The sequence below is a fragment of the Engystomops pustulosus genome, chromosome 1 (genome assembly GCF_040894005.1).
Source record: "Engystomops pustulosus chromosome 1, aEngPut4.maternal, whole genome shotgun sequence".
Taxonomy (NCBI): domain Eukaryota; kingdom Metazoa; phylum Chordata; class Amphibia; order Anura; family Leptodactylidae; genus Engystomops; species Engystomops pustulosus.
Window position 1 is genome coordinate 893,211 of NC_092411.1, and position 144,179 is coordinate 1,037,389.

At 47.5% G+C, this 144,179-nt stretch overlaps 2 protein-coding genes across 2 annotated transcripts; both read right to left on the reverse strand.

Moving 5' to 3' along the window:
• Positions 1-37,481: 37,481 nt before the first annotated feature.
• On the reverse strand, positions 37,482-87,402 carry RPP25L (ribonuclease P/MRP subunit p25 like). Its single transcript, XM_072154991.1, has 2 exons — positions 87,273-87,402; positions 37,482-38,196 (listed from the first exon to the last, which is right to left on the reverse strand). The coding sequence occupies exon 2, from the start codon at positions 38,186-38,188 to the stop codon at positions 37,643-37,645; it is 546 nt and encodes a 181-aa protein (XP_072011092.1). The 5' UTR covers positions 38,189-38,196; positions 87,273-87,402; the 3' UTR covers positions 37,482-37,642.
• Positions 87,403-89,102: 1,700 nt separating this feature from the next.
• On the reverse strand, positions 89,103-120,880 carry DCTN3 (dynactin subunit 3). The gene is made up of 7 exons (XM_072155104.1): positions 120,725-120,880; positions 114,680-114,764; positions 113,929-114,015; positions 113,760-113,843; positions 113,243-113,301; positions 110,667-110,726; positions 89,103-89,501 (listed from the first exon to the last, which is right to left on the reverse strand). The coding sequence occupies exons 1-7, from the start codon at positions 120,806-120,808 to the stop codon at positions 89,412-89,414; spliced, it is 549 nt and encodes a 182-aa protein (XP_072011205.1). The 5' UTR covers positions 120,809-120,880; the 3' UTR covers positions 89,103-89,411.
• Positions 120,881-144,179: the final 23,299 nt, after the last annotated feature.

The following is a 144,179-nucleotide window of genomic DNA, read 5'->3' on the forward strand; positions in this document are numbered from 1 at the left end:
TCTCCCCCTAGTGGTGGTGTATAATCTGTATGTAGTGATCTCCTCCTAGTGGTGGTGTATAATCTGTATGTAGTGATCTCCGTCTAGTGGTGGTGTATAATCTGTATGTAGTGATCTCCCCCTAGTGGTGGTGTATAATGTGTATGTAGTGATCTCCTCCTAGTGGTGGTGTATAATCTGTATGTAGTGATCTCCGTCTAGTGGTGGTGTATAATGTGTATGTAGTGATCTCCTCCTAGTGGTGGTGTATAATGTGTATGTAGTGATCTCCGTCTAGTGGTGGTGTATAATCTGTATGTAGTGATCTCCCCCTAGTGGTGGTGTATAATGTGTATGTAGTGATCTCCCCCTAGTGGTGGTGTATAATGTGTATGTAGTGATCTCCTCCTAGTGGTGGTGTATAATGTGTATGTAGTGATCTCCTCCTAGTGGTGGTGTATAATGTGTATGTAGTGATCTCCCCCTAGTGGTGATGTATAATGTGTATGTAGTGATCTCCCCCTAGTGGTGGTGTATAATGTGTATGTAGTGATCTCCCCCTAGTGGTGGTGTATAATGTGTATGTAGTGATCTCCCCCTAGTGGTGGTGTATAATGTGTATGTAGTGATCTCCTCCTAGTGGTGGTGTATAATCTGTATGTAGTGATCTCCTCCTAGTGGTGGTGTATAATGTGTATGTAGTGATCTCCCCCTAGCGGTGGTGTATAATCTGTTTGTAGTGATCTCCTCCTAGTGGTGGTGTATAATGTGTATGTAGTGAGCTCCCCCTAGTGGTGGTGTATAATCTGTATGTAGTGATCTCCCCCTAGTGGTGGTGTATAATGTGTATGTAGTGATCTCCCCCTAGTGGTGGTGTATAATGTGTATGTAGTGATCTCCTCCTAGTGGTGGTGTATAATATGTATGTAGTGATATCCCCCTAGTGGTGGTGTATAATGTGTATGTAGTGAGCTCCCCCTAGTGGTGGTGTATAATCTGTATGTAGTGATATCCCCCTAGTGGTGGTGTATAATGTGTATGTAGTGATCTCCCCCTAGTGGTGGTGTATAATGTGTATGTAGTGAGCTCCCCCTAGTGGTGGTGTATAATCTGTATGTAGTGATATCCCCCTAGTGGTGGTGTATAATGTGTATGTAGTGATCTCCCCCTAGTGGTGGTGTATAATGTGTATGTAGTGATCTCCTCCTAGTGGTGGTGTATAATGTGTATGTAGTGATATCCCCCTAGTGGTGGTGTATAATGTGTATGTAGTGATCTCCCCCTAGTGGTGGTGTATAATATGTATGTAGTGATATCCCCCTAGTGGTGGTGTATAATGTGTATGTAGTGATCTCATCCTAGTGGTGGTGTATAATGTGTATGTAGTGATCTCCCCCTAGTGGTGGTGTATAATGTGTATGTAGTGATATCCCCCTAGTGGTGGTGTATAATCTGTATGTAGTGATCTCCCCCTAGTGGTGGTGTATAATGTGTATGTAGTGATCTCCCCCAAGTGGTGGTGTATAATGTGTATGTAGTGATCTCCCCCTAGTGGTGGTGTATAATGTGTATGTAGTGATCTCCCCCAAGTGGTGGTGTATAATGTGTATGTAGTGATCTCCTCCTAGTGGTGGTGTATAATGTGTATGTAGTGATCTCCTCCTAGTGGTGGTGTATAATGTGTATCTAGTGATCTCCCCCTAGTGGTGGTGTATAATGTGTATGTAGTGATCTCCTCCTAGTGGTGGTGTATAATGTGTATGTAGTGATCTCCTCCTAGTGGTGGTGTATAATGTGTATGTAGTGATCTCCCCCTAGTGGTGGTGTATAATGTGTATGTAGTGATCTCCCCCTAGTGGTGGTGTATAATGTGTATGTAGTGATCTCCCCCTAGTGGTGGTGTATAATCTGTATGTAGTGATCTCCTCCTAGTGGTGGTGTATAATCTGTATGTAGTGAACTCCTCCTAGTGGTGGTGTATAATGTGTATGTAGTGATCTCCCACTAGTGGTGGTGTACAATCTGTATGTAGTGATCTCCTCCTAGTGGTGGTGTATACTGTGTATGTAGTGATCTCCTCCTAGTGGTGGTGTATAATGTGTATGTAGTGAACTCCTCCTAGTGGTGGTGTATAATGTGTATGTAGTGATCTCCTCCTAGTGGTGGTGTATAATCTGTATGTAGTGAACTCCTCCTAGTGGTGGTGTATAATGTGTATGTAGTGATCTCCCCCTAGTGGTGGTGTATAATGTGTATGTAGTGATCTCCTCCTAGTGGTGGTGTATAATGTGTATGTAGTGAGCTCCCCCTAGTGGTGGTGTATAATGTGTATGTAGTGATCTCCCCCTAGTGGTGGTGTATAATCTGTATGTAGTGATCTCCTCCTAGTGGTGGTGTATAATCTGTATGTAGTGATCTCCCCCTAGTGGTGGTGTATAATCTGTATGTAGTGATCTCCTCCTAGTGGTGGTGTATAATGTGTATGTAGTGATCTTCTCCTAGTGGTGGTGTATAATGTGTATGTAGTGATCTCCCCCTAGTGGTGGTGTATAATCTGTATGTAGTGATCTCCCCCTAGTGGTGGTGTATAATCTGTATGTAGTGATCTCCCCCTAGTGGTGGTGTATAATCTGTATGTAGTGATCTCCCCCTAGTGGTGGTGTATAATGTGTATGTAGTGAGCTCCCCCTAGTGGTGGTGTATAATCTGTATGTAGTGATCTCCTCCTAGTGGTGGTGTATAATCTGTATGTAGTGAGCTCCCCCTTGTGGTGCTGTATAATCTGTATGTAGTGAGCTCCCCCTAGTGGTGGTGTATAATCTGTATGTAGTGAACTCCTCCTAGTGGTGGTGTATAATATGTACAGTATGTAGTGATCTCTCCCTAGTGGTGGTGTATAATGTGTATGTAGTGATCTCCTCCTAGTGGTGGTGTATAATGTGTATGTAGTGATCTCCCCCAAGTGGTGGTGTATAATCTGAATGTAGTGATCTCCCCCTAGTGGTGGTGTATAATGTGTATGTAGTGATCTCCCCCTAGTGGTGGTGTATAATCTGTATGTAGTGATCTCCCCTAGTGGTGGTGTATAATGTGTATGTAGTGATCTCCCCCTAGTGGTGGTGTATAATCTGTATGTAGTGTTCTCCCCCTAGTGGTGGTGTATAATCTGTATGTAGTGATCTCCCCCTAGTGGTGGTGTATAATGTGTATGTAGTGAGCTCCCCCTAGTGGTGGTGTATAATGTGTATGTAGTGATCTCCTCCTAGTGGTGGTGTATAATGTGTATGTAGTGATCCCCCCCTAGTGGTGGTGAATAATCTGTATGTAGTGATCTCCTCCTAGTGGTGGTGTATAATGTGTATGTAGTGATCTCCCCCTAGTGGTGGTGTATAATGTGTATGTAGTGATCTCCTCCTAGTGGTGGTGTATAATCTGTATGTAGTGATCTCCCCCTAGTGGTGGTGTATAATGTGTATGTAGTGATCTCCTCCTAGTGGTGGTGTATAATGTGTATGTAGTGATCTCCTCCTAGTGGTGGTGTATAATGTGTATGTAGTGATCTCCCCCTAGTGGAGGTGTATAATGTGTATTTAGTGATCTCCCCCTAGTGGTGGTGTATAATGTGTATGTAGTGATCTCCCCCTAGTGGTGGTGTATAATGTGTATGTAGTGATCTCCCCCTAGTGGTGGTGTATAATGTGTATGTAGTGATCTCCCCCTAGTGGTGGTGTATAATGTGTATGTAGTGATCTCCCCCTAGTGGTGGTGTATAATGTGTATGTAGTGATCTCCCCCTAGTGGTGGTGTATAATGTGTATGTAGTGATCTCCCCCTAGTGGTGGTGTATAATCTGTATGTAGTGATCTCCCCCTAGTGGTGGTGTATAATGTGTATGTAGTGATCTCCCCCTAGTGGTGGTGTATAATGTGTATGTAGTGATCTCCCCCTAGTGGTGGTGTATAATGTGTATGTAGTGATCTCCCCCTAGTGGTGGTGTATAATCTGTATGTAGTGATCTCCCCCTAGTGGTGGTGTATAATGTGTATGTAGTGATCTCCCCCTAGTGGTGGTGTATAATGTGTATGTAGTGATCTCCCCCTAGTGGTGGTGTATAATCTGTATGTAGTGATCTCCCCCTAGTGGTGGTGTATAATATGTATGTAGTGATCTCCCCCTAGTGGTGGTGTATAATCTGTATGTAGTGATCTCCTCCTAGTGGTGGTGTATAATCTGTATGTAGTGATCTCCCCCTAGTGGTGGTGTATAATCTGTATGTAGTGATCTCCTCCTAGTGGTGGTGTATAATGTGTATGTAGTGATCTTCTCCTAGTGGTGGTGTATAATGTGTATGTAGTGATCTCCCCCTAGTGGTGGTGTATAATCTGTATGTAGTGATCTCCCCCTAGTGGTGGTGTATAATCTGTATGTAGTGATCTCCCCCTAGTGGTGGTGTATAATCTGTATGTAGTGATCTCCCCCTAGTGGTGGTGTATAATGTGTATGTAGTGAGCTCCCCCTAGTGGTGGTGTATAATCTGTATGTAGTGATCTCCTCCTAGTGGTGGTGTATAATCTGTATGTAGTGAGCTCCCCCTTGTGGTGGTGTATAATCTGTATGTAGTGATCTCCCCCTAGTGGTGGTGTATAATGTGTATGTAGTGAGCTCCCCCTAGTGGTGGTGTATAATGTGTATGTAGTGATCTCCCCCTAGTGGTGGTGTATAATGTGTATGTAGTGATCTCCCCCTAGTGGTGGTGTATAATGTGTATGTAGTGATCTCCCCCTAGTGGTGGTGTATAATCTGTATGTAGTTATCTCCTCCTAGTGGTGGTGTATAATGTGTATGTAGTGATCTCCCCCTAGTGGTGGTGTATAATGTGTATGTAGTGATCTCCCCCTAGTGGTGGTGTATAATCTGTATGTAGTTATCTCCTCCTAGTGGTGGTGTATAATGTGTATGTAGTTATCTCCTCCTAGTGGTGGTGTATAATGTGTATGTAGTGATCTCCCCCTAGTGGAGGTGTATAATGTGTATGTAGTGATCTCCTCCTAGTGGTGGTGTATAATATGTATGTAGTGATCTCCCCCTAGTGGTGGTGTATAATGTGTATGTAGTGTTCTCCCCCTAGTGGTGGTGTATAATCTGTATGTAGTGATCTCCCCCTAGTGGTGGTGTATAATGTGTATGTAGTGATCTCCTCCTAGTGGTGGTGTATAATGTGTATGTAGTGATCTCCCCCTAGTGGTGGTGTATAATCTGTATGTAGTGATCTCCTCCTAGTGGTGGTGTATAATGTGTATGTAGTGATCTCCTCCTAGTGGTGGTGTATAATCTGTATGTAGTGATCTCCTCCTAGTGGTGGTGTATAATCTGTATGTAGTGATCTCCTCCTAGTGGTGGTGTATAATATGTACAGTATGTAGTGATCTCCTCCTAGTGGTGGTGTATAATGTGTATGTAGTGATCTCCCCCTAGTGGTGGTGTATAATCTGTATGTAGTGATCTCCCCGTAGTGGTGGTGTATAATGTGTTTGTAGTGATCTCCCCCTAGTGGTGGTGTATAATCTGTATGTAGTGATCTCCTCCTAGTGGTGGTGTATAATGTGTTTGTAGTGATCTCCCCCTAGTGGTGGTGTATAATCTGTATGTAGTGATCTCCTCCTAGTGGTGGTGTATAATCTGTATGTAGTGATCTCCGTCTAGTGGTGGTGTATAATCTGTATGTAGTGATCTCCCCCTAGTGGTGGTGTATAATGTGTATGTAGTGATCTCCTCCTAGTGGTGGTGTATAATCTGTATGTAGTGATCTCCGTCTAGTGGTGGTGTATAATGTGTATGTAGTGATCTCCTCCTAGTGGTGGTGTATAATGTGTATGTAGTGATCTCCGTCTAGTGGTGGTGTATAATCTGTATGTAGTGATCTCCCCCTAGTGGTGGTGTATAATGTGTATGTAGTGATCTCCCCCTAGTGGTGGTGTATAATGTGTATGTAGTGATCTCCTCCTAGTGGTGGTGTATAATGTGTATGTAGTGATCTCCTCCTAGTGGTGGTGTATAATGTGTATGTAGTGATCTCCCCCTAGTGGTGGTGTATAATGTGTATGTAGTGATCTCCCCCTAGTGGTGATGTATAATGTGTATGTAGTGATCTCCCCCTAGTGGTGGTGTATAATGTGTATGTAGTGATCTCCCCCTAGTGGTGGTGTATAATGTGTATGTAGTGATCTCCCCCTAGTGGTGGTGTATAATGTGTATGTAGTGATCTCCTCCTAGTGGTGGTGTATAATCTGTATGTAGTGATCTCCTCCTAGTGGTGGTGTATAATGTGTATGTAGTGATCTCCCCCTAGCGGTGGTGTATAATCTGTTTGTAGTGATCTCCTCCTAGTGGTGGTGTATAATGTGTATGTAGTGAGCTCCCCCTAGTGGTGGTGTATAATCTGTATGTAGTGATCTCCCCCTAGTGGTGGTGTATAATGTGTATGTAGTGATCTCCCCCTAGTGGTGGTGTATAATGTGTATGTAGTGATCTCCTCCTAGTGGTGGTGTATAATATGTATGTAGTGATATCCCCCTAGTGGTGGTGTATAATGTGTATGTAGTGAGCTCCCCCTAGTGGTGGTGTATAATCTGTATGTAGTGATATCCCCCTAGTGGTGGTGTATAATGTGTATGTAGTGATCTCCCCCTAGTGGTGGTGTATAATGTGTATGTAGTGAGCTCCCCCTAGTGGTGGTGTATAATCTGTATGTAGTGATATCCCCCTAGTGGTGGTGTATAATGTGTATGTAGTGATCTCCCCCTAGTGGTGGTGTATAATGTGTATGTAGTGATCTCCTCCTAGTGGTGGTGTATAATATGTATGTAGTGATATCCCCCTAGTGGTGGTGTATAATGTGTATGTAGTGATCTCCCCCTAGTGGTGGTGTATAATATGTATGTAGTGATATCCCCCTAGTGGTGGTGTATAATGTGTATGTAGTGATCTCATCCTAGTGGTGGTGTATAATGTGTATGTAGTGATCTCCCCCTAGTGGTGGTGTATAATGTGTATGTAGTGATATCCCCCTAGTGGTGGTGTATAATCTGTATGTAGTGATCTCCCCCTAGTGGTGGTGTATAATGTGTATGTAGTGATCTCCCCCAAGTGGTGGTGTATAATGTGTATGTAGTGATCTCCCCCTAGTGGTGGTGTATAATGTGTATGTAGTGATCTCCCCCAAGTGGTGGTGTATAATGTGTATGTAGTGATCTCCTCCTAGTGGTGGTGTATAATGTGTATGTAGTGATCTCTTCCTAGTGGTGGTGTATAATGTGTATCTAGTGATCTCCCCCTAGTGGTGGTGTATAATGTGTATGTAGTGATCTCCTCCTAGTGGTGGTGTATAATGTGTATGTAGTGATCTCCTCCTAGTGGTGGTGTATAATGTGTATGTAGTGATCTCCCCCTAGTGGTGGTGTATAATCTGTATGTAGTGATCTCCTCCTAGTGGTGGTGTATAATGTGTATGTAGTTATCTCCTCCTAGTGGTGGTGTATAATGTGTATGTAGTTATCTCCTCCTAGTGGTGGTGTATAATGTGTATGTAGTGATCTCCCCCTAGTGGAGGTGTATAATGTGTATGTAGTGATCTCCTCCTAGTGGTGGTGTATAATATGTATGTAGTGATCTCCCCCTAGTGGTGGTGTATAATGTGTATGTAGTGTTCTCCCCCTAGTGGTGGTGTATAATCTGTATGTAGTGATCTCCCCCTAGTGGTGGTGTATAATGTGTATGTAGTGATCTCCTCCTAGTGGTGGTGTATAATGTGTATGTAGTGATCTCCCCCTAGTGGTGGTGTATAATCTGTATGTAGTGATCTCCTCCTAGTGGTGGTGTATAATGTGTATGTAGTGATCTCCTCCTAGTGGTGGTGTATAATCTGTATGTAGTGATCTCCTCCTAGTGGTGGTGTATAATCTGTATGTAGTGATCTCCTCCTAGTGGTGGTGTATAATATGTACAGTATGTAGTGATCTCCTCCTAGTGGTGGTGTATAATGTGTATGTAGTGATCTCCCCCTAGTGGTGGTGTATAATCTGTATGTAGTGATCTCCCCGTAGTGGTGGTGTATAATGTGTTTGTAGTGATCTCCCCCTAGTGGTGGTGTATAATCTGTATGTAGTGATCTCCTCCTAGTGGTGGTGTATAATGTGTTTGTAGTGATCTCCCCCTAGTGGTGGTGTATAATCTGTATGTAGTGATCTCCTCCTAGTGGTGGTGTATAATCTGTATGTAGTGATCTCCGTCTAGTGGTGGTGTATAATCTGTATGTAGTGATCTCCCCCTAGTGGTGGTGTATAATGTGTATGTAGTGATCTCCTCCTAGTGGTGGTGTATAATCTGTATGTAGTGATCTCCGTCTAGTGGTGGTGTATAATGTGTATGTAGTGATCTCCTCCTAGTGGTGGTGTATAATGTGTATGTAGTGATCTCCGTCTAGTGGTGGTGTATAATCTGTATGTAGTGATCTCCCCCTAGTGGTGGTGTATAATGTGTATGTAGTGATCTCCCCCTAGTGGTGGTGTATAATGTGTATGTAGTGATCTCCTCCTAGTGGTGGTGTATAATGTGTATGTAGTGATCTCCTCCTAGTGGTGGTGTATAATGTGTATGTAGTGATCTCCCCCTAGTGGTGGTGTATAATGTGTATGTAGTGATCTCCCCCTAGTGGTGATGTATAATGTGTATGTAGTGATCTCCCCCTAGTGGTGGTGTATAATGTGTATGTAGTGATCTCCCCCTAGTGGTGGTGTATAATGTGTATGTAGTGATCTCCCCCTAGTGGTGGTGTATAATGTGTATGTAGTGATCTCCTCCTAGTGGTGGTGTATAATCTGTATGTAGTGATCTCCTCCTAGTGGTGGTGTATAATGTGTATGTAGTGATCTCCCCCTAGCGGTGGTGTATAATCTGTTTGTAGTGATCTCCTCCTAGTGGTGGTGTATAATGTGTATGTAGTGAGCTCCCCCTAGTGGTGGTGTATAATCTGTATGTAGTGATCTCCCCCTAGTGGTGGTGTATAATGTGTATGTAGTGATCTCCCCCTAGTGGTGGTGTATAATGTGTATGTAGTGATCTCCTCCTAGTGGTGGTGTATAATATGTATGTAGTGATATCCCCCTAGTGGTGGTGTATAATGTGTATGTAGTGAGCTCCCCCTAGTGGTGGTGTATAATCTGTATGTAGTGATATCCCCCTAGTGGTGGTGTATAATGTGTATGTAGTGATCTCCCCCTAGTGGTGGTGTATAATGTGTATGTAGTGAGCTCCCCCTAGTGGTGGTGTATAATCTGTATGTAGTGATATCCCCCTAGTGGTGGTGTATAATGTGTATGTAGTGATCTCCCCCTAGTGGTGGTGTATAATGTGTATGTAGTGATCTCCTCCTAGTGGTGGTGTATAATATGTATGTAGTGATATCCCCCTAGTGGTGGTGTATAATGTGTATGTAGTGATCTCCCCCTAGTGGTGGTGTATAATATGTATGTAGTGATATCCCCCTAGTGGTGGTGTATAATGTGTATGTAGTGATCTCATCCTAGTGGTGGTGTATAATGTGTATGTAGTGATCTCCCCCTAGTGGTGGTGTATAATGTGTATGTAGTGATATCCCCCTAGTGGTGGTGTATAATCTGTATGTAGTGATCTCCCCCTAGTGGTGGTGTATAATGTGTATGTAGTGATCTCCCCCAAGTGGTGGTGTATAATGTGTATGTAGTGATCTCCCCCTAGTGGTGGTGTATAATGTGTATGTAGTGATCTCCCCCAAGTGGTGGTGTATAATGTGTATGTAGTGATCTCCTCCTAGTGGTGGTGTATAATGTGTATGTAGTGATCTCTTCCTAGTGGTGGTGTATAATGTGTATCTAGTGATCTCCCCCTAGTGGTGGTGTATAATGTGTATGTAGTGATCTCCTCCTAGTGGTGGTGTATAATGTGTATGTAGTGATCTCCTCCTAGTGGTGGTGTATAATGTGTATGTAGTGATCTCCCCCTAGTGGTGGTGTATAATGTGTATGTAGTGATCTCCCCCTAGTGGTGGTGTATAATGTGTATGTAGTGATCTCCCCCTAGTGGTGGTGTATAATCTGTATGTAGTGATCTCCTCCTAGTGGTGGTGTATAATCTGTATGTAGTGAACTCCTCCTAGTGGTGGTGTATAATGTGTATGTAGTGATCTCCCACTAGTGGTGGTGTACAATCTGTATGTAGTGATCTCCTCCTAGTGGTGGTGTATACTGTGTATGTAGTGATCTCCTCCTAGTGGTGGTGTATAATGTGTATGTAGTGAACTCCTCCTAGTGGTGGTGTATAATGTGTATGTAGTGATCTCCTCCTAGTGGTGGTGTATAATCTGTATGTAGTGAACTCCTCCTAGTGGTGGTGTATAATGTGTATGTAGTGATCTCCCCCTAGTGGTGGTGTATAATGTGTATGTAGTGATCTCCTCCTAGTGGTGGTGTATAATGTGTATGTAGTGAGCTCCCCCTAGTGGTGGTGTATAATGTGTATGTAGTGATCTCCCCCTAGTGGTGGTGTATAATCTGTATGTAGTGATCTCCTCCTAGTGGTGGTGTATAATCTGTATGTAGTGATCTCCCCCTAGTGGTGGTGTATAATCTGTATGTAGTGATCTCCTCCTAGTGGTGGTGTATAATGTGTATGTAGTGATCTTCTCCTAGTGGTGGTGTATAATGTGTATGTAGTGATCTCCCCCTAGTGGTGGTGTATAATCTGTATGTAGTGATCTCCCCCTAGTGGTGGTGTATAATCTGTATGTAGTGATCTCCCCCTAGTGGTGGTGTATAATCTGTATGTAGTGATCTCCCCCTAGTGGTGGTGTATAATGTGTATGTAGTGAGCTCCCCCTAGTGGTGGTGTATAATCTGTATGTAGTGATCTCCTCCTAGTGGTGGTGTATAATCTGTATGTAGTGAGCTCCCCCTTGTGGTGCTGTATAATCTGTATGTAGTGATCTCCCCCTAGTGGTGGTGTATAATGTGTATGTAGTGAGCTCCCCCTAGTGGTGGTGTATAATGTGTATGTAGTGATCTCCCCCTAGTGGTGGTGTATAATGTGTATGTAGTGATCTCCCCCTAGTGGTGGTGTATAATCTGTATGTAGTTATCTCCTCCTAGTGGTGGTGTATAATGTGTATGTAGTGATCTCCCCCTAGTGGTGGTGTATAATGTGTATGTAGTGATCTCCCCCTAGTGGTGGTGTATAATCTGTATGTAGTTATCTCCTCCTAGTGGTGGTGTATAATGTGTATGTAGTTATCTCCTCCTAGTGGTGGTGTATAATCTGTATGTAGTGTTCTCCTCCTAGTGGTGGTGTATAATGTGTATGTAGTGATCTCCCCCTAGTGGAGGTGTATAATGTGTATGTAGTGATCTCCTCCTAGTGGTGGTGTATAATATGTATGTAGTGATCTCCCCCTAGTGGTGGTGTATAATGTGTATGTAGTGTTCTCCCCCTAGTGGTGGTGTATAATCTGTATGTAGTGATCTCCCCCTAGTGGTGGTGTATAATGTGTATGTAGTGATCTCCTCCTAGTGGTGGTGTATAATGTGTATGTAGTGATCTCCCCCTAGTGGTGGTGTATAATCTGTATGTAGTGATCTCCTCCTAGTGGTGGTGTATAATGTGTATGTAGTGATCTCCTCCTAGTGGTGGTGTATAATCTGTATGTAGTGAGCTCCTCCTAGTGGTGGTGTATAATCTGTATGTAGTGATCTCCTCCTAGTGGTGGTGTATAATATGTACAGTATGTAGTGATCTCCTCCTAGTGGTGGTGTATAATGTGTATGTAGTGATCTCCCCCTAGTGGTGGTGTATAATCTGTATGTAGTGATCTCCCCGTAGTGGTGGTGTATAATGTGTTTGTAGTGATCTCCCCCTAGTGGTGGTGTATAATCTGTATGTAGTGATCTCCTCCTAGTGGTGGTGTATAATGTGTTTGTAGTGATCTCCCCCTAGTGGTGGTGTATAATCTGTATGTAGTGATCTCCTCCTAGTGGTGGTGTATAATCTGTATGTAGTGATCTCCGTCTAGTGGTGGTGTATAATCTGTATGTAGTGATCTCCCCCTAGTGGTGGTGTATAATGTGTATGTAGTGATCTCCTCCTAGTGGTGGTGTATAATGTGTATGTAGTGATCTCCCCCTAGTGGTGGTGTATAATGTGTATGTAGTGATCTCCTCCTAGTGGTGGTGTATAATCTGTATGTAGTGATCTCCTCCTAGTGGTGGTGTATAATGTGTATGTAGTGATCTCCCCCTAGTGGGGGTGTATAATGTGTATGTAGTGATCTCCGTCTAGTGGTGGTGTATAATGTGTATGTAGTGATCTCCTCCTAGTGGTGGTGTATAATGTGTATGTAGTGATCTCCTCCTAATGGTGGTGTATAATGTGTATGTAGCGATCTCCTCCTAGTGGTGGTGTATAATGTGTATGTAGCGATCTCCCCCTAGTGGTGGTGTATAATGTGTATGTAGTGATATCCCCCTAGTGGTGGTGTATAATGTGTATGTAGTGATCTCCTCCTAGTGGTGGTGTATAATGTGTATGTAGTGATCTCCTCCTAGTGGTGGTGTATAATCTGTATGTAGTGATCTCCTCCTAGTGGTGGTGTATAATGTGTATGTAGTGATCTCCTCCTAGTGGTGGTGTATAATGTGTATGTAGTGAGCTCCTCCTAGTGGTGGTGTATAATCTGTATCTAGTGATCTCCTCCTAGTGGTGGTGTATAATGTGTATGTAGTGAGCTCCTCCTAATGGTGGTGTATAATGTGTATGTAGTGATCTCCCCCTAGTGGTGGTGTATAATGTGTATGTAGTGATCTCCCCCTAGTGGTGGTGTATAATGTGTATGTAGTGATCTCCTCCTAGTGGTGGTGTATAATGTGTATGTAGTGATCTCCCCCTAGTGGTGGTGTATAATGTGTATGTAGTGATCTCCTCCTAGTGGTGGTGTATAATGTGTATGTAGTGATCTCCGTCTAGTGGTGGTGTATAATCTGTATGTAGTGATCTCCCCCTAGTGGTGGTGTATAATGTGTATGTAGTGATCTCCCCCTAGTGGTGGTGTATAATGTGTATGTAGTGATCTCCCCCTAGTGGTGGTGTATAATGTGTATGTAGTGATCTCCTCCTAGTGGTGGTGTATAATGTGTATGTAGTGATCTCCCCCTAGTGGTGGTGTATAATCTGTATGTAGTGATCTCCTCCTAGTGGTGCTGTATAATGTGTATGTAGTGATCTCCTCCTAGTGGTGGTGTATAATCTGTATGTAGTGATCTCCCCCTAGTGGTGGTGTATAATGTGTATGTAGTGATCTCCTCCTAGTGGTGGTGTATAATGTGTATGTAGTGATCTCCCCCTAGTGGTGGTGTATAATGTGTATGTAGTAATCTCCCCCTAGTGGTGGTGTATAATGTGTATGTAGTGATCTCCCCCTAGTGGTGGTGTATAGTGTGTATGTAGTGATCTCCCCCTAGCGGTGGTGTATAATCTGTTTGTAGTGATCTCCTCCTAGTGGTGGTGTATAATGTGTATGTAGTGAGCTCCCCCTAGTGGTGGTGTATAATCTGTATGTAGTGATCTCCCCCTAGTGGTGGTGTATAATGTGTATGTAGTGATCTCCCCCTAGTGGTGGTGTATAATGTGTATGTAGTGATCTCCTCCTAGTGGTGGTGTATAATATGTATGTAGTGATATCCCCCTAGTGGTGGTGTATAATGTGTATGTAGTGAGCTCCCCCTAGTGGTGGTGTATAATCTGTATGTAGTGATCTCCCCCTAGTGGTGGTGTATAATGTGTATGTAGTGATCTCCCCCTAGTGGAGGTGTATAATCTGTATGTAGTGATCTCCCCCTAGTGGTGGTGTATAATGTGTATGTAGTGAGCTCCCCCTAGTGGTGGTGTATAATCTGTATGTAGTGATCTCACCCTAGTGGTAGTGTATAATCTGTATGTAGTGAGCTCCTCCTAGTGGTGGTGTATAATCTGTATGTAGTGATCTCCCCCTAGTGGTGGTGTATAATCTGTATGTAGTGATCTCCCCCTAGTGGTGGTGTATAATCTGTATGTAGTGATCTCCTCCTAGTGGTAGTGTATAATCTGTATGTAGTGATCTCCCCCCTAGTGGTGGTGTATAATGTGTATGTAGTGAGCTCCTCCTAGTGGTGGTGTATAATCTGTATGTAGTGGGCTCCCCCTAGTGGTGGTGTATAATCTGTATGTAGTGATCTCCTCCTAGTGGTGGTGTATAATGTGTATGTAGTGAGCTCCTCCTAGTGGTGGTGTATAATGTGTATGTAGTGAGCTCCTCCTAGTGGTGGTGTATAATCTGTATGTAGTGATCTCCCCCTAGTGGTGGTGTATAATGTGTATGTAGTGATCTCCCCCTAGTGGTGGTGTATAATGTGTATGTAGTGATCTCCCCCAAGTGGTGGTGTATAATGTGTATGTAGTGATCTCCTCCTAGTGGTGGTGTATAATGTGTATGTAGTGATCTCCTCCTAGTGGTGGTGTATAATGTGTATGTAGTGATCTCCTCCTAGTGGTGGTGTATAATGTGTATGTAGTGATCTCCCCCTAGTGGTGGTGTATAATGTGTATGTAGTGATCTCCTCCTAGTGGTGGTGTATAATGTGTATGTAGTGATCTCCTCCTAGTGGTGGTGTATAATGTGTATGTAGTGATCTCCTCCTAGTGGTGGTGTATAATCTGTATGTAGTGATCTCCTCCTAGTGGTGGTGTATAATGTGTATGTAGTGATCTCCCCCTAGTGGTGGTGTATAATGTGTATGTAGTGATCTCCTCCTAGTGGTGGTGTATAATGTGTATGTAGTGATCTCCTCCTAGTGGTGGTGTATAATGTGTATGTAGTGATCTCCTCCTAGTGGTGGTGTATAATGTGTATGTAGTGATCTCCCCCTAGTGGTGGTGTATAATGTGTATGTAGTGATCTCCTCCTAGTGGTGGTGTATAATGTGTATGTAGTGATCTCCCCCTAGTGGTGGTGTATAATCTGTATGTAGTGAGCTCCCCCTAGTGGTGGTGTATAATCTGTATGTAGTGATCTCCTCCTAGTGGTGGTGTATAATCTGTATGTAGTGAGCTCCTCCTAGTGGTGGTGTATAATGTGTATGTAGTGATCTCCCCCTAGTGGTGGTGTATAATCTGTATGTAGTGAGCTCCCCCTAGTGGTGGTGTATAATCTGTATGTAGTGATCTCCTCCTAGTGGTGGTGTATAATCTGTATGTAGTGATCTCCTCCTAGTGGTGGTGTATAATGTGTATGTAGTGATCTCCTCCTAGTGGTGGTGTATAATCTGTATGTAGTGATCTCCCCCTAGTGGTGGTGTATAATCTGTATGTAGTGATCTCCTCCTAGTGGTGGTGTATAATCTGTATGTAGTGAGCTCCTCCTAGTGGTGGTGTATAATCTGTACATGAAATCATATGATCACATGTTGTAATTTCCTTGATGAAGATTATAAAGACTTTAGAAAAGATCAGCGAAGTTTAAAAATTAAAAAAAAATGTAAATGTTGATGAATCTGACGATTTTCCTTCCTGATTTGTGGAGCAGAATATTCATTAAAAATCATTTAAAAGGAAAATTGCTGATTATTCTTTAACCTTTCTGTAAAGAACTAAATACAAAAACTTAGAAATGTTTTATATAAAATTATTTTTCCTTTTGAAATGTGAAAATCTGAAATTATTTGTAATTTATCTTTTGGAAGTTGCAAAAGTCTTGAAAGAAGAAAATAAAAAAAAAAAATTGCCAAAAGTCTTTGGACATTTCGGCGCAATGTAGCCGGGTCACTGAGGGGTTAAAGAGCACCCGGGTCTCCTCTTGTGAGGGTGACAGGACGATGGGATCCCCCATGATCCTCCTCTGTGACCTAGATGTCCGGTGGCTGGAGGAGCGGGGGAGGGGACGCTCCCGGTGGCCTCGTCTCCAGCAGCCGGCAGTGATGTGACACGACGTCCTCTCCGGGTAAGAGCTTTCCCGTGTTGGATATATTTAGCCGGGGGCGGCAGATGGTCGGTCGGACCTCGCGGCTCAACTGTCAGCGCCTCTCACCGCGACTTGTCGCTGCTCTTCAGGATAAAGCGGAAGAAGTCGCCATCTGGGGCGGTAATTACCGATAATCGGCATCTGGACCTGGTGACGGATCAATCTGGGTACAACCAAAGATGACCATCGCCCTGGAACATAGGGCGGCCACGAGCAGAGACGTCACTGAGCTGCGCCATTGCGATGGAGTATATAAGTGCTGGAGCTGCGCTGCACAGCCTCAGACACGGTCAGCAGAGTCACCTCATCATTAGAGGATGTGGTCAGTCATCTCATTATCCATAGACGAGGGGTCGGCAGAGTCTCCTCAATGTTATCAGAATGTCCTGCAGATAAATCTTTCTAAGATGTCCTAGACTGTATCCCACCGCTGAGGTGTCCTAGACTGTATCCACCACTGAGGCGTCCTAGACTGTATCCACTGCTGAGGTGTCCTACACTGTATCCCATCGCTGAGGTGTCCTAGATTGTATCCCACCGCTGAGGTGTCCTAAACTGTATCCCACCGCTGAGGTGTCCTAAACTGTATCCCACCGCTGAGGTGTCCTAGACTGTATCCACCACTGAGGTGTCCTAGACTGTATCCCACCACTGAGGTGTCCTAGACTGTATCCCACCACTGAGGCGTCCTAGACTGTATCCACCACTGAGGCGTCCTAGACTGTATCCCACCACTGAGGTGTCCTAGACTGTATCCCACCACTGAGGTGTCCTAGACTGTATCCCACCGCTGAGGTGTCCTAGACTGTATCCCACCGCTGAGGTGTCCTAGACTGTATCCCACCACTGAGGTGTCCTAGACTGTATCCCACCGCTGAGGTGTCCTAGACTGTATCCCACCACTGAGGAGTCCTAGACTGTATCCACCACTGAGGAGTCCTAGACTGTATCCCACCACTGAGGAGTCCTAGACTGTATCCCCCCACTGAGGTGTCCTAGACTGTATCCCACCGCTGAGGCGTCCTAGACTGTATCCCACCGCTGAGGCGTCCTAGACTGTATCCCACCGCTGAGGCGTCCTAGACTGTATCCCATCGCTGAGTCGTCCTAGACTGTATCCACCACTGAGGTGTCCTAGACAGTATCCCACCACTGAGGTGTCCTAGACTGTATCCCACCACTGAGGAGTCCTAGACTGTATCCCACCACTGAGGAGTCCTAGACTGTATCCCACCACTGAGGAGTCCTAGACTGTATCCCACCACTGAGGAGTCCTAGACTGTATCCCACCACTGAGGCGTCCTAGACTGTATCCCACCACTGAGGCGTCCTAGACTGTATCCCACCACTGAGGCGTCCTAGACTGTATCCCACCACTGAGGTGTCCTAGACTGTATCCCACCACAGAGGTGTCCTAGACTGTATCCCACCACTGAGGAGTCCTAGACTGTATCCACCACTGAGGAGTCCTAGACTGTATCCCACCACTGAGGAGTCCTAGACTGTATCCCACCCCTGAGGTGTCCTAGACTGTATCCCACCACTGAGGTGTCCTAGACTGTATCCCACCACTGAGGTGCCCTAGACTGCATCCCACCACTGAGGAGTCCTAGACTGTATCCCACCCCTGAGGTGCCCTAGACTGTATCCCACCACTGAGGCGTCCTAGACTGTATCCCACCGCCGAGGCGTCCTAGACTGTATCCACCACTGAGGAGTCCTAGACTGTATCCCACCACTGAGGTGCCCTAGACTGTATCCACCACTGAGGTGTCCTAGACTGTATCCCACCACGGAGGTGTCCTAGACTGTATCCCACCACGGAGGTGTCCTAGACTGTATCCCACCACGGAGGTGCCCTAGACTGTATCCACCACTGAGGTGTCCTAGACTGTATCCCACCACGGAGGTGTCCTAGACTGTATCCCACCACTGAGGTGCCCTAGACTGTATCCACCACTGAGGAGTCCTAGACTGTATCCCACCACTGAGGTGCCCTAGACTGTATCCACCACTGAGGTGTCCTAGACTGTATCCCACCACGGAGGTGTCCTAGACTGTATCCACCACTGAGGTGTCCTAGACTGTATCCCACCACTGAGGTGTCCTAGACTGTATCCCACCACTGAGGTGTCCTAGACTGTATCCCACCACTGAGGTGTCCTAGACTGTATCCTTATATAATGGACCTTCAGCTTTCATTTCCCGGGATATAATTGGATGAAGGATTATGGAGTTTCAGTTCTAGTTTTTAGACCGGCCAAAAATAATTGTACAGTTGACTCTTGGGCGGCCAATTCCTTATGTCATTCAAGCTGATAGGAAGCCTAAAGAGGTGGCATGATGGCCGGGGCAGGTGCGGTGGAGGTGGGGTGAGGGCGGGGGCAAGCATAATGGTGGGCATGTCGGGGAGGCGAGTCATCTCATTATTATTAGAGCGCAGGGTCGACAGAGTCATCTAATTATTAGAGCGCAGGGTCAGCAGAGTCATCTAATTATTAGAGCGCAGGGTCGGCAGAGTCGTCTCATTATTATTACAGCACAGGGTCGGCAGAGTCGTCTCATTATTATTAGAGCACAGGGTCGGCAGAGTCGTCTCATTATTATTAGAGCACAGGGTCGGCAGAGTCATCTCATTATTATTACAGCACAGGGGCAGCAGAGTCATCTCATTATTATTAGAGCGCCGGGGCAGCAGAGTCATCTCATTATTATTAGAGCGCCGGGGCAGCAGAGTCATCTCATTATTATTAGAGCACAGGAGCAGCAGAGTCATCTCATTATTATTACAGCACAGGGGCAGCAGAGTCATCTCATTATTATTACAGCACAGGGGCAGCAGAGTCATCTCATTATTAGAGCACAGGGTCGGCAGAGTCGTCTCATTATTATTAGAGCACAGGGTTAGCAGAGTCATCTCATTATTAGAGCGCAGGGTCGGCAGAGTCATCTCATTATTAGAGCACAGGGTCGGCAGAGTCATCTCATTATTATTAGAGCACAGGGTCGGCAGAGTCATCTCATTATTATTACAGCACAGGGGCAGCAGAGTCATCTCATTATTAGAGCGCAGGATCGGCAGAGTCATCTCATTATTAGAGCACAGGGTCGGCAGAGTCATCTCATTATTATTAGAGCACAGGGTCGGCAGAGTCATCTCATTATTATTACAGCACAGGGGCAGCAGAGTCATCTCATTATTATTACAGCACAGGGGCAGCAGAGTCATCTCATTATTATTACAGCACAGGGTCAGCAGAGTCATCTCATTATTATTACAGCACAGGGTCAGCAGAGTCATCTCATTATTATTAGAGCACAGGGGCAGCAGAGTCATCTCATTATTATTACAGCACAGGGGCAGCAGAGTCATCTCATTATTAGAGCACAGGGTCAGCAGAGTCATCTCATCATTATTACAGCACAGGGGCAGCAGAGTCATCTCATTATTAGAGCTCAGGGTCGGCAGAGTCATCTCATTATTAGAGCACAGGGTCGGCAGAGTCATCTTATTATTAGAGCGCAGGGTCGGCAGAGTCATCTTATTATTAGAGCGCAGGGTCGACAGAGTCATCTTATTATTAGAGCACAGGGTCAGCAGAGTCATCTTATTATTACAGCACAGGGTCAGCAGAGTCATCTCATTATTATTAGAGCGCAGGGTCAGCAGAGTCATCTCATTATTATTAGAGCGCAGGGTCAGCAGAGTCATCTCATTATTATTAGAGCGCAGGGTCAGGCAGAGTCATCTCATTATTATTAGAGCGCAGGGTCAGCAGAGTCATCTCATTATTATTAGAGCGCAGGGTCGGCAGAGTCATCTTATTATTAGAGCGCAGGGTCAGCAGAGTCATCTCATTATTATTACAGCACAGGGGCAGCAGAGTCATCTCATTATTATTACAGCACAGGGGCAGCAGAGTCATCTCATTATTAGAGCACAGGGTCAGCAGAGTCATCTCATTATTAGAGCGCAGGGGCAGCAGAGTCATCTCATTATTATTACAGCACAGGGTCAGCAGAGTCATCTCATTATTATTAGAGCGCAGGGTCGGCAGAGTCATCTCATTATTAGAGCACAGGGTCAGCAGAGTCATCTCATCATTATTAGAGCACAGGGGCAGCAGAGTCATCTCATTATTATTACAGCACAGGGTCAGCAGAGTCATCTCATTATTATTAGAGCACAGGGGCAGCAGAGTCATCTCATTATTATTACAGCACAGGGTCAGCAGAGTCATCTCATTATTATTACAGCACAGGGTCAGCAGAGTCATCTCATTATTATTACAGCACAGGGTCAGCAGAGTCATCTCATTATTATTACAGCACAGGGTCAGCAGAGTCATCTCATTATTATTAGAGCACAGGGGCAGCAGTATTATCTATTGTACTTGTGGACGCCTGGATTCGGCTGCCCGGGAGTCCTTGCATCCTGCGCTGTGTCTCTCCTGTCGCACTTTCAAGGTCACAGTCTCAGATCTCGGACACGGAGGGAGCGGCCGCGTTACTCCTCGGTCCACTGACTTCCATCTGTTTTCCGCTATCCGGGGTCTCTGGGGGGCGCAGTGATGGGTTCTGTACATGTCTATTAGTTCCACATCCCCGGCATCGCATCCCCAATGTGTCAGAGCAGCAGAGGTTAACCCCTCCCTGCCCCCTCCTCTGTATATAAAGCTGGAAGATGCCGCCCTCCATATAGTGTCCTCAGTATATACCCCCTATATACAGCCACCCCTGGCCCCCCGGCCCTGCCCCCTCCTCTGTATATAAAGCTATATACAGCCACCCCCGGCCCCCCCTCCCTGTGACCATACAGCATCCCCCCCCCCAACCTGGAGCCCTGGTGCCCCCTCCATGTGACTATACAGCACCCTGGAGCCCTGGTGCCCCCTCTATGTGACCATACAGCACCCTGGAGCCCTGGTGCCCCCTTCCCTATGACTATGCAGCACCCTGGAGCCCTGGTACCCCATCCCTGTGACTATACAGCACCCTGGAGCCCTGGTGCCCCCTCCCTGTGACTATACAGCACCCTGGAGCCCTGGTGCCCCCTCCCTGTGACTATACAGCACCCTGGAGCCCTGGTGCCCCCTCCCTGTGACTATGCAGCACCCTGGAGCCCTGGTGCCCCCTCCCTGTGACTATGCAGCACCCTGGAGCCCTGGTGCCCCCTCCGTGTGACTATACAGCACCCTGGAGCCCTGGTGCCCCCTCCCTGTGACTATGCAGCACCCTGGAGCCCTGGTGCCCCCTCCGTGTGACTATACAGCACCCTGGAGCCCTGGTACCCCCTCCATGTGACTATGCAGCACCCTGGTGCCCCCTCTATGTGACTATGCAGCACCCTGGAGCCCTGGTGCCCCCTCCCTGTGACTATACAGCACCCTGGAGCCCTGGTGCCCCCTCCCTGTGACTATACAGCACCCTGGAGCCCTGGTGCCCCCTCTATGTGACCATACAGCACCCTGGAGCCCTGGTGCCCCCTCTATGTGACCATACAGCGCCCTGGTGCCCCCTCCATGTGACCATACAGCATCCTGGGGCCCTGGTGCCCCCTCCCTGTGACTATGCAGCACCCTGGAGCCCTGGTGCCCCCTCCGTGTGACTATGCAGCACCCTGGAGCCCGGGTGCCCCCTCCATGTGACCTTACAGGACCCTGGAGCCCTGGTGCCCCCTCTATGTGACCATACAGCACCCTGGAGCCCTGGTGCCCCCTCTATGTGACCATACAGCACCCTGGAGCCATGGTGCCCCCTCTATGTGACCATACAGCACCCTGGAGCCCTGGTGCCCCCTCCATGTGACTATGCAGCACCCTGGAGCCCTGGTGCCCCCTCCCTGTGACTATGCAGCACCCTGGAGCCCTGGTGCCCCCTCCCTGTGACTATGCAGCACCCGGGAGCCCCCTCCCTGTGACTATGCAGCACCCTGGAGCCCTGGTACCCCCTCCCTGTGACTATGCAGCACCCTGGAGCCCTGGTGCCCCCTCCATGTGACTATGCAGCACCCTGGAGCCCTGGTGCCCCCTCCCTGTGACTATGCAGCACCCTGATGCCCCCTCCCTGTGACTATGCAGCACCCTGGAGCCCTGGTACCCCCTCCCTGTGACTATGCAGCACCCTGGGGCCCTGGTACCCCCTCCCTGTGACTATGCAGCACCCTGGAGCCCTGGTACCCCCTCCCTGTGACTATGCAGCACCCTGGGGCCCTGGTACCCCCTCCCTGTGACTATGCAGCACCCTGGAGCCCTGGTGCCCCCTCCATGTGACTATACAGCACCCTGGAGCCCTTGTGCCCCCTCCCTGTGACTATGCAGCACCCTGGAGCTCTGGTGCCCCCTCCCTGTGACTATGCAGCACCCTGGAGCCCTGGTGCCCCCTCCCTGTGACTATGCAGCACCCTGGAGCCCTGGTGCCCCCTCCCTGTGACTATGCAGCACCCTGGAGCCCTGGTGCCCCCTCCCTGTGACTATGCAGCACCCTGGGGCCCTGGTACCCCCTCCCTGTGACTATGCAGCACCCTGGAGCCCTGGTACCCCCTCCATGTGACTATGCAGCACCCTGGAGCCCTGGTACCCCCTCCATGTGACTATGCAGCACCCTGGGACCCTGGTACCCCCTCCCTGTGACTATGCAGCACCCTGGAGCCCTGGTGCCCCCTCCATGTGACTATACAGCACCCTGGAGCCCTTGTGCCCCCTCCCTGTGACTATACAGCACCCTGGAGCCCTGGTGCCCCCTCCATGTGACTATGCAGCACCCTGGAGCCCTGGTGCCCCCTCCATGTGACCATACAGCACCCTGGAGCCCTGGTGCCCCCTCCCTGTGACTATACAGCACCCTGGAGACCTGGTACCCCCCCCCCCTGTGACTATGCAGCACCCTGGAGCACTGGTGCCCCCTCCCTGTGACTATGCAGCACCCTGGAGCCCTGGTGCCCCCTCCATGTGACTATGCAGCACCCTGGAGCCCTGGTGCCCCCTCCCTGTGACTATGCAGCACCCTGGAGCCCTGGTGCCCCCTCCCTGTGACCATACAGCACCCTGGAGCCCTGGTGCCCCCTCCCTGTGACTATACAGCACCCTGGAGACCTGGTACCCCCCCCCCCCCTGTGACTATGCAGCACCCCGGAGCCCTGGTGCCCCCTCCCTGTGACTATGCAGCACCCTGGAGCCCTGGTGCCCCCTCCCTGTGACTATGCAGCACCCTGGAGCCCTGGTGCCCCCTCCATGTGACTATGCAGCACCCCGGAGCCCTGGTGCCCCCTCTATGTGACCATACAGCACCCTGGAGACCTGGTACCCCCCCCCCCCCGTGACTATGCAGCACCCTGGAGCCCTGGTGCCCCCTCCCTGTGACCATACAGCACCCTGGAGCCCTGGTGCCCCCTCCCTGTGACTATACAGCACCCTGGAGACCTGGTACCCCCCCCCCCCCCCCCCTGTGACTATGCAGCACCCCGGAGCCCTGGTGCCCCCTCCCTGTGACTATGCAGCACCCTGGAGCCCTGGTGCCCCCTCCCTGTGACTATGCAGCACCCTGGAGCCCTGGTGCCCCCTCCCTGTGACTATGCAGCACCCTGGAGCCCTGGTGCCCCCTCCATGTGACTATGCAGCACCCCGGAGCCCTGGTGCCCCCTCTATGTGACCATACAGCACCCTGGAGCCCTGGTGCCCCCTCCATGTGACTATGTAGCACCCTGGGCCCCCCTCGGGCAGAGCACAGACATGAATACAGAGCGGGTCCTTTGTGATGGTAATGACTCCTCCCACTGTTCGGCGCCGCACACAATGGATCTTTGTGGAGCAGGAACATTGTGGACCGATGAATGGAGAGGCCCGGGGCCGGGGGGCTCAGGACCACCAGCTCCAGAACATCACAAAGAGAAAAACAGCACAACACCGGTGCCGCCCAATAAGAAACCGGGTCACTCCACAGGAAGACCCCCCCACCCCGGCACAACAAAAGATCAGAGGGGCAGTGACCTACAGGACCCCAGAACATGATCTGCCCCAAATACTACGGGGGAGGGGGAGAGGGGTGACCCACAGATCATATAACATCACAAGAGCCAGAACTGAGCCAAGAGCGACCCCTACTGACAGCAGCCAGGAACTGCAAGAACATGTCACCTGCAGTCCCATGTAACAGCACAGATAACACAGTGATATCTCTGAGTACAGATCATGTAGTAGATGTGTCCTGCAGTCCTATGTAACAGCACAGATAACACAGTGATATCTCTGAGTACAGATCATGTAGTAGGTGTATCCTGCAGTCCTATGTAACACCACAGATAACACAGTGATATCTCTGAGTACAGATCATGTAGTAGATGTGTCCTGCAGTCCCATGTAACACCACAGATAACACAGTGATATCTCTGAGTACAGATCATGTAGTAGATGTGTCCTGCAGTCCTATGTAACACCACAGATAACACAGTGATATCTCTGAGTACAGATCATGTAGTAGATGTGTCCTGCAGTCCCATGTAACACCACAGATAACACAGTGATATCTCTGAGTACAGATCATGTAGTAGATGTGTCCTGCAGTCCTATGTAACACCACAGATAACACAGTGATATCTCTGAGTACAGATCATGTAGTAGATGTGTCCTGCAGTCCCATGTAACACCACAGATAACACAGTGATATCTCTGAGTACAGATCATGTAGTAGATGTGTCCTGCAGTCCCATGTAACACCACAGATAACACAGTGATATCTCTGAGTACAGATCATGTAGTAGATGTGTCCTGCAGTCCCATGTAACAGCACAGATAACACAGTGATATCTCTGAGTACAGATCATGTAGTAGATGTGTCCTGCAGTCCTATGTAACAGCACAGATAACACAGTGATATCTCTGAGTACAGATCATGTAGTAGGTGTATCCTGCAGTCCTATGTAACACCACAGATAACACAGTGATATCTCTGAGTACAGATCATGTAGTAGATGTGTCCTGCAGTCCCATGTAACACCACAGATAACACAGTGATATCTCTGAGTACAGATCATGTAGTAGATGTGTCCTGCAGTCCTATGTAACACCACAGATAACACAGTGATATCTCTGAGTACAGATCATGTAGTAGATGTGTCCTGCAGTCCCATGTAACACCACAGATAACACAGTGATATCTCTGAGTACAGATCATGTAGTAGATGTGTCCTGCAGTCCTATGTAACACCACAGATAACACAGTGATATCTCTGAGTACAGATCATGTAGTAGATGTGTCCTGCAGTCCCATGTAACACCACAGATAACACAGTGATATCTCTGAGTACAGATCATGTAGTAGATGTGTCCTGCAGTCCCATGTAACACCACAGATAACACAGTGATATCTCTGAGTACAGATCATGTAGTAGATGTGTCCTGCAGTCCTATGTAACACCACAGATAACACAGTGATATCTCTGAGTACAGATCATGTAGTAGATGTGTCCTGCAGTCCCATGTAACACCACAGATAACACAGTGATATCTCTGAGTACAGATCATGTAGTAGATGTGTCCTGCAGTCCTATGTAACACCACAGATAACACAGTGATATCTCTGAGTACAGATCATGTAGTAGATGTGACCTGCAGTCCTATGTAACAGCACAGATAACACAGTGATATCTCTGAGTACAGATCATGTAGTAGATGTGTCCTGCAGTCCTATGTAACACCACAGATAACACAGTGATATCTCTGAGTACAGATCATGTAGTAGATGTGTCATGCAGTCCTATGTAACAGCACAGATAACACAGTGATATCTCTGAGTACAGATCATGTAGTAGATGTGACCTGCAGTCCTATGTAACACCACAGATAACACAGTGATATCTCTGAGTACAGATCATGTAGTAGATGTGACCTGCAGTCCTATGTAACACCACAGATAACACAGTGATATCTCTGAGTACAGATCATGTAGTAGATGTGTCCTGCAGTCCTATGTAACACCACAGATAACACAGTGATATCTCTCTGAGTACAGATCATGTAGTAGATGTGTCCTGCAGTCCCATGTAACACCACAGATAACACAGTGATATCTCTGAGTACAGATCATGTAGTAGATGTGCCCTGCAGTCCTATGTAACAGCACAGATAACACAGTGATATCTCTGAGTACAGATCATGTAGTAGATGTGCCCTGCAGTCCTATGTAACAGCACAGATAACACAGTGATATCTCTGAGTACAGATCATGTAGTAGATGTGTCCTGCAGTCCTATGTAACACCACAGATAACACAGTGATATCTCTGAGTACAGATCATGTAGTAGATGTGTCCTGCAGTCCTATGTAACAGCACAGATAACACAGTGATATCTCTGAGTACAGATCATGTAGTAGATGTGTCCTGCAGTCCTATGTAACACCACAGATAACACAGTGATATCTCTGAGTACAGATCATGTAGCAGATGTGTCCTGCAGTCCTATGTAACACCACAGATAACACAGTGATATCTCTGAGTACAGATCATGTAGTAGATGTGTCCTGCAGTCCTATGTAACACCACAGATAACACAGTGATATCTCTGAGTACAGATCATGTAGTAGATGTGTCCTGCAGTCCTATGTAACACCACAGATAACACAGTGATATCTCTGAGTACAGATCATGTAGTAGATGTGTCCTGCAGTCCTATGTAACACCACAGATAACACAGTGATATCTCTGAGTACAGATCGTGTAGTAGATGTGTCCTGCAGTCCTATGTAACACCACAGATAACACAGTGATATCTCTGAGTACAGATCATGTAGTAGATGTGTCCTGCAGTCCTATGTAACACCACAGATAACACAGTGATATCTCTGAGTACAGATCATGTAGTAGATGTGTCCTGCAGTCCTATGTAACACCACAGATAACACAGTGATATCTCTGAGTACAGATCATGTAGTAGATGTGTCCTGCAGTCCTATGTAACAGCACAGATAACACAGTGATATCTCTGAGTACAGATCATGTAGTAGATGTGACCTGCAGTCCTATGTAACACCACAGATAACACAGTGATATCTCTGAGTACAGATCATGTAGTAGATGTGTCCTGCAGTCCCATGTAACACCACAGATAACACAGTGATATCTCTGAGTACAGATCATGTAGTAGATGTGTCCTGCAGTCCTATGTAACACCACAGATAACACAGTGATATCTCTGAGTACAGATCGTGTAGTAGATGTGTCCTGCAGTCCTATGTAACACCACAGATAACACAGTGATATCTCTGAGTACAGATCATGTAGTAGATGTGTCCTGCAGTCCTATGTAACACCACAGATAACACAGTGATATCTCTGAGTACAGATCATGTAGTAGATGTGTCCTGCAGTCCTATGTAACACCACAGATAACACAGTGATATCTCTGAGTACAGATCATGTAGTAGATGTGTCCTGCAGTCCTATGTAACACCACAGATAACACAGTGATATCTCTGGGTACAGATCATGTAGTAGATGTGTCCTGCAGTCCCATGTAACACCACAGATAACACAGTGATATCTCTGAGTACAGGTCATGTAGTAGATGTGTCCTGCAGTCCTATGTAACAGCACAGATAACACAGTGATATCTCTGAGTACAGATCATGTAGTAGATGTGTCCTGCAGTCCTATGTAACACCACAGATAACACAGTGATATCTCTCTGAGCACAGATCATGTAGTAGATGTGTCCTGCAGTCCTATGTAACAGCACAGATAACACAGTGATATCTCTGAGTACAGATCATGTAGTAGATGTGTCCTGCAGTCCTATGTAACACCACAGATAACACAGTGATATCTCTGAGTACAGATCATGTAGTAGATGTGTCCTGCAGTCCTATGTAACACCACAGATAACACAGTGATATCTCTGAGTACAGATCATGTAGTAGATGTGACCTGCAGTCCTATGTAACACCACAGATAACACAGTGAAATCTCTGAGTACAGATCATGTAGTAGATGTGACCTGCAGTCCTATGTAACACCACAGATAACACAGTGATATCTCTGAGTACAGATCATGTAGTAGATGTGTCCTGCAGTCCTATGTAACACCACAGATAACACAGTGATATCTCTGAGTACAGATCATGTAGTAGATGTGACCTGCAGTCCTATGTAACACCACAGATAACACAGTGATATCTCTGAGTACAGATCATGTAGTAGATGTGTCCTGCAGTCCTATGTAACACCACAGATAACACAGTGATAACTGTGGATGTTCTTGGTACTGCGGCTCTATTACTGTACATGGGACTGCAATACCAAACACAACCTTTGACCAGTAGGGGCGCTGTATTTATCAGTTATGTTACCCCTATAAGGACAGGTTACCTTCCCAGTGCTACACTGTAACGAGGCTGCAGCAGTGAGGATGTTGGGTTCTCATGTGATGAGGAGGCGCTGGGTTTAATTGGTGCTCGGGATGAGACGGAGGGAACACAATTAATAGAAACCGTCTGGGACCTAAGTGACGACTAATAAGAGCGTTCAAAGAGAATGAGACATCAAAGTGGAAGAAGCACGAGACCCCCGCGTCTGCACCAAAAGGAGGGTCCCGGGGGCGACCTACATATAACACAGGAAAAGTGACAGCTCCACTCAGCTCTGCTACACCAGAGGTACTGCTATAATACTGCCCCCTATGTACAGGAATATAACTACTATAATACTGCCTCCTATGTACAGGAATATAACTACTATAATACTGCCCCCTATGTACAGGAATATAACTACTATAATCCTGCCCCTATGTACAGGAATATAACTACTATAATACTGCCCCCTATGTACAAGAATATAACTACTATAATACTGCCCCTATGTACAGGAATATAACTACTATAATACTGCCCCCTATGTACAGGAATATAACTACTATAATACTGCCCCCTATGTACAAGAATATAACTACTATAATACTGCCCCTATGTACAAGAATATAACTACTATAATACTGCCCCCTATGTACAGGAATATAACTACTATAATACTGCCCCCTATGTACAAGAATATAACTACTATAATACTGCCCTCTATGTACAGGAATATAACTACTATAATACTGCCCCCTATGTACAGGGATATAACTACTATAATACTGCTCCCTATGTACAGGAATATAACTACTATAATACTGCCCCTATGTACAGGAATATAACTACTATAATACTGCCCCCTATGTACAAGAATATAACTACTATAATACTGCCCCCTATGTACAGGAATATAACTACTATAATACTGCCCCCTATGTACAAGAATATAACTACTATAATACTGCCCCCTATGTACAAGAATATAACTACTATAATACTGCCCCCTATGTACAGGGATATAACTACTATAATACTGCCTCCTATGTACAGGAATATAACTACTATAATACTGCCCCCTATGTACAGGAATATAACTACTATAATACTGCCCCTATGTACAAGAATATAACTACTAAAATACTGCCCCCTATGTACAAGAATATAACTACTATAATACTGCTCCCTATGTACAGGAATATAACTACTATAATACTGCCCCCTATGTACAAGAATATAACTACTATAATACTGCCCCCTATGTACAGGGATATAACTACTATAATACTGCCTCCTATGTACAGGAATATAACTACTATAATACTGCCCCTTATGTACAGGAATATATATACTATAATACTGCCCCATATGTACAGGAATATAACTACTATAATACTGCCCCCTATGTACAGGAATATAACTACTATAATACTTCCCTTCTATGTACAGGAATATAACTACTATAATACTGCCCCCTATGTTCAAGAATATAACTACTATAATACTGCCCCCTATATACAGGAATATAACTACTATAATACTGCCCCCTATGTACAGGGATATAACTACTATAATACTGCCCCCTATGTACAGGAATATAACTACTATAATACTGCCCCCTATGTACAAGAATATAACTACTATAATACTGCCCCCTATATACAGGAATATAACTACTATAATACTGCCCCCTATGTACAGGAATATAACTACTATAATACTGCCCCCTATATACAGGAATATAACTACTATAATACTGCCCCCTATGTACAGGAATATAACTACTATAATACTGCCTCCTATGTACAGGAATATAACTACTATAATACTGCCTCCTATGTACAGGAATATAACTACTATAATACTGTCCCCTATATACAGGAATATAACTACTATAATCCTGCCCCCTATGTACAAGAATATAACTACTATAATACTGCCCCCTATATACAGGAATATAACTACTATAATACTGCCCCCTATGTACAGGAATATAACTACTATAATACTGCCCCCTATGTACAAGAATATAACTACTATAATACTGCCCCCTATATACAGGAATATAACTACTATAATACTGCCCCCTATGTACAGGAATATAACTACTATAATACTGCCCCCTATGTACAGGAATATAACTACTATAATACTGCCTCCTATGTACAGGAATATAACTACTATAATCCTGCCCCCTATGTACAAGAATATAACTACTATAATCCTGCCCCCTATGTACAAGAATATAACTACTATAATACTGCCCCCTATATACAGGAATATAACTACTATAATACTGCCCCCTATATACAGGAATATAACTACTATAATACTGCCCCCTATGTACAGGAATATAACTACTATAATACTGCCTCCTATGTACAGGAATATAACTACTATAATACTGCCTCCTATGTACAGGAATATAACTACTATAATACTGTCCCCTATATACAGGAATATAACTACTATAATACTGCCCCCTATGTACAGGAATATAACTACTATAATACTGCCCCCTATGTACAGGAATATAACTACTATAATACTGCCCCCTATGTACAAGAATATAACTACTATAATACTGCCCCCTATGTACAGGAATATAACTACTATAATACTGCCCCATATCTACAGGAATATACCTACTATAATACTGCCCCCTATGTGCAGGAATATACCTACTATAATACTGCCCCCTATGTACAAGTATATAACTACTTTAATACTGCCCCCTATGTACAAGTATATAACTACTATAATACTGCCCCCTATGTACAAGTATATAACTACTATAATACTGCCCCCTATGTACAAGTATATAACTACTATAATACTGCCCCCTATGTACAAGAATATAACTACTATAATACTGCCCCCTATGTACAAGAATATAACTACTATAATACTGCCCCCTATGTACAAGAATATAACTACTATAATACTGCCCCCTATGTACAAGAATATAACTACTATAATACTGCCCCCTATGTACAAGAATATAACTACTATAATACTGCTCCCTATGTACAGGAATATAACTACTATAATACTGCCCCCTATGTACAGGAATATAACTACTATAATACTGCCCCCTATGTACAAGAATATAACTACTATAATACTGCTCCCTATGTACAGGAATATAACTACTATAATACTGCCCCCTATGTACAGGAATATAACTACTATAATACTGCCCCCTATGTACAGGAATATAACTACTATAATACTGCCCCCTATGTACAGGAATATAACTACTATAATACTGCCCCCTATGTACAGGAATATAACTACTATAATACTGCCCCTATGTACAGGGATATAACTACTATAATACTGCCCCCTATGTACAGGAATATAACTACTATAATACTGCCCCCTATGTACAAGAATATAACTACTATAATACTGCCCCCTATGTACAAGAATATAACTACTATAATACTGCCCCCTATGTACAGGGATATAACTACTATAATACTGCCCCCTATGTACAGGAATATAACTACTATAATACTGCCTCCTATGTACAAGAATATAACTACTATAATACTGCCCCCTATGTACAGGAATATAACTACTATAATACTGCCCCCTATGTACAAGAATATAACTACTATAATACTGCCCCCTATGTACAGGAATATAACTACTATAATACTGCCCCCTATGTACAGGGATATAACTACTATAATACTGCCCCCTATGTACAGGAATATAACTACTATAATACTGCACCCTATGTACAAGAATATAACTACTATAATACTGCCCCCTATGTACAGGAATATAACTACTATAATACTGCCTCCTATGTACAAGAATATAACTACTATAATACTGCCCCCTATGTACAGGAATATAACTACTATAATACTGCCCCCTATGTACAGGAATATAACTACTATAATACTGCCCCCTATGTACAAGAATATAACTACTATAATACTGCCCCCTATGTACAGGAATATAACTACTATAATACTGCCCCCTATGTACAGGAATATAACTACTATAATACTGTCCTCTATGTACAGGAATATAACTACTATAATACTGCCCCCTATGTACAAGAATATAACTACTATAATACTGCCCCCTATGTACAAGAATATAACTACTATAATACTGTCTCCTATGTACAAGAATATAACTACTATAATACTGCCCCCTATGTACAAGAATATAACTACTATAATACTGCCCCCTATGTACAAGAATATAACTACTATAATACTGTCCTCTATGTACAGGAATATAACTACTATAATACTGCCCCCTATGTACAGGAATATAACTACTATAATACTGCCCTCTATGTACAAGAATATAACTACTATAATACTGCCCCCTATGTACAGGAATATAACTACTATAATACAGCCCCCTATGTACAGGAATATAACTACTATAATACTGCTCCCTATGTACAAGAATATAATTACTATAATACTGCCCCCTATGTACAAGAATATAACTACTATAATACTGCCCCCTATGTACAAGAATATAATTACTATAATACTGCCCCCTATGTACAAGAATATAACTACTATAATACTGCCCCCTATGTACAGGAATATAACTACTATAATACTGCCCCCTATGTACAGGAATATAACTACTATAATACTGCCCCCTATGTACAAGAATATAACTACTATAATACTGCCCCCTATGTACAGGAATATAACTACTATAATACTGCCCCCTATGTACAGGAATATAACTACTATAATACTGTCCTCTATGTACAGGAATATAACTACTATAATACTGCCCCCTATGTACAAGAATATAACTACTATAATACTGCCCCCTATGTACAAGAATATAACTACTATAATACTGTCTCCTATGTACAAGAATATAACTACTATAATACTGCCCCCTATGTACAAGAATATAACTACTATAATACTGCCCCCTATGTACAAGAATATAACTACTATAATACTGTCCTCTATGTACAGGAATATAACTACTATAATACTGCCCCCTATGTACAGGAATATAACTACTATAATACTGCCCTCTATGTACAAGAATATAACTACTATAATACTGCCCCCTATGTACAGGAATATAACTACTATAATACAGCCCCCTATGTACAGGAATATAACTACTATAATACTGCTCCCTATGTACAAGAATATAATTACTATAATACTGCCCCCTATGTACAAGAATATAACTACTATAATACTGCCCCCTATGTACAGGAATATAACTACTATAATACAGCCCCCTATGTACAGGAATATAACTACTATAATACTGCTCCCTATGTACAAGAATATAATTACTATAATACTGCCCCCTATGTACAAGAATATAACTACTATAATACTGCCCCCTATGTACAGGAATATAACTACTATAATACTGCCCCCTATGTTCAAGAATATAACTACTATAATACTGCCCCCTATATACAGGAATATAACTACTATAATACTGCCCCCTATGTACAGGGATATAACTACTATAATACTGCCCCCTATGTACAGGAATATAACTACTATAATACTGCCCCCTATGTACAGGAATATAACTACTATAATACTGCCCCCTATGTACAGGAATATAACTACTATAATACTGCCCCCTATGTACAGGAATATAACTACTATAATACTGCCCCCTATATACAGGAATATAACTACTATAATACTGCCCCCTATGTACAGGAATATAACTACTATAATACTGCCCCCTATGTACAGGAATATAACTACTATAATACTGCCTCCTATGTACAAGAATATAACTACTATAATACTGCCCCCTATGTACAAGAATATAACTACTATAATACTGCCCCCTATGTACAGGAATATAACTACTATAATACTGCCCCCTATGTACAGGAATATAACTACTATAATACTGCCCCCTATGTACAAGAATATAACTACTATAATACTGCCCCCTATGTACAGGAATATAACTACTATAATACTGCCCCCTATGTACAGGAATATAACTACTATAATACTGCCCCCTATGTACAGGAATATAACTACTATAATACTGCCCCCTATGTACAAGAATATAACTACTATAATACTGCCCCCTATGTACAGGGATATAACTACTATAATACTGCTCCCTATGTACAAGAATATAACTACTATAATACTGCCCCCTATGTACAGGAATATAACTACTATAATACTGCCCCCTATGTACAAGAATATAACTACTATAATACTGCCCCCTATGTACAGGAATATAACTACTATAATACTGCCCCCTATGTACAAGAATATAACTACTATAATACTGCCCCCTATGTACAAGAATATAACTACTATAATACTGTCCTCTATGTACAGGAATATAACTACTATAATACTGCCCCCTATGTACAGGAATATAACTACTATAATACTGCCCCCTATGTACAAGAATATAACTACTATAATACTGCCCCCTATGTACAGGAATATAACTACTATAATACTGCCCCCTATGTACAAGAATATAACTACTATAATACTGCCCCCTATGTACAGGAATATAACTACTATAATACTGCCCCCTATGTACAGGAATATAACTACTATAATACTGCCCCCTATGTACAAGAATATAACTACTATAATACTGCCCCCTATGTACAGGAATATAACTACTATAATACTGCCCCCTATGTTCAAGAATATAACTACTATAATACTGCCCCCTATGTACAGGAATATAACTACTATAATACTGCCCCCTATGTACAGGAATATAGCTACTATAATACTGCCCCTATGTACAAGAATATAACTACTATAATACTGCCCCTATGTACAGGGATATAACTACTATAATACTGCCCCCTATGTACAAGAATATAACTACTATAATACTGCCCCCTATGTACAGGAATATAACTACTATAATACTGCCCCCTATGTACAGGAATATAACTACTATAATACTGTCCCTATGTACAGGAATATAACTCCTATAATACTGCCCCCTATGTACAGGAATATAACTACTATAATACTGCCCCCTATGTACAGGAATATAACTACTATAATACTGCCCCTATGTACAAGAATATAACTACTATAATACTGCCCCCTATGTACAAGAATCTAACTACTATAATACTGCCCCCTATGTACAAGAATCTAACTACTATAATACTGCCCCCTATGTACAGGAATATAACTACTATACTACTGCCCCCTATGTACAGGAATATAACTACTATAATACTGCCCCCTATGTACAAGAATATAACTACTATAATACTGTCCCTATGTACAGGAATATAACTCCTATAATACTGCCCCTATGTACAGGAATATAACTACTATAATACTGCCCCCTATGTACAAGAATATAACTACTATAATACCGCCCCCTATGTACAGGGATATAACTACTATAATACTGCCCCCTATGTACAGGAATATAACTACTATAATACTGCCCCCTATGTACAAGAATATAACTAATATAATACTGCCCCCTATGTACAAGAATATAACTACTATAATACCGCCCCCTATGTACAGGAATATAACTACTATAATACCGCCCCCTATGTACAGGAATATAACTACTATAATACTGCCCCCTATGTACAAGAATATAACTACTATAATACTGCCCCCTATGTACAAGAATATAACTACTATAATACTGCCCCCTATGTACAAGAATATAACTACTATAATACTGCCCCCTATGTACAAGAATATAACTACTATAATACTGCCCCCTATGTACAAGAATCTAACTACTATAATACTGCCCCCTATGTACAAGAATCTAACTACTATAATACTGCCCCCTATGTACAGGAATATAACTACTATACTACTGCCCCCTATGTACAGGAATATAACTACTATAATACTGCCCCCTATGTACAAGAATATAACTACTATAATACTGTCCCTATGTACAGGAATATAACTCCTATAATACTGCCCCTATGTACAGGAATATAACTACTATAATACTGCCCCCTATGTACAAGAATATAACTACTATAATACCGCCCCCTATGTACAGGGATATAACTACTATAATACTGCCCCCTATGTACAGGAATATAACTACTATAATACTGCCCCCTATGTACAAGAATATAACTACTATAATACTGCCCCCTATGTACAAGAATATAACTACTATAATACCGCCCCCTATGTACAGGAATATAACTACTATAATACCGCCCCCTATGTACAGGAATATAACTACTATAATACTGCCCCCTATGTACAAGAATATAACTACTATAATACTGCCCCCTATGTACAAGAATATAACTACTATAATACTGCCCCCTATGTACAAGAATATAACTACTATAATACTGCCCCCTATGTACAAGAATATAACTACTATAATACTGCCCCCTATGTACAAGAATATAACTACTATAATACTGCCCCCTATGTACAAGAATATAACTACTATAATACTGCCCCCTATGTACAGGAATATAACTACTATAATACTGCCCCTATGTACTGGAATGTAACTACTATAATACTGCCCCCTATGTACAGGAATATAACTACTATAATACTGCCCCCTATGTACAGGAATATAACTACTATAATACTGCCCCCTATGTACAGGAATATAACTACTATAATACTGCCCCCTATGTACAAGAATATAACTACTATAATACTGCCCCCTATGTACAAGAATATAACTACTATAATACTGCCCCCTATGTACAAGAATATAACTACTATAATACTGCCCCCTATGTACAGGAATATAACTACTATAATACTGCCCCCTATGTACAGGAATATAACTACTATAATACTGCTCACACTATATAACACACAGGTAGGGGATTAGACTGTGCAGCGCTGTATAAATAAAGGAATTATTATTATTAGGAACAGAAAACAATGGGGACCACCCGAATTTTCCAGGACCCTTTGAATAACACAGGAGGCGGAGCCTATTAGGAAACAAGCAGCACGAGAAGTAGATGAGGCCTCGCTGCTCTCTGGTGGCCGGGTGTATGTGCAGCCACTACTGCCTGTCCTGGGGGTGGGTTATGACATCACTGGTGACATCACTATAGAGGAGGAGCACGACCATGTAATAAAATAGACATTTATTGTGGGAGGAGCCTCAGATCACATGATTTCGCGTCTTATCCCAAAACACAAAGAAGAAATGAGCCGTGCAGCCTCCGCGACTGTGTCACCCTTCACCTTCCTGGGGCCCCCCCCCTACACCTTCCTGGGGCCCCCCCCCCCTACACCTTCCTGGGGGCCCCCCTGCGTCCTGTGGAGCCGCGCAGCTGCTTCCCCCCCCTGCCCGGCGCCGGTTTCCTCCTCTTTGGACCTTTAGATTCTGTTTTCAGTTCTTGGATCCACATGGACTCGTAGTCCCCCGGGGCCTGGTATCCGGCCTGGGTGGCATCTAGGGGGTCCTTGCTGAGCAGGACACAGATGGAGGGGCAGTTCCTCTTCACGGTGAGGGGGTCCAGCCCCACCTCGGGCACGATGGGCTCCCAGATCTCCTCGGTGGGGGTGTAGAAGATCCGGGTGATCTGGTGGAGATCCTTCACCCTCCTCTTCATGATCTCCACGCAGGTGATGGTCTTACCGAGGGCCCGGCCGCTGCCGCTGAACACCATCTGCCGCACCTCCGCCACCTCCATCCTCCCAATAGCGAAGCCCATCAGGTTCCGGATCTTACTGCCGTCCTTCACCTTCATCTCAATAACATCCGGGGGAAGGGCAGGGAAGGCCGGAGCCAGCGCCTTCTCCTCCACCCGAACCTTCTGGTAGTTCTCCATCTCCTGCTCTAGTAAGAGGAAGACATCACAGAGTCAGAGGGAGGAGTCACCAGCATCCATCATCATCATCATCATCCCTGCACCCAGTGCCCACCATCATCATCATCATCATCCCTGCACCCAGCGCCCATCATCATCATCATCATCATCATCATCCCTGCACCCAGTGCCCATCATCATCATCATCATCATCATCCCAGCACCCATCATCATCATGACCGCACCCAGTGCCCACCATCATCATCATCATCATCCCTGCACCCAGTGCCCACCATCATCATCATCATCATGACCGCACCCAGTGCCCATCATCATCATGACCGCACCCAGTGCCCATCATCATCATGACCGCACCCAGTGCCCATCATCATCATCCCAGCACCCAGTGCCCATCATCATCATCCCAGCACCCAGTGCCCATCATCATCATCATCATCATCATCATCCCTGCACCCAGTGCCCATCATCATCATCATCATCCCTGCACCCAGTGCCCATCATCATCATCATGACCGCACCCAGTGCCCATCATCATCATCATCATCATCATCATCATCCCTGCACCCAGTGCCCATCATCATCATCATCATCATCATCATCCCTGCACCCAGTGCCCACCATCATCATCATCATCCCTGCACCCAGTGCCCATCATCATCATCATCATCATCATCCCTGCACCCAGTGCCCATCATCATCATCATCATCATCATCATCCCTGCACCCAGTGCCCATCATCATCATCATCATCATCCCTGCACCCAGTGCCCATCATCATCATCATCATCATCCCTGCACCCAGTGCCCATCATGATCATCATCATCACTGCACCCAGTGCCCACCATCATCATCATCATCATCCCTGCACCCAGTGCCCATCATCATCATCATCATCCCTGCACCCAGTGCCCATCATCATCATCATCATCATCATGACCGCACCCAGTGCCCATCATCATCATCATCATCATCATCCCTGCACCCAGTGCCCATCATCATCATCATCATCATCCCTGCACCCAGTGCCCATCATCATCATCATCATCATCCCTGCACCCAGTGCCCACCATCATCATCATCATCATCCCTGCACCCAGTGCCCATCATCATCATCATCATCATCCCTGCACCCAGTGCCCATCATCATCATCATCATCCCTGCACCCAGTGCCCATCATCATCATCATCATCATCCCTGCACCCAGTGCCCATCATCATCATCATCATCATCATCATCCCTGCACCCAGTGCCCATCATCATCATCCCTGCACCCAGTGCCCACCATCATCATCATCATCATCCCTGCACCCAGTGCCCATCATCATCATCATCATCATCATCCCTGCACCCAGTGCCCATCATCATCATCATCATCATCATCCCTGCACCCAGTGCCCATCATCATCATCATCATCCCTGCACCCAGTGCCCATCATCATCATCATCATCATCCCTGCACCCAGTGCCCATCATCATCATCATCATCATCCCTGCACCCAGTGCCCATCATCATCATCATCATCATCCCTGCACCCAGTGCCCATCATCATCATCATCCCTGCACCCAGTGCCCATCATCATCATCCCTGCACCCAGTGCCCATCATCATCATCATCATCCCTGCACCCAGTGCCCATCATCATCATCATCATCCCTGCACCCAGTGCCCATCATCATCATCATCATCATCATCATCATCCCTGCACCCAGTGCCCATCATCATCATCATCATCATCCCTGCACCCAGTGCCCATCATCATCATCATCCCTGCACCCAGTGCCCATCATCATCATCATCATCATCATCCCTGCACCCAGTGCCCATCATCATCATCATCATCCCTGCACCCAGTGCCCATCATCATCATCATCATCATCCCTGCACCCAGTGCCCATCATCATCATCATCATCCCTGCACCCAGTGCCCATCATCATCATCATCATCATCATCCCTGCACCCAGTGCCCATCATCATCATCATCATCATCCCTGCACCCAGTGCCCATCATCATCATCATCATCATCCCTGCACCCAGTGCCCATCATCATCATCATCATCCCTGCACCCAGTGCCCATCATCATCATCATCATCCCTGCACCCAGTGCCCATCATCATCGTCATCCCTGCACCCAGTGCCCATCATCATCATCATCATCATCCCTGCACCCAGTGCCCATCATCATCATCATCATCATCCCTGCACCCAGTGCCCATCATCATCATCATCATCATCCCTGCACCCAGTGCCCATCATCATCATCATCCCTGCACCCAGTGCCCATCATCATCATCATCCCTGCACCCAGTGCCCATCATCCCTGCACCCAGTGCCCATCATCCCTGCACCCAGTGCCCATCATCATCATCATCATGACCGCACCCAGTGCCCATCATCATCATCATCATCCCTGCACCCAGTGCCCATCATCATCATGATCCCTGCACCCAGTGCCCATCATCATCATCATCATCCCTGCACCCAGTGCCCATCATCATCATCATGACCGCACCCAGTGCCCATCATCATCATCATGACCGCACCCAGAGCCCATCATCATCATCATCATCATCATGACCGCACCCAGAGCCCATCATCATCATCATCCCCGCACCCAGTGCCCATCATCATCATCATCATGACCGCACCCAGTGCCCATCATCATCATCATCATCATCATCATGACCGCACCCAGTGCCCATCATCATCATCATCATCATGACCGCACCCAGTGCCCATCATCATCATCATCATCATGACCGCACCCAGTGCCCATCATCATCATCATGACCGCACCCAGTGCCCATCATCATCATCATCATCATCATCATCATGACCGCACCCAGTGCCCATCATCATCATCATCATCATGACCGCACCCAGTGCCCATCATCATCATCATCATCATGACCGCACCCAGTGCCCATCATCATCATCATCATCATCATGACCACACCCAGTGCCCATCATCATCATCATGACCGCACCCAGTGCCCATCATCATCATCATCATCATGACCGCACCCAGTGCCCATCATCATCATCATGACCACACCCAGTGCCCATCATCATCATCATGACCGCACCCAGTGCCCATCATCATCATCATCATCCCCGCACCCAGTGCCCATCATCATCATCATCATCATGACCGCACCCAGAGCCCATCATCATCATCATGACCGCACCCAGAGCCCATCATCATCATCATGACCGCACCCAGAGCCCATCATCATCATCATGACCGCACCCAGAGCCCATCATCATCATCATCCCCGCACCCAGTGCCCATCATCATCATCATCATGACCGCACCCAGTGCCCATCATCATCATCATCATCATGACCGCACCCAGTGCCCATCATCATCATCATCATCATGACCGCACCCAGTGCCCATCATCATCATCATCATCATGACCGCACCCAGTGCCCATCATCATCATCATCATCATGACCACACCCAGTGCCCATCATCATCATCATCATCATGACCGCACCCAGTGCCCATCATCATCATCATCATCATCATCACCGCACCCAGTGCCCATCATCATCATCATCATCATGACCGCACCCAGTGCCCATCATCATCATCGTCATGACCGCACCCAGTGCCCATCATCATCATCATCATCATCATGACCGCACCCAGTGCCCATCATCATCATCATCATGACCGCACCCAGTGCCCATCATCATCATGACCGCACCCAGTGCCCATCATCATCATCATGACCGCACCCAGTGCCCATCATCATCATCATCATCATGACCGCACCCAGTGCCCATCATCATCATCATCATCATCACCGCACCCAGTGCCCATCATCATCATCATCATCATGACCGCACCCAGTGCCCATCATCATCATCATCATCATGACCGCACCCAGTGCCCATCATCATCATCATCATCATGACCGCACCCAGTGCCCATCATCATCATCATCATCATGACCGCACCCAGTGCCCATCATCATCATCATCATCATGACCGCACCCAGTGCCCATCATCATCATCATCATCATGACCGCACCCAGTGCCCATCATCATCATCATCATCATGACCGCAACCAGTGCCCATCATCATCATCATGACCACACCCAGTGCCCATCATCATCATCATGACCGCACCCAGTGCCCATCATCATCATCATGACCGCACCCAGTGCCCATCATCATCATCATCATCATGACCGCACCCAGTGCCCATCATCATCATCATCATGACCGCACCCAGTGCCCATCATCATCATCATCATCATGACCGCACCCAGTGCCCATCATCATCATCATCATCATGACCGCGCCCAGTGCCCATCATCATCATCATCATGACCGCGCCCAGTGCCCATCATCATCATCATCATCATCATGACCGCACCCAGTGCCCATCATCATCATCATCATCATCATCATGACCGCACCCAGTGCCCATCATCATCATCATGACCGCACCCAGTGCCCATCATCATCATCATCATCATCATGACCGCACCCAGTGCCCATCATCATCATCATCATCATCATGACCGCACCCAGTGCCCATCATCATCATCATGACCGCACCCAGTGCCCATCATCATCATCATGACCGCACCCAGTGCCCATCATCATCATCATCATCATCATCATGACCGCACCCAGTGCCCATCATCATCATCATCATGACCGCACCCAGTGCCCATCATCATCATCATCATCATGACCGCACCCAGTGCCCATCATCATCATCATCATCATGACCGCACCCAGTGCCCATCATCATCATCATCATCATCATGACCGCACCCAGTGCCCATCATCATCATCATCATGACCGCACCCAGTGCCCATCATCATCATCATCATGACCGCACCCAGTGCCCATCATCATCATCATCATCATCATCATGACCGCACCCAGTGCCCATCATCATCATCATCATCATGACCGCACCCAGTGCCCATCATCATCATCATCATCATGACCGCACCCAGTGCCCATCATCATCATCATCATCATGACCGCACCCAGTGCCCATCATCATCATCATCATGACCGCACCCAGTGCCCATCATCATCATCATCATCATCATGACCGCACCCAGTGCCCATCATCATCATCATCATCATGACCGCACCCAGTGCCCATCATCATCATCATCATCATCACCGCACCCAGTGCCCATCATCATCATCATCATCATGACCGCACCCAGTGCCCATCATCATCATCATCATCATGACCGCACCCAGTGCCCATCATCATCATCATCATCATCATCACCGCACCCAGTGCCCATCATCATCATCATCATCATGACCGCACCCAGTGCCCATCATCATCATCATCATCATGACCGCACCCAGTGCCCATCATCATCATCATCATCATCATGACCGCACCCAGTGCCCATCATCATCATCATGACCACACCCAGTGCCCATCATCATCATCATGACCGCACCCAGTGCCCATCATCATCATCATGACCACACCCAGTGCCCATCATCATCATCATGACCGCACCCAGTGCCCATCATCATCATCATCATCATCACCGCACCCAGTGCCCATCATCATCATCATCATGACCGCACCCAGTGCCCATCATCATCATCATCATCATGACCGCACCCAGTGCCCATCATCATCATCATGACCGCGCCCAGTGCCCATCATCATCATCATCATCATCATGACCGCACCCAGTGCCCATCATCATCATCATCATCATCATGACCGCACCCAGTGCCCATCATCATCATCATCATGACCGCGCCCAGTGCCCATCATCATCATCATCATCATCATGACCGCACCCAGTGCCCATCATCATCATCATCATCATGACCGCACCCAGTGCCCATCATCATCATCATGACCGCACCCAGTGCCCATCATCATCATCATGACCGCACCCAGTGCCCATCATCATCATCATCATCATGACCGCACCCAGTGCCCATCATCATCATCATGACCGCACCCAGTGCCCATCATCATCATCATGACCGCACCCAGTGCCCATCATCATCATCATGACCGCACCCAGTGCCCATCATCATCATCATCATCATGACCGCACCCAGTGCCCATCATCATCATCATCATCATGACCGCACCCAGTGCCCATCATCATCATCATCATCATGACCGCACCCAGTGCCCATCATCATCATCATCATCATCATGACCGCACCCAGTGCCCATCATCATCATCATCATGACCGCACCCAGTGCCCATCATCATCATCATCATCATCATGACCGCACCCAGTGCCCATCATCATCATCATCATCATGACCGCACCCAGTGCCCATCATCATCATCATGACCGCACCCAGTGCCCATCATCATCATCATCATCATCATCATGACCGCACCCAGTGCCCATCATCATCATCATCATCATCATGACCGCACCCAGTGCCCATCATCATCATCATCATCATGACCGCACCCAGTGCCCATCATCATCATCATCATCATCACCGCACCCAGTGCCCATCATCATCATCATCATCATGACCGCACCCAGTGCCCATCATCATCATCATCATCATGACCGCACCCAGTGCCCATCATCATCATCATCATCATCATCACCGCACCCAGTGCCCATCATCATCATCATCATCATGACCGCACCCAGTGCCCATCATCATCATCATCATCATGACCGCACCCAGTGCCCATCATCATCATCATCATCATCATGACCGCACCCAGTGCCCATCATCATCATCATGACCACACCCAGTGCCCATCATCATCATCATGACCGCACCCAGTGCCCATCATCATCCTCATGACCACACCCAGTGCCCATCATCATCATCATGACCGCACCCAGTGCCCATCATCATCATCATCATCATCATCATGACCGCACCCAGTGCCCATCATCATCATCATCATGACCGCACCCAGTGCCCATCATCATCATCATCATCATGACCGCACCCAGTGCCCATCATCATCATCATCATCATGACCGCGCCCAGTGCCCATCATCATCATCATCATCATCATGACCGCACCCAGTGCCCATCATCATCATCATCATGACCGCACCCAGTGCCCATCATCATCATCATCATGACCGCGCCCAGTGCCCATCATCATCATCATCATCATCATGACCGCACCCAGTGCCCATCATCATCATCATCATCATCATGACCGCACCCAGTGCCCATCATCATCATCATGACCGCACCCAGTGCCCATCATCATCATCATGACCGCACCCAGTGCCCATCATCATCATCATCATCATCATCATGACCGCACCCAGTGCCCATCATCATCATCATGACCGCACCCAGTGCCCATCATCATCATCATGACCGCACCCAGTGCCCATCATCATCATCATGACCGCACCCAGTGCCCATCATCATCATCATCATCATCATGACCGCACCCAGTGCCCATCATCATCATCATCATCATGACCGCACCCAGTGCCCATCATCATCATCATCATCATGACCGCACCCAGTGCCCATCATCATCATCATCATGACCGCGCCCAGTGCCCATCATCATCATCATCATGACCGCGCCCAGTGCCCATCATCATCATCATCATCATCATGACCGCACCCAGTGCCCATCATCATCATCATCATCATCATGACCGCACCCAGTGCCCATCATCATCATCATGACCGCACCCAGTGCCCATCATCATCATCATGACCGCACCCAGTGCCCATCATCATCATCATGACCGCACCCAGTGCCCATCATCATCATCATGACCGCACCCAGTGCCCATCATCATCATCATGACCGCACCCAGTGCCCATCATCATCATCATCATCATCATGACCGCACCCAGTGCCCATCATCATCATCATCATGACCGCGCCCAGTGCCCATCATCATCATCATCATGACCGCGCCCAGTGCCCATCATCATCATCATCATCATCATGACCGTGCCCAGTGCCCATCATCATCATCATCATCATCATGACCGCACCCAGTGCCCATCATCATCATCATGACCGCACCCAGTGCCCATCATCATCATCATCATCATGACCGCACCCAGTGCCCATCATCATCATCATCATGACCGCGCCCAGTGCCCATCATCATCATCATCATGACCGCGCCCAGTGCCCATCATCATCATCATCATCATGACCGCACCCAGTGCCCATCATCATCATCATCATCATGACCGCACCCAGTGCCCATCATCATCATCATCATCATGACCGCACCCAGTGCCCATCATCATCATCATGACCGCACCCAGTGCCCATCATCATCATCGTCATCATCATGACCGCACCCAGTGCCCATCATCATCATCATCATCATCATGACCGCACCCAGTGCCCATCATCATCATCATCATCACCGCACCCAGTGCCCATCATCATCATCATCATCATCATGACCGCACCCAGTGCCCATCATCATCATCATCATCATCATGACCGCACCCAGTGCCCATCATCATCATCATCATCATCATCATGACCGCACCCAGTGCCCATCATCATCATCATCATCATGACCGCACCCAGTGCCCATCATCATCATCATCATCATCATGACCGCACCCAGTGCCCATCATCATCATCATCATCATCATGACCGCACCCAGTGCCCATCATCATCATCATCATGACCGCGCCCAGTGCCCATCATCATCATCATCATGACCGCACCCAGTGCCCATCATCATCATCATGACCGCACCCAGTGCCCATCATCATCATCATCATCATGACCGCACCCAGTGCCCATCATCATCATCATGACCGCACCCAGTGCCCATCATCATCATCATGACCGCACCCAGTGCCCATCATCATCATCATGACCGCACCCAGTGCCCATCATCATCATCATGACCGCACCCAGTGCCCATCATCATCATCATCATCATGACCGCACCCAGTGCCCATCATCATCATCATCATCATGACCGCACCCAGTGCCCATCATCATCATCATCATGACCGCACCCAGTGCCCATCATCATCATCATGACCGCACCCAGTGCCCATCATCATCATCGTCATCATCATGACCGCACCCAGTGCCCATCATCATCATCATCATCATGACCGCACCCAGTGCCCATCATCATCATCATCATCATCATCACCGCACCCAGTGCCCATCATCATCATCATCATCATCATGACCGCACCCAGTGCCCATCATCATCATCATCATCATCATGACCGCACCCAGTGCCCATCATCATCATCATCATCATCATGACCGCACCCAGTGCCCATCATCATCATCATCATCATCATGACCGCACCCAGTGCCCATCATCATCATCATCATCATCATGACCGCACCCAGTGCCCATCATCATCATCATCATCATCATCATGACCGCACCCAGTGCCCATCATCATCATCATCATCATCATGACCGCACCCAGTGCCCATCATCATCATCATCATCATCATCATCATGACCACACCCAGTGCCCATCATCATCATCATCATCATCATGACCGCACCCAGTGCCCATCATCATCATCATCATCATCATGACCGCACCCAGTGCCCATCATCATCATCATCATCATGACCGCACCCAGTGCCCATCATCATCATCATCATCATCATCATGACCGCACCCAGTGCCCATCATCATCATCATCATCATCATGACCGCACCCAGTGCCCATCATCATCATCATCATCATCATGACCGCACCCAGTGCCCATCATCATCATCATCATCATGACCGCACCCAGTGCCCATCATCATCATCATCATGACCGCACCCAGTGCCCATCATCATCATCATCCCTGCACCCAGTGGCCATCATCCCTGCACCCAGTGGCCATCATCCCTGCACCCAGTGGCCATCATCCCTGCACCCAGTGGCCATCATCCCTGCACCCAGTGGCCATCATCCCTGCACCCAGTGGCCATCATCATCATCATCCCTGCACCCAGTGGCCATCATCATCATCATCCCTGCACCCAGTGGCCATCATCCCTGCACCCAGTGGCCATCATCCCTGCACCCAGTGGCCATCATCATCATCATCCCTGCACCCAGTGGCCATCATCCCTGCACCCAGTGGCCATCATCCCTGCACCCAGTGGCCATCATCCCTGCACCCAGTGGCCATCATCCCTGCACCCAGTGGCCATCATCCCTGCACCCAGTGGCCATCATCCCTGCACCCAGTGCCCATCATCCCTGCACCCAGTGCCCATCATCCCTGCACCCAGTGCCCATCATCATCATCATCATGACCGCACCCAGTGCCCATCATCATCATCATCATGACCGCACCCAGTGCCCATCATCATCATCATCATCATGACCGCACCCAGTGCCCATCATCATCATCATCATCATGACCGCACCCAGTGCCCATCATCATCATGACCGCACCCAGTGCCCATCATCATCATGACCGCACCCAGTGCCCATCATCATCATCATCATCATGACCGCACCCAATGCCCATCATCATCATCATCCCCGCACCCAGTGCCCATCATCATCATCATCCCCGCACCCAGTGCACATCATCATCATCCCCGCACCCAGTGCCCATCATCATCATCCCCGCACCCAGTGCCCATCATCATCATCATCATCCCTGCACCCAGTGCCCATCATCATCATCATCATCCCCGCACCCAGTGCACATCATCATCATCCCCGCACCCAGTGCCCATCATCATCATCCCCGCACCCAGTGCCCATCATCATCATCATCATCCCTGCACCCAGTGCCCATCATCATCATCATCATCCCCGCACCCAGTGCCCATCATCATCATCATCATGACCGCACCCAGTGCCCATCATCATCATCATCATCACCGCACCCAGCGCCCATCATCATCATCATCATCCCTGCAACCAGTGCCCATCATCATCATCCCTGCGACCAGTGCCCATCATCATCATCATCATCCCTGCAACCAGTGCCCATCATCATCATCCCTGCGACCAGTGCCCATCATCATCATCCCTGCGACCAGTGCCCATCATCATCATCATCCCCGCACCCAGTGCCCATCATCATCATCATCATCATCATCATCCCTGCAACCAGTGCCCATCATCATCATCCCTGCAACCAGTGCCCATCATCATCATCCCTGCAACCAGTGCCCATCATCATCATCCCTGCAACCAGTGCCCATCATCATCATCCCTGCAACCAGTGCCCATCATCATCATCCCTGCAACCAGTGCCCATCATCATCATCATCATCATCCCCGCACCCAGTGCCCATCATCATCATCATCATCATGACCGCACCCAGTGCCCATCATCATCATGACCGCACCCAGTGCCCATCATCATCATCATGACCGCACCCAGTGCCCATCATCATCATCATCATGACCGCACCCAGTGCCCATCATCATCACCGCACCCAGCGCCCATCATCATCATGACCGCACCCAGTGCCCATCATCATCATGACCGCACCCAGTGCCCATCATCATCATCATGACCGCACCCAGTGCCCATCATCATCATCATCCCTGCACCCAGTGCCCATCATCCCTGCACCCAGTGCCCATCATCCCTGCACCCAGTGCCCATCATCATCATGACCGCACCCAGTGCCCATCATCATCATCATCATCATGACCGCACCCAGTGCCCATCATCATCATCATCATCATGACCGCACCCAGTGCCCATCATCATCATCATCATCATCATGACCGCACCCAGTGCCCATCATCATCATCATGACCGCACCCAGTGCCCATCATCATCATCATCCCTGCACCCAGTGCCCATCATCCCTGCACCCAGTGCCCATCATCCCTGCACCCAGTGCCCATCATCATCATGACCGCACCCAGTGCCCATCATCATCATCATCATCATGACCGCACCCAGTGCCCATCATCATCATCATCATCATGACCGCACCCAGTGCCCATCATCATCATCATCATCATCATGACCGCACCCAGTGCCCATCATCATCATCATCATCATCATGACCGCACCCAGTGCCCATCATCATCATCATGACCGCACCCAGTGCCCATCATCATCATCATCCCTGCACCCAGTGCCCATCATCCCTGCACCCAGTGCCCATCATCCCTGCACCCAGTGCCCATCATCCCTGCACCCAGTGCCCATCATCCCTGCACCCAGTGCCCATCATCATCATCATGACCGCACCCAGTGCCCATCATCATCATCATCATCATGACCGCACCCAGTGCCCATCATCATCATCATCATCACCGCACCCAGTGCCCATCATCATCATCATCATCATGACCGCACCCAGTGCCCATCATCATCATCATCATCATGACCGCACCCAGTGCCCATCATCATCATCATCCCTGCACCCAGTGCCCATCATCATCACCATGACCGCACCCAGTGCCCATCATCATCATCATGACCGCACCCAGTGCCCATCATCATCATCATCATCATGACCGCACCCAGTGCCCATCATCATCATGACCGCACCCAGTGCCCATCATCATCATCATCATCATGACCGCACCCAGTGCCCATCATCATCATCATCATCATGACCGCACCCAGTGCCCATCATCATCATGACCGCACCCAGTGCCCATCATCATCATCATCATCATCATGACCGCACCCAGTGCCCATCATCATCATCATCATGACCGCACCCAGTGCCCATCATCATCATCATCATGACCGCACCCAGTGCCCATCATCATCATCATCATGACCGCACCCAGCGCCCATCATCATCACCGCACCCAGCGCCCATCATCATCATCATCATCCCTGCACCCAGTGCCCATCATCATCATCATCCCTGCACCCAGTGCCCATCATCATCATCATCCCTGCACCCAGTGCCCATCATCATCATCATGACCGCACCCAGTGCCCATCATCATCATCATCATCCCTGCACCCAGTGCCCATCATCATCATCCCTGCACCCAGTGCCCATCATCATCATGACCGCACCCAGTGCCCATCATCATCATCATCATCATGACCGCACCCAGTGCCCATCATCATCATCATCATCATGACCGCACCCAGTGCCCATCATCATCATCATCATCATGACCGCACCCAGTGCCCATCATCATCATCCCTGCACCCAGTGCCCATCATCATCATCCCTGCACCCAGTGCCCATCATCATCATCATCATCCCTGCACCCAGTGCCCATCATCATCATCATCCCTGCACCCAGTGCCCATCATCATCATCATCATCCCTGCACCCAGTGCCCATCATCACCATCATCATCCCTGCACCCAGTGCCCATCATCACCATCATCCCTGCACCCAGTGCCCATCATCATCATCATCATCCCTGCACCCAGTGCCCATCATCATCATCATCATGACCGCGCCCAGTGCCCATCATCATCATCATAACACCTAGAGACAAACATCCTGCACCCCATGCTTATTATCACCCCCTCCTCACTGTGACCGGTGCGATTCACATACAGCGAAAAAATTCTCCAATTGGGGCACGAGATCTACCGGCCAGCGACGCCTGACACTACCGGCCAGCGACGCCTGACACTACCGGCCAGCGACGCCTGACACTACCGGCCAGCGACGCCTGACACTACCGGCCAGCGACGCCTGACACTACCGGCCAGCGACGCCTGACACTACCGGCCAGCGACGCCTGACACTACCGGCCAGCGACGCCTGACACTACCGGCCAGCGACGCCTGACACTACCGGCCAGCGACGCCTGACACTACCGGCCAGCGACGCCTGACACTACCGGCCAGCGACGCCTGACACTACCGGCCAGCGACGCCTGACACTACCGGCCAGCGACGCCTGACACTACCGGCCAGCGACGCCTGACACTACCGGCCAGCGACGCCTGACACTACCGGCCAGCGACGCCTGACACTACCGGCCAGCGACGCCTGACACTACCGGCCAGCGACGCCTGACACTACCGGCCAGCGACGCCTGACACTACCGGCCAGCGACGCCTGACACTACCGGCCAGCGACGCCTGACACTACCGGCCAGCGACGCCTGACACTACCGGCCAGCGACGCCTGACACTACCGGCCAGCGACGCCTGACACTACCGGCCAGCGACGCCTGACACTACCGGCCAGCGACGCCTGACACTACCGGCCAGTGACGCCTGACATTCTGTAACAGAGGGAAATCTCCTCGTCCAATGTTAGATAAGTCTCCGGACGGTTTTCCCATAACAGGGGTCACCCAGAGATCCGGCACCAGGAGAAGTTACTAGAGTGTGCAGCTCCCCCAACTAAACCAAACGCCGCAGTGATACACTGATAGCGCCATCTAACACCGCGGCGCAGTACAATGTAATCATCGGACCAAACGCAAAGCATCCGGCGTATTCATGAGGGGGGGTCCGAGCCGCTGCCAGTAATGTACTCTACGCCCGGCTGTACAGAGTATAACACAGCGGGCAGTATACAGGGGGCCAGTAATGTACTCTACGCCCGGCTGTACAGAGTATAACACAGCGGGCAGTATACAGGAGGCCGGTAATGTACTCTACGCCCGGCTGTACAGAGTATAACACAGCGGGCAGTATACAGGACGCCGGTAATGTACTCTACGCCCGGCTGTACAGAGTATAACACAGCGGGCAGTATACAGGACGCCGGTAATGTACTCTACGCCCGGCTGTACAGAGTATAACACAGCGGGCAGTATACAGGGGGCCGGTAATGTACTCTACGCCCGGCTGTACAGAGTATAACACAGCGGGCAGTATACAGGACACCAGTAATGTACTCTACGCCCGGCTGTACAGAGTATAACACAGCGGGCAGTATACAGGACGCCGGTAATGTACTCTACGCCCGGCTGTACAGAGTATAACACAGCGGGCAGTATACAGGACGCCGGTAATGTACTCTACGCCCGGCTGTACACAGTATAACACAGCGGGCAGTATACAGGAGGCCAGTAATGTACTCTACGCCCGGCTGTACAGAGTATAACACAGCGGGCAGTATACAGGGGGCCAGTAATGTACTCTACGCCCGGCTGTACACAGTATAACACAGCGGGCAGTATACAGGAGGCCGGTAATGTACTCTACGCCCGGCTGTACAGAGTATAACACAGCGGGCAGTATACAGGACGCCGGTAATGTACTCACGCCCGGCTGTACAGAGTATAACATAGCGGGCAGTATACAGGGGGCCGGTAATGTACTCTACGCCCGGCTGTACAGAGTATAACATAGCGGGCAGTATACAGGACGCCAGTAATGTACTCTACGCCCGGCTGTACAGAGTATAACACAGCGGGCAGTATACAGGAGGCCGGTAATGTACTCTACGCCCGGCTGTACACAGTATAACACAGCGGGCAGTATACAGGACGCCGGTAATGTACTCTACGCCCGGCTGTACAGAGTATAACACAGCGGGCAGTATACAGGGCGCCAGTAATGTACTCTACGCCCGGCTGTACACAGTATAACACAGCGGGCAGTATACAGGACGCCGGTAATGTACTCTACGCCCGGCTGTACACAGTATAACACAGCGGGCAGTATACAGGGGGCCAGTAATGTACTCTACGCCCGGCTGTACAGAGTATAACACAGCGGGCAGTATACAGGGGGCCGGTAATGTACTCTACGCCCGGCTGTACAGAGTATAACACAGCGGGCAGTATACAGGACGCCGGTAATGTACTCTACGCCCGGCTGTACACAGTATAACACAGCGGGCAGTATACAGGACGCCGGTAATGTACTCTACGCCCGGCTGTACAGAGTATAACACAGCGGGCAGTATACAGGGGGCCGGTAATGTACTCTACGCCCGGCTGTACAGAGTATAACACAGCGGGCAGTATACAGGGGGCCAGTAATGTACTCTACGCCCGGCTGTACAGAGTATAACACAGCGGGCAGTATACAGGAGGCCGGTAATGTACTCTACGCCCGGCTGTACACAGTATAACACAGCGGGCAGTATACAGGGGGCCGGTAATGTACTCTACGCCCGGCTGTACAGAGTATAACACAGCGGGCAGTATACAGGACGCCGGTAATGTACTCTACGCCCGGCTGTACAGAGTATAACACAGCGGGCAGTATACAGGACGCCGGTAATGTACTCTACGCCCGGCTGTACACAGTATAACACAGCGGGCAGTATACAGGGGGCCGGTAATGTACTCTACGCCCGGCTGTACACAGTATAACACAGCGGGCAGTATACAGGACGCCGGTAATGTACTCTACGCCCGGCTGTACAGAGTATAACACAGCGGGCAGTATACAGGGGGCCGGTAATGTACTCTACGCCCGGCTGTACAGAGTATAACACAGCGGGCAGTATACAGGGGGCCGGTAATGTACTCTACGCCCGGCTGTACACAGTATAACACAGCGGGCAGTATACAGGACGCCGGTAATGTACTCTACGCCCGGCTGTACAGAGTATAACACAGCGGGCAGTATACAGGACGCCGGTAATGTACTCTACGCCCGGCTGTACAGAGTATAACACAGCGGGCAGTATACAGGACGCCGGTAATGTACTCTACGCCCGGCTGTACAGAGTATAACACAGCGGGCAGTATACAGGACGCCAGTAATGTACTCTACGCCCGGCTGTACACAGTATAACACAGCGTGCAGTATACAGGAGGCCGGTAATGTACTCTACGCCCGGCTGTACAGAGTATAACACAGCGGGCAGTATACAGGACGCCGGTAATGTACTCTACGCCCGGCTGTACAGAGTATAACACAGCGGGCAGTATACAGGACGCCGGGTAATGTACTCTACGCCCGGCTGTACAGAGTATAACACAGCGGGCAGTATACAGGACGCCGGTAATGTACTCTACGCCCGGCTGTACACAGTATAACACAGCGGGCAGTATACAGGACGCCGGTAATGTACTCTACGCCCGGCTGTACAGAGTATAACACAGCGGGCAGTATACAGGAGGCCAGTAATGTACTCTACGCCCGGCTGTACAGAGTATAACACAGCGGGCAGTATACAGGACGCCGGTAATGTACTCTACGCCCGGCTGTACACAGTATAACACAGCGGGCAGTATACAGGACGCCGGTAATGTGCTCTACGCCCGGCTGTACACAGTATAACACAGCGGGCAGTATACAGGACGCCGGTAATGTACTCTACGCCCGGCTGTACAGAGTATAACACAGCGGGCAGTATACAGGACGCCGGTAATGTACTCTACGCCCGGCTGTACAGAGTATAACACAGCGGGCAGTATACAGGGGGCCGGTAATGTACTCTACGCCCGGCTGTACAGAGTATAACACAGCGGGCAGTATACAGGGGGCCGGTAATGTACTCTACGCCCGGCTGTACACAGTATAACACAGCGGGCAGTATACAGGGGGCCGGTAATGTACTCTACGCCCGGCTGTACACAGTATAACACAGCGGGCAGTATACAGGACACCGGTAATGTGCTCTACGCCCGGCTGTACAGAGTATAACACAGCGGGCAGTATACAGGGGGCCAGTAATGTACTCTACGCCCGGCTGTACACAGTATAACACAGCGGGCAGTATACAGGACGCCGGTAATGTACTCTACGCCCGGCTGTACAGAGTATAACACAGCGGGCAGTATACAGGGGGCCGGTAATGTACTCTACGCCCGGCTGTACACAGTATAACACAGCGGGCAGTATACAGGACACCGGTAATGTACTCTACGCCCGGCTGTACAGAGTATAACACAGCGGGCAGTATACAGGGGGCCAGTAATGTACTCTACGCCCGGCTGTACACAGTATAACACAGCGGGCAGTATACAGGACACCGGTAATGTACTCTACGCCCGGCTGTACAGAGTATAACACAGCGAGCAGTATACAGGGGGCCGGTAATGTACTCTACGCCCGGCTGTACAGAGTATAACACAGCGGGCAGTATACAGGGGGCCGGTAATGTACTCTACGCCCGGCTGTACACAGTATAACACAGCGGGCAGGATACAGGGGGCCGGTAATGTACTCTACGCCCGGCTGTACACAGTATAACACAGCGGGCAGTATACAGGGGGCCGGTAATGTACTCTACGCCCGGCTGTACAGAGTATAACACAGCGGGCAGTATACAGGGGGCCGGTAATGTACTCTACGCCCGGCTGTACACAGTATAACACAGCGGGCAGTATACAGGACGCCGGTAATGTACTCTACGCCCGGCTGTACAGAGTATAACACAGCGGGCAGTATACAGGAGGCCAGTAATGTACTCTACGCCCGGCTGTACACAGTATAACACAGCGGGCAGTATACAGGACGCCGGTAATGTACTCTACGCCCGGCTGTACAGAGTATAACACAGCGGGCAGTATACAGGGGGCCGGTAATGTACTCTACGCCCGGCTGTACAGAGTATAACACAGCGGGCAGTATACAGGACGCCGGTAATGTACTCTACGCCCGGCTGTACAGAGTATAACACAGCGGGCAGTATACAGGACGCCGGTAATGTACTCTACGCCCGGCTGTACACAGTATAACACAGCGGGCAGTATACAGGACACCGGTAATGTACTCTACGCCCGGCTGTACAGAGTATAACACAGCGGGCAGTATACAGGGGGCCGGTAATGTACTCTACGCCCGGCTGTACAGAGTATAACACAGCGGGCAGTATACAGGGGGCCGGTAATGTACTCTACGCCCGGCTGTACAGAGTATAACACAGCGGGCAGTATACAGGGGGCCGGTAATGTACTCTACGCCCGGCTGTACACAGTATAACACAGCGGGCAGTATACAGGACGCCGGTAATGTACTCTACGCCCGGCTGTACACAGTATAACACAGCGGGCAGTATACAGGGGGCCGGTAATGTACTCTACGCCCGGCTGTACACAGTATAACACAGCGGGCAGTATACAGGGGGCCGGTAATGTACTCTACGCCCGGCTGTACAGAGTATAACACAGCGGGCAGTATACAGGACGCCAGTAATGTACTCTACGCCCGGCTGTACACAGTATAACACAGCGGGCAGTATACAGGACGCCGGTAATGTACTCTACGCCCGGCTGTACAGAGTATAACACAGCGGGCAGTATACAGGGGGCCGGTAATGTACTCTACGCCCGGCTGTACAGAGTATAACACAGCGGGCAGTATACAGGACGCCGGTAATGTACTCTACGCCCGGCTGTACAGAGTATAACACAGCGGGCAGTATACAGGAGGCCGGTAATGTACTCTACGCCCGGCTGTACAGAATATAACACAGCGGGCAGTATACAGGACACCGGTAATGTACTCTACGCCCGGCTGTACAGAGTATAACACAGCGGGCAGTATACAGGGGGCCGGTAATGTACTCTACGCCCGGCTGTACAGAGTATAACACAGCGGGCAGTATACAGGGGGCCGGTAATGTACTCTACGCCCGGCTGTACACAGTATAACACAGCGGGCAGTATACAGGGGGCCGGTAATGTACTCTACGCCCGGCTGTACAGAGTATAACACAGCGGGCAGTATACAGGAGGCCGGTAATGTACTCTACGCCCGGCTGTACAGAGTATAACACAGCGGGCAGTATACAAGGGGCCGGTAATGTACTCTACGCCCGGCTGTACAGAGTATAACACAGCGGGCAGTATACAGGACGCCGGTAATGTACTCTACGCCCGGCTGTACACAGTATAACACAGAGGGCAGTATACAGGACACCGGTAATGTACTCTACGCCCGGCTGTACAGAGTATAACACAGAGGGCAGTATACAGGGGGCCGGTAATGTACTCTACGCCCGGCTGTACAGAGTATAACACAGCGGGCAGTATACAGGGGGCCGGTAATGTACTCTACGCCCGGCTGTACACAGTATAACACAGCGGGCAGTATACAGGGGGCCGGTAATGTACTCTACGCCCGGCTGTACAGAGTATAACACAGCGGGCAGTATACAGGACGCCGGTAATGTACTCTACGCCCGGCTGTACAGAGTATAACACAGCGGGCAGTATACAGGACGCCGGTAATGTACTCTACGCCCGGCTGTACAGAGTATAACACAGCGGGCAGTATACAGGAGGCCGGTAATGTACTCTACGCCCGGCTGTACAGAGTATAACACAGCGGGCAGTATACAGAGGGCCGGTAATGTACTCTACGCCCGGCTGTACACAGTATAACACAGCGGGCAGTATACAGGGGGCCGGTAATGTGCTCTACGCCCGGCTGTACAGAGTATAACACAGCGGGCAGTATACAGGACGCCGGTAATGTACTCTACGCCCGGCTGTACAGAGTATAACACAGCGGGCAGTATACAGGAGGCCAGTAATGTACTCTACGCCCGGCTGTACAGAGTATAACACAGCGGGCAGTATACAGGACGCCAGTAATGTACTCTACGCCCGGCTGTACAGAGTATAACACAGCGGGCAGTATACAGGGGGCCAGTAATGTACTCTACGCCCGGCTGTACAGAGTATAACACAGCGGGCAGTATACAGGACGCCGGTAATGTACTCTACGCCCGGCTGTACACAGTATAACACAGCGGGCAGTATACAGGACACCAGTAATGTACTCTACGCCCGGCTGTACAGAGTATAACACAGCGGGCAGTATACAGGGGGCCGGTAATGTACTCTACGCCCGGCTGTACAGAGTATAACACAGCGGGCAGTATACAGGACGCCGGTAATGTACTCTACGCCCGGCTGTACACAGTATAACACAGCGGGCAGTATACAGGACGCCGGTAATGTACTCTACGCCCGGCTGTACACAGTATAACACAGCGGGCAGTATACAGGACGCCGGTAATGTACTCTACGCCCGGCTGTACACAGTATAACACAGCGGGCAGTATACAGGACGCCGGTAATGTACTCTACGCCCGGCTGTACACAGTATAACACAGCGGGCAGTATACAGGGGGCCGGTAATGTACTCTACGCCCGGCTGTACAGAGTATAACACAGCGGGCAGTATACAGGACGCCGGTAATGTACTCTACGCCCGGCTGTACACAGTATAACACAGCGGGCAGTATACAGGGGGCCGGTAATGTACTCTACGCCCGGCTGTACACAGTATAACACAGCGGGCAGTATACAGGGGGCCGGTAATGTACTCTACGCCCGGCTGTACACAGTATAACACAGCGGGCAGTATACAGGACGCCAGTAATGTACTCTACGCCCGGCTGTACAGAGTATAACACAGCGGGCAGTATACAGGAGGCCGGTAATGTACTCTACGCCCGGCTGTACAGAGTATAACACAGCGGGCAGTATACAGGACGCCGGTAATGTACTCTACGCCCGGCTGTACACAGTATAACACAGCGGGCAGTATACAGGACGCCGGTAATGTACTCTACGCCCGGCTGTACACAGTATAACACAGCGGGCAGTATACAGGACGCCTGTAATGTACTCTACGCCCGGCTGTACACAGTATAACACAGCGGGCAGTATACAGGACGCCTGTAATGTACTCTACGCCCGGCTGTACACAGTATAACACAGCGGGCAGTATACAGGGGGCCGGTAATGTACTCTACGCCCGGCTGTACACAGTATAACACAGCGGGCAGTATACAGGGGGCCGGTAATGTACTCTACGCCCGGCTGTACAGAGTATAACACAGCGGGCAGTATACAAGGGGCCGGTAATGTACTCTACGCCCGGCTGTACAGAGTATAACACAGCGGGCAGTATACAGGGGGCCAGTAATGTACTCTACGCCCGGCTGTACAGAGTATAACACAGCGGGCAGTATACAGGACACCGGTAATGTACTCTACGCCCGGCTGTACAGAGTATAACACAGCGGGCAGTATACAGGACGCCGGTAATGTACTCTACGCCCGGCTGTACAGAGTATAACACAGCGGGCAGTATACAGGGGGCCGGTAATGTACTCTACGCCCGGCTGTACAGAGTATAACACAGCGGGCAGTATACAGGGGGCCAGTAATGTACTCTACGCCCGGCTGTACAGAGTATAACACAGCGGGCAGTATACAGGGGGCCGGTAATGTACTCTACGCCCGGCTGTACACAGTATAACACAGCGTGCAGTATACAGGGGGCCGGTAATGTACTCTACGCCCGGCTGTACAGAGTATAACACAGCGGGCAGTATACAGGACGCCGGTAATGTACTCTACGCCCGGCTGTACAGAGTATAACACAGCGGGCAGTATACAGGGGGCCGGTAATGTACTCTACGCCCGGCTGTACACAGTATAACACAGCGGGCAGTATACAGGGGGCCGGTAATGTACTCTACGCCCGGCTGTACACAGTATAACACAGCGGGCAGTATACAGGACGCCAGTAATGTACTCTACGCCCGGCTGTACAGAGTATAACACAGCGGGCAGTATACAGGACGCCGGTAATGTACTCTACGCCCGGCTGTACACAGTATAACACAGCGGGCAGTATACAGGACACCGGTAATGTACTCTACGCCCGGCTGTACAGAGTATAACACAGCGGGCAGTATACAGGGGGCCGGTAATGTACTCTACGCCCGGCTGTACAGAGTATAACACAGCGGGCAGTATACAGGACGCCGGTAATGTACTCTACGCCCGGCTGTACAGAGTATAACACAGCGGGCAGTATACAGGACGCCGGTAATGTACTCTACGCCCGGCTGTACACAGTATAACACAGCGGGCAGTATACAGGACGCCAGTAATGTACTCTACGCCCGGCTGTACACAGTATAACACAGCGGGCAGTATACAGGGGGCCGGTAATGTACTCTACGCCCGGCTGTACAGAGTATAACACAGCGGGCAGTATACAGGACGCCGGTAATGTACTCTACGCCCGGCTGTACAGAGTATAACACAGCGGGCAGTATACAGGGGGCCGGTAATGTACTCTACGCCCGGCTGTACACAGTATAACACAGCGGGCAGTATACAGGAGGCCGGTAATGTACTCTACGCCCGGCTGTACAGAGTATAACACAGCGGACAGTATACAGGACGCCGGTAATGTACTCTACGCCCGGCTGTACAGAGTATAACACAGCGGGCAGTATACAGGACGCCGGTAATGTACTCTACGCCCGGCTGTACAGAGTATAACACAGCGGGCAGTATACAGGGGGCCGGTAATGTACTCTACGCCCGGCTGTACAGAGTATAACACAGCGGGCAGTATACAGGGGGCCGGTAATGTACTCTACGCCCGGCTGTACACAGTATAACACAGCGGGCAGTATACAGGGGGCCGGTAATGTACTCTACGCCCGGCTGTACAGAGTATAACACAGCGGGCAGTATACAGGACGCCGGTAATGTACTCTACGCCCGGCTGTACAGAGTATAACACAGCGGGCAGTATACAGGACGCCGGTAATGTACTCTACGCCCGGCTGTACAGAGTATAACACAGCGGGCAGTATACAGGACGCCGGTAATGTACTCTACGCCCGGCTGTACAGAGTATAACACAGCGGGCAGTATACAGGACACCGGTAATGTACTCTACGCCCGGCTGTACAGAGTATAACACAGCGGGCAGTATACAGGACACCGGTAATGTACTCTACGCCCGGCTGTACAGAGTATAACACAGCGGGCAGTATACAGGACGCCGGTAATGTACTCTACGCCCGGCTGTACACAGTATAACACAGCGGGCAGTATACAGGACGCCGGTAATGTACTCTACGCCCGGCTGTACAGAGTATAACACAGCGGGCAGTATACAGGGGGCCGGTAATGTACTCTACGCCCGGCTGTACAGAGTATAACACAGCGGGCAGTATACAGGAGGCCGGTAATGTACTCTACGCCCGGCTGTACAGAGTATAACACAGCGGGCAGTATACAGGGGGCCGGTAATGTGCTCTACGCCCGGCTGTACAGAGTATAACACAGCGGGCAGTATACAGGACGCCAGTAATGTACTCTACGCCCGGCTGTACACAGTATAACACAGCGGGCAGTATACAGGGGGCCGGTAATGTACTCTACGCCCGGCTGTACACAGTATAACACAGCGGGCAGTATACAGGACGCCAGTAATGTGCTCTACGCCCGGCTGTACAGAGTATAACACAGCGGGCAGTATACAGGACGCCGGTAATGTACTCTACGCCCGGCTGTACACAGTATAACACAGAGGGCAGTATACAGGACGCCAGTAATGTACTCTACGCCCGGCTGTACAGAGTATAACACAGCGGGCAGTATACAGGACGCCGGTAATGTACTCTACGCCCGGCTGTACAGAGTATAACACAGCGGGCAGTATACAGGAGGCCGGTAATGTACTCTACGCCCGGCTGTACAGAGTATAACACAGCGGGCAGTATACAGGAGGCCGGTAATGTACTCTACGCCCGGCTGTACACAGTATAACACAGCGGGCAGTATACAGGACGCCGGTAATGTACTCTACGCCCGGCTGTACACAGTATAACACAGCGGGCAGTATACAGGACGCCGGTAATGTACTCTACGCCCGGCTGTTCAGAGTATAACACAGCGGGCAGTATACAGGGGGCCGGTAATGTACTCTACGCCCGGCTGTACACAGTATAACACAGCGGGCAGTATACAGGACGCCAGTAATGTACTCTACGCCCGGCTGTACACAGTATAACACAGCGGGCAGTATACAGGGGGCCGGTAATGTACTCTACGCCCGGCTGTACAGAGTATAACACAGCGGGCAGTATACAGGGGGCCGGTAATGTACTCTACGCCCGGCTGTACAGAGTATAACACAGCGGGCAGTATACAGGGGGCCGGTAATGTACTCTACGCCCGGCTGTACAGAGTATAACACAGCGGGCAGTATACAGGACGCCGGTAATGTACTCTACGCCCGGCTGTACACAGTATAACACAGCGGGCAGTATACAGGACGCCAGTAATGTGCTCTACGCCCGGCTGTACAGAGTATAACACAGCGGGCAGTATACAGGACGCCGGTAATGTGCTCTACGCCCGGCTGTACACAGTATAACACAGCGGGCAGTATACAGGACGCCGGTAATGTACTCTACGCCCGGCTGTACAGAGTATAACACAGCGGGCAGTATACAGGGGGCCGGTAATGTACTCTACGCCCGGCTGTACAGAGTATAACACAGCGGGCAGTATACAGGGGGCCGGTAATGTACTCTACGCCCGGCTGTACAGAGTATAACACAGCGGGCAGTATACAGGACGCCGGTAATGTACTCTACGCCCGGCTGTACAGAGTATAACACAGCGGGCAGTATACAGGAGGCCGGTAATGTACTCTACGCCCGGCTGTACAGAGTATAACACAGCGGGCAGTATACAGGGGGCCGGTAATGTACTCTACGCCCGGCTGTACACAGTATAACACAGCGGGCAGTATACAGGGGGCCGGTAATGTACTCTACGCCCGGCTGTACAGAGTATAACACAGCGGGCAGTATACAGGACGCCGGTAATGTACTCTACGCCCGGCTGTACAGAGTATAACACAGCGGGCAGTATACAGGACGCCGGTAATGTACTCTACGCCCGGCTGTACAGAGTATAACACAGCGGGCAGTATACAGGGGGCCGGTAATGTACTCTACGCCCGGCTGTACAGAGTATAACACAGCGGGCAGTATACAGGAGGCCAGTAATGTACTCTACGCCCGGCTGTACAGAGTATAACACAGCGGGCAGTATACAGGACGCCGGTAATGTACTCTACGCCCGGCTGTACAGAGTATAACACAGCGGGCAGTATACAGGGGGCCGGTAATGTACTCTACGCCCGGCTGTACACAGTATAACACAGCGGGCAGTATACAGGACGCCGGTAATGTACTCTACGCCCGGCTGTACACAGTATAACACAGCGGGCAGTATACAGGGGGCCGGTAATGTACTCTACGCCCGGCTGTACACAGTATAACACAGCGGGCAGTATACAGGGGGCCGGTAATGTACTCTACGCCCGGCTGTACAGAGTATAACACAGCGGGCAGTATACAGGACGCCGGTAATGTACTCTACGCCCGGCTGTACACAGTATAACACAGCGGGCAGTATACAGGGGGCCGGTAATGTACTCTACGCCCGGCTGTACACAGTATAACACAGCGGGCAGTATACAGGGGGCCGGTAATGTACTCTACGCCCGGCTGTACAGAGTATAACACAGCGGGCAGTATACAGGGGGCCGGTAATGTACTCTACGCCCGGCTGTACAGAGTATAACACAGCGGGCAGTATACAGGACGCCAGTAATGTACTCTACGCCCGGCTGTACAGAGTATAACACAGCGGGCAGTATACAGGACGCCAGTAATGTACTCTACGCCCGGCTGTACAGAGTATAACACAGCGGGCAGTATACAGGACGCCGGTAATGTACTCTACGCCCGGCTGTACAGAGTATAACACAGCGGGCAGTATACAGGACGCCGGTAATGTACTCTACGCCCGGCTGTACAGAGTATAACACAGCGGGCAGTATACAGGGGGCCGGTAATGTACTCTACGCCCGGCTGTACAGAGTATAACACAGCGGGCAGTATACAGGAGGCCAGTAATGTACTCTACGCCCGGCTGTACAGAGTATAACACAGCGGGCAGTATACAGGACGCCGGTAATGTACTCTACGCCCGGCTGTACAGAGTATAACACAGCGGGCAGTATACAGGGGGCCGGTAATGTACTCTACGCCCGGCTGTACACAGTATAACACAGCGGGCAGTATACAGGACGCCGGTAATGTACTCTACGCCCGGCTGTACACAGTATAACACAGCGGGCAGTATACAGGGGGCCGGTAATGTACTCTACGCCCGGCTGTACACAGTATAACACAGCGGGCAGTATACAGGGGGCCGGTAATGTACTCTACGCCCGGCTGTACAGAGTATAACACAGCGGGCAGTATACAGGACGCCGGTAATGTACTCTACGCCCGGCTGTACACAGTATAACACAGCGGGCAGTATACAGGGGGCCGGTAATGTACTCTACGCCCGGCTGTACACAGTATAACACAGCGGGCAGTATACAGGGGGCCGGTAATGTACTCTACGCCCGGCTGTACAGAGTATAACACAGCGGGCAGTATACAGGGGGCCGGTAATGTACTCTACGCCCGGCTGTACAGAGTATAACACAGCGGGCAGTATACAGGACGCCAGTAATGTACTCTACGCCCGGCTGTACAGAGTATAACACAGCGGGCAGTATACAGGACGCCAGTAATGTACTCTACGCCCGGCTGTACAGAGTATAACACAGCGGGCAGTATACAGGACGCCGGTAATGTACTCTACGCCCGGCTGTACAGAGTATAACACAGCGGGCAGTATACAGGACGCCGGTAATGTACTCTACGCCCGGCTGTACAGAGTATAACACAGCGGGCAGTATACAGGGGGCCGGTAATGTACTCTACGCCCGGCTGTACACAGTATAACACAGCGGGCAGTATACAGGGGGCCAGTAATGTACTCTACGCCCGGCTGTACACAGTATAACACAGCGGGCAGTATACAGGACGCCTGTAATGTACTCTACGCCCGGCTGTACACAGTATAACACAGCGGGCAGTATACAGGACACCGGTAATGTACTCTACGCCCGGCTGTACAGAGTATAACACAGCGGGCAGTATACAGGGGGCCGGTAATGTACTCTACGCCCGGCTGTACACAGTATAACACAGCGGGCAGTATACAGGACGCCTGTAATGTACTCTACGCCCGGCTGTACACAGTATAACACAGCGGGCAGTATACAGGGGGCCGGTAATGTACTCTACGCCCGGCTGTACACAGTATAACACAGCGGGCAGTATACAGGACGCCAGTAATGTACTCTACGCCCGGCTGTACAGAGTATAACACAGCGGGCAGTATACAGGACGCCAGTAATGTACTCTACGCCCGGCTGTACAGAGTATAACACAGCGGGCAGTATACAGGACGCCGGTAATGTACTCTACCCCCGGCTGTACAGAGTATAACACAGCGGGCAGTATACAGGGGGCCGGTAATGTACTCTACGCCCGGCTGTACAGAGTATAACACAGCGGGCAGTATACAGGGGGCCGGTAATGTACTCTACGCCCGGCTGTACACAGTATAACACAGCGGGCAGTATACAGGGGGCCGGTAATGTACTCTACGCCCGGCTGTACAGAGTATAACACAGCGGGCAGTATACAGGGGGCCGGTAATGTACTCTACGCCCGGCTGTACAGAGTATAACACAGCGGGCAGTATACAGGGGGCCGGTAATGTACTCTACGCCCGGCTGTACAGAGTATAACACAGCGGGCAGTATACAGGACGCCGGTAATGTACTCTACGCCCGGCTGTACAGAGTATAACACAGCGGGCAGTATACAGGGGGCCGGTAATGTACTCTACGCCCGGCTGTACAGAGTATAACACAGCGGGCAGTATACAGGACGCCAGTAATGTGCTCTACGCCCGGCTGTACACAGTATAACACAGCGGGCAGTATACAGGGGGCCGGTAATGTACTCTACGCCCGGCTGTACACAGTATAACACAGCGGGCAGTATACAGGACACCGGTAATGTACTCTACGCCCGGCTGTACACAGTATAACACAGCGGGCAGTATACAGGGGGCCGGTAATGTACTCTACGCCCGGCTGTACAGAGTATAACACAGCGGGCAGTATACAGGGGGCCGGTAATGTACTCTACGCCCGGCTGTACACAGTATAACACAGCGGGCAGTATACAGGAGGCCGGTAATGTACTCTACGCCCGGCTGTACAGAGTATAACACAGCGGGCAGTATACAGGGGGCCGGTAATGTACTCTACGCCCGGCTGTACACAGTATAACACAGCGGGCAGTATACAGGACGCCGGTAATGTACTCTACGCCCGGCTGTACACAGTATAACACAGCGGGCAGTATACAGGGGGCCGGTAATGTACTCTACGCCCGGCTGTACAGAGTATAACACAGCGGGCAGTATACAGGGGGCCGGTAATGTACTCTACGCCCGGCTGTACACAGTATAACACAGCGGGCAGTATACAGGACACCGGTAATGTACTCTACGCCCGGCTGTACAGAGTATAACACAGCGGGCAGTATACAGGACGCCGGTAATGTACTCTACGCCCGGCTGTACACAGTATAACACAGCGGGCAGTATACAGGGGGCCGGTAATGTACTCTACGCCCGGCTGTACACAGTATAACACAGCGGGCAGTATACAGGGGGCCGGTAATGTACTCTACGCCCGGCTGTACAGAGTATAACACAGCGGGCAGTATACAGGGGGCCGGTAATGTACTCTACGCCCGGCTGTACACAGTATAACACAGCGGGCAGTATACAGGACGCCAGTAATGTACTCTACGCCCGGCTGTACAGAGTATAACACAGCGGGCAGTATACAGGAGGCCGGTAATGTACTCTACGCCCGGCTGTACAGAGTATAACACAGCGGGCAGTATACAGGGGGCCGGTAATGTACTCTACGCCCGGCTGTACACAGTATAACACAGCGGGCAGTATACAGGACGCCGGTAATGTACTCTACGCCCGGCTGTACACAGTATAACACAGCGGGCAGTATACAGGGGGCCGGTAATGTACTCTACGCCCGGCTGTACAGAGTATAACACAGCGGGCAGTATACAGGACGCCGGTAATGTACTCTACGCCCGGCTGTACAGAGTATAACACAGCGGGCAGTATACAGGGGGCCGGTAATGTACTCTACGCCCGGCTGTACAGAGTATAACACAGCGGGCAGTATACAGGGGGCCGGTAATGTACTCTACGCCCGGCTGTACACAGTATAACACAGCGGGCAGTATACAGGACGCCAGTAATGTACTCTACGCCCGGCTGTACAGAGTATAACACAGCGGGCAGTATACAGGGGGCCGGTAATGTACTCTACGCCCGGCTGTACAGAGTATAACACAGCGGGCAGTATACAGGACGCCGGTAATGTACTCTACGCCCGGCTGTACAGAGTATAACACAGCGGGCAGTATACAGGGGGCCGGTAATGTACTCTACGCCCGGCTGTACACAGTATAACACAGCGGGCAGTATACAGGACGCCGGTAATGTACTCTACGCCCGGCTGTACACAGTATAACACAGCGGGCAGTATACAGGGGGCCGGTAATGTACTCTACGCCCGGCTGTACAGAGTATAACACAGCGGGCAGTATACAGGACGCCGGTAATGTACTCTACGCCCGGCTGTACAGAGTATAACACAGCGGGCAGTATACAGGACGCCGGTAATGTACTCTACGCCCGGCTGTACAGAGTATAACACAGCGGGCAGTATACAGGACGCCAGTAATGTACTCTACGCCCGGCTGTACACAGTATAACACAGCGGGCAGTATACAGGACGCCGGTAATGTACTCTACGCCCGGCTGTACAGAGTATAACACAGCGGGCAGTATACAGGGGGCCGGTAATGTACTCTACGCCCGGCTGTACAGAGTATAACACAGCGGGCAGTATACAGGACGCCGGTAATGTACTCTACGCCCGGCTGTACAGAGTATAACACAGCGGGCAGTATACAGGGGGCCGGTAATGTACTCTACGCCCGGCTGTACAGAGTATAACACAGCGGGCAGTATACAGGGGGCCGGTAATGTACTCTACGCCCGGCTGTACAGAGTATAACACAGCGGGCAGTATACAGGACGCCGGTAATGTACTCTACGCCCGGCTGTACAGAGTATAACACAGCGGGCAGTATACAGGGGGCCGGTAATGTACTCTACGCCCGGCTGTACAGAGTATAACACAGCGGGCAGTATACAGGACGCCGGTAATGTACTCTACGCCCGGCTGTACAGAGTATAACACAGCGGGCAGTATACAGGGGGCCGGTAATGTACTCTACGCCCGGCTGTACAGAGTATAACACAGCGGGCAGTATACAGGGGGCCGGTAATGTACTCTACGCCCGGCTGTACAGAGTATAACACAGCGGGCAGTATACAGGACACCGGTAATGTACTCTACGCCCGGCTGTACAGAGTATAACACAGCGGGCAGTATACAGGGGGCCGGTAATGTACTCTACGCCCGGCTGTACAGAGTATAACACAGCGGGCAGTATACAGGACGCCGGTAATGTACTCTACGCCCGGCTGTACAGAGTATAACACAGCGGGCAGTATACAGGGGGCCGGTAATGTACTCTACGCCCGGCTGTACAGAGTATAACACAGCGGGCAGTATACAGGACGCCGGTAATGTACTCTACGCCCGGCTGTACAGAGTATAACACAGCGGGCAGTATACAGGGGGCCGGTAATGTACTCTACGCCCGGCTGTACACAGTATAACACAGCGGGCAGTATACAGGACGCCGGTAATGTACTCTACGCCCGGCTGTACAGAGTATAACACAGCGGGCAGTATACAGGGGGCCGGTAATGTACTCTACGCCCGGCTGTACACAGTATAACACAGCGGGCAGTATACAGGACGCCGGTAATGCACTCTACGCCCGGCTGTACACAGTATAACACAGCGGGCAGTATACAGGACGCCGGTAATGTACTCTACGCCCGGCTGTACAGAGTATAACACAGCGGGCAGTATACAGGAGGCCGGTAATGTACTCTACGCCCGGCTGTACACAGTATAACACAGCGGGCAGTATACAGGACGCCGGTAATGTACTCTACGCCCGGCTGTACACAGTATAACACAGCGGGCAGTATACAGGGGGCCGGTAATGTACTCTACGCCCGGCTGTACAGAGTATAACACAGCGGGCAGTATACAGGAGGCCAGTAATGTACTCTACGCCCGGCTGTACAGAGTATAACACAGCGGGCAGTATACAGGACGCCGGTAATGTACTCTACGCCCGGCTGTACAGAGTATAACACAGCGGGCAGTATACAGGGGGCCGGTAATGTACTCTACGCCCGGCTGTACACAGTATAACACAGCGGGCAGTATACAGGGGGCCGGTAATGTACTCTACGCCCGGCTGTACAGAGTATAACACAGCGGGCAGTATACAGGAGGCCGGTAATGTACTCTACGCCCGGCTGTACAGAGTATAACACAGCGGGCAGTATACAGGACGCCGGTAATGTACTCTACGCCCGGCTGTACACAGTATAACACAGCGGGCAGTATACAGGGGGCCGGTAATGTACTCTACGCCCGGCTGTACACAGTATAACACAGCGGGCAGTATACAGGACGCCAGTAATGTACTCTACGCCCGGCTGTACAGAGTATAACACAGCGGGCAGTATACAGGACGCCGGTAATGTACTCTACGCCCGGCTGTACACAGTATAACACAGCGGGCAGTATACAGGACGCCAGTAATGTGCTCTACGCCCGGCTGTACAGAGTATAACACAGCGGGCAGTATACAGGACGCCGGTAATGTACTCTACCCCCGGCTGTACAGAGTATAACACAGCGGGCAGTATACAGGACGCCGGTAATGTACTCTACGCCCGGCTGTACAGAGTATAACACAGCGGGCAGTATACAGGACGCCGGTAATGTACTCTACGCCCGGCTGTACACAGTATAACACAGCGGGCAGTATACAGGACACCGGTAATGTACTCTACGCCCGGCTGTACAGAGTATAACACAGCGGGCAGTATACAGGACGCCGGTAATGTACTCTACGCCCGGCTGTACACAGTATAACACAGCGGGCAGTATACAGGACGCCGGTAATGTACTCTACGCCCGGCTGTACAGAGTATAACACAGCGGGCAGTATACAGGGGGCCGGTAATGTACTCTACGCCCGGCTGTACAGAGTATAACACAGCGGGCAGTATACAGGACGCCGGTAATGTACTCTACGCCCGGCTGTACAGAGTATAACACAGCGGGCAGTATACAGGACGCCGGTAATGTACTCTACGCCCGGCTGTACAGAGTATAACACAGCGGGCAGTATACAGGAGGCCGGTAATGTACTCTACGCCCGGCTGTACAGAGTATAACACAGCGGGCAGTATACAGGGGGCCGGTAATGTACTCTACGCCCGGCTGTACAGAGTATAACACAGCGGGCAGTATACAGGACGCCGGTAATGTACTCTACGCCCGGCTGTACAGAGTATAACACAGCGGGCAGTATACAGGACGCCGGTAATGTACTCTACGCCCGGCTGTACACAGTATAACACAGCGGGCAGTATACAGGGGGCCGGTAATGTACTCTACGCCCGGCTGTACACAGTATAACACAGCGGGCAGTATACAGGACGCCGGTAATGTACTCTACGCCCGGCTGTACAGAGTATAACACAGCGGGCAGTATACAGGAGGCCAGTAATGTACTCTACGCCCGGCTGTACAGAGTATAACACAGCGGGCAGTATACAGGACGCCGGTAATGTACTCTACGCCCGGCTGTACAGAGTATAACACAGCGGGCAGTATACAGGACGCCGGTAATGTACTCTACGCCCGGCTGTACAGAGTATAACACAGCGGGCAGTATACAGGACGCCGGTAATGTACTCTACGCCCGGCTGTACAGAGTATAACACAGCGGGCAGTATACAGGACACCGGTAATGTACTCTACGCCCGGCTGTACAGAGTATAACACAGCGGGCAGTATACAGGGGGCCGGTAATGTACTCTACGCCCGGCTGTACACAGTATAACACAGCGGGCAGTATACAGGACGCCGGTAATGTACTCTACGCCCGGCTGTACAGAGTATAACACAGCGGGCAGTATACAGGACGCCGGTAATGTACTCTACGCCCGGCTGTACACAGTATAACACAGCGGGCAGTATACAGGACGCCGGTAATGTACTCTACGCCCGGCTGTACAGAGTATAACACAGCGGGCAGTATACAGGACGCCGGTAATGTACTCTACGCCCGGCTGTACACAGTATAACACAGCGGGCAGTATACAGGACGCCAGTAATGTACTCTACGCCCGGCTGTACAGAGTATAACACAGCGGGCAGTATACAGGGGGCCGGTAATGTACTCTACGCCCGGCTGTACAGAGTATAACACAGCGGGCAGTATACAGGGGGCCGGTAATGTACTCTACGCCCGGCTGTACAGAGTATAACACAGCGGGCAGTATACAGGACGCCGGTAATGTACTCTACGCCCGGCTGTACAGAGTATAACACAGCGGGCAGTATACAGGACGCCGGTAATGTACTCTACGCCCGGCTGTACAGAGTATAACACAGCGGGCAGTATACAGGACGCCGGTAATGTACTCTACGCCCGGCTGTACAGAGTATAACACAGCGGGCAGTATACAGGGGGCCGGTAATGTACTCTACGCCCGGCTGTACAGAGTATAACACAGCGGGCAGTATACAGGACGCCGGTAATGTACTCTATGCCCGGCTGTACAGAGTATAACACAGCGGGCAGTATACAGGAGGCCGGTAATGTACTCTACGCCCGGCTGTACAGAGTATAACACAGCGGGCAGTATACAGGGGGCCGGTAATGTACTCTACGCCCGGCTGTACAGAGTATAACACAGCGGGCAGTATACAGGAGGCCGGTAATGTACTCTACGCCCGGCTGTACAGAGTATAACACAGCGGCAGTATACAGGAGGCCGGTAATGTACTCTACGCCCGGCTGTACAGAGTATAACACAGCGGGCAGTATACAGGACGCCGGTAATGTACTCTACGCCCGGCTGTACACAGTATAACACAGAGGGCAGTATACAGGGGGCCGGTAATGTACTCTACGCCCGGCTGTACAGAGTATAACACAGCGGGCAGTATACAGGGGGCCGGTAATGTACTCTACGCCCGGCTGTACAGAGTATAACATAGCGGGCAGTATACAGGACGCCAGTAATGTACTCTACGCCCGGCTGTACACAGTATAACACAGCGGGCAGTATACAGGGGGCCGGTAATGTACTCTACGCCCGGCTGTACAGAGTATAACACAGCGGGCAGTATACAGGACGCCAGTAATGTACTCTACGCCCGGCTGTACAGAGTATAACACAGCGGGCAGTATACAGGGGGCCGGTAATGTACTCTACGCCCGGCTGTACAGAGTATAACACAGCGGGCAGTATACAGGACGCCGGTAATGTACTCTACGCCCGGCTGTACAGAGTATAACACAGCGGGCAGTATACAGGACGCCGGTAATGTACTCTACGCCCGGCTGTACAGAGTATAACACAGCGGGCAGTATACAGGACGCCGGTAATGTACTCTACGCCCGGCTGTACAGAGTATAACACAGCGGGCAGTATACAGGACGCCGGTAATGTACTCTACGCCCGGCTGTACAGAGTATAACACAGCGGGCAGTATACAGGAGGCCGGTAATGTACTCTACGCCCGGCTGTACAGAGTATAACACAGCGGGCAGTATACAGGACGCCGGTAATGTACTCTACGCCCGGCTGTACACAGTATAACACAGCGGGCAGTATACAGGACGCCGGTAATGTACTCTACGCCCGGCTGTACACAGTATAACACAGCGGGCAGTATACAGGACGCCTGTAATGTACTCTACGCCCGGCTGTACAGAATATAACACAGCGGGCAGTATACAGGGGGCCAGTAATGTACTCTACGCCCGGCTGTACACAGTATAACACAGAGGGCAGTATACAAGGGGCCGGTAATGTACTCTACGCCCGGCTGTACAGAGTATAACACAGCGGGCAGTATACAGGGGGCCAGTAATGTACTCTACGCCCGGCTGTACAGAGTATAACACAGCGGGCAGTATACAGGAGGCCGGTAATGTACTCTACGCCCGGCTGTACAGAGTATAACACAGCGGGCAGTATACAGGACGCCGGTAATGTACTCTACGCCCGGCTGTACAGAGTATAACACAGCGGGCAGTATACAGGACGCCGGTAATGTGCTCTACGCCCGGCTGTACACAGTATAACACAGCGGGCAGTATACAGGACGCCGGTAATGTACTCTACGCCCGGCTGTACAGAGTATAACACAGCGGGCAGTATACAGGACGCCGGTAATGTACTCTACGCCCGGCTGTACAGAGTATAACACAGCGGGCAGTATACAGGGGGCCGGTAATGTACTCTACGCCCGGCTGTACAGAGTATAACACAGCGGGCAGTATACAGGGGGCCGGTAATGTACTCTACGCCCGGCTGTACAGAGTATAACACAGCGGGCAGTATACAGGACGCCTGTAATGTACTCTACGCCCGGCTGTACAGAGTATAACACAGCGGGCAGTATACAGGGGGCCGGTAATGTACTCTACGCCCGGCTGTACAGAGTATAACACAGCGGGCAGTATACAGGACGCCGGTAATGTACTCTACGCCCGGCTGTACAGAGTATAACACAGCGGGCAGTATACAGGACGCCAGTAATGTACTCTACGCCCGGCTGTACAGAGTATAACACAGCGGGCAGTATACAGGGCGCCAGTAATGTACTCTACGCCCGGCTGTACAGAGTATAACACAGCGGGCAGTATACAGGACGCCGGTAATGTACTCTACGCCCGGCTGTACACAGTATAACACAGCGGGCAGTATACAGGGGGCCGGTAATGTACTCTACGCCCGGCTGTACACAGTATAACACAGCGGGCAGTATACAGGGGGCCGGTAATGTACTCTACGCCCGGCTGTACACAGTATAACACAGCGGGCAGTATACAGGACGCCGGTAATGTACTCTACGCCCGGCTGTACACAGTATAACACAGCGGGCAGTATACAGGGGGCCGGTAATGTACTCTACGCCCGGCTGTACAGAGTATAACACAGCGGGCAGTATACAGGGGGCCGGTAATGTACTCTACGCCCGGCTGTACACAGTATAACACAGCGGGCAGTATACAGGACACCGGTAATGTACTCTACGCCCGGCTGTACACAGTATAACACAGCGGGCAGTATACAGGAGGCCGGTAATGTACTCTACGCCCGGCTGTACACAGTATAACACAGCGGGCAGTATACAGGAGGCCGGTAATGTACTCTACGCCCGGCTGTACAGAGTATAACACAGCGGGCAGTATACAGGGGGCCGGTAATGTACTCTACGCCCGGCTGTACAGAGTATAACACAGCGGGCAGTATACAGGACGCCAGTAATGTACTCTACGCCCGGCTGTACACAGTATAACACAGCGGGCAGTATACAGGAGGCCAGTAATGTACTCTACGCCCGGCTGTACAGAGTATAACACAGCGGGCAGTATACAGGAGGCCGGTAATGTACTCTACGCCCGGCTGTACACAGTATAACACAGCGGGCAGTGTACAGGAGGCCGGTAATGTACTCTACGCCCGGCTGTACAGAGTATAACACAGCGGGCAGTATACAGGAGGCCGGTAATGTACTCTACGCCCGGCTGTACAGAGTATAACACAGCGGGCAGTATACAGGACGCCGGTAATGTACTCTACGCCCGGCTGTACACAGTATAACACAGCGGGCAGTATACAGGACACCGGTAATGTACTCTACGCCCGGCTGTACAGAGTATAACACAGCGGGCAGTATACAGGGGGCCGGTAATGTACTCTACGCCCGGCTGTACAGAGTATAACACAGCGGGCAGTATACAGGGGGCCGGTAATGTACTCTACGCCCGGCTGTACACAGTATAACACAGCGGGCAGTATACAGGAGGCCAGTAATGTACTCTACGCCCGGCTGTACAGAGTATAACACAGCGGGCAGTATACAGGAGGCCAGTAATGTACTCTACGCCCGGCTGTACAGAGTATAACACAGCGGGCAGTATACAGGAGGCCAGTAATGTACTCTACGCCCGGCTGTACACAGTATAACACAGCGGGCAGTATACAGGAGGCCGGTAATGTACTCTACGCCCGGCTGTACACAGTATAACACAGCGGGCAGTATACAGGGGGCCGGTAATGTACTCTACGCCCGGCTGTACAGAGTATAACACAGCGGGCAGTATACAGGACGCCGGTAATGTACTCTACGCCCGGCTGTACAGAGTATAACACAGCGGGCAGTATACAGGACGCCGGTAATGTACTCTACGCCCGGCTGTACAGAGTATAACACAGCGGGCAGTATACAGGACGCCGGTAATGTACTCTACGCCCGGCTGTACACAGTATAACACAGCGGGCAGTATACAGGACGCCGGTAATGTACTCTACGCCCGGCTGTACAGAGTATAACACAGCGGGCAGTATACAGGACGCCGGTAATGTACTCTACGCCCGGCTGTACAGAGTATAACACAGCGGGCAGTATACAGGACGCCGGTAATGTACTCTACGCCCGGCTGTACAGAGTATAACACAGCGGGCAGTATACAGGACGCCAGTAATGTACTCTACGCCCGGCTGTACAGAGTATAACACAGCGGGCAGTATACAGGAGGCCGGTAATGTACTCTACGCCCGGCTGTACAGAGTATAACACAGCGGGCAGTATACAGGACGCCGGTAATGTACTCTACGCCCGGCTGTACAGAGTATAACACAGCGGGCAGTATACAGGACGCCGGTAATGTACTCTACGCCCGGCTGTACAGAGTATAACACAGCGGGCAGTATACAGGACGCCAGTAATGTACTCTACGCCCGGCTGTACAGAGTATAACACAGCGGGCAGTATACAGGGGGCCGGTAATGTACTCTACGCCCGGCTGTACAGAGTATAACACAGCGGGCAGTATACAGGAGGCCGGTAATGTACTCTACGCCCGGCTGTACAGAGTATAACACAGCGGGCAGTATACAGGAGGCCGGTAATGTACTCTACGCCCGGCTGTACAGAGTATAACACAGCGGGCAGTATACAGGACGCCGGTAATGTACTCTACGCCCGGCTGTACACAGTATAACACAGCGTGCAGTATACAGGGGGCCAGTAATGTACTCTACGCCCGGCTGTACAGAGTATAACACAGCGGGCAGTATACAGGACACCGGTAATGTACTCTACGCCCGGCTGTACAGAGTATAACACAGCGGGCAGTATACAGGGGGCCAGTAATGTACTCTACGCCCGGCTGTACACAGTATAACACAGCGGGCAGTATACAGGACGCCAGTAATGTACTCTACGCCCGGCTGTACACAGTATAACACAGCGGGCAGTATACAGGGGGCCGGTAATGTACTCTACGCCCGGCTGTACAGAGTATAACACAGCGGGCAGTATACAGGGGGCCGGTAATGTACTCTACGCCCGGCTGTACACAGTATAACACAGCGGGCAGTATACAGGGGGCCGGTAATGTACTCTACGCCCGGCTGTACAGAGTATAACACAGCGGGCAGTATACAGGACGCCGGTAATGTACTCTACGCCCGGCTGTACAGAGTATAACACAGCGGGCAGTGTAAAGGACGCCGGTAATGTACTCTACGCCCGGCTGTACAGAGTATAACACAGCGGGCAGTATACAGGAGGCCGGTAATGTACTCTACGCCCGGCTGTACAGAGTATAACACAGCGGGCAGTATACAGGACACCGGTAATGTGCTCTACGCCCGGCTGTACAGAGTATAACACAGCGGGCAGTATACAGGACACCGGTAATGTGCTCTACGCCCGGCTGTACAGAGTATAACACAGCGGGCAGTATACAGGGGGCCGGTAATGTACTCTACGCCCGGCTGTACACAGTATAACACAGCGTGCAGTATACAGGGGGCCGGTAATGTACTCTACGCCCGGCTGTACAGAGTATAACACAGCGGGCAGTATACAGGGGGCCGGTAATGTACTCTACGCCCGGCTGTACAGAGTATAACACAGCGGGCAGTATACAGGGGGCCGGTAATGTACTCTACGCCCGGCTGTACAGAGTATAACACAGCGTGCAGTATACAGGACGCCGGTAATGTACTCTACGCCCGGCTGTACACAGTATAACACAGCGGGCAGTATACAGGGGGCCGGTAATGTACTCTACGCCCGGCTGTACACAGTATAACACAGCGTGCAGTATACAGGGGGCCGGTAATGTACTCTACGCCCGGCTGTACAGAGTATAACACAGCGGGCAGTATACAGGACGCCGGTAATGTACTCTACGCCCGGCTGTACACAGTATAACACAGCGGGCAGTATACAGGGGGCCAGTAATGTACTCTACGCCCGGCTGTACAGAGTATAACACAGCGGGCAGTATACAGGAGGCCGGTAATGTACTCTACGCCCGGCTGTACAGAGTATAACACAGCGGGCAGTATACAGGACGCCGGTAATGTACTCTACGCCCGGCTGTACAGAGTATAACACAGCGGGCAGTATACAGGGGGCCGGTAATGTACTCTACGCCCGGCTGTACACAGTATAACACAGCGGGCAGTATACAGGACGCCAGTAATGTACTCTACGCCCGGCTGTACAGAGTATAACACAGCGGGCAGTATACAGGAGGCCAGTAATGTACTCTACGCCCGGCTGTACAGAGTATAACACAGCGGGCAGTATACAGGACGCCGGTAATGTGCTCTACGCCCGGCTGTACAGAGTATAACACAGCGGGCAGTATACAGGACGCCGGTAATGTACTCTACGCCCGGCTGTACAGAGTATAACACAGCGGGCAGTATACAGGGGGCCGGTAATGTACTCTACGCCCGGCTGTACAGAGTATAACACAGCGGGCAGTATACAAGGGGCCGGTAATGTACTCTACGCCCGGCTGTACACAGTATAACACAGCGGGCAGTATACAGGAGGCCGGTAATGTACTCTACGCCCGGCTGTACACAGTATAACACAGCGGGCAGTATACAGGGGGCCGGTAATGTACTCTACGCCCGGCTGTACACAGTATAACACAGCGGGCAGTATACAGGACGCCGGTAATGTACTCTACGCCCGGCTGTACACAGTATAACACAGAGGGCAGTATACAGGAGGCCGGTAATGTACTCTACGCCCGGCTGTACAGAGTATAACACAGCGGGCAGTATACAGGGGGCCGGTAATGTACTCTACGCCCGGCTGTACAGAGTATAACACAGCGGGCAGTATACAGGGGGCCGGTAATGTACTCTACGCCCGGCTGTACACAGTATAACACAGCGGGCAGTATACAGGGGGCCGGTAATGTACTCTACGCCCGGCTGTACAGAGTATAACACAGCGGGCAGTATACAGGGGGCCGGTAATGTACTCTACGCCCGGCTGTACACAGTATAACACAGCGGGCAGTATACAGGACGCCGGTAATGTACTCTACGCCCGGCTGTACACAGTATAACACAGCGGGCAGTATACAGGAGGCCGGTAATGTGCTCTACGCCCGGCTGTACAGAGTATAACACAGCGGGCAGTATACAGGACGCCGGTAATGTGCTCTACGCCCGGCTGTACAGAGTATAACACAGCGGGCAGTATACAGGACGCCGGTAATGTGCTCTACGCCCGGCTGTACAGAGTATAACACAGCGGGCAGTATACAGGGGGCCGGTAATGTACTCTACGCCCGGCTGTACACAGTATAACACAGCGGGCAGTATACAGGGGGCCGGTAATGTACTCTACGCCCGGCTGTACAGAGTATAACATAGCGGGCAGTATACAGGGGGCCGGTAATGTGCTCTACGCCCGTCTGTACAGAGTATAACACAGCGGGCAGTATACAGGGGGCCGGTAATGTACTCTACGCCCGGCTGTACACAGTATAACACAGCGGGCAGTATACAGGGGGCCAGTAATGTACTCTACGCCCGGCTGTACAGAGTATAACACAGCGGGCAGTATACAGGGGGCCGGTAATGTACTCTACGCCCGGCTGTACACAGTATAACACAGCGGGCAGTATACAGGGGGCCGGTAATGTACTCTACGCCCGGCTGTACAGAGTATAACACAGCGGGCAGTATACAGGGGGCCGGTAATGTACTCTACGCCCGGCTGTACACAGTATAACACAGCGGGCAGTATACAGGACGCTGGTAATGTACTCTACGCCCGGCTGTACAGAGTATAACACAGCGGGCAGTATACAGGGGGCCGGTAATGTACTCTACGCCCGGCTGTACAGAGTATAACACAGCGGGCAGTATACAGGGGGCCGGTAATGTACTCTACACCCGGCTGTACACAGTATAACACAGCGGGCAGTATACAGGGGGCCGGTAATGTACTCTACGCCCGGCTGTACAGAGTATAACACAGCGGGCAGTATACAGGACGCCGGTAATGTACTCTACGCCCGGCTGTACAGAGTATAACACAGCGGGCAGTATACAGGGGGCCGGTAATGTACTCTACGCCCGGCTGTACACAGTATAACACAGCGGGCAGTATACAGGACGCCGGTAATGCACTCTACGCCCGGCTGTACAGAGTATAACACAGCGGGCAGTATACAGGACGCCGGTAATGTACTCTACGCCCGGCTGTACACAGTATAACACAGCGGGCAGTATACAGGACGCCAGTAATGTACTCTACGCCCGGCTGTACAGAGTATAACACAGCGGGCAGTATACAGGACGCCGGTAATGTACTCTACGCCCGGCTGTACAGAGTATAACACAGCGGGCAGTATACAGGACGCCGGTAATGTACTCTACGCCCGGCTGTACAGAGTATAACACAGCGGGCAGTATACAGGGGGCCGGTAATGTACTCTACGCCCGGCTGTACACAGTATAACACAGCGGGCAGTATACAGGACGCCGGTAATGCACTCTACGCCCGGCTGTACAGAGTATAACACAGCGGGCAGTATACAGGACGCCGGTAATGTACTCTACGCCCGGCTGTACACAGTATAACACAGCGGGCAGTATACAGGACGCCAGTAATGTACTCTACGCCCGGCTGTACAGAGTATAACACAGCGGGCAGTATACAGGGGGCCGGTAATGTACTCTACGCCCGGCTGTACACAGTATAACACAGCGGGCAGTATACAGGACGCCGGTAATGCACTCTACGCCCGGCTGTACACAGTATAACACAGCGGGCAGTATACAGGGGGCCGGTAATGTACTCTACGCCCGGCTGTACACAGTATAACACAGCGGGCAGTATACAGGGGGCCGGTAATGTACTCTACGCCCGGCTGTACACAGTATAACACAGCGGGCAGTATACAGGGGGCCGGTAATGTACTCTACGCCCGGCTGTACAGAGTATAACACAGCGGGCAGTATACAGGGGGCCGGTAATGTACTCTACGCCCGGCTGTACACAGTATAACACAGCGGGCAGTATACAGGACGCCGGTAATGCACTCTACGCCCGGCTGTACACAGTATAACACAGCGGGCAGTATACAGGGGGCCGGTAATGTACTCTACGCCCGGCTGTACAGAGTATAACACAGCGGGCAGTATACAGGACGCCAGTAATGTACTCTACGCCCGGCTGTACAGAGTATAACACAGCGGGCAGTATACAGGGGGCCGGTAATGTACTCTACGCCCGGCTGTACAGAGTATAACACAGCGGGCAGTATACAGGGGGCCGGTAATGTACTCTACGCCCGGCTGTACAGAGTATAACACAGCGGGCAGTATACAGGGGGCCAGTAATGTACTCTACGCCCGGCTGTACAGAGTATAACACAGCGGGCAGTATACAGGAGGCCAGTAATGTACTCTACGCCCGGCTGTACAGAGTATAACACAGCGGGCAGTATACAGGACGCCGGTAATGTACTCTACGCCCGGCTGTACAGAGTATAACACAGCGGGCAGTATACAGGACGCCGGTAATGTACTCTACGCCCGGCTGTACAGAGTATAACACAGCGGGCAGTATACAGGGGGCCGGTAATGTACTCTACGCCCGGCTGTACAGAGTATAACACAGCGGGCAGTATACAGGAGGCCGGTAATGTACTCTACCCCCGGCTGTACACAGTATAACACAGCGGGCAGTATACAGGGGGCCGGTAATGTACTCTACGCCCGGCTGTACAGAGTATAACACAGCGGGCAGTATACAGGACACCGGTAATGTACTCTACGCCCGGCTGTACAGAGTATAACACAGCGGGCAGTATACAGGACGCCGGTAATGTACTCTACGCCCGGCTGTACAGAGTATAACACAGCGGGCAGTATACAGGGGGCCGGTAATGTACTCTACGCCCGGCTGTACAGAGTATAACACAGCGGGCAGTATACAGGGGGCCGGTAATGTACTCTACGCCCGGCTGTACACAGTATAACACAGCGGGCAGTATACAGGACGCCGGTAATGTACTCTACGCCCGGCTGTACAGAGTATAACACAGCGGGCAGTATACAGGACACCGGTAATGTACTCTACGCCCGGCTGTACAGAGTATAACACAGCGGGCAGTATACAGGACGCCGGTAATGTACTCTACGCCCGGCTGTACAGAGTATAACACAGCGGGCAGTATACAGGACGCCGGTAATGTACTCTACGCCCGGCTGTACAGAGTATAACACAGCGGGCAGTATACAGGACGCCGGTAATGTACTCTACGCCCGGCTGTACAGAGTATAACACAGCGGGCAGTATACAGGACGCCGGTAATGTACTCTACGCCCGGCTGTACAGAGTATAACACAGCGGGCAGTATACAGGACGCCGGTAATGTACTCTACGCCCGGCTGTACAGAGTATAACACAGCGGGCAGTATACAGGGGGCCGGTAATGTACTCTACGCCCGGCTGTACAGAGTATAACACAGCGGGCAGTATACAGGGGGCCGGTAATGTACTCTACGCCCGGCTGTACAGAGTATAACACAGCGGGCAGTATACAGGGGGCCGGTAATGTACTCTACGCCCGGCTGTACACAGTATAACACAGCGGGCAGTATACAGGGGGCCGGTAATGTACTCTACGCCCGGCTGTACAGAGTATAACACAGCGGGCAGTATACAGGGGGCCGGTAATGTACTCTACGCCCGGCTGTACAGAGTATAACACAGCGGGCAGTATACAGGACGCCAGTAATGTGCTCTACGCCCGGCTGTACACAGTATAACACAGCGGGCAGTATACAGGGGGCCGGTAATGTACTCTACGCCCGGCTGTACACAGTATAACACAGCGGGCAGTATACAGGACGCCGGTAATGCACTCTACGCCCGGCTGTACAGAGTATAACACAGCGGGCAGTATACAGGAGGCCAGTAATGTACTCTACGCCCGGCTGTACAGAGTATAACACAGCGGGCAGTATACAGGAGGCCGGTAATGTACTCTACGCCCGGCTGTACAGAATATAACACAGCGGGCAGTATACAGGACACCGGTAATGTACTCTACGCCCGGCTGTACAGAGTATAACACAGCGGGCAGTATACAGGACGCCAGTAATGTACTCTACGCCCGGCTGTACAGAGTATAACACAGCGGGCAGTATACAGGACGCCGGTAATGTACTCTACGCCCGGCTGTACACAGTATAACACAGCGTGCAGTATACAGGACGCCGGTAATGTACTCTACGCCCGGCTGTACAGAGTATAACACAGCGGGCAGTATACAGGGGGCCGGTAATGTACTCTACGCCCGGCTGTACACAGTATAACACAGCGGGCAGTATACAGGGGGCCAGTAATGTACTCTACGCCCGGCTGTACAGAGTATAACACAGCGGGCAGTATACAGGGGGCCAGTAATGTACTCTACGCCCGGCTGTACAGAGTATAACACAGCGGGCAGTATACAGGGGGCCGGTAATGTACTCTACGCCCGGCTGTACACAGTATAACACAGCGGGCAGTATACAGGGGGCCGGTAATGTACTCTACGCCCGGCTGTACAGAGTATAACACAGCGGGCAGTATACAGGACGCCGGTAATGTACTCTACGCCCGGCTGTACACAGTATAACACAGCGGGCAGTATACAGGGGGCCGGTAATGTACTCTACGCCCGGCTGTACAGAGTATAACACAGCGGGCAGTATACAGGACGCCGGTAATGTACTCTACGCCCGGCTGTACACAGTATAACACAGCGGGCAGTATACAGGGGGCCGGTAATGTACTCTACGCCCGGCTGTACACAGTATAACACAACGGGCAGTATACAGGACGCCGGTAATGCACTCTACGCCCGGCTGTACAGAGTATAACACAGCGGGCAGTATACAGGAGGCCAGTAATGTACTCTACGCCCGGCTGTACAGAGTATAACACAGCGGGCAGTATACAGGAGGCCGGTAATGTACTCTACGCCCGGCTGTACAGAGTATAACACAGCGGGCAGTATACAGGGGGCCGGTAATGTACTCTACGCCCGGCTGTACAGAGTATAACACAGCGGGCAGTATACAGGGGGCCGGTAATGTACTCTACGCCCGGCTGTACAGAGTATAACACAGCGGGCAGTATACAGGGGGCCGGTAATGTACTCTACGCCCGGCTGTACACAGTATAACACAGCGGGCAGTATACAGGGGGCCGGTAATGTACTCTACGCCCGGCTGTACAGAGTATAACACAGCGGGCAGTATACAGGACGCCGGTAATGTACTCTACGCCCGGCTGTACAGAGTATAACACAGCGGGCAGTATACAGGGGGCCGGTAATGTACTCTACGCCCGGCTGTACACAGTATAACACAGCGGGCAGTATACAGGGGGCCGGTAATGTACTCTACGCCCGGCTGTACAGAGTATAACACAGCGGGCAGTATACAGGACGCCGGTAATGTACTCTACGCCCGGCTGTACAGAGTATAACACAGCGGGCAGTATACAGGACACCGGTAATGTACTCTACGCCCGGCTGTACAGAGTATAACACAGCGGGCAGTATACAGGGGGCCGGTAATGTACTCTACGCCCGGCTGTACACAGTATAACACAGCGGGCAGTATACAGGACGCCGGTAATGTACTCTACGCCCGGCTGTACACAGTATAACACAGCGGGCAGTATACAGGGGGCCGGTAATGTACTCTACGCCCGGCTGTACAGAGTATAACACAGCGGGCAGTATACAGGGGGCCGGTAATGTACTCTACGCCCGGCTGTACAGAGTATAACACAGCGGGCAGTATACAGGACGCCGGTAATGTACTCTACGCCCGGCTGTACACAGTATAACACAGCGTGCAGTATACAGGGGGCCGGTAATGTACTCTACGCCCGGCTGTACACAGTATAACACAGCGGGCAGTATACAGGGGGCCGGTAATGTACTCTACGCCCGGCTGTACAGAGTATAACACAGCGGGCAGTATACAGGACGCCGGTAATGTACTCTACGCCCGGCTGTACAGAGTATAACACAGCGGGCAGTATACAGGGGGCCGGTAATGTACTCTACGCCCGGCTGTACAGAGTATAACATAGCGGGCAGTATACAGGACGCCAGTAATGTACTCTACGCCCGGCTGTACACAGTATAACACAGCGGGCAGTATACAGGGGGCCGGTAATGTACTCTACGCCCGGCTGTACACAGTATAACACAGCGTGCAGTATACAGGGGGCCGGTAATGTACTCTACGCCCGGCTGTACACAGTATAACACAGCGGGCAGTATACAGGGGGCCGGTAATGTACTCTACGCCCGGCTGTACAGAGTATAACACAGCGGGCAGTATACAGGACGCCGGTAATGTACTCTACGCCCGGCTGTACAGAGTATAACACAGCGGGCAGTATACAGGGGGCCGGTAATGTACTCTACGCCCGGCTGTACAGAGTATAACATAGCGGGCAGTATACAGGACGCCAGTAATGTACTCTACGCCCGGCTGTACACAGTATAACACAGCGGGCAGTATACAGGGGGCCGGTAATGTACTCTACGCCCGGCTGTACAGAGTATAACACAGCGGGCAGTATACAGGGGGCCAGTAATGTACTCTACGCCCGGCTGTACACAGTATAACACAGCGGGCAGTATACAGGGGGCCAGTAATGTACTCTACGCCCGGCTGTACAGAGTATAACACAGCGGGCAGTATACAGGGGGCCGGTAATGTACTCTACGCCCGGCTGTACAGAGTATAACACAGCGGGCAGTATACAGGGGGCCGGTAATGTACTCTACGCCCGGCTGTACAGAGTATAACACAGCGGGCAGTATACAGGACGCCGGTAATGTACTCTACGCCCGGCTGTACACAGTATAACACAGCGGGCAGTATACAGGAGGCCGGTAATGTACTCTACGCCCGGCTGTACACAGTATAACACAGCGGGCAGTATACAGGAGGCCGGTAATGTACTCTACGCCCGGCTGTACAGAGTATAACACAGCGGGCAGTATACAGGGGGCCGGTAATGTACTCTACGCCCGGCTGTACAGAGTATAACACAGCGGGCAGTATACAGGGGGCCGGTAATGTACTCTACGCCCGGCTGTACAGAGTATAACACAGCGGGCAGTATACAGGACGCCAGTAATGTGCTCTACGCCCGGCTGTACAGAGTATAACACAGCGGGCAGTATACAGGACGCCGGTAATGTACTCTACGCCCGGCTGTACAGAGTATAACACAGCGGGCAGTACACAGGACGCCGGTAATGTACTCTACGCCCGGCTGTACAGAGTATAACACAGCGGGCAGTATACAGGAGGCCGGTAATGTACTCTACGCCCGGCTGTACAGAGTATAACACAGCGGGCAGTATACAGGGGGCCGGTAATGTACTCTACGCCCGGCTGTACAGAGTATAACACAGCGGGCAGTATACAGGGGGCCGGTAATGTACTCTACGCCCGGCTGTACTGCTCCAGCGTCTCCTGTTATGGGAAAACCATCTGGAGACTTTTATAACATTGGACGAGGAGATTTCCCTCTGTTATAGAATGTTAAGAAAAGTTACATCTTACTGACCGATGGTATCATGTGTCCCAAGTCATCAGATTGTAAACAAACCACCCCCCGGGGACCCCCCTCCCTCATACCCCCTCCCCCGGGGACCCCCCTCCCTCCCCCGGGGACCCCCCTCCCTCATACCCCCTCTCCCTCCCTCATACCCCCTCTCCCTCTCCCGGGGACCCCCCTCCCTCATGCCCCCCACAGGGGCGCAGCCTCTCGCTCTCCTCAGCCCCCCCTGTCACCCTGGAGATGCCCCTCCCTCTATGTCCCCCTACTACAGCCAGGGACACCCGGAGCCGCTCTGCCCGATCCCCGGTGTGACAGCGCCTCCTCCTGGGTGTCCGGTGTCCCCTCACTTACCTCAGATGCTCCGCTCTGTGCGCACGCCTACACCTCACTGCGCCGCCATGTTACTGTGACGTCATCAGTAGCGCCGGTTATACGGGCTCATGCGTTCCACCGTGACACGCACTGGATAATAACAGCAGCCGCTGCCGCCATCTGCCGGTCACTAAGAGAATTACACCCAGGACCGGCGCCTAATATTCACCCAATCATTACCGAGCAACAGGAAGCCCTCTGATTAACCCCTTCCCTGCTGTAGATTACACACAGTCGGCGGACGGTCTCGTCTCCTTGCAGACAGTCAGCGGACGGTCTCGTCTCCTTGCAGACAGTCAGCGGACGGTCTCGTCTCCTTACAGACAGTCGGCGGACAGTCTCGTCTCCTTACAGACAGCCGGCGGACGGTCTCGTCTCCTTACAGACAGTCAGCGGACAGTCTCGTCCCCTTACAGACATCACACCGGAGGCTGCACTCGTCCCCTTACAGACATCACACCGGAGGCTGCACTCGTCTCCTTACAGACATCACACCGGAGGCTGCACTCGTCCCCTTACAGACATCACACCGGAGGCTGCACACGTCCCCTTACAGACATCACACCGGAGGCTGCACTCGTCCCCTTACAGACATCACACCGGAGGCTGCACACGTCCCCTTACAGACATCACACCGGAGGCTGCACTCGTCCCCTTACAGACATCACACCGGAGGCTGCACACGTCCCCTTACAGACATCACACCGGAGGCTGCACTCGTCCCCTTACAGACATCACACCGGAGGCTGCACAAGTCTCCTCACAGACATCACACCGGAGGCTGCACTCGTCCCCTTACAGACATCACACCGGAGGCTGCACAAGTCTCCTCACAGACATCACACCGGAGGCTGCACACGTCCCCTTACAGACATCACACCGGAGGCTGCACACGTCCCCTTACAGACATCACACCGGAGGCTGCACACGTCCCCTTACAGACATCACACCGGAGGCTGCACACGTCCCCTTACAGACATCACACCGGAGGCTGCACTCGTCCCCTTACAGACATCACACCGGAGGCTGCACTCGTCTCCTTACAGACATCACACCGGAGGCTGCACTCGTCTCCTTACAGACATCACACCGGAGGCTGCACTCGTCTCCTTACAGACATCACACCGGAGGCTGCACACGTCCCCTTACAGACATCACACCGGAGGCTGCACTCGTCTCCTTACAGACATCACACCGGAGGCTGCACTCGTCTCCTTACAGACATCACACCGGAGGCTGCACTCGTCCCCTTACAGACATCACACCGGAGGCTGCACTCGTCTCCTTACAGACATCACACCGGAGGCTGCACTCGTCTCCTTACAGACATCACACCGGAGGCTGCACTCTTCTGGTTCTAGGCTTTTTATTGGAATATTGAAGTAAACAGTAGAAATGTGAGAATGAGATAAATAATAGAATGGAGTCTCCGGTGCAGGGAACAGCGCCACCGCAGGACGAGTGGTGGAAGAGCAGGGGGCGGGGATCAGACAGACGCACTCCCACAGGTCGGGGTGTAGTAACACTTACTGTACATTGCAGATCACTCCAAAGCTTTATTAGTAAAGACAGAGCAATAATCACATCCAAAGCTGCAGCGAGGCAGCGGAGCGGTCCTAGCACTTTATCTGCAGAAACTGTGAAATCACTTACATAACCCTCGGCTTTTCTTACCCTTTACTGACCCTGAGCAAAATGAAGTGCCCGACTCCAGTCACATCCAGAGCTGCACACACAGACCTCCCGCTTGTTATCTGAGGACACAGCTCTGCCTCTGCTGTAGTGATAATAACCTCCCCTCCATCTGCTGGCAGCCGACGAGTGCAGCTCTGGATGTGACTGGAGAATTACACATCACTCAGGATCAGTCTAGATGAAGTAAAACTGAGGATTTACCGAGGGCTCTGCTATAGTCACGACACCTCAGCTCCGGAGCAGCGGAAGGGCAAATAACATAACAGTAGAATAGACAGGAGCGTATAACACTACATGCCCGGCCCTGCAGGTGACATGGCGGCTGTAATCCAGAGTCCTAGGGGAGGCAAGCGGCGCCCCCCAATGGTGGAGCAGAATAATGACAAGTAACAGGAAATCAGCTCCATACAAGGGTCAGCGGGGTCACTCCGAGCGCAGCTTCACCTGTACAGCGGCCTCCAGCCGAGAGAGAACCTCGTCCCACATCACAAACTGCTTAGACAGAAGGAGGGTCTGACACAAAGGGTTAAGACGGCAAACACGTGAGGTGTTACATAGGACTGCAGGTCACATCTACTACATGATCTGTACTCAGAGATATCACTGTGTTATCTGTGGTGTTACATAGGACTGCAGGACACTACTACATGATCTGTACTCAGAGATATCACTGTGTTATCTGTGGTGTTACATAGGACTGCAGGACACATCTACTACATGATCTGTACTCAGAGATATCACTGTGTTATCTGTGCTGTTACATAGGACTGCAGGACACATCTACTACATGATCTGTACTCAGAGATAGCACTGTGTTATCTGTGGTGTTACATAGGACTGCAGGACACATCTACTACATGATCTGTACTCAGAGATATCACTGTGTTATCTGTGCTGTTACATAGGACTGCAGGACACATCTACTACATGATCTGTACTCAGAGATATCACTGTGTTATCTGTGGTGTTACATAGGACTGCAGGTCACATCTACTACATGATCTGTACTCAGAGATATCACTGTGTTATCTGTGGTGTTACATAGGACTGCAGGATACATCTACTACATGATCTGTACTCAGAGATATCACTGTGTTATCTGTGGTGTTACATAGGACTGCAGGACACATCTACTACATGATCTGTACTCAGAGATATCACTGTGTTATCTGTGGTGTTACATAGGACTGCAGGACACATCTACTACATGATCTGTACTCAGAGATATCACTGTGTTATCTGTGGTGTTACATAGGACTGCAGGATACATCTACTACATGATCTGTACTCAGAGATATCACTGTGTTATCTGTGGTGTTACATAGGACTGCAGGACACATCTACTACATGATCTGTGCTCAGAGATATCACTGTGTTATCTGTGGTGTTACATAGGACTGCAGGACACATCTACTACATGATCTGTACTCAGAGATATCACTGTGTTATCTGTGGTGTTACATAGGACTGCAGGTCACATCTACTACATGATCTGTACTCAGAGATATCACTGTGTTATCTGTGCTGTTACATAGGACTGCAGGACACATCTACTACATGATCTGTACTCAGAGATATCACTGTGTTATCTGTGGTGTTACATAGGACTGCAGGACACATCTACTACATGATCTGTACTCAGAGATATCACTGTGTTATCTGTGGTGTTACATGGGACTGCAGGACACATCTACTACATGATCTGTACTCAGAGATATCACTGTGTTATCTGTGGTGTTACATAGGACTGCAGGACACATCTACTACATGATCTGTACTCAGAGATATCACTGTGTTATCTGTGGTGTTACATAGGACTGCAGGACACATCTACTACATGATCTGTACTCAGAGATATCACTGTGTTATCTGTGGTGTTACATAGGACTGCAGGGCACATCTACTACATGATCTGTACTCAGAGGTATCACTGTGTTATCTGTGCTGTTACATAGGACTGCAGGACACATCTACTACATGATCTGTACTCAGAGATATCACTGTGTTATCTGTGGTGTTACATAGGACTGCAGGACACATCTACTACATGATCTGTACTCAGAGATATCACTGTGTTATCTGTGCTGTTACATAGGACTGCAGGGCACATCTACTACATGATCTGTACTCAGAGATATCACTGTGTTATCTGTGGTGTTACATGGGACTGCAGGACACATCTACTACATGATCTGTACTCAGAGGTATCACTGTGTTATCTGTGCTGTTACATAGGACTGCAGGACACATCTACTACATGATCTGTACTCAGATATCACTGTGTTATCTGTGGTGTTACATAGGACTGCAGGTCACATCTACTACATGATCTGTACTCAGAGGTATCACTGTGTTATCTGTGGTGTTACATAGGACTGCAGGACACATCTACTACATGATCTGTACTCAGATATCACTGTGTTATCTGTGGTGTTACATAGGACTGCAGGTCACATCTACTACATGATCTGTACTCAGAGATATCACTGTGTTATCTGTGGTGTTACATAGGACTGCAGGACACATCTACTACATGATCTGTACTCAGAGATATCACTGTGTTATCTGTGGTGTTACATAGGACTGCAGGACACATCTACTACATGATCTGTACTCAGAGATATCACTGTGTTATCTGTGGTGTTACATAGGACTGCAGGACACATCTACTACATGATCTGTACTCAGAGATATCACTGTGTTATCTGTGCTGTTACATAGGACTGCAGGACACATCTACTACATGATCTGTACTCAGAGATATCACTGTGCTATCTGTGGTGTTACATAGGACTGCAGGACACATCTACTACATGATCTGTACTCAGAGATATCACTGTGTTATCTGTACTGTTACATGGGACTGCAGGACACATCTACTACATGATCTGTACTCAGAGATATCACTGTGTTATCTGTGGTGTTACATAGGACTGCAGGACACATCTACTACATGATCTGTACTCAGAGATATCACTGTGTTATCTGTGGTGTTACATAGGACTGCAGGACACATCGACTACATGATCTGTACTCAGAGATATCACTGTGTTATCTGTGGTGTTACATGGGACTGCAGGACACATCTACTACATGATCTGTACTCAGAGATATCACTGTGTTATCTGTGGTGTTACATAGGACTGCAGGTCACATCTACTACATGATCTGTACTCAGAGATATCACTGTGTTATCTGTGGTGTTACATAGGACTGCAGGACACATCGACTACATGATCTGTACTCAGAGATATCACTGTGTTATCTGTGGTGTTACATAGGACTGCAGGTCACATCTACTACATGATCTGTACTCAGATATATCACTGTGTTATCTGTGGTGTTACATAGGACTGCAGGACACATCTACTACATGATCTGTACTCAGAGATATCACTGTGTTATCTGTGGTGTTACATAGGACTGCAGGACACATCTACTACATGATCTGTACTCAGAGATATCACTGTGTTATCTGTGGTGTTACATAGGACTGCAGGACACATCTACTACATGATCTGTACTCAGAGATATCACTGTGTTATCTGTGGTGTTACATAGGACTGCAGGACACATCTACTACATGACCTGTACTCAGAGATATCACTGTGTTATCTGTGGTGTTACATAGGACTGCAGGTCACATCTACTACATGATCTGTACTCAGAGATATCACTGTGTTATCTGTGGTGTTACATAGGACTGCAGGACACATCTACTACATGATCTGTACTCAGAGATATCACTGTGTTATCTGTGGTGTTACATAGGACTGCAGGGCACATCTACTACATGATCTGTACTCAGAGATATCACTGTGTTATCTGTGGTGTTACATAGGACTGCAGGACACATCTACTACATGACCTGTACTCAGAGATATCACTGTGTTATCTGTGGTGTTACATAGGACTGCAGGACACATCTACTACATGACCTGTACTCAGAGATATCACTGTGTTATCTGTGGTGTTACATAGGACTGCAGGTCACATCTACTACATGATCTGTACTCAGAGATATCACTGTGTTATCTGTGGTGTTACATAGGACTGCAGGACACATCTACTACATGATCTGTACTCAGAGATATCACTGTGTTATCTGTGGTGTTACATAGGACTGCAGGGCACATCTACTACATGATCTGTACTCAGAGATATCACTGTGTTATCTGTGGTGTTACATAGGACTGCAGGACACATCTACTACATGATCTGTACTCAGAGATATCACTGTGTTATCTGTGGTGTTACATAGGACTGCAGGTCACATCTACTACATGATCTGTACTCAGAGATATCACTGTGTTATCTGTGGTGTTACATAGGACTGCAGGACACATCTACTACATGATCTGTACTCAGAGATATCACTGTGTTATCTGTGGTGTTACATAGGACTGCAGGGCACATCTACTACATGATCTGTACTCAGAGGTATCACTGTGTTATCTGTGCTGTTACATAGGACTGCAGGACACATCTACTACATGATCTGTACTCAGAGATATCACTGTGTTATCTGTGGTGTTACATAGGACTGCAGGAGACATCTACTACATGATCTGTACTCAGAGATATCACTGTGTTATCTGTGGTGTTACATAGGACTGCAGGGCACATCTACTACATGATCTGTACTCAGAGATATCACTGTGTTATCTGTGGTGTTACATGGGACTGCAGGACACATCTACTACATGATCTGTACTCAGAGGTATCACTGTGTTATCTGTGCTGTTACATAGGACTGCAGGACACATCTACTACATGATCTGTACTCAGATATCACTGTGTTATCTGTGGTGTTACATAGGACTGCAGGTCACATCTACTACATGATCTGTACTCAGAGATATCACTGTGTTATCTGTGCTGTTACATAGGACTGCAGGACACATCTACTACATGATCTGTACTCAGAGATATCACTGTGTTATCTGTGGTGTTACATAGGACTGCAGGACACATCTACTACATGATCTGTACTCAGAGATATCACTGTGCTATCTGTGGTGTTACATAGGACTGCAGGACACATCTACTACATGATCTGTACTCAGAGATATCACTGTGTTATCTGTACTGTTACATGGGACTGCAGGACACATCTACTACATGATCTGTACTCAGAGATATCACTGTGTTATCTGTGGTGTTACATAGGACTGCAGGACACATCTACTACATGATCTGTACTCAGAGATATCACTGTGTTATCTGTGGTGTTACATGGGACTGCAGGTCACATCTACTACATGATCTGTACTCAGAGATATCACTGTGTTATCTCTGGTGTTACATAGGACTGCAGGACACATCTACTACATGATCTGTACTCAGAGATATCACTGTGTTATCTGTGCTGTTACATAGGACTGCAGGACACATCTACTACATGATCTGTACTCAGAGATATCACTGTGTTATCTGTGGTGTTACATGGGACTGCAGGACACATCTACTACATGATCTGTACTCAGAGATATCACTGTGTTATCTGTGCTGTTACATGGGACTGCAGGACACATCTACTACATGATCTGTACTCAGAGATATCACTGTGTTATCTGTGGTGTTACATAGGACTGCAGGACACATCTACTACATGATCTGTACTCAGAGATATCACTGTGTTATCTGTGGTGTTACATGGGACTGCAGGACACATCTACTACATGATCTGTACTCAGAGATATCACTGTGTTATCTGTGGTGTTACATAGGACTGCAGGACACATCTACTACATGATCTGTACTCAGAGATATCACTGTGTTATCTGTGGTGTTACATAGGACTGCAGGACACTACTACATGATCTGTACTCAGAGATATCACTGTGTTATCTGTGGTGTTACATAGGACTGCAGGTCACATCTACTACATGATCTGTACTCAGAGATATCACTGTGTTATCTGTGGTGTTACATAGGACTGCAGGTCACATCTACTACATGATCTGTACTCAGAGATATCACTGTGTTATCTGTGGTGTTACATAGGACTGCAGGACACATCTACTACATGATCTGTACTCAGAGATATCACTGTGTTATCTGTGCTGTTACATAGGACTGCAGGACACATCTACTACATGATCTGTACTCAGAGATATCACTGTGTTATCTGTGGTGTTACATAGGACTGCAGGACACATCTACTACATGATCTGTACTCAGAGAGATATCACTGTGTTATCTGTGGTGTTACATGGGACTGCAGGACACATCTACTACATGATCTGTACTCAGAGATATCACTGTGTTATCTGTAGTGTTACATAGGACTGCAGGACACATCTACTACATGATCTGTACTCAGAGCTATCACTGTGTTATCTGTGCTGTTACATAGGACTGCAGGACACATCTACTACATGATCTGTACTCAGAGCTATCACTGTGTTATCTGTGCTGTTACATAGGACTGCAGGACACATCTACTACATGATCTGTACTCAGAGATATCACTGTGTTATCTGTGCTGTTACATAGGACTGCAGGACACATCTACTACATGATCTGTACTCAGAGATATCACTGTGTTATCTGTGCTGTTACATAGGACTGCAGGACACATCTACTACATGATCTGTACTCAGAGATATCACTGTGTTATCTGTAGTGTTACATAGGACTGCAGGACACATCTACTACATGATCTGTACTCAGAGATATCACTGTGTTATGTGTGGTGTTACATAGGACTGCAGGACACATCTACTACATGATCTGTACTCAGAGATATCACTGTGTTATCTGTGGTGTTACATAGGACTGCAGGACACATCTACTACATGATCTGTACTCAGAGATATCACTGTGTTATCTGTGCTGTTACATAGGACTGCAGGACACATCTACTACATGATCTGTACTCAGAGATATCACTGTGTTATCTGCGGTGTTACATAGGACTGCAGGACACATCTACTACATGATCTGTACTCAGAGATATCACTGTGCTATCTGTGGTGTTACATAGGACTGCAGGACACATCTACTACATGATCTGTACTCAGAGATATCACTGTGTTATCTGTGGTGTTACATAGGACTGCAGGACACATCTACTACATGATCTGTACTCAGAGATATCACTGTGTTATCTGTGGTGTTACATAGGACTGCAGGACACATCTACTACATGATCTGTACTCAGATATATCACTGTGTTATCTGTGCTGTTACATAGGACTGCAGGACACATCTACTACATGATCTGTACTCAGAGATATCACTGTGTTATCTGTGGTGTTACATAGGACTGCAGGACACATCTACTACATGATCTGTACTCAGAGATATCACTGTGTTATCTGTGGTGTTACATAGGACTGCAGGACACATCTACTACATGATCTGTACTCAGAGATATCACTGTGTTATCTGTGCTGTTACATAGGACTGCAGGACACATCTACTACATGATCTGTACTCAGAGATATCACTGTGTTATCTGTGGTGTTACATAGGACTGCAGGACACATCTACTACATGATCTGTACTCAGAGATATCACTGTGTTATCTGTGGTGTTACATAGGACTGCAGGACACATCTACTACATGATCTGTACTCAGAGATATCACTGTGTTATCTGTGCTGTTACATGGGACTGCAGGACACATCTACTACATGATCTGTACTCAGAGATATCACTGTGTTATCTGTGGTGTTACATAGGACTGCAGGACACATCTACTACATGATCTGTACTCAGAGATATCACTGTGTTATCTGTGGTGTTACATAGGACTGCAGGACACATCTACTACATGGTCTGTACTCAGAGATATCACTGTGTTATCTGTGCTGTTACATAGGACTGCAGGTCACATCTACTACATGATCTGTACTCAGAGATATCACTGTGTTATCTGTGGTGTTACATGGGACTGCAGGACACATCTACTACATGATCTGTACTCAGAGATATCACTGTGTTATCTGTGGTGTTACATGGGACTGCAGGACACATCTACTACATGATCTGTACTCAGAGAGATATCACTGTGTTATCTGTGGTGTTACATGGGACTGCAGGACACACCTACTACATGATCTGTACTCAGAGATATCACTGTGTTATCTGTGGTGTTACATGGGACTGCAGGACACATCTACTACATGATCTGTACTCAGAGATATCACTGTGTTATCTGTGCTGTTACATGGGACTGCAGGACACATCTACTACATGATCTGTACTCAGAGATATCACTGTGTTATCTGTGGTGTTACATAGGACTGCAGGATACATCTACTACATGATCTGTACTCAGAGATATCACTGTGTTATCTGTGCTGTTACATAGGACTGCAGGACACTACTACTACATGATCTGTACTCAGATATCACTGTGTTATCTGTGGTGTTACATAGGACTGCAGGACACATCTACTACATGATCTGTACTCAGAGATATCACTGTGTTATCTGTGGTGTTACATAGGACTGCAGGTCACATCTACTACATGATCTGTACTCAGAGATGTCACTGTGTTATCTGTGGTGTTACATAGGACTGCAGGTCACATCTACTACATGATCTGTACTCAGAGATATCACTGTGTTATCTGTGGTGTTACATAGGACTGCAGGACACATCTACTACATGATCTGTACTCAGAGATATCACTGTGTTATCTGTGGTGTTACATGGGACTGCAGGACACATCTACTACATGATCTGTACTCAGAGATATCACTGTGTTATCTGTGGTGTTACATAGGACTGCAGGACACATCCACTACATGATCTGTACTCAGAGATATCACTGTGTTATCTGTGGTGTTACATAGGACTGCAGGACACATCTACTACATGATCTGTACTCAGAGATATCACTGTGTTATCTGTGGTGTTACATAGGACTGCAGGACACATCTACTACATGATCTGTACTCAGAGATATCACTGTGTTATCTGTGGTGTTACATAGGACTGCAGGACACATCTACTACATGATCTGTACTCAGAGATATCACTGTGTTATCTGTGGTGTTACATAGGACTGCAGGACACATCTACTACATGATCTGTACTCAGAGATATCACTGTGTTATCTGTGGTGTTACATAGGACTGCAGGACACATCTACTACATGATCTGTACTCAGAGATATCACTGTGTTATCTGTGGTGTTACTTAGGACTGCAGGACACATCTACTACATGATCTGTACTCAGAGATATCACTGTGTTATCTGTGGTGTTACATAGGACTGCAGGACACATCTACTACATGATCTGTACTCAGAGATATCACTGTGTTATCTGTGCTGTTACATAGGACTGCAGGAGACATCTACTACATGATCTGTACTCAGAGATATCACTGTGTTATCTGTGGTGTTACATGGGACTGCAGGACACATATACTACATGATCTGTACTCAGAGATATCACTGTGTTATCTGTGGTGTTACATGGGACTGCAGGACACATCTACTACATGATCTGTACTCAGAGATATCACTGTGTTATCTGTGGTGTTACATGGGACTGCAGGACACATCTACTACATGATCTGTACTCAGAGATATCACTGTGTTATCTGTGGTGTTACATAGGACTGCAGGACACATCTACTACATGATCTGTACTCAGAGATATCACTGTGTTATCTGTGGTGTTACATGGGACTGCAGGTCACATCTACTACATGATCTGTACTCAGAGATATCACTGTGTTATCTGTGGTGTTACATAGGACTGCAGGACACATCTACTACATGATCTGTACTCAGAGATATCACTGTGTTATCTGTGGTGTTACATAGGACTGCAGGACACATCTACTACATGATCTGTACTCAGAGAGATATCACTGTGTTATCTGTGGTGTTACATGGGACTGCAGGTCACATCTACTACATGATCTGTACTCAGAGATATCACTGTGTTATCTGTGGTGTTACATAGGACTGCAGGTCACATCTACTACATGATCTGTACTCAGAGATATCACTGTGTTATCTGTGATGTTACATAGGACTGCAGGACACATCTACTACATGATCTGTACTCAGAGATATCACTGTGTTATCTGTGGTGTTACATAGGACTGCAGGTCACATCTACTACATGATCTGTACTCAGAGATATCACTGTGTTATCTGTGGTGTTACATAGGACTGCAGGACACATCTACTACATGATCTGTACTCAGAGATATCACTGTGTTATCTGTGGTGTTACATGGGACTGCAGGTCACATCTACTACATGATCTGTACTCAGAGATATCACTGTGTTATCTGTGGTGTTACATGGGACTGCAGGACACATCTACTACATGATCTGTACTCAGAGATATCACTGTGTTATCTGTGGTGTTACATGGGACTGCAGGACACATCTACTACATGATCTGTACTCAGAGAGATATCACTGTGTTATCTGTGGTGTTACATGGGACTGCAGGACACACCTACTACATGATCTGTACTCAGAGATATCACTGTGTTATCTGTGGTGTTACATGGGACTGCAGGACACATCTACTACATGATCTGTACTCAGAGATATCACTGTGTTATCTGTGCTGTTACATGGGACTGCAGGACACATCTACTACATGATCTGTACTCAGAGATATCACTGTGTTATCTGTGGTGTTACATAGGACTGCAGGATACATCTACTACATGATCTGTACTCAGAGATATCACTGTGTTATCTGTGCTGTTACATAGGACTGCAGGACACTACTACTACATGATCTGTACTCAGATATCACTGTGTTATCTGTGGTGTTACATAGGACTGCAGGACACATCTACTACATGATCTGTACTCAGAGATATCACTGTGTTATCTGTGGTGTTACATAGGACTGCAGGTCACATCTACTACATGATCTGTACTCAGAGATGTCACTGTGTTATCTGTGGTGTTACATAGGACTGCAGGTCACATCTACTACATGATCTGTACTCAGAGATATCACTGTGTTATCTGTGCTGTTACATAGGACTGCAGGACACATCTACTACATGATCTGTACTCAGAGATATCACTGTGTTATCTGTGGTGTTACATAGGACTGCAGGACACATCTACTACATGATCTGTACTCAGAGATATCACTGTGTTATCTGTGGTGTTACATAGGACTGCAGGACACATCTACTACATGATCTGTACTCAGAGATATCACTGTGTTATCTGTGGTGTTACATAGGACTGCAGGACACATCTACTACATGATCTGTACTCAGAGATATCACTGTGTTATCTGTGGTGTTACATAGGACTGCAGGACACATCTACTACATGATCTGTACTCAGAGATATCACTGTGTTATCTGTGGTGTTACATAGGACTGCAGGACACATCTACTACATGATCTGTACTCAGAGATATCACTGTGTTATCTGTGCTGTTACATAGGACTGCAGGAGACATCTACTACATGATCTGTACTCAGAGATATCATTGTGTTATCTGTGGTGTTACATGGGACTGCAGGACACATATACTACATGATCTGTACTCAGAGATATCACTGTGTTATCTGTGGTGTTACATGGGACTGCAGGACACATCTACTACATGATCTGTACTCAGAGATATCACTGTGTTATCTGTGGTGTTACATGGGACTGCAGGACACATCTACTACATGATCTGTACTCAGAGATATCACTGTGTTATCTGTGGTGTTACATAGGACTGCAGGACACATCTACTACATGATCTGTACTCAGAGATATCACTGTGTTATCTGTGGTGTTACATGGGACTGCAGGTCACATCTACTACATGATCTGTACTCAGAGATATCACTGTGTTATCTGTGGTGTTACATAGGACTGCAGGACACATCTACTACATGGTCTGTACTCAGAGATATCACTGTGTTATCTGTGGTGTTACATGGGACTGCAGGTCACATCTACTACATGATCTGTACTCAGAGATATCACTGTGTTATCTGTGGTGTTACATAGGACTGCAGGACACATCTACTACATGATCTGTACTCAGAGATATCGCTGTGTTATCTGTGGTGTTACATAGGACTGCAGGACACATCTACTACATGATCTGTACTCAGAGATATCACTGTGTTATCTGTGGTGTTACATGGGACTGCAGGACACATATACTACATGATCTGTACTCAGAGATATCACTGTGTTATCTGTGGTGTTACATGGGACTGCAGGACACATCTACTACATGATCTGTACTCAGAGATATCACTGTGTTATCTGTGGTGTTACATGGGACTGCAGGACACATCTACTACATGATCTGTACTCAGAGATATCACTGTGTTATCTGTGGTGTTACATAGGACTGCAGGACACATCTACTACATGATCTGTACTCAGAGATATCACTGTGTTATCTGTGGTGTTACATAGGACTGCAGGACACATCTACTACATGGTCTGTACTCAGAGATATCACTGTGTTATCTGTGGTGTTACATGGGACTGCAGGTCACATCTACTACATGATCTGTACTCAGAGATATCACTGTGTTATCTGTGGTGTTACATAGGACTGCAGGACACATCTACTACATGATCTGTACTCAGAGATATCGCTGTGTTATCTGTGGTGTTACATAGGACTGCAGGACACATCTACTACATGATCTGTACTCATAGATATCACTGTGTTATCTGTGGTGTTACATGGGACTGCAGGACACATCTACTACATGATCTGTACTCAGAGATATCACTGTGTTATCTGTGGTGTTACATAGGACTGCAGGACACATCTACTACATGATCTGTACTCAGAGATATCACTGTGTTATCTGTGGTGTTACATAGGACTGCAGGTCACATCTACTACATGATCTGTACTCAGAGATATCACTGTGTTATCTGTGGTGTTACATAGGACTGCAGGTCACATCTACTACATGATCTGTACTCAGAGATATCACTGTGTTATCTGTGGTGTTACATAGGACTGCAGGACACATCTACTACATGATCTGTACTCAGAGATATCACTGTGTTATCTGTGGTGTTACATGGGACTGCAGGACACATCTACTACATGATCTGTACTCAGAGATATCACTGTGTTATCTGTGCTGTTACATAGGACTGCAGGACACATCTACTACATGATCTGTACTCAGAGATATCACTGTGTTATCTGTGGTGTTACATAGGACTGCCGGACACATCTACTACATGATCTGTACTCAGAGATATCACTGTGTTATCTGTGGTGTTACATAGGACTGCAGGGCACATCTACTACATGATCTGTACTCAGAGATATCACTGTGTTATCTGTGGTGTTACATAGGACTGCAGGACACATCTACTACATGATATGTACTCAGAGATATCACTGTGTTATCTGTGCTGTTACATAGGACTGCAGGACACATCTACTACATGATCTGTACTCAGAGATATCACTGTGTTATCTGTGGTGTTACATAGGACTGCAGGACACATCTACTACATGATCTGTACTCAGATATCACTGTGTTATCTGTGGTGTTACATAGGACTGCAGGACACATCTACTACATGATCTGTACTCAGAGATATCACTGTGTTATCTGTGGTGTTACATAGGACTGCAGGACACATCTACTACATGATCTGTACTCAGAGATATCACTGTGTTATCTGTGGTGTTACATAGGACTGCAGGACACATCTACTACATGATCTGTACTCAGAGATATCACTGTGTTATCTGTGCTGTTACATAGGACTGCAGGTCACATCTACTACATGATCTGTACTCAGAGATATCACTGTGTTATCTGTGGTGTTACATGGGACTGCAGGACACATCTACTACATGATCTGTACTCAGAGATATCACTGTGTTATCTGTGGTGTTACATAGGACTGCAGGACACATCTACTACATGATCTGTACTCAGAGATATCACTGTGTTATCTGTGGTGTTACATAGGACTGCAGGGCACATCTACTACATGATCTGTACTCAGATATCACTGTGTTATCTGTGGTGTTACATGGGACTGCAGGTCACATCTACTACATGATCTGTACTCAGAGATATCACTGTGTTATCTGTGGTGTTACATAGGACTGCAGGACACATCTACTACATGATCTGTACTCAGAGATATCACTGTGTTATCTGTGGTGTTACATAGGACTGCAGGACACATCTACTACATGATCTGTACTCAGAGATATCACTGTGTTATCTGTGGTGTTACATGGGACTGCAGGTCACATCTACTACATGATCTGTACTCAGAGATATCACTGTGTTATCTGTGCTGTTACATAGGACTGCAGGACACATCTACTACATGATCTGTACTCAGAGATATCACTGTGTTATCTGTACTGTTACATAGGACTGCAGGACACTACTACATGATCTGTACTCAGAGATATCACTGTGTTATCTGTGGTGTTACATAGGACTGCAGGACACATCTACTACATGATCTGTACTCAGAGATATCACTGTGTTATCTGTGGTGTTACATAGGACTGCAGGACACATCTACTACATGATCTGTACTCAGAGATATCACTGTGTTATCTGTGGTGTTACATAGGACTGCAGGACACTACTACATGATCTGTACTCAGAGATATCACTGTGTTATCTGTGGTGTTACATAGGACTGCAGGACACATCTACTACATGATCTGTACTCAGAGATATCACTGTGTTATCTGTGGTGTTACATAGGACTGCAGGACACATCTACTACATGATCTGTGCTCAGAGATATCACTGTGTTATCTGTGCTGTTACATAGGACTGCAGGACACATCTACTACATGATCTGTACTCAGAGATATCACTGTGTTATCTGTGGTGTTACATAGGACTGCAGGACACATCTACTACATGATCTGTACTCAGAGAGATATCACTGTGTTATCTGTGGTGTTACATGGGACTGCAGGACACATCTACTACATGATCTGTACTCAGAGATATCACTGTGTTATCTGTGGTGTTACATAGGACTGCAGGACACATCTACTACATGATCTGTACTCAGAGATATCACTGTGTTATCTGTGGTGTTACATAGGACTGCAGGACACTACTACATGATCTGTACTCAGAGATATCACTGTGTTATCTGTGGTGTTACATAGGACTGCAGGACACATCTACTACATGATCTGTACTCAGAGATATCACTGTGTTATCTGTGGTGTTACATAGGACTGCAGGACACATCTACTACATGATCTGTACTCAGAGATATCACTGTGTTATCTGTGCTGTTACATAGGACTGCAGGACACATCTACTACATGATCTGTACTCAGAGATATCACTGTGTTATCTGTGGTGTTACATAGGACTGCAGGACACATCTACTACATGATCTGTACTCAGAGATATCACTGTGTTATCTGTGCTGTTACATAGGACTGCAGGACACATCTGCTACATGATCTGTACTCAGAGATATCACTGTGTTATCTGTGGTGTTACATAGGACTGCAGGACACATCTACTACATGATCTGTACTCAGAGATATCACTGTGTTATCTGTGCTCTTACATGGGACTGCAGGACACATCTACTACATGATCTGTACTCAGAGATATCACTGTGTTATCTGTGCTGTTACATAGGACTGCAGGACACATCTACTACATGATCTGTACTCAGAGATATCACTGTGTTATCTGTGGTGTTACATAGGACTGCAGGGCACATCTACTACATGATCTGTACTCAGAGATATCACTGTGTTATCTGTGGTGTTACATAGGACTGCAGGACACATCTACTACATGATCTGTACTCAGAGAGATATCACTGTGTTATCTGTAGTGTTACATAGGACTGCAGGACACATCTACTACATGATCTGTACTCAGAGATATCACTGTGTTATCTGTGGTGTTACATAGGACTGCAGGACACATCTACTACATGATCTGTACTCAGAGATATCACTGTGTTATCTGTGGTGTTACATAGGACTGCAGGACACTACTACATGATCTGTACTCAGAGATATCACTGTGTTATCTGTGGTGTTACATAGGACTGCAGGGCACATCTACTACATGATCTGTACTCAGAGATATCACTGTGTTATCTGTGCTGTTACATAGGACTGCAGGACACATCTACTACATGATCTGTACTCAGAGATATCACTGTGTTATCTGTGGTGTTACATAGGACTGCAGGACACTACTACATGATCTGTACTCAGAGATATCACTGTGTTATCTGTGCTGTTACATAGGACTGCAGGGCACATCTACTACATGATCTGTACTCAGAGATATCACTGTGTTATCTGTGGTGTTACATAGGACTGCAGGACACATCTACTACATGATCTGTACTCAGAGATATCACTGTGTTATCTGTGGTGTTACATAGGACTGCAGGACACATCTACTACATGATCTGTACTCAGAGATATCACTGTGTTATCTGTGGTGTTACATAGGACTGCAGGACACATCTACTACATGATCTGTATTTAGAGATATCACTGTGTTATCTGTGGTGTTACATAGGACTGCAGGACACATCTACTACATGATCTGTACTCAGAGATATCACTGTGTTATCTGTAGTGTTACATAGGACTGCAGGACACATCTACTACATGATCTGTACTCAGAGATATCACTGTGTTATCTGTGGTGTTACATAGGACTGCAGGACACATCTACTACATGATCTGTACTCAGAGATATCACTGTGTTATCTGTGGTGTTACATAGGACTGCAGGACACATCTACTACATGATCTGTACTCAGAGATATCACTGTGTTATCTGTGGTGTTACATAGGACTGCAGGACACATCTACTACATGATGTGTACTCAGAGATATCACTGTGTTATCTGTGGTGTTACATAGGACTGCAGGACACATCTACTACATGATCTGTACTCAGAGATATCACTGTGTTATCTGTGGTGTTACATAGGACTGCAGGACACTACTACATGATCTGTACTCAGAGATATCACTGTGTTATCTGTGGTGTTACATAGGACTGCAGGACACATCTACTACATGATCTGTACTCAGAGATATCACTGTGTTATCTGTGGTGTTACATAGGACTGCAGGACACATCTACTACATGATCTGTACTCAGAGATATCACTGTGTTATCTGTGCTGTTACATAGGACTGCAGGACACATCTACTACATGATCTGTACTCAGAGATATCACTGTGTTATCTGTGGTGTTACATAGGACTGCAGGACACATCTACTACATGATCTGTACTCAGAGATATCACTGTGTTATCTGTGGTGTTACATAGGACTGCAGGACACATCTACTACATGATCTGTACTCAGAGATATCACTGTGTTATCTGTAGTGTTACATAGGACTGCAGGACACATCTACTACATGATCTGTACTCAGAGATATCACTGTGTTATCTGTGGTGTTACATAGGACTGCAGGTCACATCTACTACATGATCTGTACTCAGAGATATCACTGTGTTATCTGTGGTGTTACATAGGACTGCAGGTCACATCTACTACATGATCTGTACTCAGAGATATCACTGTGTTATCTGTGCTGTTACATAGGACTGCAGGACACATCTACTACATGATCTGTACTCAGAGATATCACTGTGTTATCTGTGGTGTTACATGGGACTGCAGGACACATCTACTACATGATCTGTACTCAGAGATATCACTGTGTTATCTGTGGTGTTACATAGGACTGCAGGACACATCTACTACATGATCTGTACTCAGAGATATCACTGTGTGATCTGTGGTGTTACATAGGACTGCAGGACACATCTACTACATGATCTGTACTCAGAGATATCACTGTGTTATCTGTGGTGTTACATAGGACTGCAGGACACATCTACTACATGATCTGTACTCAGAGATATCACTGTGTTATCTGTGCTGTTACATAGGACTGCAGGACACATCTACTACATGATCTGTACTCAGAGAGATATCACTGTGTTATCTGTGGTGTTACATAGGACTGCAGGACACATCTACTACATGATCTGTACTCAGAGATATCACTGTGTTATCTGTGGTGTTACATAGGACTGCAGGACACATCTACTACATGATCTGTACTCAGAGATATCACTGTGTTATCTGTGGTGTTACATGGGACTGCACTGTGGTATCTGCTGTGTTACATGGGACTGCACTGTGTTATCTGTGGTGTTACATAGGACTGCACTGTGTTATCTGTGGTATTACATGGGACTGCACTGTGGTATCTGCTGTGTTACATGGGACTGCACTGTGGTATCTGTGGTGTTACATGGGACTGCACTGTGGTATCTGCTGTGTTACATGGGACTGCACTGTGGTATCTGTGGTGTTACATGGGACTGCACTGTGTTATCTGTGGTGTTACATGGGACTGCACTGTGGTATCTGTGGTGTTACATAGGACTGCACTGTGGTATCTGTGGTGTTACATAGGACTGCACTGTGTTATCTGTGGTGTTACATAGGACTGCACTGTGGTATCTGTGGTGTTACATGGGACTGCACTGTGGTATCTGTGGTGTTACATAGGACTGCACTGTGGTATCTGTGGTGTTACATAGGACTGCACTGTGTTATCTGTGGTGTTACATAGGACTGCACTGTGGTATCTGTGGTGTTACATAGGACTGCACTGTTTTATCTGCTGTGTTACATAGGACTGCACTGTGGTATCTGTGGTGTTACATGGGACTGCACTGTGTTATCTGTGGTATTACATGGGACTGCACTGTGGTATCTGTGGTGTTACATAGGACTGCACTGTTTTATCTGCTGTGTTACATAGGACTGCACTGTGGTATCTGTGGTGTTACATGGGACTGCACTGTGTTATCTGTGGTATTACATGGGACTGCACTGTGGTATCTGCTGTGTTACATGGGACTGCACTGTGGTATCTGTGCTGTTACATGGGACTGCACTGTGGTATCTGTGGTGTTACATGGGACTGCACTGTGTTATCTGTGGTATTACATGGGACTGCACTGTGGTATCTGCGGTGTTACATGGGACTGCACTGTGGTATCTGCGGTGTTACATGGGACTGCACTGTGGTATCTGCGGTGTTACATGGGACTGCACTGTGGTATCTGCGGTGTTACATGGGACTGCACTGTGGTATCTGCGGTGTTACATGGGACTGCACTGTGGTATCTGCGGTGTTACATGGGACTGCACTGTGGTATCTGCGGTGTTACATGGGACTGCACTGTGGTATCTGTGGTGTTACATAGGACTGCACTGTGTTATCTGTGGTGTTACATAGGACTGCACTGTGGTATCTGTGGTGTTACATAGGACTGCACTGTGGTATCTGTGGTGTTACATAGGACTGCACTGTTTTATCTGCTGTGTTACATAGGACTGCACTGTGGTATCTGTGCTGTTACATGGGACTGCACTGTGGTATCTGCGGTGTTACATGGGACTGCACTGTGGTATCTGTGCTGTTACATGGGACTGCACTGTGGTATCTGCGCTGTTACATGGGACTGCACTGTGGTATCTGCGGTGTTACATGGGACTGCACTGTGGTATCTGCGGTGTTACATGGGACTGCACTGTGGTATCTGCGGTGTTACATGGGACTGCACTGTGGTATCTGCGGTGTTACATGGGACTGCACTGTGGTATCTGCGGTGTTACATGGGACTGCACTGTGGTATCTGCGGTGTTACATGGGACTGCACTGTGGTATCTGTGGTGTTACATAGGACTGCACTGTGATATCTGTGGTGTTACATAGGACTGCACTGTGGTATCTGTGGTGTTACATAGGACTGCACTGTGGTATCTGTGGTGTTACATAGGACTGCACTGTTTTATCTGCTGTGTTACATAGGACTGCACTGTGGTATCTGTGGTGTTACATGGGACTGCACTGTGTTATCTGTGGTATTACATGGGACTGCACTGTGTTATCTGTGGTATTACATGGGACTGCACTGTGTTATCTGTGGTGTTACATGGGACTGCACTGTGGTATCTGTGGTGTTACATAGGACTGCACTGTGTTATCTGTGGTGTTACATAGGACTGCACTGTGGTATCTGTGGTGTTACATGGGACTGCACTGTGGTATCTGTGGTGTTACATAGGACTGCACTGTGGTATCTGTGGTGTTACATAGGACTGCACTGTGTTATCTGTGGTGTTACATAGGACTGCACTGTGGTATCTGTGGTGTTACATAGGACTGCACTGTTTTATCTGCTGTGTTACATAGGACTGCACTGTGGTATCTGTGGTGTTACATGGGACTGCACTGTGTTATCTGTGGTATTACATGGGACTGCACTGTGGTATCTGTGGTGTTACATAGGACTGCACTGTTTTATCTGCTGTGTTACATAGGACTGCACTGTGGTATCTGTGGTGTTACATGGGACTGCACTGTGTTATCTGTGGTATTACATGGGACTGCACTGTGGTATCTGCTGTGTTACATGGGACTGCACTGTTTTATCTGTGCTGTTACATGGGACTGCACTGTGGTATCTGCGGTGTTACATGGGACTGCACTGTGGTATCTGCGGTGTTACATGGGACTGCACTGTGGTATCTGCGGTGTTACATGGGACTGCACTGTGGTATCTGCGGTGTTACATGGGACTGCACTGTGGTATCTGCGGTGTTACATGGGACTGCACTGTGGTATCTGCGGTGTTACATGGGACTGCACTGTGGTATCTGCGGTGTTACATGGGACTGCACTGTGGTATCTGCAGTGTTACATGGGACTGCACTGTGGTATCTGCGGTGTTACATGGGACTGCACTGTGGTATCTGCGGTGTTACATGGGACTGCACTGTGGTATCTGTGGTGTTACATGGGACTGCACTGTGGTATCTGTGGTGTTACATAGGACTGCACTGTGTTATCTGTGGTGTTACATAGGACTGCACTGTGGTATCTGTGGTGTTACATAGGACTGCACTGTTTTATCTGCTGTGTTACATAGGACTGCACTGTGGTATCTGTGGTGTTACATGGGACTGCACTGTGTTATCTGTGGTATTACATGGGACTGCACTGTGGTATCTGTGGTGTTACATAGGACTGCACTGTTTTATCTGCTGTGTTACATAGGACTGCACTGTGGTATCTGTGGTGTTACATGGGACTGCACTGTGTTATCTGTGGTATTACATGGGACTGCACTGTGGTATCTGCTGTGTTACATGGGACTGCACTGTGGTATCTGTGCTGTTACATGGGACTGCACTGTGGTATCTGCGGTGTTACATGGGACTGCACTGTGGTATCTGCGGTGTTACATAGGACTGCACTGTGGTATCTGCGGTGTTACATGGGACTGCACTGTGGTATCTGCGCTGTTACATGGGACTGCACTGTGGTATCTGCGGTGTTACATGGGACTGCACTGTGGTATCTGTGGTATTACATGGGACTGCACTGTGGTATCTGCGGTGTTACATGGGACTGCACTGTGGTATCTGCGGTGTTACATGGGACTGCACTGTGGTATCTGCGGTGTTACATGGGACTGCACTGTGGTATCTGCGGTGTTACATGGGACTGCACTGTGGTATCTGCGGTGTTACATGGGACTGCACTGTGGTATCTGCGGTGTTACATGGGACTGCACTGTGGTATCTGCGGTGTTACATAGGACTGCACTGTGTTATCTGCGGTGTTACATGGGACTGCAGGAGGTGAAGGATACCATGTTGTTGTAGTCCTCTAGGAGCTTCTTGGTCTCGGCTGTTATCTCCTCTCCCTGATCCTGTGGAGAAGCAGCAGATGGTGAGGACATCCCTTTGTATTACACACGTTCTCTGCACACTACACAAGCTGCATGGGAGTGATACATTGGGGCAGATTTATCAAGTGTCTGAAAGTCAGAATTTTTCTAGTTGCCTATGGCAACCAATCACAGCTCCCCTTTAAAATATTCATGAGCACTGGTAAAATGAAAGCTGAGCTGTGATTGGTTGGGCAACTAGAAATATTCTGACTTTAAGACAGCTTGATAAATCTGCCCATTGTGTGTGTGACGGGGAGATTAGAGTGTGAGCTCCTGGGTTCAGGGATGATGGGAGCGATTACCCTGGCGGCAGACGTTATGTCATTAGTGATCCCTCCCTCCTCGGATGATACATTACAAACCACAGACGGGAGAGGTTCCCTACTAATCGCACAGCCCTCCTCCTCCTCCTCCTCCATTCCTCCTCCTCCTCCTCCATTCCTCCTCCTCCTCCTCCATTCCTCCTCCATTCCTCCTCCTCCTCCATTCCTCCTCCTCCTCCATTCCTCCTCCTCCTCCTTCCTCCTCCTCCTCCTCCATTCCTCCTCTCCTCCTCCATTCCTCCTCCTCCCTTCCTCCTCCTCCATTCCTCCTCCTCCTCCATTCCTCCTCCATTCCTCCTCCTGCTCCTCCTCCATTCCTCCTCCTCCATTCCTCCTCCATTCCTCCTCCTCCATTCCTCCTCCTCCATTCCTCCTCCTCCATCTCCTCCTCCATCTCCTCCTCCTCCTCCTCCTCCTCCTCCATCTCCTCCTCCTCCTCCATTCCTCCTCCTCCATTCCTCCTCCATTCCTCCTCCTCCTCCATTCCTCCCTCCTCCTCCTCCTCCTCCTCCTCCTCTCCATTCCCTCCTCCCATTCCTCCTCCTCCTCCATTCCTCCTCCTCCTCCATTCCTCCTCCTCCTCCTCCATTCCCCTCCTCCTCCTCCATTCCTCCTCCTCCATTCCTCCTCCATTCCTCCCTCCTCCTCCTTCCTCTCCTCCTCCTCCTCCATTCCTCCTCCTCCTCCATTCCTCCTCCTCCTCCATTCCTCCTCCTCCTCCTCCATTCCTCCTCCTCCTCCTCCATTCCTCCTCCTCCATTCCTCCTCCTCCATTCCTCCTCCTCCTCCATTCCTCCTCCATTCCTCCTCCTCCTCCATTCCTCCTCCTCCTCCATTCCTTCTCCTCCTCCATCCTTCTCCTCCTTTCCTCCTCCTGCTCCTCCTCCATTCCTCCTCCTCCATCCTCCTCCATTCCTCCTCCTCCATTCCTCCTCCTCCATTCCTCCTCCATTCCTCCTCCTCCATTCCTCCTCCTCATTCCTCCTCCTCCTCCATTCCTCCTCCTCCATTCCTCCTCCTCCATTCCTCCATTCCTCCTCCTCCTCCTCCATCTCCTCCTCCATCCTCCTCCTCCTCCTCCATTCCTCCTCCTCCATTCCTCCTCCATTCCTCCTCCTCCTTCCATTCCTCCTCCTCCTCCTCCATTCCCTCCTCCTCCTCCATTCCTCCTCCTCCATTCCTCTCCCTCCTCCATTCCTCCTCTCCTCCATCCTCCTCCTCCTCCATTCCTCTCCTCCTCCATTCCTCCTCCATTCCTCCTCCATTCCTCCTCCATTCCTCCTCCATTCCTCCTCCATTCCTCCTCCATTCCTCCCCATTCCTCCTCCATTTCCTCCTCCATTCCTCCTCCATTCCTCCCTCATTCCTCCTCCATTCCTCCTCCATTCCTCCTCCATTCCTCCATTCCTCTCCTCCTCCATTCCTCCTCCTCCTCCATTCCTCCTCCTCCTCCATTCCTCCTCCTCCTCCATTCCTCCTCCTCCTCCATTCCTCCTCCTCCTCCATTCCTCCTCCTCCTCCATTCCTCCTCCTCCTCCATCTCCTCCACCTCCTCCATCTCCTCCACCTCCTCCACCTCCTCCATCTCTCCACCTCCTCCATCTCCTCCACCTCCTCCATCTCCTCCACCTCCTCCATCTCCTCCACCTCCTCCACCTCCTCCACCTCCTCCACCTCCTCCATCTCCTCCACCTCCTCCACCTCCTCCACCTCCTCCATCCTCCTCCATCTCCTCCACCTCCTCCATCTCCTCCACCTCCTCCATCTCCTCCACCTCCTCCATCTCCTCCATCTCCTCCACCTCCTCCATCTCCTCCACCTCCTCTCCCCTCCTCCACACCCCATCTCCTCCACCTCCTCCATCTCCTCCACCTCCTCCATCTCCTCCACCTCCTCCATCTCCTCCACCTCCTCCATCTCCTCCATCTCCTCCATCTCCTCCACTTCTTAAGACAAATTTTAAGTCAGCGGAAAAAGAAGCCATAAAATTTCCCCATAAACCGGATTATCTCCGAGCGGCTGCAGTCAGCAGCGCACAATACAGATCAATGCTAAAGTGCAGCCTCAGAGCGCGGAGGGGCCGGGGACTACACAGGCGTTGTAGATGCAGCTTTGGATGTGACTGGAGTACAAGACCGATATTAGATTATACCCAGATTGAGCGGCACCGACCTGCTGTTTGATGTGGACCTGGGCCAGAGCCTGGAGCTTGGCAGCCTGCGCCGGCACCGCTGTGAACACATACACAAGGGTTAAAAAGATCCACAACTACGGATCTAATGTGAGAGATGAAGATCTGCTGCAGTGCAAACAATTCACAGCTATAACACATCTCTGCCTCCTGTCAGTGAATAGCGTTCTCCAATCCTCTGTGAGCAGAGAAATTCTCCCAGCACCGATACATTGTAACGCACAGTCTGTGCTGCTGCTGTGCTCAGCCCACAGAGTATTGTAACAATTCTTCACTTGTGAAAAGTAACAACTGTGTATCCATTCACTGACAGCAAGCAGAGGTCTATAAATGATTTACAAGCGCGTGGGAATGGGGGTCGCATCCTGCCGCTCCGTCCATTCTCCCGGGTCCAGCAGAGTTCTGTATGGAGCAGCAGGCTGAACCTGGTAGCAATGTCCCATGTGAACAGCGACCTAGTGAGGGGCCTGTTGTGTGTCGGGGGCCGCGGACCCTCACCTTTGATGTGCTCGCTGTCCAGGAGGGGCTGCAGGGAGTGAAGCTGCTCCAGTAGTGCGGCCTGGGAGAGGATGTACTGCTCCTCTGCAGGAGAGAGAGAGGGGATCATTAACATCACAGAGGAGCCCTTCCCCCCACCCCCCAGAAGACAAGAGACAGAACCAATCACCTGCCAAGATGAACTCCAGCTTCATGGCGTCCGGGACGGCGATCCGGTCAATGTACTGAGGGTCCAGGTACTTCATCAGGTCATCAACTGGAAGACAACATGGCATCAAAAATATGATGACCCCCCCCCACAACCTCAAGACCTTCCCTTTCCAGAAGTACATGCACCCTCTGCACCCGGGAAGGGCTGGTGGAGTAACGCTGCACAGATTTATAACATATTCGGGCGCATTACAAAAACTTCTTATTTTCTCACATTTGTAGCCAATTATTGGCAAATTTAATAAAGAAAAAATCCGTAATGAATAAAACTCTCTGATCCCGGTAAAGTCTGACACGTCACGAGGAAAAAACCAAGATCGTCAGATATGTGAGGATCTTCCAGAGATATCGACATTTAAAGAAGCGGAAAGCAGGACGGCAAAAACTGCCCTGGACGTTCAGGCGCCAATGACCATCAGTCACGAAGGGGTTAATCACCATGAAATAAAGGTTATACCAAGATCAGCACCTCTGCTTGCTGTCAGGGAATCTAGGCACTCATCCCGTCCTGCTCACACAGTTGATGGCACATCCTGTGATGATAGTTTGTTACAATGTGTCAGTGCAGGCAGGAGTCTGGGATTTTCATCTTTTGGACATGCACAGTAATGTCTCCATTCACTGACACAAGCAGAGGTGCTGACAGTGCAGTCTAGATATATAAGAACACTGCGGGGCTGTGCGGGGGTCTCCTCACACAGGGCACTTACTCTTCTTGTACAGGGTCTTCACCCGCTCCCTCTTACTTGCGATGTTCCCCAGGGAGACCTGCACCTTTATTAACCCATCAGTGACCTGTAACATAAATGCAGCAATGAGGGGGAGGGGCCAGAGAAAGAGGAGGAGGATACAGAGAGACAGAGGAGAAAACCTGGGAGAGAGAACTGCAGGCGATGAGGTCACGCAGCGCCCCCCCCCCCCCCCCCGCCAGAGACTGCAGGCGATGAGGTCACACAGCGACTCCCCCCCCCCCCCCCGCCAGAGACTGCAGGCGATGAGGTCACGCAGCACAAACCCGCCCCCCCCCCCCCCCGCCAGGACTGCAGGCGATGAGGTCACGCAGCGACCCCCCCCGCCAGGGACTGCAGGCAATGAGGTCACGCAGCGACCCCCGCCAGGGACTGCAGGCAATGAGGTCACACAGCGACCCCCCCCCCCCCCCCCCCGCCAGGGACTGCAGGCGATGAGGTCAAGCAGCGACCCCCCCCCCCCCGCCAGGGACTGCAGGCGATGAGGTCACGCGGCGACACCCCCCCCCCCGCCAGGGACTGCAGGCGATGAGGTCACGCAGCGACCCCCCCGCCAGGGACTGCAGGCGATGAGGTCACGCAGCGACCCCCCGCCAGGGACTGCAGGCGATGAGGTCACGCAGCACAAACCCGCCCCCCCCCCGCCAGGGACTGCAGGCGATGAGGTCACGCAGCACAAACCCGCCCCCCCCCCCCCCCGCCAGGGACTGCAGGCGATGAGGTCACGCAGCACCCCCCCGCCAGGGACTGCAGGAGATGAGATTACGCAGCGCCCCCGCCCCCTCCCCCCCGCCAGGGACTGCAGGAGATGAGGTAACGCAGCGCCCCCGCCCCCCCCCCCCCCCGCCAGGGACTGCAGGCGATGAGGTCAAGCAGCGACCCCCCCCCCCCCGCCAGGGACTGCAGGCGATGAGGTCACGTGGCGACCCCCCCCGCCAGGGACTGCAGGCGATGAGGTCACGCGGCGACCCCCCCCGCCAGGGACTGCAGGCGATGAGGTCACGTGGCGACCCCCCCGCCAGGGACTGCAGGCGATGAGGTCATACAGCGACCCCCCCCCCCGCCAGGACTGCAGGCGATGAGGTCATACAGCGACCCCCCCCCCCCCCGCCAGGGACTGCAGGCGATGAGGTCACGCGGCGACCCCCGCCGCCAGGGACTGCAGGCGATGAGGTCACGCGGCGACCCCCCGCCAGGGACTGCAGGTGATGAGGTCACGCAGCGACCCCCCGCCAGGGACTGCAGGTGATGAGGTCACGCAGCGACCCCCCCCGCCAGGGACTGCAGGCGATGAGGTCATACAGCGACCCCCCCCCCCCGCCAGGGACTGCAGGCGATGAGGTCACGCGGCGACCCCCGCCGCCAGGGACTGCAGGCGATGAGGTCACGCGGCGACCCCCCGCCAGGGACTGCAGGCGATGAGGTCACGCAGCGACCCCCCGCCAGGGACTGCAGGTGATGAGGTCACGCAGCGACCCCCCCCCGCCAGGGACTGCAGACGATGAGGTCACGCAGCGACCCCCCCCCCCCCCGCCAGGGACTGCAGGCGATGAGGTCACGCAGCGACCCCCCCGCCAGGGACTGCAGGCGATGAGGTCACGCAGCGCCCCCCCCCCCCCCCGCCAGGGACTGCAGGAGATGAGATTACGCAGCGCCCCCGCCCCCTCCCCCCCGCCAGGGACTGCAGGAGATGAGGTAACGCAGCGCCCCGCCCGCCCCCCCCCCCCCGCCAGGGACTGCAGGCGATGAGGTCAAGCAGCGACCCCCCCCCCCCGCCAGGGACTGCAGGCGATGAGGTCACGCGGCGACCCCCCCCCCCCGCCAGGGACTGCAGGCGATGAGGTCACGCGGCGACCCCCCCCGCCAGGGACTGCAGGCGATGAGGTCACGCGGCGACCCCCCCCGCCAGGGACTGCAGGCGATGAGGTCACGCGGCGACCCCCGCCAGGGACTGCAGGCGATGAGGTCACGCGGCGACCCCCGCCAGGGACTGCAGGCGATGAGGTCACGCGGCGACCCCCCGCCAGGGACTGCAGGCGATGAGGTCACGCGGCGACCCCCCGCCAGGGACTGCAGGCGATGAGGTCACGCGGCGACCCCCCGCCAGGGACTGCAGGCGATGAGGTCACGCGGCGACCCCCCGCCAGGGACTGCAGGCGATGAGGTCACGCGGCGACCCCCCGCCAGGGACTGCAGGCGATGAGGTCACGCGGCGACCCCCGCCAGGGACTGCAGGCGATGAGGTCACGCGGCGACCCCCGCCAGGGACTGCAGGCGATGAGGTCACGCGGCGACCCCGCCAGGGACTGCAGGCGATGAGGTCACGCAGCGACCCCCGCCAGGGAATGCAGGCGATGAGGTCACGCAGCGACCCCCCCCCCCCCCGCCAGAGACTGCAGGCGATGAGGTCACGCAGCGACCCCCCGCCAGGGACTGCAGGCTATGAGGTCACGCAGCGACCCCCCCCCCCCCCCGCCAGAGACTGCAGGCGATGAGGTCACGCAGCGACCCCCCGCCAGGGACTGCAGGCTATGAGGTCACGCGGCGACCCCCCCCCCCCCCCGCCAGAGACTGCAGGTGATGAGGTCACGCGGCGACCCCCCGCCAGGGACTGCAGGCGATGAGGTCACGCGGCGACCCCCGCCAGGGACTGCAGGCGATGAGGTCACGCGGCGACCCCCCCCCGCCAGGGACTGCAGGCGATGAGGTCACGCGGCGACCCCCCCCGCCAGGGACTGCAGGCGATGAGGTCACGCGGCGACCCCCCCCCGCCAGGGACTGCAGGCGATGAGGTCACGCGGCGACCCCCCCCCCGCCAGGGACTGCAGGCGATGAGGTCACGCGGCGACCCCCGCCAGGGACTGCAGGCGATGAGGTCACGCGGCGACCCCCGCCAGGGACTGCAGGCTATGAGGTCACGCAGCGACCCCCCCCCCCCCCGCCAGAGACTGCAGGTGATGAGGTCACGCGGCGACCCCCCGCCAGGGACTGCAGGCGATGAGGTCACGCGGCGACCCACCGCCAGGGACTGCAGGCGATGAGGTCACGCGGCGACCCACCGCCAGGGACTGCAGGCGATGAGGTCACGCGGCGACCCCCCCCCGCCAGGGACTGCAGGCGATGAGGTCACGCGGCGACCCCCCCCGCCAGGGACTGCAGGCGATGAGGTCACGCGGCGACCCCCCCCCCGCCAGGGACTGCAGGCGATGAGGTCACGCGGCGACCCCCCCCCCGCCAGGGACTGCAGGCGATGAGGTCACGCGGCGACCCCCCCCCCGCCAGGGACTGCAGGCGATGAGGTCACGCGGCGACCCCCCCCCCGCCAGGGACTGCAGGCGATGAGGTCACGCGGCGACCCCCCCCCCGCCAGGGACTGCAGGCGATGAGGTCACGCGGCGACCCCCCCCCCGCCAGGGACTGCAGGCGATGAGGTCACGCGGCGACCCCCCCCCCGCCAGGGACTGCAGGCGATGAGGTCACGCGGCGACCCCCCCCCCCGCCAGGGACTGCAGGCGATGAGGTCACGCGGCGACCCCCGCCAGGGACTGCAGGCGATGAGGTCACGCGGCGACCCCCGCCAGGGACTGCAGGCGATGAGGTCACGCGGCGACCCCCGCCAGGGACTGCAGGCGATGAGGTCACGCGGCGACCCCCGCCAGGGACTGCAGGCGATGAGGTCACGCGGCGACCCCCGCCAGGGACTGCAGGCGATGAGGTCACGCGGCGACCCCCGCCAGGGACTGCAGGCGATGAGGTCACGCGGCGACCCCCGCCAGGGACTGCAGGCGATGAGGTCACGCGGCGACCCCCGCCAGGGACTGCAGGCGATGAGGTCACGCGGCGACCCCCGCCAGGGACTGCAGGCGATGAGGTCACGCGGCGACCCCCGCCAGGGACTGCAGGCGATGAGGTCACGCGGCGACCCCCGCCAGGGACTGCAGGCGATGAGGTCACGCGGCGACCCCCGCCAGGGACTGCAGGCGATGAGGTCACGCGGCGACCCCCGCCAGGGACTGCAGGCGATGAGGTCACGCGGCGACCCCCGCCAGGGACTGCAGGCGATGAGGTCACGCGGCGACCCCCGCCAGGGACTGCAGGCGATGAGGTCACGCGGCGACCCCCGCCAGGGACTGCAGGCGATGAGGTCACGCGGCGACCCCCGCCAGGGACTGCAGGCGATGAGGTCACGCGGCGACCCCCGCCAGGGACTGCAGGCGATGAGGTCACGCGGCGACCCCCGCCAGGGACTGCAGGCGATGAGGTCACGCGGCGACCCCCGCCAGGGACTGCAGGCGATGAGGTCACGCGGCGACCCCCGCCAGGGACTGCAGGCGATGAGGTCACGCGGCGACCCCCGCCAGGGACTGCAGGCGATGAGGTCACGCGGCGACCCCCCGCCAGGGACTGCAGGCGATGAGGTCACGCGGCGACCCCCCGCCAGGGACTGCAGGCGATGAGGTCACGCGGCGACCCCCCGCCAGGGACTGCAGGCGATGAGGTCACGCGGCGACCCCCCGCCAGGGACTGCAGGCGATGAGGTCACGCGGCGACCCCCCGCCAGGGACTGCAGGCGATGAGGTCACGCGGCGACCCCCCGCCAGGGACTGCAGGCGATGAGGTCACGCGGCGACCCCCCGCCAGGGACTGCAGGCGATGAGGTCACGCGGCGACCCCCCGCCAGGGACTGCAGGCGATGAGGTCACGCGGCGACCCCCCGCCAGGGACTGCAGGCGATGAGGTCACGCGGCGACCCCCCGCCAGGGACTGCAGGCGATGAGGTCACGCGGCGACCCCCCGCCAGGGACTGCAGGCGATGAGGTCACGCGGCGACCCCCCGCCAGGGACTGCAGGCGATGAGGTCACGCGGCGACCCCCCGCCAGGAACTGCAGGCGATGAGGTCACGCGGCGACCCCCGCCAGGGAATGCAGGCGATGAGGTCACGCAGCGACCCCCCGCCAGGGAATGCAGGCGATGAGGTCACGCAGCGACCCCCCGCCAGGGAATGCAGGCGATGAGGTCACGCAGCGACCCCCCGCCAGGGAATGCAGGCGATGAGGTCACGCAGCGACCCCCCGCCAGGGAATGCAGGCGATGAGGTCGCGCAGCGACCCCCCCCCCCGCCAGGGACTGCAGGTGATGAGGTAACGCAGCGACCCCCCCCGCCAGGGACTGCAGGCGATGAGGTCACGCAGCGACCCCCCCCCCCGCCAGAGACTGCAGGCGATGAGGTCACGCAGCGACCCCCCCCCCGCCAGGGACTGCAGGCGATGAGGTCACGCAGCGACCCCCCCCCCCGCCAGAGACTGCAGGTGATGAGGTCACGCAGCGACCCCCCGCCAGGGACTGCAGGTGATGAGGTCACGCAGCGACCCCCCGCCAGGGACTGCAGGTGATGAGGTCACGCAGCGACCCCCCGCCAGGGACTGCAGGCGATGAGGTCACGCAGCGACCCCTGCCAGGGACTGCAGGTGATGAGGTCACGCAGCGACCCCCCGCCAGGGACTGCAGGTGATGAGGTCACGCAGCGACCCCCAGCCAGGGACTGCAGGCGATGAGGTCACGCAGCGACCCCCGCCAGGGACTGCAGGCGATGAGGTCACGCAGCGACCCCTGCCAGGGACTGCAGGTGATGAGGTCATACAGCGACCCCCCCCACCACCAGGGACTGCAGGAGATGAGGTCACGCAGCGACCCCCGGCAGGGACTGCAGGCGATGAGGTCACGCAGCGACCCCCCCCCCGCCAGGGACTGCAGGCGATGAGGTCACACAGCGACCCCCGGCAGGGACTGCAGGCGATGAGGTCACACAGCGACCCCCCCCCCCGCCAGGGACTGCAGGCGATGAGGTCACACAGTGACTGATGTGACATCCCGCAGTAACGATGGTGATATCAGGGCGGGGCTCCTATCATTACATTTCTGTCCTGTATCATCTCTATGTTCTCCCAGCATCCTCCGCGGAGCCTGGAACTACAAATCCCAGCATGCAGCAGCCGGTCACTTACCTTCTTAGTCTGGGGCCCGCTCTCCCCGTACAGACGCTGCTCCAGCTCCTGCACCCGGCTCTGCAGCTCCCGGAGCTCCGCCATCCTGCTAACAGTGACACTTCCGGGATACACAGGAAGTACGTCATCACCCTGCGTCACGTGTCACCACAGAGCTAGGAGGCGGCCGTGCCCTTCTCCAACATGGCGGCGGCTGAACTCACACGGCACCCCAGTATTGTACGGGTACTGCACCACGAAATGTAATCCTGCACAGTGACCTGTGCCATCCCTGCACCCCAATAATACCTCACATTATTACTCTGCACCCCAATAATACCTCACATTATTACTCTGCACCCCAATAATACCTCACATTATTACTCTGCACTCCAATAATATCACACATTACCCTGCACCCCAATAATATCTCACATTATTACTCTGCACCCCGATAATATCTCACATTACTCTGCACCCCAATAATATCTCACATTATTACTCTGCACCCCAATAATAACTCGCATTATTACTCTGCACCCCAATAATATCTCACATTATTACTCTGCACCCCGATAATATCACACATTATTACTCTGCACCCCAATAATATTTCACATTATTACTCTATACCCCAATAATATCTCACATTATTACTCTGTACCGCAATAATATTTCACATTATTACTCTGCACCCCAATAATATCTCACATTATTACTCTGTACCCCAATAATATCTCACGTTATTACTCTATACCCCAATAATATCTCACGTTATTACTCTATACCCCAATAATATCTCACATTATTACTCTATACCCCAATAATATCTCACATTATTACTCTGTACCCCAATAATATCTCACATTATTAATCTGCACCCCAATAATATCTCACATTATTACTCTGTACCGCAATAATATCTCACATTACTACTCTGCACCCCGATAATATCTCACATTATTACTCTGCACCCCATTGATATCACACATTATTACTCTGTACCCCAATAATATCTCACATTATTACTCTGCACCCCAATAATATCACCCATTATTACTCTGCACCCCAATAATATCTCACATTATTACTCTATACCCCAATAATATCTCACATTATTACTCTGCACCCCAATAATATCACCCATTATTACTCTGTACCCCAATAATATCTCACATTATTACTCTATACCCCAATAATATCTCACATTATTACTCTGCACCCCGATAATATCTCACATTATTACTCTATACCCCAATAATATCTCACATTATTACTCTGCACCCCGATAATATCTCACATTATTACTCTATACCCCAATAATATCACACATCATTACTCTGCGCCCCAATTATATCACACATTATTACTCTACACCTGATAATATCACATATTATAACTCTGTACCCATATCACACATTATTACTCTGCACCCCAATAATATCTCACATTATTACTCTGTACCCCAATAATATCTCACATTATTACTCTGCACCCTAATAATATCACACATTATTACTCTGTACCCCAACAATATCACACATTATTACTCTGCACCCCAATAATATCACACATTATTACTCTGTACCCCAACAATATCACACATTATTACTCTGCACCCCGATAATATCACACATTATTACTCTGCACCCTAATAATATCTCACATTATTACTCTGCACCCCAATAATATCACACATTATTACTCTGCACCCTAATAATATCTCACGTTATTACTCTGCACCCCGATAATATCTCACATTGTTACTCTATTCACCAATAATATCACACATTATTACTCTGCACCCCAATAATATCTCACATTATTATTCTGCACCCCAATAATATCTCACATTATTACTCTGCACCCCGATAATATCTCACATTGTTACTCTATTCCCCAATAATATCACACATTATTACTCTATACCCCAATAATATCTCAGATTATTACTATGCACCCCAATAATATCTCACATTATTACTATGCCCCCAATAATATCTCACATTATTACTCTGTACCCCAATAATATCACACATTATTACTCTGCACCCCGATAATATCTCACATTATTACTCTATACCCCAATAATATCACACATTATTACTCTGTACCCAATAATATCTCACATTATTACTCTACACCCCATAAATATCTCACATTATTACTCTGTACCCCCAATAATACCTCACATTATTACTCTATACCCCAATAATATCACACATTATTACTCTGCACCCCGATAATATCTCACATTATTACTCTATACCCCAATAATATCACACATTATTACTCTGTACCCAAATAATATCTCACATTATTACTCTACACCCCATAAATATCTCACATTATTACTCTGTACCCCCAATAATACCTCACATTATTACTCTGTACCCCCAATAATACCTCACATTATTACTCTATACCCCAATAATATCACACATTATTACTCTGCACCCCGATAATATCTCACATTATTACTCTATACCCCAATAATATCTCACATTATTACTCTGCACCCCAATAATATCTCACATTATTACTATGCCCCCAATAATATCTCACATTATTACTCTGCACCCCGATAATATCTCACATTATTACTCTATACCCCAATAATATCACACATTATTACTCTGTACCCCAATAATATCTCACATTATTACTCTGTACCCCAACAATATCTCACATTATTACTCTGCACCCCGATAATATCACACATTATTACTCTGTGCCCCAATAATACCTCACATTATTACTCTGTACCCCAATAATATCACACATCATTACTCTGTACCCCAACAATATCACACATCATTACTCTGCGCCCCAATTATATCACACATTATTACTCTACACCTGATAATATCACATATTATAACTCTGTACCCATATCACACATTATTACTCTGCACCCCAATAATCTCACATTATTACTCTGTACCCCAATAATATCTCACATTATTACTCTGTTCCCCAACAATATCTCACATTATTACTCTGCACCCCGATAATATCTCATATTATTACTCTATACCCCAATAATATCACACATTATTACTCTGTACCCCAATAATATCTCACATTATTACTATGCCCCCAATAATATCTCATATTATTACTCTATACCCCAATAATATCTCACATTATTACTCTATACCCCAATAATATCTCACATTATTACTTTGCACCCCGATAATATCTCACATTATTACTATGCCCCCAATAATATCTCACATTATTACTCTGCACCCTGATAATATCTCACATTATTACTCTATACCCCAATAATATCTCACATTATTACTCTGTACCCCAATAATATCACACATTATTACTCTGCACCCCGATAATATCCCACATTATTACTCTGCACCCTGATAATATCTCACATTATTACTCTATACCCCAATAATATCTCACATTATTACTCTGTACCCCAACAATATCTCACATTATTACTCTGCACCCCGATAATATCCCACATTATTACTCTGTACCCAATAATACCTCACATTATTACTCTGTACCCCAATAATATCACACATTATTACTCTGTACCCCAACAATATCTCACATTATTACTCTGCACCCCGATAATATCTCACATTATTACTCTATACCCCAATAATATCACACATCATTACTCTGCACCCCAATAATATCTCACATTATTACTCTGCACCCCAATAATACCTCACATTATTACTATGCCCCCAATAATTTCGCACATTATTACTCTGTACCCCAATAATATCACACATTATTACTCTGCACCCCGATAATATCTCACATTATTACTCTATACCCCAATAATATCACACATTATTACTCTGTACCCAATAATATCTCACATTATTACTCTACACCCCATAAATATCTCACATTATTACTCTGTACCCCCAATAATACCTCACATTATTACTCTATACCCCAATAATATCACACATTATTACTCTGCACCCCGATAATATCTCACATTATTACTCTATACCCCAATAATATCACACATTATTACTCTGTACCCAAATAATATCTCACATTATTACTCTACACCCCATAAATATCTCACATTATTACTCTGTACCCCCAATAATACCTCACATTATTACTCTATACCCCAATAATATCTCACATTATTACTCTGCACCCCAATAATATCACACATTATAACTCTGCACCCCAATAATACCTCACATTATTACTCTGCACCCAAATAATATCACACATTATTACTCTATACCCCGATAATATCTCACATTATTACTCTATACCCCAATAATATCTCACATTATTACTCTGAACCCCAATAATATCTCACATTATTACTCTGTACCCCAACAATATCTCACATTATTACTCTGCACCCCGATAATATCTCACATTATTACTCTGCACCCCGATAATATCACACATTATTACTCTGTGCCCCAATAATACCTCACATTATTACTCTGTACCCCAATAATATCACACATCATTACTCTGTACCCCAACAATATCTCACATTATTACTCTGCACCCCGATAATATCTCACATTATTACTCTGCACCCCAATAATATCACACATCATTACTCTGCGCCCCAATTATATCACACATTATTACTCTACACCTGATAATATCACATATTATAACTCTGTACCCATATCACACATTATTACTCTGCACCCCAATAATATCTCACATTATTACTCTGTACCCCAATAATATCTCACATTATTACTCTGTTCCCCAACAATATCTCACATTATTACTTTGCACCCCAATAATATCACACATTATTACTCTGCACCCTAATAATATCTCACGTTATTACTCTGCACCCCGATAATCTCACATTGTTACTCTGCACCCCAATAATATAACACATTATTACTCTGTACCCCAATAATATCTCACATTATTACTCTATACCCCAATAATATCTCACATTATTACTCTGCACCCCAATCATACCTCACATTATTACTCTGCACCCAAATAATTTCACACATTATTACTCTGCACCCCAATAATTTCACACATTATTACTCTGCACCCCAATAATATCACACATTATTACTCTGTACCCCAATAATACCTCACATTATTACTCTGTACCCCAATAATACCTCACATTATTACTCTGTGCCCCAATAATACCTCACATTATTACTCTGTACCCCAATAATATCACACATCATTACTCTGCACCCCAATAATATCTCACATTATTACTCTGTACCCCAATAATATCTCACATTATTACTCTGTTCCCCAACAATATCTCACATTATTACTTTGCACCCCAATAATATCACACATTATTACTCTGCACCCTAATAATATCTCACGTTATTACTCTGCACCCCGATAATCTCACATTGTTACTCTGCACCCCAATAATATCACACATTATTACTCTGCACCCCAATAATATCTCAGATTATTACTCTGCACCCCAATAATATCTCACACTGTTACTCTATTCCCCAATAATATCACACATTATCACTCTGCATCCCAATAATATCACACATTATTACTCTGCACTCCAATAATATCACACATTATTACTCTGCACCCAAATAATCTCACATTATTACTCTATACCCCAATAATATAAAACATTATTACTCTGCACCCCAATAATATCTCACATTATTACTCTGTACCCCAATAATATCTCACATTATTACTCTATACCCCAATAATATCTCACATTATTACTCTGCACCCAAATAATTTCACACATTATTACTCTGCACCCTAATAATTTCACACATTATTACTCTGCACCCCAATAATATCACACATTATTACTCTGTACCCCAATAATACCTCACATTATTACTCTGTACCCCAATATCTCACATTATTACTCTATACCCCAATAATATCACACATTATTACTCTGCACCCCAATAATATCTCACATTATTACTCTGCACTCTGATAATATCACACATTATTACTCTGCACCCCACATATATAAAACATTATTACTCTGCACCCCAATAATATAAAACATTATTACTCTGTACCCCAATATCTCACATTATTACTCTATACCCCAATAATATCACACATTATTACTCTGCACCCAAATAATATCTCACATTATTACTCTACACCCCATAAATATCTCACATTATTACTCTGTACCCCCAATAATACCTCACATTATTACTCTGTACCCCAATAATATCACACATTATTACTCTGCACCCCAATAATATCTCACATTATTACTATGCCCCCAATAATATCTCACATTATTACTCTGCACCCAAATAATATCACACATTATTACTCTATACCCCGATAATATCTCACATTATTACTCTATACCCCAATAATATCTCACATTATTACTCTGAACCCCAATAATATCTCACATTATTACTCTGTACCCCAACAATATCTCACATTATTACTCTGCACCCCGATAATATCTCACATTATTACTCTATACCCCAATAATATCACACATTATTACTCTGTACCCCAATAATATCTCACATTATTACTCTGTACCCCAACAATATCTCACATTATTACTCTGCACCCCGATAATATCTCACATTATTACTCTGTACCCCAATAATATCTCACATTATTACTCTGTTCCCCAACAATATCTCACATTATTACTCTGCACCCCGATAATATCTCATATTATTACTCTATACCCCAATAATATCACACATTATTACTCTGTACCCCAATAATATCTCACATTATTACTATGCCCCCAATAATATCTCACATTATTACTCTGCACCCTGATAATATCTCACATTATTACTCTATACCCCAATAATATCTCACATTATTACTCTATACCCCAATAATATCTCACATTATTACTTTGCACCCCGATAATATCTCACATTATTACTATGCCCCCAATAATATCTCACATTATTACTCTGCACCCTGATAATATCTCACATTATTACTCTATACCCCAATAATATCTCACAGTATTACTCTGTACCCCAACAATATCTCACATTATTACTCTGCACCCCGATAATATCCCACATTATTACTCTGTACCCAATAATACCTCACATTATTACTCTGTACCCCAATAATATCACACATTATTACTCTGTACCCCAACAATATCTCACATTATTACTCTGCAACCCGATAATATCTCACATTATTACTCTGCACCCCAATAATACCTCACATTATTACTATGCCCCCAATAATTTCGCACATTATTACTCTGTACCCCAATAATATCACACATTATTATTCTGTACCCCAATAATATCTCACATTATTACTTTGCACCCCAATAATATAAAACATTATTACTCTGTACCCCAATAATATCTCACATTATTACTCTATACCCCAGTAATATCTCACATTATTACTCTGCACCCAAATAATTTCACACATTATTACTCTGCACCCCAATAATATCACAAATTATTACTCTGTACCCCAATAATACCTCACATTATTACTCTATACCCCAATAATATCACACATTATTACTCTGCACTCTGATAATATCACACATTATTACTCTGCACTCTGATAATATCACACATTATTACTCTGCACCCCAATAATATCTCACATTATTACTCTGTACCCCAATAATATCTCACATTATTACTCTGTACCCCAATAATATCACACATTATTACTCTGCACCCCAATAATATCACACATTATTACTCTATACCCCAATAATATCACACATTATTACTCTGCACCCCAATAATCTCTCACATTATTACTCTGTACCCCAATAATATCTCACATTATTACTCTGTACCCCAATAATATCACACATTATTACTCTGCACCCCAATAATATCACACATTATTACTCTGCACCCCAATAATACTTCACATTATTACTCTATACCCCAATAATATCACACATTATTACTCTATACCCCAATAATATCACACATTATTACTCTGCACCCCAATAATAACAAACATTATTACTCTGCACCCAAATAATATCACACATTATTACTCTATACCCCAATAATATCACACATTATTACTCTGTACCCCAATAATATCTCACATTATTACTCTATACCCCAATAATATCTCACATTATTACTCTGCACCCAAATAATTTCACACATTATTACTCTGCACCCCAATAATATCACACATTATTACTCTGCACCCCAATAATATCACACATTATTACTCTGCACTCTGATAATATCACACATTATTACTCTATACCCCAATAATATCTCACATTATTACTCTATACCCTAATAATATCTCACATTATTACTCTGCACCCAAATAATTTCACACATTATTACCCTGCACCCCAATAATATCACAAATTATTACTCTGTACCCCAATAATACCTCACATTATTACTCTATACCCCAATAATATCACACATTATTACTCTGCACTCTGATAATATCACACATTATTACTCTGCACCCCAATAATATCTCACATTATTACTCTGTACCCCAATAATATCTCACATTATTACTCTGCACCCCAATAATATCACACATTATTACTCTATACCCCAATAATATCATACATTATTACTCTGCACCCCAATAATATCAAACATTATTACTCTGCACCCCAATAATATCACACATTATTACTCTATACCCCAATAATATCTCACATTATTACTCTGCACCCCAATAATATCACACATTATTACTCTGAACCCCAATAATATCTCACATTATTACTCTGTACCCCAACAATATCTCACATTATTACTCTGCACCCCGATAATATCTCACATTATTACTCTATACCCCAATAATATCACACATTATTACTCTGAACCCCAATAATATCTCACATTATTACTCTGTACCCCAACAATATCTCACATTATTACTCTGCACCCCGATAATATCTCACATTATTACTCTATACCCCAATAATATCACACATTATTACTCTGTACCCCAATAATATCTCACATTATTACTCTGTACCCCAACAATATCTCACATTATTACTCTGCACCCCGATAATATCTCACATTATTACTCTGTACCCCAATAATATCTCACATTATTACTCTGTTCCCCAACAATATCTCACATTATTACTCTGCACCCCGATAATATCTCATATTATTACTCTATACCCCAATAATATCACACATTATTACTCTGTACCCCAATAATATCTCACATTATTACTATGCCCCCAATAATATCTCACATTATTACTCTGCACCCTGATAATATCTCACATTATTACTCTATACCCCAATAATATCTCACATTATTACTCTATACCCCAATAATATCTCACATTATTACTTTGCACCCCGATAATATTTCACATTATTACTATGCCCCCAATAATATCTCACATTATTACTCTGCACCCTGATAATATCTCACATTATTACTCTATACCCCAATAATATCTCACAGTATTACTCTGTACCCCAACAATATCTCACATTATTACTCTGCACCCCGATAATATCCCACATTATTACTCTGTACCCAATAATACCTCACATTATTACTCTGTACCCCAATAATATCACACATTATTACTCTGTACCCCAACAATATCTCACATTATTACTCTGCAACCCGATAATATCTCACATAACTCTGCACCCCAATAATATCTCACATTATTACTATGCCCCCAATAATATCTCACATTATTACTCTGCACCCAAATAATATCACACATTATTACTCTATACCCCGATAATATCTCACATTATTACTCTGCACCCCGATAATATCTCACATTATTACTCTATACCCCAATAATATCACACATTATTACTCTGTACCCCAATAATATCTCACATTATTACTCTGTACCCCAACAATATCTCACATTATTACTCTGTACCCCAATAATATCACACATCATTACTCTGTACCCCAACAATATCACACATCATTACTCTGCGCCCCAATTATATCACACATTATTACTCTGTACCCCAATAATATCTCACATTATTAATCTGTTCCCCAACAATATCTCACATTATTACTCTATACCCCAATAATATCTCACATTATTACTCTGTACCCCAATAATATCTCACATTATTACTCTGTTCCCCAACAATATCTCACATTATTACTCTGCACCCCGATTATATCTCATATTATTACTCTATACCCCAATAATATCACACATTATTACTCTGTACCCCAATAATATCTCACATTATTACTATGCCCCCAATAATATCTCATATTATTACTCTATACCCCAATAATATCTCACATTATTACTCTATACCCCAATAATATCTCACATTATTACTTTGCACCCCGATAATATCTCACATTATTACTTTGCCCCCAATAATATCTCACATTATTACTCTGCACCCTGATAATATCTCACATTATTACTCTATACCCCAATAATATCTCACATTATTACTCTGTACCCCAACAATATCTCACATTATTACTCTGCACCCCGATAATATCCCACATTATTACTCTGTACCCAATAATACCTCACATTATTACTCTGTACCCCAATAATATCACACATTATTACTCTGTACCCCAACAATATCTCACATTATTACTCTGCACCCCGATAATATCTCACATTATTACTCTATACCCCAATAATATCACACATCATTACTCTGCACCCCAATAATATCTCACATTATTACTCTGCACCCCAATAATACCTCACATTATTACTATGCCCCCAATAATTTCGCACATTATTACTCTGTACCCCAATAATATCACACATTATTACTCTGCACCCCGATAATATCTCACATTATTACTCTATACCCTATTAATATTACACATTATTACTCTGTACCCAATAATATCTCACATTATTACTCTACACCCCATAAATATCTCACATTATTACTCTGTACCCCCAATAATATCTCACATTATTACTCTGTACCCCCAATAATATCACACATTATTACTCTGCACCCCGATAATATCTCACATTATTACTCTATACCCCAATAATATCACACATTATTACTCTGTACCCAAATAATATCTCACATTATTACTCTACACCCCATAAATATCTCACATTATTACTCTGTACCCCCAATAATACCTCACATTATTACTCTGTACCCCCAATAATACCTCACATTATTACTCTATACCCCAATAATATCACACATTATTACTCTACACCTGATAATATCACATATTATAACTCTGTACCCATATCACACATTATTACTCTGCACCCCAATAATATCTCACATTATTACTCTGTACCCCAATAATATCTCACATTATTACTCTGTTCCCCAACAATATCTCACATTATTACTTTGCACCCCAATAATATCACGCATTATTACTCTGCACCCTAATAATATCTCACGTTATTACTCTGCACCCCGATAATCTCACATTGTTACTCTGCACCCCAATAATATCACACATTATTACTCTGCACCCCAATAATATCTCAGATTATTACTCTGCACCCCAATAATATCTCACACTGTTACTCTATTCCCCAATAATATCACACATTATCACTCTGCATCCCAATAATATCACACATTATTACTCTGCACTCCAATAATATCACACATCATTACTCTGTACCCCAATAATATCACACATTATTACTCTGCACCCAAATAATCTCACATTATTACTCTATACCCCAATAATATAAAACATTATTACTCTGCACCCCAATAATATCTCACATTATTACTCTGTACCCCAATAATATCTCACATTATTACTCTATACCCCAATAATATCTCACATTATTACTCTGCACCCCAATCATACCTCACATTATTACTCTGCACCCAAATAATTTCACACATTATTACTCTGCACCCCAATAATTTCACACATTATTACTCTGCACCCCAATAATATCACACATTATTACTCTGTACCCCAATAATACCTCACATTATTACTCTGTACCCCAATAATACCTCACATTATTACTCTGTGCCCCAATAATACCTCACATTATTACTCTGTACCCCAATAATATCACACATCATTACTCTGTACCCCAACAATATCTCACATTATTACTCTGCACCCCGATAATATCTCACATTATTACTCTGCACCCCAATAATATCTCAGATTATTACTCTGCACCCCAATAATATCTCACACTGTTACTCTATTCCCCAATAATATCACACATTATCACTCTGCATCCCAATAATATCACACATTATTACTCTGCACTCCAATAATATCACACATCATTACTCTGTACCCCAATAATATCACACATTATTACTCTGCACCCAAATAATCTCACATTATTACTCTATACCCCAATAATATCTCACATTATTACTCTGCACCCCAATAATATCTCACATTATTACTCTGTACCCCAATAATATCTCACATTATTACTCTATACCCCAATAATATCTCACATTATTACTCTGCACCCCAATCATACCTCACATTATTACTCTGCACCCAAATAATTTCACACATTATTACTCTGCACCCCAATAATTTCACACATTATTACTCTGCACCCCAATAATATCACACATTATTACTCTGTACCCCAATAATACCTCACATTATTACTCTGTACCCCAATAATACCTCACATTATTACTCTATAGCCCAATAATACCTCACATTATTACTCTGCACCCCAATCATACCTCACATTATTACTCTGCACCCAAATAATTTCACACATTATTACTCTGCACCCCAATAATTCACACATTATTACTCTGCACCCCAATAATATCACACATTATTACTCTGTACCCCAATAATACCTCACATTATTACTCTGCACCCCAATAATATCACACATTATTACTCTGCACCCCAATAATATCTCACATTATTACTCTGCACTCTGATAATATCACACATTATTACTCTATACCCCAATAATATCACACATTATTACTCTGCACCCCAATAATATCAAACATTATTACTCTGCACCCCAATAATATCAAACATTATTACTCTGCACCCAAATAATCTCACATTATTACTCTGCACCCCAATAATATAAAACATTATTACTCTGTACCCAAATAATATCTCACATTATTACTCTACACCCCATAAATATCTCACATTATTACTCTGCACCCCAATAATATCACACATTATTACTCTGCACCCCAATAATATCTCACATTATTACTATGCCCCCAATAATATCTCACATTATTACTCTGCACCCAAATAATATCACACATTATTACTCTATACCCCGATAATATCTCACATTATTACTCTATACCCCAATAATATCTCACATTATTACTCTATACCCCAATAATATCTCACATTATTACTCTATACCCCAATAATACCTCACATTATTACTCTGTACCCCAATAATATCACACATCATTACTCTGTACCCCAACAATATCTCACATTATTACTCTGCACCCCGATAATATCTCACATTATTACTCTATACCCCAATAATATCACACATCATTACTCTGCGCCCCAATTATATCACACATTATTACTCTGCACCCCAATAATATCTCACATTATTACTCTGTACCCCAATAATATCTCACATTATTACTATGCCCCCAATAATATCTCACATTATTACTCTGCACCCTGATAATATCTCACATTATTACTCTATACCCCAATAATATCTCACATTATTACTCTATACCCCAATAATATCTCACATTATTACTTTGCACCCCGATAATATCTCACATTATTACTATGCCCCCAATAATATCTCACATTATTACTCTGCACCCTGATAATATCTCACATTATTACTCTATACCCCAATAATATCTCACATTATTACTCTGTACCCCAACAATATCTCACATTATTACTCTGCACCCCGATAATATCCCACATTATTACTCTGTACCCAATAATACCTCACATTATTACTCTGTACCCCAATAATATCACACATTATTACTCTGTACCCCAACAATATCTCACATTATTACTCTGCACCCCGATAATATCTCACATTATTACTCTGCACCCCAATAATACCTCACATTATTACTATGCCCCCAATAATTTCGCACATTGTTACTCTGTACCCCAATAATATCACACATTATTATTCTGTACCCCAATAATATCTCACATTATTACTCTATACCCCAATAATATCTCACATTATTACTCTGCACCCAAATAATTTCACACATTATTACTCTGCACCCCAATAATATCACACATTATTACTCTGCACCCCAATAATATCACACATTATTACTCTGCACTCTGATAATATCACACATTATTACTCTATACCCCAATAATATCTCACATTATTACTCTATACCCCAATAATATCTCACATTATTACTCTGCACCCAAATAATTTCACACATTATTACCCTGCACCCCAATAATATCACAAATTATTACTCTGTACCCCAATAATACCTCACATTATTACTCTATACCCCAATAATATCACACATTATTACTCTGCACTCTGATAATATCACACATTATTACTCTGCACCCCAATAATATCTCACATTATTACTCTGTACCCCAATAATATCTCACATTATTACTCTGCACCCCAATAATATCACACATTATTACTCTATACCCCAATAATATCATACATTATTACTCTGCACCCCAATAATATCAAACATTATTACTCTGCACCCAAATAATATCACACATTATTACTCTATACCCCAATAATATCACACATTATTACTCTGCACTCTGATAATATCACACATTATTACTCTGCACCCCAATAATATCTCACATTATTACTCTGTACCCCAATAATATCTCACATTATTACTCTGCACCCCAATAATATCACACATTATTACTCTGCACCCCAATAATATCACACATTATTACTCTGCACCCCAATAATACTTCACATTATTAATCTATACCCCAATAATATCTCACATTATTACTCTATACCCCAATAATATCACACATTATTACTCTGCACCCCAATAATATCACACATTATTACTCTGCACCCCAATAATATCTCAGATTATTACTCTGCACCCCAATAATATCTCACACTGTTACTCTATTCCCCAATAATATCACACATTATCACTCTGCATCCCAATAATATCACACATTATTACTCTGCACCCAAATAATCTCACATTATTACTCTATACCCCAATAATATCTCACATTATTACTCTGCACCCCAATAATATCTCACATTATTACTCTGTACCCCAATAATATCTCACATTATTACTCTATACCCCAATAATATCTCACATTATTACTCTGCACCCCAATCATACCTCACATTATTACTCTGCACCCAAATAATTTCACACATTATTACTCTGCACCCCAATAATTTCACACATTATTACTCTGCACCCCAATAATATCACACATTATTACTCTGTACCCCAATAATACCTCACATTATTACTCTGTACCCCAATAATACCTCACATTATTACTCTATACCCCAATAATACCTCACATTATTACTCTGCACCCCAATCATACCTCACATTATTACTCTGCACCCAAATAATTTCACACATTATTACTCTGCACCCCAATAATTCACACATTATTACTCTGCACCCCAATAATATCACACATTATTACTCTGTACCCCAATAATACCTCACATTATTACTCTGCACCCCAATAATATCACACATTATTACTCTGCACCCCAATAATATCTCACATTATTACTCTGCACTCTGATAATATCACACATTATTACTCTATACCCCAATAATATCACACATTATTACTCTGCACCCCAATAATATCAAACATTATTACTCTGCACCCCAATAATATCAAACATTATTACTCTGCACCCAAATAATCTCACATTATTACTCTGCACCCCAATAATATAAAACATTATTACTCTGTACCCAAATAATATCTCACATTATTACTCTACACCCCATAAATATCTCACATTATTACTCTGTACCCCCAATAATACCTCAAATTATTACTCTGTACCCCCAATAATACCTCACATTATTACTCTATACCCCAATAATATCACACATTATTACTCTGCACCCCGATAATATCTCACATTATTACTCTATACCCCAATAATATCTCACATTATTACTCTGCACCCCAATAATATCACACATTATTACTCTGCACCCCAATAATATCTCACATTATTACTATGCCCCCAATAATATCTCACATTATTACTCTGCACCCAAATAATATCACACATTATTACTCTATACCCCGATAATATCTCACATTATTACTCTATACCCCAATAATATCTCACATTATTACTCTATACCCCAATAATATCTCACATTATTACTCTATACCCCAATAATACCTCACATTATTACTCTGTACCCCAATAATATCACACATCATTACTCTGTACCCCAACAATATCTCACATTATTACTCTGCACCCCGATAATATCTCACATTATTACTCTATACCCCAATAATATCACACATCATTACTCTGCGCCCCAATTATATCACACATTATTACTCTGCACCCCAATAATATCTCACATTATTACTCTGTACCCCAATAATATCTCACATTATTACTCTGTTCCCCAACAATATCTCACATTATTACTCTGCACCCCGATAATATCTCATATTATTACTCTATACCCCAATAATATCACACATTATTACTCTGTACCCCAATAATATCTCACATTATTACTCTGCACCCCAATCATACCTCACATTATTACTCTGCACCCAAATAATTTCACACATTATTACTCTGCACCCCAATAATTTCACACATTATTACTCTGCACCCCAATAATATCACACATTATTACTCTGTACCCCAATAATACCTCACATTATTACTCTGTACCCCAATAATACCTCACATTATTACTCTGTGCCCCAATAATACCTCACATTATTACTCTGTACCCCAATAATATCACACATCATTACTCTGTACCCCAACAATATCTCACATTATTACTCTGCACCCCGATAATATCTCACATTATTACTCTGCACCCCAATAATATCTCAGATTATTACTCTGCACCCCAATAATATCTCACACTGTTACTCTATTCCCCAATAATATCACACATTATCACTCTGCATCCCAATAATATCACACATTATTACTCTGCACTCCAATAATATCACACATCATTACTCTGTACCCCAATAATATCACACATTATTACTCTGCACCCAAATAATCTCACATTATTACTCTATACCCCAATAATATCTCACATTATTACTCTGCACCCCAATAATATCTCACATTATTACTCTGTACCCCAATAATATCTCACATTATTACTCTATACCCCAATAATATCTCACATTATTACTCTGCACCCCAATCATACCTCACATTATTACTCTGCACCCAAATAATTTCACACATTATTACTCTGCACCCCAATAATTTCACACATTATTACTCTGCACCCCAATAATATCACACATTATTACTCTGTACCCCAATAATACCTCACATTATTACTCTGTACCCCAATAATACCTCACATTATTACTCTATAGCCCAATAATACCTCACATTATTACTCTGCACCCCAATCATACCTCACATTATTACTCTGCACCCAAATAATTTCACACATTATTACTCTGCACCCCAATAATTCACACATTATTACTCTGCACCCCAATAATATCACACATTATTACTCTGTACCCCAATAATACCTCACATTATTACTCTGCACCCCAATAATATCACACATTATTACTCTGCACCCCAATAATATCTCACATTATTACTCTGCACTCTGATAATATCACACATTATTACTCTATACCCCAATAATATCACACATTATTACTCTGCACCCCAATAATATCAAACATTATTACTCTGCACCCCAATAATATCAAACATTATTACTCTGCACCCAAATAATCTCACATTATTACTCTGCACCCCAATAATATAAAACATTATTACTCTGTACCCAAATAATATCTCACATTATTACTCTACACCCCATAAATATCTCACATTATTACTCTGCACCCCAATAATATCACACATTATTACTCTGCACCCCAATAATATCTCACATTATTACTATGCCCCCAATAATATCTCACATTATTACTCTGCACCCAAATAATATCACACATTATTACTCTATACCCCGATAATATCTCACATTATTACTCTATACCCCAATAATATCTCACATTATTACTCTATACCCCAATAATATCTCACATTATTACTCTATACCCCAATAATACCTCACATTATTACTCTGTACCCCAATAATATCACACATCATTACTCTGTACCCCAACAATATCTCACATTATTACTCTGCACCCCGATAATATCTCACATTATTACTCTATACCCCAATAATATCACACATCATTACTCTGCGCCCCAATTATATCACACATTATTACTCTGCACCCCAATAATATCTCACATTATTACTCTGTACCCCAATAATATCTCACATTATTACTATGCCCCCAATAATATCTCACATTATTACTCTGCACCCTGATAATATCTCACATTATTACTCTATACCCCAATAATATCTCACATTATTACTCTATACCCCAATAATATCTCACATTATTACTTTGCACCCCGATAATATCTCACATTATTACTATGCCCCCAATAATATCTCACATTATTACTCTGCACCCTGATAATATCTCACATTATTACTCTATACCCCAATAATATCTCACATTATTACTCTGTACCCCAACAATATCTCACATTATTACTCTGCACCCCGATAATATCCCACATTATTACTCTGTACCCAATAATACCTCACATTATTACTCTGTACCCCAATAATATCACACATTATTACTCTGTACCCCAACAATATCTCACATTATTACTCTGCACCCCGATAATATCTCACATTATTACTCTGCACCCCAATAATACCTCACATTATTACTATGCCCCCAATAATTTCGCACATTGTTACTCTGTACCCCAATAATATCACACATTATTATTCTGTACCCCAATAATATCTCACATTATTACTCTATACCCCAATAATATCTCACATTATTACTCTGCACCCAAATAATTTCACACATTATTACTCTGCACCCCAATAATATCACACATTATTACTCTGCACCCCAATAATATCACACATTATTACTCTGCACTCTGATAATATCACACATTATTACTCTATACCCCAATAATATCTCACATTATTACTCTATACCCCAATAATATCTCACATTATTACTCTGCACCCAAATAATTTCACACATTATTACCCTGCACCCCAATAATATCACAAATTATTACTCTGTACCCCAATAATACCTCACATTATTACTCTATACCCCAATAATATCACACATTATTACTCTGCACTCTGATAATATCACACATTATTACTCTGCACCCCAATAATATCTCACATTATTACTCTGTACCCCAATAATATCTCACATTATTACTCTGCACCCCAATAATATCACACATTATTACTCTATACCCCAATAATATCATACATTATTACTCTGCACCCCAATAATATCAAACATTATTACTCTGCACCCAAATAATATCACACATTATTACTCTATACCCCAATAATATCACACATTATTACTCTGCACTCTGATAATATCACACATTATTACTCTGCACCCCAATAATATCTCACATTATTACTCTGTACCCCAATAATATCTCACATTATTACTCTGCACCCCAATAATATCACACATTATTACTCTGCACCCCAATAATATCACACATTATTACTCTGCACCCCAATAATACTTCACATTATTAATCTATACCCCAATAATATCTCACATTATTACTCTATACCCCAATAATATCACACATTATTACTCTGCACCCCAATAATATCACACATTATTACTCTGCACCCCAATAATATCTCAGATTATTACTCTGCACCCCAATAATATCTCACACTGTTACTCTATTCCCCAATAATATCACACATTATCACTCTGCATCCCAATAATATCACACATTATTACTCTGCACCCAAATAATCTCACATTATTACTCTATACCCCAATAATATCTCACATTATTACTCTGCACCCCAATAATATCTCACATTATTACTCTGTACCCCAATAATATCTCACATTATTACTCTATACCCCAATAATATCTCACATTATTACTCTGCACCCCAATCATACCTCACATTATTACTCTGCACCCAAATAATTTCACACATTATTACTCTGCACCCCAATAATTTCACACATTATTACTCTGCACCCCAATAATATCACACATTATTACTCTGTACCCCAATAATACCTCACATTATTACTCTGTACCCCAATAATACCTCACATTATTACTCTATACCCCAATAATACCTCACATTATTACTCTGCACCCCAATCATACCTCACATTATTACTCTGCACCCAAATAATTTCACACATTATTACTCTGCACCCCAATAATTCACACATTATTACTCTGCACCCCAATAATATCACACATTATTACTCTGTACCCCAATAATACCTCACATTATTACTCTGCACCCCAATAATATCACACATTATTACTCTGCACCCCAATAATATCTCACATTATTACTCTGCACTCTGATAATATCACACATTATTACTCTATACCCCAATAATATCACACATTATTACTCTGCACCCCAATAATATCAAACATTATTACTCTGCACCCCAATAATATCAAACATTATTACTCTGCACCCAAATAATCTCACATTATTACTCTGCACCCCAATAATATAAAACATTATTACTCTGTACCCAAATAATATCTCACATTATTACTCTACACCCCATAAATATCTCACATTATTACTCTGTACCCCCAATAATACCTCAAATTATTACTCTGTACCCCCAATAATACCTCACATTATTACTCTATACCCCAATAATATCACACATTATTACTCTGCACCCCGATAATATCTCACATTATTACTCTATACCCCAATAATATCTCACATTATTACTCTGCACCCCAATAATATCACACATTATTACTCTGCACCCCAATAATATCTCACATTATTACTATGCCCCCAATAATATCTCACATTATTACTCTGCACCCAAATAATATCACACATTATTACTCTATACCCCGATAATATCTCACATTATTACTCTATACCCCAATAATACCTCACATTATTACTCTGTACCCCAATAATATCACACATTATTACTCTGTACCCCAACAATATCTCACATTATTACTCTGCACCCCGATAATATCTCACATTATTACTCTGCACCCCAATAATACCTCACATTATTACTATGCCCCCAATAATTTCGCACATTGTTACTCTGTACCCCAATAATATCACACATTATTATTCTGTACCCCAATAATATCTCACATTATTACTCTATACCCCAATAATATCTCACATTATTACTCTGCACCCAAATAATTTCACACATTATTACTCTGCACCCCAATAATATCACACATTATTACTCTGCACTCTGATAATATCACACATTATTACTCTATACCCCAATAATATCTCACATTATTACTCTATACCCCAATAATATCTCACATTATTACTCTGCACCCAAATAATTTCACACATTATTACCCTGCACCCCAATAATATCACAAATTATTACTCTGTACCCCAATAATACCTCACATTATTACTCTATACCCCAATAATATCACACATTATTACTCTGCACTCTGATAATATCACACATTATTACTCTGCACCCCAATAATATCTCACATTATTACTCTGTACCCCAATAATATCTCACATTATTACTCTGCACCCCAATAATATCACACATTATTACTCTATACCCCAATAATATCATACATTATTACTCTGCACCCCAATAATATCAAACATTATTACTCTGCACCCAAATAATATCACACATTATTACTCTATACCCCAATAATATCACACATTATTACTCTGCACCCCAATAATATAAAACATTATTACTCTGTACCCCAATAATACCTCACATTATTACTCTATACCCCAATAATATCACACATTATTACTCTGCACTCTGATAATATCACACATTATTACTCTGCACCCCAATAATATCTCACATTATTACTCTGTACCCCAATAATATCTCACATTATTACTCTGCACCCCAATAATATCACACATTATTACTCTGCACCCCAATAATACTTCACATTATTACTCTATACCCCAATAATATCACACATTATTGCTCTGCACCCCAATAATACCTCACATTATTAATCTATACCCCAATAATATCTCACATTATTACTCTATACCCCAATAATATCACACATTATTACTCTGCACCCCAATAATATCACACATTATTACTCTGCACCCCAATAATATCTCACATTATTACTCTGCACTCTGATAATATCACACATTATTACTCTATACCCCAATAATATCTCACATTATTACTCTGTACCCCAATAATATCACACATCATTACTCTACACCTGATAATATCACATATTATAACTCTGTACCCATATCACACATTATTACTCTATACCCCAATAATATCTCACATTATTACTCTGCACCCCGATAATATCTTATATTATTACTCTATAACCCAATAATATCTCACATTATTACTCTATACCCCAATAATATCACACATTATTACTCTGTACCCCAATAATATCTCACATTATTACTATGCCCCCAATAATATCTCACATTATTACTCTGCACCCTGATAATATCTCACATTATTACTCTATACCCCAATAATATCTCACATTATTACTCTATACCCCAATAATATCTCACATTATTACTCTGTACCCCAACAATATCTCACATTATTACTCTGCACCCCGATAATATCTCACATTATTACTCTATACCCCAATAATATCACACATTATTACTCTGCACCCCAATAATATCACACATTATTACTCTGTACCCCAATAATATCACACATTATTACTCTGCACCCCAATAATATCACACATTATTAATCTGCACCCCAATAATATCACACATTATTACTCTGCACTCTGATAATATCACACATTATTACTCTGCACCCCAATAATATCACACATTATTACTCTGCACTCTGATAATATCACACATTATTACTCTGCACCCCAATAATATCACACATTATTACTCTGCACCCCAATAATATCACATTATTAGTCTGCACCCCAATAATATCACACATTATTACTCTGCACTCTGATAATATCACACATTATTACTCTGCACCCCAATAATATCTCACATTATTACTCTGTACCCCAATAATATCTCACATTATTACTCTGCACCCCAATAATATCACACATTATTACTCTGCACCCCAATAATACTTCACATTATTACTCTATACCCCAATAATATCACACATTATTGGTCTGCACCCCAATAATACCTCACATTATTACTCTATACCCCAATAATATCTCACATTATTACTCTGC

What these genes read in the sequence shown, in the direction of transcription:
- DCTN3 (XM_072155104.1), bottom strand. Translation starts at nt 120,808, where the DNA reads ATGGCGGAGCTCCGGGAGCTGCAGAGCCGGGTGCAGGAGCTGGAGCAG. An exon ending in GCGGGCCCCAGACTAAGAAG is followed by an intron (nt 114,765 to 120,724) that starts GTAAGTGACCGG and finishes TTTATGTTACAG; the next exon opens with GTCACTGATGGGTTAATAAA. An exon ending in GGACAGCGAGCACATCAAAG is followed by an intron (nt 113,302 to 113,759) that starts GTGAGGGTCCGC and finishes ATGTGTTCACAG; the next exon opens with CGGTGCCGGCGCAGGCTGCC.
- RPP25L (XM_072154991.1), bottom strand. Translation starts at nt 38,188, where the DNA reads ATGGAGAACTACCAGAAGGTTCGGGTGGAGGAGAAGGCGCTGGCTCCG.